The sequence below is a fragment of the Alligator mississippiensis genome, chromosome 1 (genome assembly GCF_030867095.1).
Source record: "Alligator mississippiensis isolate rAllMis1 chromosome 1, rAllMis1, whole genome shotgun sequence".
Classification (NCBI taxonomy): Eukaryota; Metazoa; Chordata; order Crocodylia; family Alligatoridae; genus Alligator; species Alligator mississippiensis.
In genome coordinates, this window is record NC_081824.1 from 74,933,995 (window position 1) to 75,072,320 (window position 138,326).

At 45.8% G+C, this 138,326-nt stretch overlaps 1 protein-coding gene across 1 annotated transcript; it reads left to right on the top strand.

Moving 5' to 3' along the window:
* The first annotated feature begins 26,277 nt into the window (after window positions 1-26,277).
* HTR1E (5-hydroxytryptamine receptor 1E) lies at window positions 26,278-107,962 on the top strand. Its single transcript, XM_014600570.3, has 2 exons — window positions 26,278-26,499; window positions 106,494-107,962. The coding sequence occupies exon 2, from the start codon at window positions 106,662-106,664 to the stop codon at window positions 107,754-107,756; it is 1,095 nt and encodes a 364-aa protein (XP_014456056.1). The 5' UTR covers window positions 26,278-26,499; window positions 106,494-106,661; the 3' UTR covers window positions 107,757-107,962.
* The last annotated feature ends 30,364 nt before the right edge of the window (window positions 107,963-138,326 follow it).

Here is a 138,326-nt window from a genome sequence, read left to right on the forward strand (position 1 = left end):
GCCTCACCAGTGCTGAATAGAGCGAGATAATTACTTCCCTTGATTTGCAAGAGACACTCCTGTTTATGTAGCCTAGGATGCAGATGGCTTTGTACTCAGAGCACACTGTTGGCTCATATATAGCTTAAGGTGAATTGTAACCCCCAGGTCCTTCTCTGCAGTACAGGTACTCCTCACTTAATGTTGTCCCGGTTAACGTTGTTTCGTTATTACTTCGCTGATCTGTTAGAGAATATACTCATTTAAAGTTGTGCAATGTTCGGTTATAACCTTGTTTGGCTGCCACCTGCTAGCAGGTAACTACTGTGACATAACTGTATTCGCTTAACAACATTTCACTTAGTCACTTTTTTCAAGAACATAACTATGATGCTAAGTGAGGAGTAGCTGTACTGCAGCCTAGCCAGTCATTCCCCAGTCTATAAATGTACCTGCAATTGTTCCATCCCAAATGCAGGACTTTGCATTTTTCCTTGATTAATTTAATCTTATTGATTTATGGACCATTTTTCCAGTCTATCCAACCAGTTTTGTATTCACCTCTAACAGAGAGCCAAAGGCTCCTGTTACTTTAAGGGTGAAGAAGCAACAGGGAGAGCCTCAGGTGGGGAAAGCTGCCCATTATGAGCTGCCAGGGAACAGGTACCTGGAAATTTACCTGCTACAAGTACTCACTGCTGAACCAGCTACACTAGTAGTGCACTGTGCTAGAGCCTTGCATGGGACGGACACAAGCTATTGCTACACCTGAGGCCAGCAGCAGTAAGACACCCTGGGAATGAGCTGACAAGCTGAATCAGGAAACATCTGCTCAGGGAGGCACCTGACTATAAGAGGCAGGGCCAGGGAGGTATATAAACACAGGCCCTGAGCTAGGAGGATCAGTCTGGTCCTGGAGCCTGCAGAGGCAAGACCTCCAGAGCAGGGAGAATGTAGGAGAGCTCCTAGCTGGCACCGGGGCTCTCTGGAACAAGGCAAACAGTAATGCTGCCCTGCCGAGGAATATTACCTGGGATAAGGAGAAGTTTGGTTGTGCAAGCAGATGGCCATTCAGACCGAGAGAGTTAAATTTGCATTGCAGTCAGACAGTTTACTCCTTGGTTACAGTTTTAACTGGTAGTTTGGGCATGGCTGAAAGGGGAGTGTGTGGAGGCTACAGTAGGGCACCTGAGGGATGTCCCGGGATTTAACCCACAGCGGGGTGCCAGGGGCATGTCAGTGTTTAGAGACCTGCTAGGGTCTAAACTAAATTAGACTAAACTTAGCTAAACTAAATTCCACTAGAGGGAATGCCACACTGGATCTGGTATTGGCAACAGGGGATGACATGATAGGGGACCTCCAGATCGGTAGTCATTTGGGAGACAGTGATCACCTAATAATAGAATTCAACATAAGACGTCGAGTGGGTAAGGTAACTAGTAGGGTGAAAGTGCTAGACTTTAGGAAAGCTGATCTCAATGCACTCAGGCGATTAGTCAAGGACACACTGCAGAGTAGGAGTTTTGAAGGGATGGGAGCCCAAGAAGGGTGGCTGTGCCTTAAGGAAATGATCCTTCGGGCACAAAGCAAGACGATCCCTGAGCGAGGCAAAAAAGGGAAAGGGGCCAGGAGGCTTCCATGGCTGACCAGAGAAATCCAGGGATGTCTAAGGGCCAAAAGGGGAGCACATAAAAAGTGGAAACAGGGAGAGATCACTAAAGATGAATATACCTCCTCTGCTCATGCTTGTAGGGAGGCAGTTAGACGAGCCAAAGCTACCATGGAGCTGAGGATGGCATCCCAAGTAAAGGACAACAAGAAATTGTTTTTTAGATATATAGGGAGTAAAAGGAAGGCCCAGGGAGGAATAGGACCCCTGCTAAATGGGCAGAAACAATTGGTGACGGACAGGGGGACAAGGCTGAACTCCTCAACGAGTTCTTTGCCTCAGTGTTCCTAAGCGAGGGGCAGGACAAATCTCACACTGGGGTTGTAGAGAGGCAGCAGCAAGGCGCCAGACTTCCATACGTAGATCCTGAGGTGGTGCAGAGTCACTTGGAAGAACTGGATGCCTTTAAGTCGGCAGGCCCGGATGAGCTCCATCCGAGGGTGCTGAAGGCACTGGCCGACATCATTGCAGAGCCACTGGCGGGAATATTCGAACGCTCGTGGCGCACGGGCCAAGTCCCGGAGGACTGGAAAAGGGCTAATGTGGTACCCATTTTCAAAAAGGGGAGGAAGGAGGACCTGGGCAACTATAGGCCAGTCAGTCTCACCTCCATCCTTGGTAAAGTCTTTGAAAAAATTATCAAGGCTCACATTTGTGAGAGCCCGGCAGGGCAAATTATGCTGAGGGGAAACCAGCATGGGTTTGTGGTCAGGCACGATCTGCCCGCCAATCTAGTCTCTTTCTATGACCAGGTTACGAAACGCCTGGACACAGGAGGAGGGGTGGATGTCGTATACTTAGACTTTAGGAAGGCCTTCAATACGGTATCCCACCCCATACTGGTGAACAAGTTAAGAGGCTGTGATGCGGATGACTACACAGTCCGGTGGGTGGCGAATTGGCTAGAGGGTCACACCCAAAGAGTCGTGGTGGATGGGTCGGTCTCAACCTGGAAGGGTGTGGGCAGTGGGGTCCAGCAGGGCTCGGTCCTTGGACCGATACTCTTTAATGTCTTCATCAGTGACTTGGACGAGGGAGTCAAATGTACTCTGTCCAAGTTTGCAGATGACACAAAGCTATGGGGAGAAGTGGACACGCCGGAGGGCAGGGAACAGCTGCAGGCAGACCTGGATAGGTTGGACAAGTGGGCAGAAAACAACAGGATGCAGTTCAACAAGGAGAAATGCAAAGTGCTGCACCTAGGGAGGAAAAATGTCCAGCACACCTACAGCCTAGGAAACGACCTGCTGTGTGGCACAGAGGTGGAAAGGGATCTTGGAGTCCTAGTGGACTCCAAGATGAACATGAGCTGGCAGTGTGACGAAGCCATCAGAAAAGCCAATGGCACTTTATCGTGCATCAGCAGATGCATGACGAATAGGTCCAAGGAGGTGATACTTCCCCTCTATCGGGCGCTGGTCAGACCGCAGGTGGAGTACTGCGTGCAATTCTGGGCGCCACACTTCAAGAAGGATGCGGATAACCTGGAGAGGGTCCAGAGAAGGGCCACTCGTATGGTTAAGGGCGTGCAGACCAAGCCCTACGAGGAGAGACTAGAGAAACTGGATCTTTTCAGCCTCCGCAAGAGAAGGTTGAGAGGCGACCTTGTGGCTGCCTATAAGTTCATCACGGGGGCACAGAAGGGAATTGGTGAGTATTTATTCACCAAGGCGCCCCCGGGGGTTACAAGAAACAATGGCCACAAGCTAACAGAGAGCAGATTTAGATTGGACATTAGGAAGAACTTCTTCACAGTTAGAGTGGCCAAGGTCTGGAATGGGCTCCCAAGGGAGGTGGTGCTCTCCCCTACACTGGGGGTCTTCAAGAGGAGGTTAGATGAGTATCTAGCTGGGGTCATCTAGACCCAGCACTCTTTCCTGCTTATGCAGGGGGTCGGACTCGATGATCTATTGAGTTCCCTTCCGACCCTAACATCTATGAATCTATGAAATTGATTCAGGGTATACCATAGGCCTGGACCCAAGGGGGAGGTTGAAACCTAGAGACAAAGGCTGAAGCCTAGTTTGGACAGGAGCTGAAAGGGGACCAGGGGCCCTAAGTGATGGGCCCACAGGCCTAGACGGAGCTAGAGCAGGCCCATTGCCTGAGGCAGGGTAGAGACTGCCATGGAAGGGTGGGGTCAGGGCCAGTGGCCCAAAGGCCAAGCAGGAGAGAGCAAGACTTGGGCTAGGACTCTGCACAGTGGACCTAGGCTGAGGGGTCCAGCAAGAGGAAAGGGTGGAGGCTGGGAAGGCCAAGACACCAATGAGAGTAAAGGCCTGAGGTGGCCTGATGTCAGACTGGGGCCAAGTGCCCACCCAAACTATTAAGTGGTAATACCTGAGGTATGGCCATGGCTGCAGGGGAGGTTGGAGGAAGTGATTAGCCCTTCAGGTTAATGGGTGCCTTGGGAAAAGGCACTGATGGGCCATCAAGGCTAACCTAGCAAGGGCACAGTGAAGACTGGTGGAAGCCAGAAAGGGATAGCTGGCATCTAGAGGAACTGGGGCTTGCTCTAAGACCCATTAGGCAGTCTCCCTTCCAATCAAACAGTTGCATCAAGGAGTGGCAGGTGAGTAAGAAGGGGAGGGCACCCTAGAGCTTGAGCAGGGCAAACGTTGCATGACTACCAGGACGTGTCACAGCAAACTCTGGAGCATGAACCCACTTACACCACCTTATAGTACTTCAATCTAGTCTATATTTCCTTAGATAAACTCTTTCTTGGTTAATAAAATTGTTGTGGGAGACAGTGTCAAAGTCAAGGTATATTACATCCATTGCTCTCCCCTTATCCACAGAGCCTATCACCTTATCATAGAAGGAAAATGGATTGGTAACACATAATTTGCTGTTGGTGAATCCATGGTAGCTTTTTCTGATCAACTTTTTCTCCCCGAGGTTGTTCACAGTCAATTCCTTGAGTACCTGTTTCATGATCTTCCCAGGTATCAAGGTCAGGCTGACTGGTTTGTAACTTCCCAGATGCTGCTTCTTCCCTTTCTTAAAGATGGGTACTACATGCCCTTTTCCAATTATCCAGGACTTGCCTTCCATTAGTTCTCAAAGAGGATAGCTAATGGCTTTAAAATTACCTCAGCCAATTCCTTCAGTATAGTAGGATGCATTCCATGCAACCCTGCTGATCTGAAAGAGTCTAGCTTCTCTAAATAATTTCTAACCTGTCCCTCTACTACTCTAGGCTGTTTGTCTCCTTTCCTATCTTTGCTGCCAACTATGTTCATCATCTGGTAGCTACCCTTATTTGTGAAGACTGAAGTAAAAGACACGTTAAATAATTCAGCCTTTTCTGCACCATCCATAATTAGACTGCCTTCTGTATTCCATAAGGGGCCTAGTCTTTCTTTGATCTTCATGAGGAATAGTAGCAATTTCAAAAGCTATTTAAGTACTCGTTCCCTTTTGGAACTGACAGAAAGAGTCCAATCCATCTAACTTGGACAACCTCATTTTTTTTAAATCTCAACCTGTTGAATCAATTGTTTTTTTCCAGCAATTTCAATGAACTTTGAATCATACTTTAAAACAGATACTGTATATATCTTAATAGAAATTTAAATATTATATTGTGTACAGTGAACATCACTTATTTTTATACCCATCTTCATTTAATTCATTCTTAAATCTTTACTGGGGTGTCTCTGCAGTAAAGGATCATATATTCCATAACTCCATCCTTGTTTAACATCTGATTCAATAGCTCCTCATAATCACCTGGCATTGAAAATGGAAACATTTCTTATAATTGCTATTGCTAGTCATGAGGCCAAAAATATAATCTGAAAGACACTGGAATTATGCTCAACCTATATTAGCAAGTACATCAAAATTTGCAAGATGGTAGTCAAAAAAATCATAGGAAAATAGGGCTGGAAGTAGGGCCTAAGGCAGGATCATCCCTATCCAAACCATTCTATATTCATAATCTAAACTCTATGAAAGACTGCCATCAACCCTGACACAACACAGACATAACACACTAGCCTGCCACAGGTAAAGCCAGGGCAGGAGAACCATGGCAGCCAACGTTCTACTTCTATAAAAGGTTGTCAATATATGCTCAAGAGATCCTGGGTAGAAGGGCCGTTCCCCGCCCCCCCCGCAACTACAGAGGAAGGCAAAAACCTCCACAGTCCTTATCAGTCTGACCATGGTGTCAAATTCCTTCCTGCCCCTAAATATGCTGATCAGTCTGACCCTGAGCAGAGGGGCAACACCATCTAGCCAGGAATCTTTGGCTTTGGTCCCAGAATGAACACTGACACACTCCAGTCAAAGTCCCAAACCTCCTGTCATTCTGCCATGGATCCATTAACAATTACCCTTTGTTTGTGACTATTGAGCCAGTTATCTATTTACCTTATAGTAATTTTGTCCAACCCACACTTCTCCAATTTATGAGAAGGTCATGCAGGTCCTTGTCAAAATCCTTGCTGAAGAACAGATGCACTATATTTACATCATTCCCTTTTTGAAGAAATCCTCCTCTGTCTTTCCCTGCTTGGATCAGTCCACCTATACCCTTCTCTCTTTCACTTGCTTGCTATTGGTTTTAACGTGGTCACCCAGGTGACCAGACTGGATAAATTCCTGAGGGGAGGGGGAGCTCACACTCTTCCTCCAGCGGCATTTTGGAAACAATCAAGCAATGACTTCAGGATGCTGCCTGAAGATGTTCTGTAAGAAGAGACCTGAAAACTAGCTAGTAGATTATAACTAAGTAATAGAGTCATGTCCTAAAAGGGTCCCTGAAACCACTATTTGTGAAGGCTCAACTTACTGTGGTTTGCTCAAAGTGTTTTTCTAACTCCTTTGTTCTATCCCCTCCCCCATTCTCTCCCCCTGATCAATAAAGGTATCTGGTTATAGCATGACTGGTATTTCACTGTGTAAGGGGCTGAGAAGGGGCCTTTCTGCTCCCCACAGAGCTTGGCCGTTTATTGTTTCCCTCAGTCATACCTTAGGTTACCCTGGGAGGCTTCAAGCTAAAATAAGCACCCAGAAATATTACCAGTGGGCAAAGCACCTCCAAGGATTGCAGGGTCTGTGTACCCCAGGCTGCACAGAGACCAGTGCCCAGGTGGTTGCAACGTTACCCCAGGCTTGCAGGTATTCTCTAGAAAGGAGGACAGGCAGCTGTAGTCTTCCCAGGAAAGACTCCCAAAGCATGGTTTTGGGCCTGGCACAGTGAGGCGGGTGGCTCTGCATAGTAGCACCCCCTGTTGTACCACCACACCCTTCATCCACCCAAGTAGTTACTTTGTCAAAGGAGATCAGGTTTGTTTGACACGATTTTTCAAAACTTGTGCTTGTACTTGTGATCAGAACTTTCCTCCTCCAGATGCTTCTAAATGGCCTTCCTTAGGCTCCAGTAATGTGCCAGGTATTGTGGTAAGACTAATCAGTCTATAGTTCCCCAGGTCCTCCTTCTTGCCTTTTTAAAAGAAGGGCACTAACGTTGGCCCTTTTCCAGTCCACAGGTACCTGGCTAATCTCTCGACTTCATGAAGATTATTGCCAAGGGCTCCTCTGCCAGTTCCTTCAGTACCCTAGGATGAAGTTCTAGGAATGAAGTCGTCCTAGCATGTAGATTGGAAGATAAAGGATTAAAGCACTGAAGAACTGCTGTGGGAAGTAGCCAAAGTGAGTCAAACTTCTGAGGGAGCTATTAAAAAAAAAAAAACACATACAACTTTTTATCCTGGATGATTTTAGAAACCACAGCTTTTGTTCCTGCCAACTTTTTATCACTCCAAAGTACTACTTTACTTTATTTTGTGTTGTCATCCAGTTTCAAATTCTATAGCAAAACTTTGTTTGTTCAGCTTTTCAAACTTTTAAGGTCATACTGATTAAAATTCCAATCTCTAGGTTTTAAACTACTGTTTTGAGACACACCAAGTACCTCTCTTCACTGTTATCTAGCAAAGAAAAGTGACTTTTAGACAAATTTCTCCTACAGTTTTCAAAATATCACTTAAATATTGAAAATGCTTGCAGAAACTTAAGATATCTAGTCAATACATTGCAGTGACAGGCTTGTAATGTAACATATACTTTAATAAAAATCTATTTTCTTCTGAGGAATAGTTTGACTCTACACACCTAAAAAGTTTTGACTGATGTATTTAAATCTGTTCTGAAACGCCACTGGAATGCAATATAAATGTTTAATGGCATTTTTAACAAATCTGTGATTTGACCACTACTCATTTGCATTTTTTAAAGTGAACTTTCCAGCATTGTCATGGGATTCAACTTATTCATTTCAACTTATTTTAATACCATACAAAGATATGTAGTAAATTTTGGTCAAAGATCCATAGAAGCCTGGTGGCCCTAGGTTTATTGGGATTAAGGCACACCAGCCAAAAGCCAAGAATACAACAGAAGGGATCAATTTACCTAGAATCACATCCAACCACCTTCAACTCACCAGCCTGAATGCCCCAATAGCTATTTACCATGGTGTTAACTGGAGATAGCTTTTGGGACAAGTCCCAAGCAAAGCTGCAACTCATACCTCTGGAATAGTAGCAAGATGTCTTGACTATACTGCCACTACCTTCCTTGTGGTCAGTTTAATTCTGCCATAATTCCATGCACTGTTTATTTTTTAGCTTTATCTAAAAATGTAGTTAAGCCTTGATTAACTACTGACACTGCAAACCAGAAGTACTTAGTCCTCTTAAAAACAGTCTATTGTCTCCTTAAGAATGTGTCAGTCAAAGCTTATGACTTTTGCAAAGTTTGACAAAAGGTCTGTGAAGACTTCTACTGAAATTATAAACCTTGCATGCTGGCTACTAAGATTATAAACAGTGCGTGGATTCTTGGGGAGTCTAGAAACTGCCCCAGAATGTCTCTCATAGGTCAGCCATTATCTAGACTCCACTCTAGCAATCTGACTAAAATGAGCCTCTTGGACAGTCGAGAGAGAGAGATATAAAATGTCACAATGAAGAGATCAAGCTGGAGCATGCATGGCTCATGGAGTGGGCTACTGCTTGGCAAGGGGGCAGATCCTGGGTTCTACCTTGTACCCTTGTTCCCAAAGAGATAAAAACGTCTTCACTGCACTGCTCTCCAGCTAATGAATATTAAGAGCCAGAGGGAGTGGCCCAAATTCAAAAGGACTATTGGATTGTAACAGACTGCCAATGTGGGCTCACCAGATTAGCTTGAGATACTTACCATGGGCTAGAAGCAGTGCAGGTGAACTCTGATCAACCCCAAAGGTAGAGCAGGGGAGCCCTACCCTGTGGAAAAGGAGAAGCCAATGAAAAGAAGTGGTTTTCAATCCCCTCATTCGCATGGAAGGGGGATGGCCAGGGTTGTGGGCCAGCCTTTCTGAGCCCTGGTTGATTGGTTTGCAAGCCAGGGAGGGACTACCAGAGGGATAAAAGCACCAGCCGAACTGGTGTGTGGGGACTGCTGACAGTGACTCCGGGGAACGATGCCGGAGGCCTAAGAAGAGCTGGGGTGAGCTGACCCAGCAGAGGGAGCAGAGAGACCCCTCTGAAGAAGGCCCTGGGAGAAGAAAGCAGCAGCAATCGGCCGTGCCTCCAGCCCTGCAGCAGAAAGGGAGCCACAGCCAGGGCTTGGGGCAGAGAGCTGGTGCCCCAAGGCCCCATCACAGTGTGCTGGACATGTCAGGCTCCCCGGAGGCTAGGGGTGGCAGGCAGCTCCCCACTCCACTGCAGAGAAGAAGCAGCGGCCAGGAGCATAGGGCATCCTTATCCGGAGCAGGGAGTTGAGGAAACCCCTTCCCTTGGGAAGCGGGACAGCAGCAGGCAAGGCATTGGGATCCTGAGGAGCGGCAGAGCACCAGGACAAGTTCCTGGGAGCTCGGAGCACAGGCCAGCGCTTGGAGTGGGATTGGTGAGCCGCAAGGCGTGTGGGGTGTCCAGCCAGTCATCTGGAGCAGGGGTTTAGAGCACAGATTCATAGATTCTAGGGCTGGAAGGGACCTCGGAAGATCATCGAGTCCAGCCCCTTGCCCCAGGGTCAGGAAGTCAGCAGGGGTCACAGGATCCCAGCAAGATAAATATCCAAATGTCTCTTGAAGTCATTCAAGGTAGGTGCTTGAACCACCTCGGGCGGCAGTCTATTCCAAACCTTGGGGGCTTGGACAGTAAAGAAGTTCTTCCTTATGTCCAGCCTGAAACAGTCACGGAGGCGTTTGTGACCATTCAACCTTGTCATCCCTTGGGGGGCACTCTGGTGAACAGACATTCCCCCAGATCCTGGTGGTCACCCCTGATAAACTTGTAGGTGGTCAACAGATCACCCCTGAGCCTGCACTTTTCCAGGCTGAAGAGTCCCATGGCTCAGCCTCTTATCATAAGGTCATCCTGACCTCTGACCATGCGTGTGGCTCTCCTCTGCACTCTCTCAAGCTTCTCCACATGCTTTTTGAATTGTGGAGCCCAAAACTGGATGCAGTACTCCAGCTGCGGCCTCACCAAGGCTGAGTACAATGGGAGAATGACATCCTGGGATTTACTTAAGAAGCATCTATGGATGCAGGCCAGCATTTTGCTCGCTTTACTAGCCGCAGCATCACATTGAAGGCTCATGTTCATCTTGCGGTCAATCATGACCTCCAAGTCCCTTTTGTCCGTAGTGCTAACCAGCGTAGCACTGCCAAGCCTATAAGCATGCCGCAGGGTTTTCCTCCTAAGGTGGAGAAGCTTACATTTTTCGATGTTAAACACCATCAGGTTCTCACCCACCCAATTCCTGAGCCTGTCAAGGTCTGCCTGGATCACCCTCCTGTCCTCAGGTGTAGATGCTTTACCCCAGAGTTTGGTGTCATCGGTGAACTTGGCCAGTCCACTTCTGACACCAACGTCTACATCATTAATGAAGACGTTAAATAGTATAGGTCCAAGAACCACGCCTTGGGGGACCCCACTGGCCACAGGGCACCACGACGATTGACTTCTATCAACCACCACCCTCTGGATCCTACCACGGAGCCAATTCCCCAGCCAGAGGAGTGTAGTGAGGCTGAGACCGCAGTTGGCCAGTTTTGCCAAGAGGTGATCATGGGATACCAGATCGAAGGCTTTTTTAAAGTCAAGATATATGACATCAATCTCTTCACCCTTGTCCAGGTGATAGGTCACCTGGTCATAAAAGGAAATAAGATTGGTCAGGCACGATCTACCCGCAACAAACCCGTGCTGGTTACCACTCAGGATGTTGCCTTCAGCCAGTCTGTTAAGGATAGCCTCTTTGATAATTTTTTCCAAGACCTTCCCTTGGTCAGGCTGGCAGGCCTGTAGTTTGCCAGATCCACTTTCCTCCCCTTCTTGAAGATAAGCACCACATTGGCCTTCTTCCCATCTTCGGGAACTTCACCAGAGCACCAGGAGTTCTCGAAGATCTGTGCCATGGGCTGGGCTATGATGCTAGCCATCTCCTTGAGTACCCTGGGGTGTAAACTGTCAGAGCTGGGTGACTTGAAGGTATCCAGCCTCTCGAGGTGTTCCTTCATGAGGTCAGAATTTATGGAGGGTAAGGGATCTCCCTCACCTGGGCCTCGGGGTTCCATGGGACTGGTGAAAAACTGATGCAGAGTACCCATTTAGCATGTTGGCTTTTTCCTGGGCATCAGTTGTCAGTTGTCCTATCTGGTTTACCAGGGGTCCAATGTTGCCTTTGCTTTTCCTCTGGCTCCCCACATATCTAAAAAAGGACTTTTTATTATCCTTATTATTTGTAGCTAGTTGGAGTTCAGTTGCAGCCTTGGCTTTCCTGGTTTGCTCTCTGCAGGTCCAGACCAGTGCAGAGTATTCCTCCTTGGATCCAGTACTCCATCCTTTGTAGGTCTTTCTTTTCAGATGCAGGAGGTCCGCTAGTTCCCTGACAGTCAAGGGGGCTGTTGTGCCCTTTTGCTGCCTTTCCTCTGAGATGGGATTGACTTTGCTTGCGCATCCAGGATTGCTCCCTTGAGGAGCAACCACTCGTCCTGCAGTCTCCTCTCCTTTTAGTTGTGGCCCTTTAGGGCCTCACTGACAAGCCTCCTTAGCTTGTTGAAGTCAGCTATCCTGAAGTCAAGGACTTCTGTATTACTGACTGACTTGCCACCTTTATGGCAGATGGTGAAGGTGATCAGCTCGTGGTCACTGTCACCCAGCTTCCCTCCAATCATTAGGTCGCTGTTTAGGTCATCCCTGGTTGCCAGCACCAGGTCAAGCAGCGCTTTACCTCTGGTCGGCCCATAGACTTCCTGTGTCAGATAGAGCTCATCCACGCACAAGAGAAAGGTTTGTGACCGCTCAGATTTGGCCGAGCGCTCTTCCCATGAGATATCTGGGTAGTTGAAGTCTCCCATGACAACCATGCACCTGGAGCATGCTGCCTCAGCCCTGACAAAATCCTGGTCAAGGTCTTGATCCTGGGTAGGGGGTCTGTAGTAGACTCCCACCATAGCGTCCCCTGTGCCTAGTTCCCCTCGGATTTTCACCCAGAGGATCTCAAGTCATCCACCCTGCGTGCCAATGTTGCCTTGCATGGACATGTAGCTTTCCTTAACATAGAGAGCTACACCCCCACCCCTTTTGCCCACTCTGTCTTTCCTGTACAGGGTATAGCTGTCTATACCCATGGCGCAGTCATGGGTGGAGTCCCATCAGGTCTCCGTTATCCCTATCACATCATAATTATTTGAGTTTTGCAGGAAGACAAGTTTGTCCTGCTTATTCCCCAAGCTCCTGGCATTTGTGTATAGGCACGCAAGTGTCCCTTTGGGGGCCCTTGCCTTGCCTACAGTTTGTTCCAGGGCTGGGGCAGAGGTGGGATCCCTTGAGTGTCTTTGCAACCCCTGGGAGCAGCGACCCCTGGGAGCTGCCTGTGCTGCTGAACTTCTGCCACTGACTGCCCCAGAGGGGACTCAGTCCTGTCCCTTATTCTGCAGCTGATCATCATCAGATGGAGGCCCTGAGCTTTGTGCTTGAATCATGATAATTGCTGCAAGATCCTACTCTGTTGCTTGTTGCTTGCCTTTTTGGTTGCCATGGAGGGTCACCCTTCAGCCACTTTGTGGGGGTGGGGTTTGATACAATTTGATTGCTGCAGACCAGAAGAGCTTACACTGTTTCAGTCTGTCACTTATTGGGAAGCCTGTTGGACCTGCTAGAAATGAGCACCTTGCTTCCTTGCTGTAGCATCTCAGCAGTGGCTGAAAGCTGCCAGTTGTAGTTCTTGAATCAAGGGTTGACTAATGCAATCTGGTTTGTTTTGCCATTTCCGTTCACTTGTAAATAACCTTTCCTATTATTCTTGTTTTGTAAATAAAGTGTAAATAGTTAAATCAGTTAAGTGTTAGATCTTCTTGGGACCACAGGCTGCTCTGTGGGGAGCAGGGGCCAGATGGAAACTAAATTGGTACTGGCCAGAAGTCCTGACCCACTCTCACCACACTATCCCTGATATTTGGGCAGGGGTGGCAACTATTGGGCCGCCACCTGGGTTACAGGATAATGCCTGATCTGTCATGTGGTTGTTAGAGGAGTATGTCAGGAAGTCAGAGAGATGTAGGATCAAACCACTTCTGGGCAAGGATAGGAGCCTAGAATCTAGGTCTCCTGCTTCCTGAGCAAACTCCTAACCCCTCAGCTACTGGGCCTAAAATATAACAGGGCCCTGCTCTACTGTTTAACATCTGTTAGCCATGGGTTTCTGGCTGGATACATTGTCATGACCAGGGATCTGGGTTTTCTATTTGATGTGGTAAAATGTGGATTTTTCTCCTTTAGTGGAGAAAAACATTAGAAAACACAGATTTCTCTTTGCAGCCTGCCCAAGTTCCAAGGGCCTGCTTGGGACTGGGAGGAGCAGGAGAAGAGCAATCAAGGCAGGGGATGCCACGTGCATGTGCGTGCACAGTATGCGCATGGCAGCCAGGCAATGGTGAAGAGCAGCTCCTACAGCTCCCTCCAAGTAAGGCTTTGGAGGTGGAGAGGAGGGGAAGTGCGCACAGGCCATGTGGCAGGAAGAGGAGGGAAGGAGCACAGGCCATGTGGCAGGAAAAGGGCACAGGTCACATGTTGGATGGGGGGAAGTGGCACAGGCCACACATTGGGGAGTGGGGGGCATGTGACCCCTGAGATTTCTGCACCCACAGCACAGAAATTTTTGTTTACATGGGAGCATCTACATGTGTACTTTACTGTGGAGTTTACTAATTAGCTCCACAGTATAGCATCACTGTCTACACATACAGCGCTATAGGCCAGAGTAAACTAATTAACTCCACCATACTATAGTACTGCCTAGGGCAGAGTTATTTACTCTGCTGCAATGCATGTGTAGATGGTGACCAGGGCTGAGTGGGGCATGAGGGTGGTACAGTATGGAAACTGCCTGCCAGCTATCCCCATACTGTAGCACCCTTGTGCCCTTGCCAGCCCCTCTGTAGCATGTTAAGCTGAGGCAGAACGGCTCCAGGCTGGCAGGCTGACCCCTGGGGCTCCCTGTCAGCTGGGGCTGAGCTACCCTAGCAAAATATGCTATGGCCTTGGGCACACACATAAATGCTGCACCCAAGAGCAATAAACTCCAGCTTGAACTGTGCTAACATTTATTCCTCTGTGCCAAGCCCATTGTGTATGTATTGTCTCTACATATTTCCGTCCATATGCATACCTTATTGTAAACTATGAATTTTATTTATATACATAGGTGACTGGTAAGAGGTGCACGGGCCAGTGCCCCCCCGATGGCTGACACTGATGCTGACAGCAGGGCTGGTGCCCACCCCCAATAGGGCCACCGCCGTCAGTGGCTTCTGTGGGTGCCCCCCCAGATTCAGGAGGTACCAGTCACTCACATTTATATATCATTATCTTAAGAAAGTATAAATAAATACCTTGCAGAATTTTGGATTAATTTTCTGACTCAACATTATTATCCCTATTTACTGGAAAATTGGAAAACAATTTTGTTGCTTAGATACAGACTTACTTGATATGCAAAAAAGTTCAGACTCTATAGTCATTTATAATAGCTAAAACTACGGGAATCAGTTACTAGGAGCCTCCTGTAGTTTCATATATGGATGTACGAAGCTCAGTTTATAATTCTTTGAGCATATGTTAAGAAATTAGTAAAGGCAAACAGGACAAGAACAGCAGATTGATCAAAAACTTGGTACTTGAATAAGTCACACAAGAGATTTCCACTTAGTATTATGTTAAAATTATTCTTTGTTTTCTGCTACTGCCCATAGTGTTCCAGATATTAAATTAAGTTGTTTGACAGAAATTACCTATTGTCTCAGGGCAGTTTTAAGTATATCATGTTGTTTATTGTTATTGATGTTCATGGACTCAGCAAAATCAAAGGACTGGGTTTGTTTGGACTGTACACAAATCTCTCACCCCTGGAATTGGTCCCTACTAGTCCAGATTTAGACACAGTTACTTTCTGTTCTAGAAATGGAAGAGGAAGTAATCAGATGAGACAGGGACAATTTCAAAGCAGCTGGGGGAAGAGGGTGCACAAGAGCCAATGTCTCCCTGCTAGTTTTTGCCAGTCAAAAATGACACAGCTTTCAATCACAGCTTGCAGCCTGGAACTCCGAGGATTGAGTGAGCAAGACTAGCATAACAACACGTAAATATGACATCACAGTTCTCATCCCTCTCACATCTGACATGCCTCAGCCATGACTGAGGCCTCTAAGCAATGTATGAATGAACGCATGCTTGAATCCAAATAATCCGATCTGACAAGCAGATTTCTCTTCACAGTGGAAGATACTTGACTGCACGTAAAGGAAGGCAACTCAGTTTCATGAGGCTGCTCACTATCTACCGCAAAGGAGTGAGTGTCCCAGAAACTAAGTTATTGAAGGTCCATTGCTAGAGGTGGTATAGGAAAGCTCATACTGCTATTACCTGTACATGCATGTAAGAAGGGCATTATGCCACATGCTAAAGAACAAGGAAGCAAGGATTAGGGGATGGGGGAGAGGGACACAGAGTCTTAGAGGCTCACTGCACTCTGGCTTCTTCTGTTGCAGCTGTGGGGTGGGCTCCCTGCACAGTGGCTACAGGAGCTCCCATAGCACAAGGGGCCAGTGCCAAACTTGCTCAACTCTAATTACACTACTGACTTCACATCAGAATGACCTTGTGAATCTAGTACCTGTGGCTATCGTTACAGTACTTGGCAGGAACATGGCATTCATTTAGTTTTTTAAACAGCAACAAATAAAGAATCTTAAGACTTAATTTATTTAATATTCTATTTTGGGGACTGTCATACCACCAAGCTTCAAGAAACCTTCTGCCTAAACAACTCTGAGTGATGATGTTTATCCCTTTCAATGGGATTGCATTGTTTCTATTTAAATCCTTCCTTTCACATGTTATTCGTTATAACTGCTATTTTTTACAATCCATTATATTTTTATTGTCAAGCATTTTAAGAAGTTTGAATTGAAGACTCTGTATAAGTAAATAATTGATGTATTCCCATAACATTCTTGAACGTACCTAGGTTGAATTTACTCTATTTGTTCTTGCCATAGGAGTCGGCAAGATGTAGTGATCATTAGGTGGGAGAGATGGCACGATAGAGTGAGTAACATAATTCATTCAATCTTATGCATATCTGAAAAGATATTACCTTACAAAAATAGTTCATATTGAAATAGTGACAAAAGGCCCAAACCAAGATCATGGCCTCATAGCATGTGTAAAAATAGAAACACTTGTAATCTCACAATTTTTGCAATCTAAATAGAGAAGACAAAACGTACACCAGAAAATCTTGACTATTAATATCACAGGCCATGTTGTTCAGTATTACTCATGGTCTAAAAGTTTCCCCAAAATATTTCCTGGTTATTATTTCAAAGGTCTTGTATGATAATAAAAACCTGAATTAATGAGATCTTAGGGGCCTTTGTACACAACACGTTTTTTACCCTTTCTTGCATTACAACGGCATCTTTGTACACAACACGTTTTTTACCCTTTCTTGCATTACAACGGCATGACTGTTTGCATAAGTGGGTTTTTCAGATGCTTTTAAAGTCTTTCTGGTGCATTAAAGTCAAACTCCTTGGATGTAATTTAGTTTAGCTTGCAGCAAATTAAAGTGTTGTGTCCATGGATTCATTGCATTCCCACACAAAGGCACTCAAAGATGTATAATGAGCCTCTTTGTCCACCAGATGGTGCTGTGACTTTTTTGTAGTTCACCCCTTCGAATTGCTTCCTCTTTCAAATTTCTTACACTTTTTTTTTCTTGCTCCATTTGCCGGCTCCATGCTCCCACAGCTGCATAGCAGGGCATGGGATAGAGGGCCTTGGGCCTGGGGGAGGGAGGGGATGGGACAATGCTGAACTGTCCCACTCTCCTGCAGTGCTGGCCGGGGACTGGGTTTAATTCATTCAGAAACCAAGTATGTGCAAACACTGATGCAACACTCCAAAGCTTAATTTGTTCAAAAACCTACTGCATGCAAACACTGATGTGACACTCCAAAATAAACAGGTTTAAATTTTATAAACCTATTTAATTTAATGAGGATTAAAGCCCATGGTATGTACAGGCGCCCTTAGAGATTTCACTCAATTTTAAAGCAAATGCCTGCCTATTTAAATCATATGCCCAATAAATGGAAGTCTCAAAAGGGATGGCCACAGAATTCTAATGATGGTGACAGATCACATTTTGCTTCACTTCATGGCATGGAAGCTGGTATAATGGATTGGCAAGCTGGACCCAAAGGAAAGGTTCAAAAACAAAACAGGCAGAAAACTACAGAAACACTGGCGCCTGTAAGAGACTTCTTTGTTGAGCTGATCAACCAAAGTACCCTATAGGCCAGATGGAAGGCAGGAGGTAAATCCATGTGTTTCCTGGCTCATCTTTTCTCCTGCCTTTCTCCATCTCCACCCCCAACTTGTTTTCACTGATTTCCTTATTTTTCCCTCTTTTTTAAGATTTCTTTTGTTTTGATATGCAACATAAAAATGTGAGACTGAAAATACTGTGGCTCATAGGTGCAAATCCAGGCACAGTGTAAAATATGGACTTGTTTTCTTAATGTACAACAGTTTTCTAGTTGTTTTATATGTTGGCAACTAAACTTTGTTTGGCTTGTTTCAAGAAAAATATTTAATAAATAGACTGTTTTTCATCTTAATAAAACAGGTTGCACAATAGGATTTGCTTTGTTGGTTTGGCACAGGAATGGCAGGCTCCCAGTCTGACAGTTAAATGGGGGTTGGGGGGTTTTTGTTTTAAAGAGATGCTTATGGGAGAATGAATCATAGAATCATAGCAAATTAGGGTTGTAAAGCACCCCAGGAGGTCATCAAATCCAAACCCCTTTTCAAAGCAGAACCATCCTCAACTACAACATGTCTAACCAGGTCTTAAAAACCTCCAAGGATGAAGTTTCCACCACCTCTCTGGGTAACCTGTTCCAGGGTTATACCACCCTCCAAGTGAGAAAATTATTTCTAATATCTAACTTAAGCTTCCCTTGCTGCAACTTGAGACTGCTGCTCCTTATTCTGTCATCTGCCACCACTGAGAACAGTCTAGCTCCATCATCTTTTGAACACCCCTTCAGGTACTTGAAGGCTGCTATTAAATCCCCTCTCAGTCTCCTCTTCTCTAGAATAAATAAGCCCAGTTCCCTCAGTCTTTCCTCATAAGTCATGTGCCCCAGCCCCCTCACCAGTTTTGTTGCCCTCTGCTGGACTCTCTCCAATTTGTCCACATCCTTTCTGTACTGGGGGGCCCAAACTTGAACACTGCAACCCAGATGTGGCCTCAGCAGTGCTGAATAGAGGGGAATAATCACTTCCCTTGACCTACTGGCAACACACCTACCCAATATATTCAGCTCGTTGTCCACTGTAACCCCCAGGTCCTTTTCTGCAGAGCTGCTGCCCAGTCAATCAGCCCCCAGCCTGTACTACTTCATGGGATTGTTCTATTTTAAGTGCAGGACTTTGCACTTGTCCTTGTTGAACCTCATGAGGTTCCTTTTGGCCCAGTCCTCCAATAGAATCAGCTCTCACACAGGATTAGAACCACTGTTCCTGGTCCAACTACACCCCCGCATCTCAGGGCTCACAGAATCCCACAATTTTAGCACTCCTAACGCAGGTGCCAGCCTGCAGTACCCTGGGTATCAGCAGACCCTGCAGATCTGGCTAAGTTTGCTTCCTGTGTTCTGCCCTACAAAAAGGGGCCTGAGGACATCAAGAAGTTCCCAGGACTCCTCCTTCTCAGGGGAGTGCCATATTCATATGGCTACAAAAACAGGGTTGTAGATATGGCTGTGTGTATGGTTCCTTCTTAACTTTCTTCCAGGTCTGTTTATGTATTTTACATTGGACAGGAATTGGCTAAGAGAAATAAGCCTGGCAGTAGGCAGGAGAGCCTAGGACTTCTCCCTCCCATAACCACCAGGCTATACAGTCAGGTTTGCTGTGTAGCCTGCTGCTTGCTTGCGGTCTTTGTGGCTCCATGACTTACACTCTTGGCTGCCCCATTTCAAGAGAAGGGGTATGGAGTCCTTTCACCCACTAACCTCTTCTCTAGTCTGATGGTTATGGAACTCGCCTGGGGTCTGGGAGATGTAGGTGTAATTCCCGTCAAGGAAGGTGAACCTAGAATCTCTCTCTCCCATTTCCTGAGTGAATTTGCTAACCATGAAGCTATTGGACAAAACATAAGCACTATTACAGCTATTCTGAGCTGAATTCAATGCAGTTGGTGTAAGACACCTCTGAAGGGGCGAAGGCACAGGAAAGACAGCTTTCCTTTTTTCAGTGGAGCAACTTAGGCAGAGGTTCAGTACCTCCCAGCACCACCTGGAAGCAAAACAGAGCGTAGGCAAAAATTAGGTGCAGGATGCGTTTAAGTGCTTCCCCTGAATCACTTCTGATCAGGAGTGGAAACCTTAGCATCAATAGCTAGGGACCTCAGCAGTCCAAAACGGAGGCATTAAATGAGTTTGGGCACTTACTGAGCTTTGTGGCTGCTTAGGAGGGGCCAGTTTAAATTTCTGTTTGAAATGGAGGCGTCTAGACCCTGTGTAAATCCTAATTTGGTGCCAAAAGAGTTCCTTTAAATTCTGCTCCAGAACTCCAGCTCCACAAGATCCAGTTCACACCAATGTCTGTGCTCTGTTTCAGCAAGTCACTTAGCTGCAAGTGCCATCCTCCACCAGCAGCTCCTCTCTCTCAGGCTGCACCTTTTCTCACTCTAGCTGCAACTTTTTACTTTCCTGATACTGTAACTTTGGGAACATCTTCTGAGTGGAGTCTGGTCACTCACCTAGTCACCCATAAACTCCTGACTACCTCTTCTGAGGCCTTTTCATTTTTACAACCTCTGTTCTACTGGTCCCTCCTGGCCAGCAAGAAAACTGAGACCTTCCTCCAAGTCCTGATTTCAATCTGGTCCTCTAGGTCTCTTCTCACCAATTTCTCTCTCTTTTCACAATAAGAAGTTAGCTAGCTTCCCTGATCACAAACCCACAAGTTCACCTTTCTGTGTAACAAATGCTTGGCACCTGTCTTTCCTGATCACTCTTGACTTTCCAATTAAGGGGAGAAAACAGAGATGGGTGGTACTTACAGATTAACTGGTTCAAAGACATATAAGCTCTCATAGGCGATACCTTTGAAAGCTTATGCCTCTGTGACAGGCTCAGGTATTCACCTTCCCTGAAGTCTTGGTGCTCCAAGTGGCCAAACTGGCCTTTCTGTGTTCCCAACCTCCTCTGCCTCCTGTCTCTCACCTGCCACAACTTGTTAAATATATAAAAGGGCAGCTGCCTATAAAAACCAGGGTAGCCTACTCCTTGATTCTTTTTACCTCTCTGTTTCTCACCCCATAGGTATGCACCCTCTTTAGCAGGGCCTAAGTTGCCTTAGAGGCTAGAAACTTGACTTCCAGCCACCCCCACAGTCACGCCTATGCCTTGCAGATGACTCTCAGTGGTCCTTTCATAGCAGACCTCTATGTCCAAATCAACACTGAGCCCTCAGGCCCCAAAACCCTTGTCCAGGTTTCTGCCAGCCTGGCTTTGGCCATTTTTGTCTGGCTGAGACTCTTCAGCCCAGGTCCACCACCTTAGACTTCCTGGGTTTCAGCCCCATTAGCAGAGAGTGCCTCTCCTCCACCCCTGCAGCACAACCAGTGTCCCTCCAGTTTTAAACACTGTCAAAACAAACACAAGCAAACTGCATTCCAACTAAAAATCACACCACTTTGGCTCCTTGCTGCATCACATAGCCAAGGGGAACTTAGGGTTTCACCTTGCAACTCTAGGGGACTGCTTAGGCATCAGCCAGTCTGCCATCTGAAGTTCTCTCCTTCAAAAAATCCTCTCCCTGTTGCCTTCAGGGAGCTCTCAGGCCCCAGTTATATGTGCCCCAGAGCTCAACCCCTTCCTGCAAACTGGCTCCCCAGGCACACACAGGGGTTTCTGCTTTGCTTGAAAATCAGCCTGCCTGCTGCCCAACCCCCTCCACCCCCCAGCCGCAGGATAGCTCAGCTAACCCTTTCATTGGCAAGCTAGCAAGGAACACAAGTTAGCAGAAGAATTTCTTAACCACCACTGACTGGCTTTCCTGCATACTTACTGGCCTCTGGCTGATTTACTATTCCATCCAGGAACAGCACAGACTAATTGCAGACTCTTTCTCAGCCTAACGAAGGGTATCAGTACCCAAAAGTTTGCAAAGAATTTTTCCAACTATTTGATTTGGTCTAATAATAGATATATGATTTACCCAAAGAAACTTGTCTTAACCACCAACATTTTAGTATCCTCAGCATCTCCAGGCAAGGAAGAATTTCTCTGCCTACATTCTTCCTCCCCAGTTTTGCTTGCATGGGATCAAGGAAAAGCCCCACGCATAGCCACCTAAAATTATCACCTTTTGAAACCCTCTGTCCCATTGTCAGCCAAGTTGTCTAGATGGGAAATTAAAATGTAGAGAGTCAAAGTTAATAGCCAAGATCCACCTAAGTCCTGTGGCCCAGAAGGATATTATGGTTAGGGTACACCAGTTTCTGTAGTCAGCAGCTATCAGGCACCAAGACACAGGCAGCCAGGCTTGGGGCTAATTGCGTTTACAGGTTTGAGCATAAGGATAAAAACAGCAAAATTTGGCTGACACCAGCCCACATGACAAAGGTGCAACTGACACCAACATCAATGGTTGGTGTCAGACCTCGGGACCCTCAGCATATGTGGCTCATTAACCAACTGCCCCTAATCAGCTGAGCCAGCCTGCGTAAGATTTGCAAAATATGTTGAGCAAACATGAGTCAGCACCTCCAGAGATGGTGAAGAAGAGCCTAGGGCTGAGACAACCATTTGACATTTGAATAAGAATTAAAATAAAAGTTTCTGACATCTGATTGGTTGAGGCTGGGGCACAGCTAAAGCATGTTGAGGGAACACGATCAAGGCATTTGTATATGAATTAAGATAACAGTTTCTGACATCTGATTGGTTGAGGCTGAGGCACAACTGAAGCGTATGAACATGTGCATGCACCAATGCAAATTGGGGGAAAACTGGTTAGGCTGGACAAGTAGTAACAGTCTTAAATTGCAAAAATGGATATTAGAATGAACTTTCTGATTTATGAGGGTAGTTATGCACTAGAACAGATTACCTAGATAAACTGAATCTCCACCATTGGAAGCTTTCAAAAGCAAGTTAAACAAACCTGGAATGGCTTAGACAAAGACAATCATACCTGCAGGGAGCTGGACTAGACCTCCTGTGGTTCCTTCCATCCCTATTTTTCCTATGATCCTATGTGGCTAGCACCACATCCCAGCCCAATACCCATTCAGAGATAGGTGCATGAGCTTAAGCAAGGCTCAAACTCAAAATGCTTTAGCTGCTCTACCAACATATCCCAAAGTGAATACGCCTTTCTGGTAGAAATCACATTGTTCAAGAAAGGAGGAGTCAATCAACATCAGTAGCCCTTGGTGGCTCTCATTGTTAGCCCACTGCAAAGGGTTTGCTACCTCACATGGGCACACTTTACAAAACAGACTAACATTGTCAAGATTAGAGACTTTCACCCCCAGGTGGATATCAAACACATATAGATGTTACAATACAAAGAGAAGGTTGCAGTGAAAGCCAGGATCCCAAGATGATTTTCTCAGAAAAAAATGGAGTTCATAATTTGTCCCAAACATACCTGTAATGTGTTACAAGTATCTCTGAGTTTCTGCTTTTCCCACCCACTCCAGGTTTACTGGATATATTTGGTTACTATTTGAGCTTTGCTTCTCAGTAGACAGAATGATATAATGCCATATCTTCTGTTTGAAATAGGGCTAAAATTTCCAAATATTTTTAAGAAGATAGAAGGCAGAACTTGTCTAACACTGCTCCAGTTTTCCATCCTTCACTTTCACAGACTTCACTTGGCAGTATACAACAGGGATTTGTTTAGGGATTTCAGGCAACGTGGTCCTGAACAGGGGCAATGTGTAGGGGGTGCACGTGCACCCCCTGAGCATAGCGGTGCAGCCCCTGCAAAAAGGCACCACTGACACTGTCAGTGGTCCCTCCAGGCGGTCACCACTCACCATCCTGCTGCCAGCACTGCCAGCGGTGTCTGTGGGTGGTCCACAATCACCCCTGGCCACTGCCAATGCTGCTGGCAGCACCTGCAGGTGGTTGCCAACCCCTGGTCAGTGCTTCCCACCCCTCCCACCCCACTCCACTGCTGACAGTGCCAGCGGCATCTGTGGGAGCTCCCCTGCTTACTGCCACTGGACTCCCACTGCCGCCGCTGTACTCCCTCCACTGCCAGTGCAGCTGTTCCCCCCCAGCCGCCGGGGGCACACGCTGCTCATGGTCCTGAAGTAGAACAACTTTTTACTGTTTAGCAACAGAACAAATTCTGTCTTGAGTTACATGAGGGCAGCACACACTGACTCCAACAGGATTTGGACATGTCTATCCATGAGCTGACTATGGCCCTAACCATTATCAAAAATTTTCAGTCTTTTAATCCTTTATATCATCAAAATATGATGACTTACATCACAAATCCAGACACATCTGATTGAAAGAGATCCTAGAGGGGGACAGTAGAAAACGCACTGGCTAAATGGGGTTAAACTGAAATGACATGGAAAAAATTGAGCAAACAACAGAAGAAGGAAAATAAGTTAAAAGAGCTCCAAACAACAACAAAACACATCGTTTTTGCAGGAAATAAATGTGAACAAGCATTATATCATGCTAAGTAAAACAAAGAAATGTCACAAATTAGCTGTTAGAAAGCAAGCCTACGTTGTTTTTTTATTCTTATAAGGCATTATTTTGTTTGCTGTCGTATGTCACAGCTATGTTACCCAACATCACTCTTTTTCTATCATTGTCAGGTACCTCGGATTTCTAAGGTGCCAGGTCATCATTGAAGGAGTTGTGAGGATCATGTTTAGCCTACGTTTGGTGAATATAGGTTTTAAAATGTTGGACCAGGTTCTCAAACACAGGCTCAGCCTCGACTGACTCTGTGTCAGGGGAATGTATCAGCCTCTGCCCTGTTCTCTTGGTTCTTATTTGCTTTCTCTTAGTACCACTCTCTTTGTGCCCAGCCCCCAGACATCCTTTTTGGTGCCACAACACAATCTGAATTAATCCGATGGAGCAGGAGAAAAGTGCAGAGATGTACATAAAACCACCAGAATATAAGAACTGCCATTTACTATGTCAGACCACACACCCATCTTGACTCAGTCTCCTGTATCATGGTGGCAGACAGTGGATGCTGAAAGGGAGAGTGAACGGGGTATGACCAAGGTTTTTGTCCACTGTTCCATTCCCACTTGCAGCTACCAGCATTTAGGCTGCTTGCAGACATAATGGCACTTTACTTTAAATTTGGCATGCCACCTGCTGAGTGCAGCACATGCCCAGAAGAGGCAGTGCATTAATTGGACCTGGCTTGTCCATTATCTGCATAGATCAGGTGGTTTAGTGGGGATTTTTTGGCACTTGTATCTAATAGCTGATTGAATCAGCTGTATATAAAAGCACCAAAAAGCCCTGCTGAAGCGCCCAAGATGTGGAGCTGGGTTGAAGTAATGCAGTGCTTCTTCAAGTAAAGTGTGTTTTGGGGAGGGTTTACCATCTGGAAGCAGCCTTAGGCTCTAAGAAGGTCTGAGTCAGAGGCTGTACCCCTCACTCCCATGCACTGATGTGTAAGTGTTGACAGTGGGGGAGGCACAACTCCGAACTGCCAACCTTGTTCCTGCCCTGCTGCTGCCAGGCTCTGGCTCCAGCCAGGCTGCAGCCCTGTGCCCTGATGTCAGTGCAGAAACTTTGGGGGCCATGTGCCTCTCATACTCCACCCCCCACCCGGCCAATGTCGCCTATGCTCCCATGCTCAATAGCTACTGATGCCCTTTCTTCCAAGACTTTATCCAATCCCTTTTTGAATCTGGCTAAACTGTCAGCTTCCACATCTGGTGACAATGAGTCCCACACTTTCACGGCACGCTACAGGAAAAAGAATTTCCCTTTCTTTGCTTTACACTTACAACCTACTAGTTTCATTTTTGACCCCTCGTTCTTGTTTGGTGAGAGAGTAAATAGTAAGTTCCCATTTACTTTCTTTTCAACATTTAGTATTTTATCAACCCTGATCACACCCCCGCTGAAGTGTCTCTTTGCTAAGCTGGCCAGGCCCAGCCTCCTCAGTCTCTCCTCCACACCACTCCTCATCCTCATTGCCCTTCTCTGGATCCTCTTTTTGAGGTGTGGGGACCAAACTGGGCACAGCAGTGAAATGCAGACACCCTATGGATTTACAAAGGGGCAGGATGACACTTGTGGTTCCCTTCTGAATAAGCCCTAACATTCAGTTTGCCTTTGGACAGCTGCTGAGCGCCCAGCATCGACGGCAAAGGTCCGTGGGGCAAAAAGCAGAACGCTGCAAGAGGCAGAGCTGGGCGGGGGGTGTCCCCAGGCTCCTGCAGTGGAGTGAACAGTGCAGAGCTTCTTATGCTGGCAGTCAAAGCTCTGGGCTCCTGACAGGGATGCTGGTGAGGACCTGCCTGACGGGGGCTGTCTGTGGGGGACCCTCAAGGGGAGCTACAGGAGAGGAGAAACCAAGGGCTGATCTGGGAGTGCAGGTGAGGCCAGGGGAAGATCTGAGCGTGCAGGAGACCCCAGTGGGGCAGGTGCGGGAACCTAGGAGAGACCCGGGGCAGGTGTGGGAGCACAGGAGAAGCCAGGGGGGCAGGTGCAGAGTACAGGAGAGGCCAAGCAGGCAGCTGTGGTAACACAGGAGAGACCCAGGGCAGGTGCAGAGTGCAGGAGAGGCCAGGAGGGCAGGTTTGGGAGCGCAGGAGAGGCCGGAGGCTGGTGCGGAGCGCAGGAGAGGCCAGGGGGGCAGGGCAGAACCCCCCGCCCAGCCGGCAGCAGGGGCCGCAAGGCATGCGGGAGCCGCGGGGCGCCCCATCGGGCGGGACAGGCCGCCCCCTAGCGCCCGGCAGCCGCCAGCACAAGCCCCGGCCGGCGGAGCTGCCAGTGCAGCCCGAGCCGGCGGGGAAGGCGCCGGAGGAGCCGCGCTCCTAGACCTGCTCCGCGCCTCCCCCCACTCCCCTCCCGAGCGGACAGGGGGCTCCGTCGGGCCGGGCAGCGCCCAGTCTCGGGTTTCACCTGCGCCTCCTGCTCCCTCCCCAGTGGATTTAAAAGGCTTCCCGGCCGGCAGGAGGCGGGACCGGCGGCAGCGGGGCTCTGGTGGCGCTGGAGGAGCGCGCAGCGCGGGGCGGATGGAGGTGCCCAGGTGAGCCTCGGGGCGGGAGTTCCTCGGGCCGCTCCCTGCCCGCGCGGTGGTGGTGGGGCACGGGCACGGGCGCTCAGCCCCGGGCACCCACGTGCCCCCGGGTCGCACAAGCCTCGGGCGGGGGTGGCCCCAGAAGCCGCCTGGGGGGCTCTCCCAGCCCCGCTCCTCTCCGACTGCGTGACCTAGAGACAGATCACCCGCAACCTGACGAGGTGACCCGCTCTTCCGTCCCTGAGAGATGGGAGCGGTTCAACCAGGTTGCGGCCGAGACAGGTGCCCTCTCCACTGAGCTGCAGCCCCCCCGGCCACGAGGCGATGGCCCTCCAAAGGTGAGCTGCTTGCGCCTGGCAAGAAGGCAGAGGGACCCGACAGGAAAGGTGGCCGTCATCCTCCAGTAACTAGCATGGAGCCGTGCTGCTGTCCCACAGCTTGGGTGCCAGAGCATTTTTCCAGGACTTTTGAACCCAAGGATTATGTTAAAAGTTGCAGGGGGGGATTGTGTGCTGGACCTGTATTTATTTGGTGGTATATACAGTATTGAAGTTATTTCCTCGGAGCCTATTTTTCTCTCGGTAGTTTGCGTCTAGTGTTTCAGAGAAACACTGAGCATTTCTGCATTTGGAAGGGGCATAACAGTGGACTGCAGCTCAGATCTGTGCTAGCAAAAAGGGTGGTGGGGTGGGGAACAGAAAGACACACAAAAATGCTGTGGGATGAGTTTTTCTTCAGAAGATGGGCACATCACTGCCTGTTCATTTGTCGCTGCCACTACGGGGTTAGTGAGGAGAGACACAGAGGTTACCTGGGACTTAATACACCTGTCATCCCGCTGAAACCACCAGGAAATTCGCAGCCTCTCAATCCATTCAGGTCCTGCAAAATCTCTCTCTAGTTCGGTAAATAAGGGACAGACTCTAGGTCTTGACAACAGGCAGACTGTGTGCAGGTCTCCTTTTAGCAGTTTTTAGTCCATTTTTCAGTGGTCCTAAGGAGGCAGGTTGTCCTTCCTAATACTTGGATGTAGTGATTGGCAGTTTTCCTTAACTTTCACTTCCCTCTTGGCTTGGGTAGATGAATGATGCCTACAAAGTGAAGCAGTCCTGCTATTCTCCATGCTTTAAGAGGCATATTAATGACATGTTAGGCATGAAAGGTCGAACAATGAAGAAAGATCTGCTGACCGGCTCCAATACCTACAAGTTTTCATGGCCCAAAATGCACATCTTTTTCTCAGATGTCTTGGGAACACTTCTGTGGTAGACCAGCATTTGGGAAAGGGTTGTGTGTTCAGTGGAAGCATGAATGAATTAGAGAATAAGACACGTTTATTTTACATTCAGTGCTGTAACCCTCAAGTTCAAAAATCACAAGTCGGGCCCCAGGGGAGTTTTAAAAGTAATACATTTCGGCTTCATTTTGTGGGGGTTTATTTTACCTTTTTACGGTTCAGAATTTTTTCGGAACAGACATTTATAGCTTTCATTAAAAAATCAGATAGTATATACTGAGTTTCTCATGTAACCATGTGACTCTAGAAGATGGAGTGTGATGCACACATGTGCTGCAAGTCAGTGATGTTTTCAACATCAGAAGAACGCTGTGCTTCTCATCATGCTGTAACAAATCCATAGGGAGATAATAGATAAATTCTGCAAAGCACTTAAGTATGCACCTAAAGGTGGAACTGTACTCATGTCTCTTTTGACTTGGATGGAACTGCTTACATGCCTGAAGTTAAGTGTGTGCTTAATACTTTGCTGAACCAGAGCCTAAATCCTGATCCTACAAGCCAGGGATGTCAAACTAGCCTTGTGCCCCTGGCTGGATCCAGACCACAGGGTTCCTGGGATCCAGCCCAGGGGGTGTGACAGCAGTGGCTGCAGCAGCTCCAGCACAGAGAACAGGGCACGCAGGGGGGGTAGTGGCTCCAGTTCTCACGGCATGCCTTGTGCCCCATACCAGACCTGCTGTTGCTGCTGTGCCAGAGCAGCAACTCCAGCTCCACACAGGGCTCCAGCTTTGAATTGGGACACGCTGCAGTGCCTCCCCTAGCATGATGCAGTGGTGGAGGCAGCAGAGGAGGTAGGGCTGTGGCCATGCAGATGGGCAAAGTAGCCAGAGAGTGACCCGGGCTTTACCAGCTTTCATTCACCCTCCTCCCGATGTTCACTGGGCACCAGATTTTGCCCCCAGCCATGGCCCCAATTTCTGGTGGCTTGCCAGTAGCCTGGCAAGCTGGATAGAGCAGCTCCACAAGCTAGATCCAGCCTGCAGGCCTCTAGGTTTGATATCCCTGCTAAAAGCATTAATTCACGTTAGGTTTTACTCCAGATATTCGAAATACATTAGCAGGCAAAGAGGCTTGCATTCATAGAGCAGCACTACCTCTGGCATTTGCTGACACAGGAGCTAGGAACATAACACCCACAGGGAGAGCATGGATTTTCCCTGAAGACGTTGGAGCACATGTGTGTATGGAGGTCCATGTTCCTGACCACTCGCTCTGTGGAAAGAAAAACCCCAACTCCACCCCCTGCACTGTGTGATTATTTTTTTTTTTTCTGCCAGCATGCAGGAGTTCTCCAATTAAATGGTCTCCTGCAGATTTCTCTCCCCTGTCTTATTTGTCTCAACAAAAGAAAATCTTTTTCCTGGTAAAAATGAATCTCCACGGTAGATTGACAAACACCATAAATAAATGAATGTCAACAGTCTAGGTACTCGGGAGCTAGTTTTAAAAAAAGGACATTTGCAAAATTAATAGATCCAATGTTCAACCTTTATCTGTAGGTCTCCAGATTCTGAAAAGAAAGCTTTGAGCCTCGTTCAAATTAGAGCTGCAATGCAAATAAGCTCTCTTCCATTCTTTATCCACCAACCACACACCCTGCATGCATTTTTGATTCCCAGGTGCCTTCCCTTTCTGCTTCAGACTAACAGGGTACTTCTCACTGCTCAATTTTTGGGAGCAGACAAGTGCACCTGTGTGTGTGCCTGCACCTGTGAACCACATGAAAAGTTAAATGTGGCACCTTCCCTTCTGCTGAAACTTAAAAGACTTTAGAGGAGTTATGACAGAATCAAATTTGGCATAGTAGGCTTAGCTTTAAGCTCATTGCTCTTGACAGTATGCCTTGAAATAAACAGCAGCTTTTTAGTTTTTGCTCGGTAATAAGTACAAGCTTCCCCGTGCAGTCACTTCTAGATAATGAATGTGCACTTGAATCTCTGTATTCTTTCAATCCTTGGTCTTTCCTCCTGAACTTGTCAGTATGGATGCTGGTTAGTGCCAACAGTGGGGTGGGGACAGGAAGAAGGAAGTGATTGTTATAAATATGTATTTCTTCAAATCTGTCCTTTGTGGAATTTGTACTTTGTGAGAGTGATACATTTATGTCACCATGGTACCCTCAAAAGATATAAGAAAAGGCATTTTTACACAATAAAAAGGGAAAATAAGATTTGATGGCAAACAGTGAGAAATCCCTAAATCAGTTCAAAGATATTTAAAGAGTCAGACATCAAATGCTGTGAAGACACTATACTAGAGAGAAAAAGGTGGTGGGTCAAATTTATCCCCCATGTAAATCATAAGGACTGTTGTGTTCTATAAGAGATTAGCTCACCTAAAATATCATTCTTCTTGCACTTAATAATATGACTGGTATATTACAATGGTAAGCTCCTATCCTCTGAACATTTAAGTATGCTGATAACTTTACATTTAAATAGCCCCAACAAATTCAAAGAGTTCCATCTGTGTAAAGTTAATGACTTGCTGGAGTGGATTAGCCAGTGTGACGATTTTTTTAAACAGGTAATTTTGCACTCCTAATGATCATGGTGCAAACAGGCCTAAAGTCTGTAATTGTTCACAGCCTAAGTGGTCTGCTGCCCCATTAACATTGCTGGCAAGACTCCCATTTGCTTTAATGTGGGCAGTCTAGCCAAAGAACATCGCACACATTGGCACTGCACGCTTTCATATATTGCCTTGCCAAAATGCCTCATTCTGAACCTGGAGGACATGCCTGCTGCTACTTGTGAAGAGTCATTAGGGCAGATTTTTTTCGAAGAAGGAAAACAACTGCAATGTGGTTATTCACTTGAAAGACTCGCACTATGTTAACAGAAATTATGTTCTTATATAGACTCTCCTGCAGTAGATTTGTACAAACATAGGTGTCATGAAGGAGCAAAAGAAGGGCCTATATTTTATCTATTTTGGAGACATCCGAGTCATACCTTACAGAGCTTTCATGGGCTGTAAAACATTCTATAAGTCTGGATGCATATGGTTAAACCTAAGACCAAGTGCATCTCAATGCAAGGGATTCCTTCTTAGTGTGCAGAGTTCTTTGACATCCAGGATGTGAACACAGACCAGATACCCAAAAATAACACCCTCCCTTCAAAAACTCAGCTCATTTATATTAGCATCAGCAAAGAGCAGTGATTACACCTACTTCCATACCTGTGACACTGACCCATCACCTTCTTTGGTAGTAAGCAAGTGCAGAGTACCTGTGGCTCCTACTAAGATTACCTAGTCAACATTTTTCAAGACGAAATCCTAACTCAGTCCTCAGGACATGTAGTAGACCAGTGGTATTCAACCTTTTTTCATTTGTGGACCCCTTTGAAAATTTTGAAGTAGGTGCAGACCCCTTTGAATTGTAAGTGTGGGTATTCACACACTTTTGATTGGTCATAGTCATCTGTTGCAGACCCCTTAGACATTAGTCTGCAGACCCCCAGGGGTCCATGAGCCACAGGGTGAAAACCACTGCAGAGCTAGGGACCGTCACTCCACGTAAACTGGTTTAAGTGATCAGAAACTGGTTTAAATCTGTAACAGAATAGATATTCAGTACACATAAACCAATTTCAAATTGGCCAAAACTGGTTTGAGATAAACCTAGTTGAATGTAGTATCAGACTTAAGTGACTGAGCTCAAACCGGTTTATGCAGTGTCTGTCCCAGACTCCTTCCTGGTTTAAGTTAAACCAGACTCCCCCAGCATGCTCTCTGGGCTGGGCTCTCTGTTCCAGCGGAGCGGGGCTGGCCCTGCCCCTCTGCTCCCTAGCCCAATCAGGGATAGGCAGGGGTGGGGGTCTGGCCAGATGCTGGCCCAAAGAGAACAGAGAAGAAGTTTATTTCCCCCGCACCCCCGTCCCACCAACATGGACCTGCACTTCTCTGTGCTGGCTGCTCCAGCAGTGGGGGCATAGCCAGCCCTGGCAGTAGCTTTGGCTGAACTGGCCAGAGAGGGGTTTAATTCCCCCCACTCCCTGTCCCACTGGTGGGGCCCTGAGCTAGGTCTGCCAGGTGTTCCCCCATTGCTGCTGCAGCAGTAGGCATGGCATGGCCAGACACTGGCCAGCATGGCCCCTGAGGCAGAGGAGGCAGGGAGGGGAGTTATTCCCCCCTCTACCTGCACTGCCCCCAGGGAAGGACAGGCAGGTCTGCCCTCCCAACTCCTGCTGCTTGCTCCCTGCTTGGGGCAAGCAGCAGAATAAGCCCCCTGTTGCCACCTCCATTGGACGCTGCCCTCCCTGCCCCCTGCTGGCTGGCATCTGGCCACGCCCCTGCACACACGAGCACCAGGGCTCAGAGGGGGCCAGAGCCCCGCTTCCCCAGCACCGCTGCAGTCCACAGCAGCTTTCCCCAGCCCACAACATGGTCCTCCCACCAGGAAGGGGCTCACATGCCCCGACACCATGCCAGGGGCTGCTGCCCCTGTCACAGTTGCTCCCTCCTTGCCATTCCAGCGACCGGGCGGGGGCAGAGCCAGATGCCTGCCAGCTGGGCTCCTTAGGTGGAAGGCAGGGAGTGGGGTTATTCGCGTTCTGCCCCATGGGGCCACAGCAGGGTCTGCCTGCCCTGACCACCACCATTGCTTGCTGTGTGCCCTGGGGCAAGTGGTGGAATAAGCCCCCTCTGCCAGACACAGGAGGGAGGGGACACCAGATGGAGTTTATTTTGCAGCTTGTCCTGAGCACAGAGTGAGGAGCAGCGTCAGGGTGGGCAGACCTCACTGCAGTCCCCTGGAGGCAGAGGATAGAATAATCCCACTCCCTGCCCCTTCTACCCCAGGGGCCATGCCAGCTGGCATCTGGCTGCACCCAGCCCTGCTGCTGCAGCAGCAAGGCGGGTGTGCCCGGCAGACCCAGCTCAGGTCCCTGCCAGTGGGACAGGGAGGAGGAAATTAAACCTCTCTCTGCCCAGTTCAGTTAGGGCTACTTTCCAGGCTGGCCACCCCGACCCCTCAGCACAGCCTCCCTGCAGCCAAGGGCACACTCGAGCACCCCTCGGCTCCTGGCCTGAGGAACTGCAGGCATGTGTCGATGTTTCCTCAGTCTAGAGGGAATGTCTATGCAGTTGCAAATCAGTTCAATCTTGGCAGGTTGGACTAACCTGCCAAGACTGAATTAATTCAGGCTCCGGCTTTTTGAATGTCTGTCCCTAGCCCAATAGACCAACCAGTACTTACAAAATTACTGTGTAATATAAGTGACTCACCAGGTACTTCTGAAAAACCAAAAAAGAAAAATAAATCACTAGTTTCTAACTATGAACTTCCAGTTGCCAAGATGCTGAATTCTTCTCGTTGAGAGCTCAGAACAGAGCATGACACAGCTATCAGTGTTGATGGTGGGTCACTACTATCATTGTTTAGAAATGGCACAGTCCTCATCTTATTGAGGCTCTCTGCAATATTAAATAATTTCCAAATGCTCCTCTCTCACCTCTATGAGGGTGCAGGAATGAATGGAAGATATCCAGAAGTGGCTGGAAGCCTTCCCTTGCAGACTAAATGAAGAGGAGCAAGTGCCCATTATAACCTTCAATCACAAAATCCTCCCCTGCAGAGCCTCGTTCTCATCCTCCGTCTCATTCATTAAACTCCGTTTAGGTTTGTGGAAACCAGTTAGACATGATGGGCAGAAATGGCAGCAGTTAACAGACGCCTCCCTGTGCTACCTCTTGACGCGTGTGTCTTAAGGGAAAAGTATGACCTGAAGTCAGGTCAAAACATTTGGTCATCACGTAGCAGATTTGTCTTTGCTGACATGCTCACCTCCTGTTTAGGGCAATAAGTTCATTGATGTGTGAATCAGAATGAATTCTGGTCTGATTTGGGGGGATTCCACTTCCTACCCCACCTTTCAAATCAGCTGGCCGCTCTTTTGCCAAGTCTTTTCTAGGAACAAAATAAAATTAATGTCATTGTACTGCATACAAAATACTTGCCAGTTGCCATCACAGTTTTAAAGCTTGCTGCATCTCCTTCCTTTTCCTGGCCTCCCTGGATTTATGTCTTTTAGGGATCTATTGCCCTTGCCCATCTTGGAGTGAAATCCCACCATTTCTTCCTGCGTGTAGAACACAGTCCAAGCCCACTGCACTGTATATTATCAAGAGGTTATGATCCCATGTCTCCAGGTTGGTTTCATGCACCCCTTTCATTCTCACTTTGGGATCCCATGACCACTGATTTTTGTTTTGCAGTTGAAACAGGATATATCTATTTAGCCTCAGCTAATCTGACACGTCACTACAAGTTACTTTAGCCTTTCTTAAGTACTAGAGTAGATTCAATTCACATTCTTCTAGCAGATTCTTCTGTAATAGATTCTACTATTCTACACGGTTACTATTCCACCGTGTCTTGATGTTTCTTGTCTCCCCTGGCTTTAAGAGTACTGTATATATAAACTATGCCCCCTTCCCCTGCAATCCCACTTCCAAACTCTTATCAGGAGAATCCATCTGAGCAAAACTAGCAGAATGTGCCCATAATGCCTGTGCCACTGTTTGAACAGATCAATCCATTCAGTCTCCATATGCATGTATGTGATGCAAGGCAGCTCTGTGCTGAGACACCTCACACTAGGGCTGTGCGAAGCTTCTCTGGCTGTTTTGTTTCGACGCTGTTTTGACTTGTTTTGAGCTCGAAACAGCGAATTTGAAATGAAACAAAGGGCTTCAAAACAACCTCAAAACAAAGTAAGGCCAGTCAAAATGTTTTGAATTTTGAAGCAGGCAGGTGGTGGGAGGCAGGAGAGAGCCAGGGCTGTGCTCCGAGCGACTCCATAGCCCCATGTGGCTCAGCCCGGCAGGGAGCGCAGTGCCAGCTCTGCCCATCTCCTGCCACTGGGCTCCGCCAGCCCCATGGAGCCCAACCCAGTGGTGGGAGGTGGGGAGAACCAGCGCAGCACTCCACCTCCCGCCACCAGGCTGAGTTCCACGGGGCTGGGAGCTGAGCCTGGTGGAGGGAGATGGGGTGCTGGGAGCTGAGCCCAGTGGAGAGGCAGAGCACAGCCCTGGTGCTGCTCCCCGATACCTCCCCCACCAGGCTCAGTTCCATGGGGCTGCGAGCCTCTGGGAGCTAACCCTGGTAGAGGGAGGCAGAGCAGGGTGCTGGGAGCTGAGCCCAGTGGAGGGTGGTGGACCGCAGCCCTCAAGCTGCTCTCTGATTCCCTCTCCCCCCCACCCCCCCACCGGACTCAGTTCCAAGGGGTTGTGAGCCACTGGGAACTGATTTTCCCTGGGCCCCACACCAGAGCCGACCCAAGGGTCCCGGGTCCCCACACGAACTGATTTGCCCCGGGCCCGCCTGCCACTGCCCCACAGCTGGCAGCACCAGCCTCCTCTGATCTGGGCATCAAATTGGAGCCCGCACCCCCAGGAGCAGTCTGACACAACCCCCACAGCCCTCTTGGGGGTGCAGGCAAGGCCCTGATCTGCTTCCTGGATCACAGTGTCATAACCCAATGATTTTTAGTGCCTCGGCACATTGGAATTTGCCCGCCACATGGAGCTTTCTTTGCACGGTGGATTTCTCAGCTGCAGAGAGAAAACCCCAGTGCAAAAGAGTTCCCGCCACACACATGCAAATTAGTGTCCCACTATTGGTCAATTCTAAATTATTCCTACGTGGCGGCTAGCAATTGGCTCGCTGGCCGTATAAAAGGTTAGAGCAGTTTCCACCCAAGTTGGAGGACTCCACAACCATCTCGTGGGGAACTCTAAGCGCGCTGTGGAGCCTAGCAAGCTCCGCGTGTGTCTTGGAGGAGGACATAGGGGCCTGATCAGCTTCTAACCACTCCCCGTCATAGTGGAAAGATTGACGTACCCCCGTGTTGAGCATGCGGAGTCGTACATCGATGACTCATCTCGGTTCGGTTCGACAAGAGATCTCACTTCTGTTTGTTTGTGTGCAACTGTAACTTAAGCAAGTTTCCTTCCTGCACTGTGACCATCGGCAGTGTAAGTAAAGCTTTCTTTATACAACTAATACGCTTCCATGCCTAACTCTACTCCGTCGTGGAAAAACCCCACCTGACAGTCGGAGCTACTGGCCATAGCCTTAGACCGCCCTCGGTCCTGACATGGCGTCATGAACAGGATGCGGGGAAGACACGATGGAGTTAGAGTTAGTGAGAAACTGCCCTTGGCGCAGTGGAAAACGGCACGTAACAGACGCCGAAGAACTAGAGGCGCATATTGCTTATCATCAGGCGGGCGGAACGGGTGAAAGGCCCATCACCGGCTACTTTTCGCTGAAGGGAGAAGAGAAGGAAGCACATCTTGACCCCGGAGCTTTCGGGTGTGTGATGGGTGGAGAGTGGGTCCTATTTAGATCCCAAGAGGAAGGTGGCACCGTATCCTCAGTCCGAGTGAAACCGGTGGGCGCAGTAGACCCGACCCTCGACCCAAAGTATACCCGCTGCCTGCAATATGTGCAGGAGACGAAGGACCAATTCAGTTCCTGAGCGGTGTTGTCTAGATTGAGGAGCCGCAAGCTCCCGTCCTATCTCTGTGAGAGTTTGGAGACAGAGGGATGCGCCACAGCTGAAGGGGCAACCCCGAGGTGCGACAGGGGGAAAATGTTAAGTGTAATGTTCCATACTATGACAACTCTAATGCGGGAAAATGCAAGTTTAAAAGCCCAGCTGCTCGCAGCCGTTCAGGGGGCTAAAGATGCGGCTGTGAGAGAGGATCCTGAGACGCCATTTCAAGGTGGCGCCGAGCAAGAAGGGAGCCACGCGGAGGAGCCGGAAAAGATGGGCGGAGCTTCAAAAGAACAAGCGAGAATCCGTCCAGCGGTCCTGCCCACTGAAGTGACGTCACCTCTGGCGGCCCCGCCTTCTTGCCACAGGGAGGGAGCATCGAGCAGAGGAGAGCATCCGCCCCTCCTACCAGAATCAGTAATGGCTCTAGCAGCAGTTCGCCCTGTGACAACGACCTGCCAGGCAACTGATCCACCGAGTGCAGCTTGTACCACCACCTATCGTGCTCGTACTCGAACTGAGTTGCAGGAACTATACGAGGAGTCAAAGATCAAGCCTGAAGAGACCCTAGCCATGTGGTTGGGGCGCCTGGTTGTGGAATTTGGGTCCGACTTGCTGGACTTGGAAGAGGCAAGTTTCCTGATCCAGCGGGCCTCGTGGAGCGGAGGGCATGCCATCGACATCAACACAGTGACTTTCAACGTTCATTAGCCCATTCTGCTTCTGGCGCTTGCCGCAGGACAAGTCGGTCAGGAATCTCTCGCATGGCATGACGGACGGACGGAAAAAGCCAGCGCGGAGCAACTTTTGCTGGCCATCATGGGGATCTCATACTGCTCCTGGAACCCCAGAGCATGTGTACTGGGACTGACATCATCCCAGCAGAGAGGGCCATGGCCTCACCGCTATCTGCGAAATCCTGGAACTGTTCCCATAAATCTGAACAGCGTAAAAGCCTGTATTGAAGTCTATGGAGGAAAGAACATCGTCGACCTCCGGATTTTCCTCAACCCAATGGTTGGTTAACCTGTAAGCAACCTTTTGCATCAGCTTTCGTGATTGCGCATCCTTATGAAGTCGAAAACACCCAGCGACTGGGAGCATCGATCTACTGTATACCTGATCGAAGCTCAGGGCGCAAGCCATAGCGAATCTGATCATCAAGCGTTGCCGCAGAGAACGCCCGAAGAGCGAATCATGTTTGGATTCTTCCTAAACCATTCTGGGCTCGCTAAACAACAACTCCAAATCCTGGGAGACGCAGGCCAATGGCAACTGGACTATGAACTAGGTTTTCAGTATCCAGACAAGCTAGACGATGACTCCTCGACATTGTCATCGATGTTTTCATCTTGCTGAATGTGGATAAAACCCCGCGGTGTTTGCCATCTACTTCCGCGTTGGTTGTATCCACGAGCGTGCGAGAAAAAAAAATCGTCCAAAGTGGAGCCGTGCCCGAGCACCTGTATTGTGTGCTGTGAAAAAGCGGGAAGTGATGACAAATCTAACTGACTGCCCTATCACGCGTGGTTCCATGTAAATATTGTAATATAGGTTAATTTATCGTTTTGAGGATTTTTCTTTTTACAGGTCCAGGACTCAAAGTGCATGGTGGAGGGAAGTCCTGAGAGAGAGAAAGAGAACATCATTGAAGAAGCGAGGGCTTGACTTGTGACTTCGCCATGACACCTACTGAAGTCCTGATAGTTGAATTTCTTGTTATGAATATAATTATGTGTCTGTGTGTTAGTGCCAGCTATTATTTGATTCGATCCTTAGAGGACGAACTTATTTTGTTGTCTGAATTTGTGTTTAACCATTTAACTTATGAACCAGCTGAGAGAGCTTGTAACGACTCAAACAACGCGCACGTGGTTTAGAATTCCAGCTGCGCCATCGGCAAGGGGGCATGTCATAACCCAATGATTTTTAGTGCCTCGGCACATTGGAATTTTCCCGCCACATGGAGCTTTCTTTGCACGGTGGATTTCTCAGCTGCAGAGAGAAAACCCCAGTGCAAAAGAGTTCCCGCCACACATATGCAAATTAGTGTCCCGCTATTGGTCAATTCTAAATTATTCCTACGTGGTGGCTAGCAACTGGCTCGCTGGCCGTATAAAAGGTTAGAGCAGTTTCCGCCCAAATTGGAGGACTCCACAACCATCTCGTGGGGAACTCTAAGCTGTGGAGCCTAGCAAACTCCGCGTGTGTCTTGAAGGAGGACATAGGGGCCTGATCAGCTTCTAACCACTCCCCGTCATAGTGGAAAGATTGACGTACACCCGTGTTGAGCGTGCGGAGTCGTACATCGACGACTCATCTCGGTTCGGTTCGACAAGAGATCTCACTTCTGTTTGTTTGTGTGCAACTGTAACTTAAGCAAGTTTCCTTCCTGCACTGTGACCATCGGCAGTGTAAGTAAAGCTTTCTTTATACAACCAATACGCTTCCGTGCCTAACTGTACTCCGTCGTGGAAAAGCCCACCTGACGGTCCGGGCTACTGGCTATAGCCTTAGACCGCCCTCGGTCCCGACACACAGGAGGCTGGTGGTGCTGTCTGGGGCCAGTGGCAGTACTGATCTTCCTGGCGCTGGCTGCGGAGCAGCGCTAGCTGCAGACGAAACGTCAAAACAGTGAAAGAGTTTCGACAAAATGAAATGGAACAGTGCTTTCAAAACAAAACAAAGCTTGAAATGAAACACTGCTCAATCGAAGCAGAACGATGCTGTTTCACACAGCCCTACCTCACACTAGCTCTGGGCACGCTCGCTCCAGAACCAGAAGTAATATAGGTGCCTTGGTGTAAGGGCTCACAGGCCCTGTGAAGTAGTCGTTAACGACAGGAGTACTTCTAATTCCAGAGATGAATAGTATAGTATTCCTCAGCCCAGCACTGGATAAACATAGCCTATGAAATGCAATCACGCACCTAATAACGGGGCCATCCCTGTGGGAGAAGATTTTAAAGTTGAACACAAAATCACATTTGAGGATACAGCTCCAATATACAATAAACAGATATTTTGGTCTTATTTCACTGTGGATACAGTTATGGAATGATTGTCATTCTGAAAGCAATGGATTAAACATCTTTTTGTGAATCACCAGAATAACTGTCACCCTCTGTTTCTGAAGAAGTTAATTGTTGTGCCTTGCTTGGAATATTTTACTCCTAAAGATCTTTCAAACTTCATTTTAAGAGAGTTTCTTCAGACAGATAACATACACCCTACTGAAATTGTAGCTGCATTTTGTCATGCAAATTAAGGCTCTATAAAACTGCTCTTGAAATTGGTCCAATGACTATCAGTCAAGTACATTAGTATCACCCATTTAAAAAATCAGACTGCTGAGCATGTAGCCCTCTCTGTTATTGATTTATGTTTGGAATATTGCTAAAATACATCTTTGGCATCTCGTAACTTCAAATCCTTAACTTCAACTTCAAATTCTTTGTCTTTTGTCACTAAAATAAAGTGGACTGCCTGGATTCCAGTTTCTTATGCAGCAAAAAAAGAATTAGAAATTAGAAAAGAAAACGTTATTCTACTATTATATAAACCCATGGTTTGTATGATACAGTCCTCTTAAGGACTGAGAAGTTCTGGTCATGCCATCTCAAGGAGAATATAACAGAGCTCTACACAAGACGCTGACTGCGCAGTAGCTCATTACTACTTTACTACTCCGCAGTAGCATCGCATGGCACAAAGTGTGACATGTTGCTATTGCACAGTAGTAACAAGCTACTAAGCAGTCAAGATTACCTAAAAGCCATTTGGTGGCGCTACTGCTCAGTATCTCGGGTTACTGCTCAGTGATTTAGTACTTGTTTATACAAGTACTACTGTATAAACAAGTACTAAATAACTGCAGTAACGACTGTGCAATCAGTGCCTTGTGTAGACATGGCCAAGAAGTACAAAAAAGGGCAGCAGAGACATTCAGGGATATGAAACTGCTCCTATTCCAAGAGGGACTGAATAAAAGTTAGATTGTTTCAGCTTTAGAGAGGGATGACTCAGAGAGGGGAGGATATGACATGTCCATAAAATCATATGGTGTGGAAAAAGTGAATAGGTAATTTTTTTATTGTGCTTCATAAAAAAGAGCTAATGAGCATCCAATGAAAATATGCAATAGGTTTAAAATGAAGGGAAGGTTTTAAGGGTTTTTGTTTGTTTGTTCAATGCATAATTAACCTGTTAAACTCATTGGGCATTTTTACATGTGCTGTAGGAGGCATGGATGTGGGAGGGGCACTTTAATTAGCAAGCCATGCTAATTAAAAGTACTTGAGCGTCCCCTGTGCTGAAAAATGGTGGCAGGGTGCTTTGAACTAAAACTTGTTCGATGAGCTTTAGTTCAAAGCACCCCGCCACCATTTTTCGATAGAGGGACACTGATATACGTGACACCAGAGAGAGTGATCGCTAGAGACGATTAATTGAGTCTGCTCCATCGTACTGGATTTCCAGTGCATTGGAACCAGCTCCCTGCATGTCTATAGGAGGCCATTGACACAGGATGATTGGGAGACCAAGAGTAAATTAGGTTCAAAAAAGAATTGGACAAATGTAAGGAGGATAGGTTCATTGGCAGCTATTAAACAGCAACAGTTAGGGATGTAACCTACTCCCGGGGAATGGGTGGGTATGACAGCAGATGGATCGCTATCTTGTTTCTTAAATCTTCCACTAGATCATCTGCTACTTGCCATTGTCAGAGACAAGTTACTGGGCTAGATGGGCCTGTGTCCTGCCTCTGTATGACACTTTTTATATATTTTCCTGTGTGGGTGATGCTATATCACCTGAGTGGGTGATGCTAATACTTAATAGGCTAGATTCAGATCCAGCTATACAGCTAGTAACTTAATTCTGGTGCCATTCTGCAGACTTTCCTTCCAGTACAAGATAGCCCTGGCATAACAATTTAACAATACTTCTCAAATTACAGAAAAAGGTTGGGTTCCTGCAGAAGGTTGAATAAGGATAGATAGACAGACAAATTAAAAGGAGTCATTCAACAGTTTTGGCTCCGGGGTCGGACCCAAAGGGTAGTAATTGATGGAAGTCACTCATCATGGTGTCCGGTGACCAGTGGGGTCCCCCAAGGCTCTGTCCTTGGACCCATACTGTTCAACATCTTCATTAACAATGTGGACACTGGAATCAGAAGTGGACTGGCCAAGTTCGCCGATGACACCAAACTTTGGGGCAAAGCATCCACACCAGAAGACAGGCAGGTGATCCAGGCTGACCTGGACAGGCTCAGCAAGTGGGCGGACGAGAATCTGATGGTGTTCAACACCGATAAATGCAAGGTTCTCCACCTTGGGAAGAAAAACCCGCAGCATCCTTATAGGCTCGGCAGTGCTATGTTGGCTAGCACTATGGAAGAAAGAGACTTGGGGGTCATCATTGACCACAAGATGAACATGAGCCTGCAGTGCGATGCTGCGGCTAGTAAAGCAACCAAAACGCTGGCTTGCATCCGTAGATGCTTCTCAAGCAAATCCCAGGACGTCATTCTCCCCTTGTACTCAGCCTTAGTGAGGCCGCAGCTGGAGTACTGCGTCCAGTTTTGGGCTCCACAGTTCAAAAAGGATGTGGAGAAGCTTGAGAGAGTCCAGAGAAGAGCCACGTGCATGATCAGAGGTCAGGGAAGCAGAGCCTACAATGACAGGCTGAGAGCCCTGGGGCTCTTTAGCCTGGAAAAGTGCAGGCTCAGGGGTGATCTGATGGCCACCTATAAATTTATCAGGGGTGACCACCAGTATCTGGGGGAACGTTTGTTCACCACAGCGCCCCAAGGGATGACGACTAGGTCGAATGGTCATAAACTACTACAAGGCCGTTTCAAGCTGGACATAAGGAAGAATTTCTTTACTGTCCGAGCCCCCAAGATCTGGAACAGCCTGCCACCGGAGGTGGTTCAAGCGCCTACATTGAACACCTTCAAGAGCAAACTGGATGCTTATCTTGCTGGGATCCTATGACCCCAGCTGACTTCCTGCCCTTGGGGCAGGGGGCTGGACTCGATGATCTTCCGAGGTCCCTTCCAGCCCTAATGTCTATGAAATCTATGAACAGAAACTTACTTATTTGAAGACAAGAATAAGATCTGATCACGTATTATGCAAGTACAGTTACATAGACATTGTCTTTACTAGATATTTTAGAATTGCTTCAAACATCAGAGACCCATGCATACATGCAAAAGCCACACCAGCAGTTACCACAATTAGGTGTTCAAATTGAATGTTTTCATGTGCTCACTCCTATAAGTCAAATGCCTTCTTTGTCACGTTACACAAAGTAATGGCTTCAGTGATCATTATACTATATTCAGATAGAATTCTAAGACACCACCATTTAATTAAAGACTTGGTGGAGATAATTAATGTGTTTTTATGCAGGGTGGTTGTATATGTGTATGAATTTCATTCTGAAGGAAGCAGATACCAAGAATGCAGAACGCTTCCAGGGCATTATCAGACTGGCCAGAAAGACTTAGTTCAATCATGATGTTTCCTAGAGTGAAAAATAATCATCTCAACATCCCAAAAAGTTTGAAATATTTTACATTTCTATTTTTATACATGTTATAGCTTCCCTGAGAGCTTCTCTTGAGCATCATTTCACACAAAAAAGCCAGACTCAGAAAAGCATTTAAGGCTCAATTTTGTTTCATCCACTAAAAATCTAACTTGCAGTTTCTGGAGTCAGAGAGGCAGAATCAGAGAGGCATTTTATTTTGCCTGTGTAGACTCATACGTCTCCTATACTGCAAGCAAGTAGTTTATGTACCCTCAGAAGCAAATTATATTTCACCTTGCAGAACCACACTGCACTTCCATTCATTTCAATGTGCAGGACATAGGCGCTTCCAGGCACAGATTAGCATTTACACAGGAGACACGTAGCTCTCCATTCATTCCAATGGGGAATTTTAACCTATGCTAAAATGACACCCATCTGCCCAGCATTCTATTTTCCTGAATGAATAAAGCATATGTATCTTAGCAGGACTGCCGGCATGAGAAGATGGCCCCCATGTGAACAGCAGCACAAGGGTTCCTCGCTCATCCCCCCTAATTAGCCTAATGATTAATGCATTTACCCAGCCTATTTTCAACCTGGGTTCTAAGGCTACCTGAGTCTCAGGGACTTTGACCCCATATCTGTGTCCCAGCAGTGCCCTCACCCACAGTCTATGGAGCAAATCTGACTGCCTGCACATTACAGACCATTCTCCTGAAGTAGGCCCAGTAAGTTAGCAATAGACAAAGTCATGGGGCCAAGAACAGAAAAACCAAGGTAGAGCCCAACGCTGCAACTCAGAGAGGAGAGCCCTGCCCTGCAAAGATAGGAAACTTCCTCCCAAGGCCAGCCATGCACTTTATACAAGGACTCTTTAATGTCAAATGTGTTGTAGACATTCATACATAGCTGAGTCATGCCCTTATAAGTTAAGGCACTATTCAGGACCTGTCCTGAATTATACCAATGCAAGAGGGATGGGGTCTGGTCAGCAGTGCAGGGGTTATCTGAAAAGAAATAAATTGCCAGTCATTAATATGCCAACTCAACATTTCTGCATAATACAGATGTGGTGAGAGGTGGCACAGAAATATGACCTCAGGGGAGATTTGACTGAAGAAAGTCCCTTGGTGTCCCACAAGGCACTGTGGGCTAGTGACAGGGTTGGAGAATGTTAAGTATTACATATGTTTGGGCTTCTTTATTTTCTGAAAGGAAAATCAGAAACAAGGAAATGAATTGCCCCCAGGTACTGGTTTCCTTTCTCCAGATGCAGATACACCCTTCTTCCTGTTCAGGATTCTGGTCGTGTCTTCTAAGAGGTCTCTCCTGCATGAGAAAGTGCCATAACGTGGTTGACAAGGTTCTTTGGGTAAATGTGATAAATTGTATTAGACCAACTAAATAATTTATGAGGTTGGCCACTCACAGCCTTTCCAGTTTGGGCATCTATACCAGCCCCATGGGAAGGGAGTTCCAGACAGGTGGGGTCATGAGCAGATCTAGAATTTTGAAAAGAGGGGCATTGTGTTGAGATGCATCATCACATAAGAAACACATTTTTCTCCAGTTAAAAACAAACCAGACACTTTACTTGTAAGCTGGTGGCTTAGGCCTATGCTATTAAGTTTATGATTGAAGTAAAAAACCAAATATAACTTCATTGGAATAAGTTAAAAAAAAATCTGCAGGGCTGTGAAATAGGAATGTCATTACCAGGAACAGTTAACAGATAGCAAAACTGCAGCTTGGTTGGTGGAACATCAAGACCATTAAAAAGCAGAGAGGGTTGTTAACACCCGTGGAATGAAGAGTTTAGAAGGGATCAGGTAGATTATAACAAGCCATGAAGTCAACTGACTCCCTCAGCACTGCCTGACTAGGAATACTGCTGCCACTGCCAAGCACTTGATTTTAAACTTAGGGTGGTGCAGGAAGCAAAGAGTGCACCTCCCCTGAGCCCACCCACCATGTGAAGAAACCTGCTTTCTGTTCCTGCTGCTGCTTATGCAGATGCCGTCTATCTGAAATGCTCCTTCCCCCAAGAGTTACTACCTTGCCCAGTCTAGGAGTGAGGGGTATGTGCCTCAGCTATGGTACTGCCTGAGTAATCTTAACTCTTCAGGTCCTGAATTTCCTGTCAGCATTTTAGATGGTTCAACTTTTTAAAATCCCAAGCTACTTGGTCCTGCTGTTAAGCAGGGGTGATGCATAGGGAGTGCACACGGGTGCACATGCAGTCCCTGAGCATGGTGGTGCATCCCTTGCAAAAAGGCACCACTAACAGCGGGTGGTCACCACTCACCACCCCACTGCCGCTGCTGGAGTCTGCAGGCAGTCCGCGATCCCCACTGACTGCTGCCGATGCTGCCAGTGGCATCTGCAGGTGGTTGCCGACCCTTGGTCGGTGCTCGCCACCCCCGCTGCCAACAGCACCGGTGGCGTCTGCAGGAGCTCCCCCACTTCCCGCTGCTATGCTCCCGCTGCCACTATGCCCCACCCAGCCGCTGGGGGCACACGTCATTCATGCTAATGAGACAGCTTTATCTGTATTTTGGTAGAGAGGGTTTTACCAGCCTCAGTAAGAATGCCCTCAAGGTGGGGGCTTCAGTCTAGAATCTTACTTACTTGCTCACTCTCCCCCTTTCTTCTTGAAGAGAAAAATAGAGGACATAAAGGCATCGGGTTTTGTATCAATAGAGGGCAGAGTAGCAGAAAACCTCAGTGTCCTCTATGATGACCACCCTACCCTGGGCAAATACAAAACTGGAGACCTCCTGCAGCGGGGGAAAGGCCCCTTCCCCTCCTGGTGCTGGTGGGGAAGGCTGGGCTGGGAATGGGGGGGCACATGCCTGTCTCTTCTGCGTGCAACCTGCCCCCCCTGCTATGGCCAAACATACACAAGCAGACAGGCACACACTACACATGGACATGCAGACACAAACACACTCTCCCTGCCATGAACAGATGCACACATGCATAGAGGCACATGCACAGAAGCAGATATGTACAGATGCATAGATGTGCACACACAAATGTGTACATATGCACACAGATGAGCACGCACACACAGAGATGAACACATACGTACTCACGTGCACACACACAGAGATGCATGCACACAGAGACACATGCGCACATGCATGCGCACACACACACACCCAGCCCCAGTTGCACAGACCAGTAGGGAGCTGCTGCCTGGCTGTGTCCCTACAACCTCCATGTGCACAAGCCCGGGCCAGCTCAGGTTGGGAACCCCTCACTGTGCCTCTGTGTATGGGTGGCAGCGCTGCGAGGGGTGGCTATGGAGGGCTAAGGTGATATTAGCCCCGGGGGGGGGGTACACCCCCCCCCGCCCCCTCCTCCAGGTGCAGCACTCCTGGCTGCAGGGAAGAAAATGCAAAAGCCGGGGTTTTAAACTTGGCATCGTTTTTGTCTCCCTGCTGGGCTCATGCCCAGTTGGCCCATGCATTAATCCACCTATGCTGGGAGAGGGGCAGGGTGGGGCTAGGGGAGAGTTGCTGCAGACTTGCACCTGCTCCAAAGTGCTGAATTTCCCCAACCTCCAGACCCAACAGTGAATGTCTGTTAGCTCCAGGGGGTTGCTGTATTTCATAGCACTTTCTGCAAAGCACTAGGAGTTACAGTGGGGAGCTGCATTTCTGTCTGTGCCTTGTGATTTTATTTCATATTCTCTTAAATAGATAAAATAACAGATTGTTTGCCATTAATATCATTAGAAAATAATTTGTTCCTAGCATATTTTCCTAAAAATCAAGAGAGAGAAATATCATATAAAGCTTTCCACATTGAGTTTTGATTTCTAACTTGGATTTGTTAAAAAAAACACACCACCAGCTCATCCATAGACATCTATAAAAATGCTATTCTTGAGGAAAGAAGGTGGTATTTAAATGGTCAGGGAAGAGACACGTGTTGGGACAAATTCACAATAACCAGTAGCACATACAAATTTAGATTTGCCAGACAGGGACCTTGTTTCTTGGTGTCTGTGAAGTGCCCTATAATAGTCTGGTTTACTGTTGATTCACCCTGTTAGTAAATGCCAGATGGGTCCTGCATAAAGCCACAGAAGTTCAAATTAATAAATCATGGAGGGAAGTGAAGCTCCACTGGGAATATATAGAAGAGGTGACAGCATCCTTCAGAGGGAAAAGAGAAGTAGGATAGCCAAGCTCAGGGAGGATGAGCTTTGTGTTCCATTTTTGTTTCTGAAGTACTAACAAAGTCAAACTCTGGGAGTGGGATGAATTAGGACACCAAGGGCAAAATCCAAAAAACATTTAAGCACCAAACTCCTATTTACTCCATCAGAATTAGAATAAATTCAAGTTAGACACCTGATTTTTTTTTCTTGGATCTTGCCCTATGTCAGGGGAAAGAGTAGAAACTTGGGCCAGTCACAGTGCCAGATTAGTCAATATGCAAAGTTCAAATCCACTACAGCCAACAAGGATTTTGAAAACACTTGAACTATTATTGTGTTTACCATTGTTGGAGAGGGAAAGATATAGCTAGTTAAAATTATAACTTTACTAATTGTTTGCTCTTTGTTCTCCTTAGGTTTGCTTTTAACAATAGATCTATTGGAGAGATCATTAATATGGGGGGCGGGGGTGTGTGGAAAGAGATCTATATCTCTCTCTATATAGAGATATATCTCTATCATATATACACACACTCACACACACCATATTAATGATCTCCGATAGATCTACTGTTAAAAGCAAACCTAAGAAGAGCAAAGAGCAAACAATAAAGTTATTGGTCTGTATATAGATATATATCTATATATAGATCTCTCTCTCTGTGTATGTATATGTATATATATGTATATGTATATATAGAGAGATATATAGATATCTTGAGGAATTAAATGTAGCTGGGTCCAAACTCCTCCTAGTTTCTTCAGCTTTGAATTTCTTGTTGTACACTCCCACAGAGAAGATCATATCCTCTTGATTTGCAAAAAAAGGATCTGATAAAATTTTCATGTTGTGGAAACAAATACAAGAAGCCAACCACCAGAAACCACCATTAAAATGGAATATTTGAGACCAGATAAAGTTGGTTGCATATTCCCCTCTGCCATCTGGTAACCAGAAATGGATCATGACCACCTCTTGTTCTTGTAAGCAGCATCATTTTGGGATCCAATCTAGCAGGTTCATAGGCTCTAAACTATGCTCCATATGTCTAAAGTGGTAATAGGCAGTCATCAATCCTTCTATATGCATGAGAGGTCATCTGGCCCACATGGCTAGGCAGGAGCATGGAGGAGAGAAAGCTTCCCAGACCTTTCACATCTCTCCTTTAGACCACTGAGAGAGAATCCAAAGGTCTGGCCAAGTCCAGAGCTTCAATGGCTGTGGCTGTAGTAATATGTACATCCAGGAACTGAACCTGAATCTCCCATGTGGCAGACAAGGATTCTACCACTGAACCAAAACAGCGGGTGCCTAAGGTAATAATGAAAAAGGACAGTGGAGAAATAAGAAACAAGCCAGCAGATCTGTAACGATGAGTCACAGCCTTTGGAGTTAATACTCCAAACTTTTCTTACATATATAAATACAACTGAGTCTGATAATAAATTTGTTATATATTTGTTTAACTCTGCATTTTTAATATGTAGTGCAGCTTTGTTTTACTCTTTTTTTAGCCTTCTTTGATTAATAGTGAACTGCATATTCTAATAAATTATTTTATTGGAGGTTTGTGTAAGGTTAGGAGCCATAACGAAACAGTCCTACATCTAAGAGCCTGGCAGCATAGGGAGAGATAATGATTTTAATACAAGGGTGATATTTACAATGATACAATTTCCATAATGTCATCTGAACCTTTGTTTTGCAGCCAGATACATAATGGACATTATGCTGGGGAGGAGAAGGGGGATATTATAGTTCTTTTAAAAAATGACATATTGTGTGTATTCAATACATGTGCCATTAAAGAAGGGATGTGTATATTTAACCCCAAGCTGCTATTGCTGCCAAAACCTGCTTACAGACTATTATGTGTCCTTCTGGAAACTAAATTTTAAAATGTTCAATCCAGAAGCACTACCTGCAATAGGCAATCATGCAAGTAATTCTTATTTTGCTCATTTTAAGCAGATTGTATATAAACTCTCAGCATATCAACAAATATCGTAATGGATTTTTTTTTAATGAACTGACCTTTAAAGAACCTTGCTACAAAGTATGGTTATAGCAACATTCCTTTCATTCTGATCTGTTCTATACACCAGCTTAATCCATTCCATGAGATAAGAAATCTTACATTAACCATATGATTGGATATATGTCCCATGACAAATGACTACAGCCTGAGTTTGAAAGTGTGGCTGAAAATTTATAGGCCAAATTTTCACCTACTTTAGAATGGTTATAGTCTGATAGGGGGGGTCCACCAGATTTCAGGGCTCAGTTGAATTCAGAGGTACTTTGGGATGCATGAGGAATGTAGTACTGGGTCCTCCGTAGCAAACAGAGACTTCTCCATGATCTTTGGGAGGCTAAATTATTAGCATGGAGTCCTTGTATCCTGGCAGCCTCCTGTTGCCACAGCTCCAGTGAACTGCTAGGCACTCTTTCTGTCTTGCTATGGTGGTTGAGGGAACCCAGGAGAAATCTTCAGAGTAGTTAATACACCTGACAACCTGGCAAAAGAATTACTTCCACAGGGTTGGGTGGTGGTTGGGTTGCAAACAGATTTGCAGCTCCCCAGTGTAACTCATGGTGCTTCACAGAAAGCGCCATGAGTTACAGCAACCCCCCAACCCAAATGACGTTCGCTGTTGGGTCAAAGGAGTGGGGGATCAAGCTCCACTTTGGGGCTGATCCAGGAGGACCTCTCTCCCTTAGCCCTGCTCTCTGCAGCCTCTCCCCCTTAGCCCTGCTCTCCTCCCCTCCCCGCCCTCTCCCCAGCTCCGATGCTATCTGAAGGATGGGAAGTGGAGGAGGGAACTCTGGTCTGGTGTTTGCCCAGCCTGCTTCAGAACAAGGGGGTCTAGGGGATAGTGATGTTGGGGTCACTTTTCCACACAGGGCCTGAATTCTGTCTGTCTAGTTTTTTTTAATATGAACCTCTGCACACAGAACTACTACACTGAACTGGTTTATACTAGAGACTTCAGAAGGAACAATTTTCCACAGAAGCAATGCCTACATGCAGATAGGAGCAGGCATAATTTAGCTTCTGAATTTTAAAGCCACTCTTTAAATTGAATTTCCATACCATTTCTGAAAAGCTGCCAGAGAAGCCACAAGAACACCTTGTTTCATGCCATCCTTTGGGCTCCTCTGTAGGCAAAGGCTGCTTACTTTGTAGAATTCAAAACAAGCATTTTCATTAAGCTCCCTGAAGTGCATGGTGTCCCCTGAAAATTGTTTTCCTGGCTTTTTACCTTGCCATCTGTAGTATGATCAAGGAAGGCTTGTTTCCCTGCAAAGAAATGCTCAAGAGCATAGATTACTTGTGAAGCATACCATGGCTGAGATAGAGCAGCTCTCAGGGCTTCGTGCCTTTGAAAGACAGGCTATCTCAGCTGTAGTGTTCAGAACCTCTGCAGCCCCTGTGTTGACTTCACTGGGGACTCGGATGCGAACAGGATCATCTGTCCTAAGAACGGTGGTTAGCTGCTCTCAACTTAGTGATGTCTGAAGGAGTCAGTGTCCAAGAAAGCAAAAGTAGTGCAAGAACAGAAGCCATCTACCAATGACTCCCTTATTCATTTCCTCCCAGTATAGCCCTGCAGTTACTTACCATGAGCCTTTCCTTTCCTGTGTCCTTGTGATCAGGTATTTAGCAGAATTTGCAGTCACAGGGCACAACATGAGTGTTTCTGCTATGGCCTTGAACTTGCAACCTCAGCGCTGTTAACTGTGTGCATTTAGTGTCTGCACCCCCCACAACCCTCTTACCACAGGTGAATGGGGTAAAGAGAGAGAGACACCCCCCCAACCATTTTTTTAGGCTATTGAGCAGTGTGAAAAGCCCTTTCCACAATCTCAGGTTGTTCATGCTGAGTGCTCCTTTCGCAAGAGAGGTAAGGACAGGAGTTCCCTGTCTGCTCCCCCAGTACCACAGTCATGTTAATGTTAGCCATAAGACACTTAATAGTTCAAGCCTGTGCTTCTCAACTTTTTTAGACTCAAAGCATCTCTGAATAGACTTGAGGTACCCATCAGAAAATGCCAGATCTTAATTTTCACTCTTTTTTCTTTTTTCTTTTTTTTTTCTTTTTTGAAAGCAGAAAAATAATAGAGCAGTTTTTTTCTGTTGTGAAGAACTCAGAAATCCATGTTCTGATCATGTTGAACTCAGAAATCCATGTTCTAATCACCAAGTTATGGTGTTTCTATTTGGGCTTAATCTTGTGATTCGTGTTTGTAAATCTAATAGTATTAACACTGGATGCATCCAGAGGCGTGTGCACATGTAGGGCCATGCATTTACTGTGGCACAAACAGCTTTGGCACATATTTGTGCTGCTGCTTTGTGCTGCAGAGCATGTCCCCACACACGCACTCTGGTGCATACCACATTGTCCTGGGTGGAGTAGGGGAGGCTGCTGCCAGCACCTGTGCTGGCCCCAGCAGCCTTACCTTCCCAGGGCAGCAGTGGTGCCTATCCAGCTGCACAGAGCCTGACCAGCAGCCAGAGCATGTTTCTGGATGGCCAGGCTCCATTTCTGGCAGTGCACACTGCTGCCACATGAGCCATGCTGTATTTTTTGCAGCTCTTTTTTTTACACTGGGATCTCCCGGTGTCAAATTTTGGCACTGTGCTGCAAATTAACAGCACGGTGAATGGGTGCATGCAGTTGGTGGTGCCTCAAACAGCTTTAAGGCACCGCAAACTGCATGTGTGTGCTCATTTGGATGCACCCATTGTGTGGCACCCTTGAAAGGATCTCAAGACATCTGAGGGTGCCGTAGCACTGTGGTTGAGAGTCACTGCTTTAAGCAGCAGAAGGCATGCTCCATTCATTACTGTCAACAGCTGGCTTCTGGATGTAACAGTGGAATCTGTATTTGGGAGGTGGGTGTATCAGTCAGAGAAATAGTAGGACCTATTTCTCCATACGAAAGTACTCAAAGAATGAGTTCACTGTCATGGAGCTACCCTTTCTCTTTAAGGACCAACACTACAGATTATCCAGCACATGTCAGCATGTTCTTCTGACCTGAGGACTTTAATTTCAATTGTGATGATACTTTTAGCTTTAAAGATGTTCCCCTGACTCCCATCTCAAAAGCTGACACACAGACACTTGAAGTTAATAGAATTGCTCAGGTACTGAAGTGGTGACAAAGTGAAGACTTGTTTCTAATGGAGGGGTGTGGATAACCATTTTCAGATGCTCAGTTTGACACCACCTGTTCTATCAATTATCTTCCTTTCAAAATATTACACCTTTTAATAAGGCCTACATAATGTCATCATTTCTTAATGCTAATCAGAGGAGCAGAGGCTTCTTCAAAATCATTGTTTTGCTACCTTGAGATTTCTAACTTTTCAAGGTCCCAATCACTGGTTAGGATTAGTATCAATAAAAGACTTTGGCACTTTGAAAATCTGTTAATCTCAAAAAAATCCATTGATCTGTATATCAGGTCCCCTCCCAAATGCACACTACACCCCTCCCATCCCACCTATCCACCCTTTTTGAGGAGAGTATGGAGAAAGAAAAGCAACATCATACCCAGTTTAGCAGGTTACAGTGTAACATTGCACATGATAAAAATGAAACAAATTGCAAGTATAACAGTTAACTTTGGGTAAATCTATATGTTACTATTTAGCACTGCCTAAAGATACCAGAGCTAATCCAGGTAGTAGAAGCAAGATAGATAAGCTAACCCAATGGTCTGCCTAAAATAAATTTACCAGCATACCACCAAAGGCATACAGAGTCAGTCAATCAGGAATAGGGGGTTGATAAAATGTAAGATGTCCAGCTTGGCAAATATCCTGCCTCTGGAGTATAAAACACATTTTTAAATGTTATATGATCATGAATTTCAGTTGGAAAGTGTTGCCTGTTGACTTCTGTAGGCTGAGGTATAATTCTGAAGGTGATTTGTGGTGTAATTTCACCAGTAGAGTGCATGCTGAGGAGTCGTTAGGAGTAGGCTTGTCAATGGGATTTCATCAAGAACTGTTAAAGGTACTTTTTCTAACAGTTATGCTGAATTCCTCTTTTAGCCTAATGATTGGGAGCATTTACAATGTAACTCTAGTCATGGTAGATTTGTTGTTTGTTTTATTTTATTTTAACACTTACAAATCACCTTTAAAACTGAAGTAGCCTGCAATTTACTCCAGAAAGCTTTTAAAGTAATTTGTGACTTATTTACTCTGTCACCCAGATGCTTTGGGGTGATAAGAAATGAGAAATGTCAAACACCAATGCCACCACAGCAGTTTTCATGCTACTCATTTTATGACCACAATTACAATTCAGATACTATCCAGTGAAATATAGGTGAGGGGTGTGATCATCTAGGATCTACACTGAATTATCTTTTGCTCTTGTGAAGGAAATTCAGCCAAGATTGTAAGGCAGGGGTGGGCAAAATATGGCCCATTCTATCCAGCCCACGGTGCCCAGCAATGTTTTTAGAAAATTAATATTCATCTGCCCCTGGCTGCCTGCCTACCTGCTCCCCTTTCTCCCCCCCCCCCCCCCAACGCCTCTGGCTAGCAGAACCTTCTGGCCTGGGACCCTGGGGCTGTTTCTGCTTCCCTGCACTGGAGGCAAATTCAAGTAAGAGTGGGGGTGGGGGAGGCAGGGGAGGGCTGCAGGGATCGCCCGAGTCCTTGGGGCTGGGCGAGGCCAGGACAGCTTCTGCTGAGTCCCATGGTCTGGCCATGCAGCTGGGAACCACATGGTGTAGGAGCAGCCGGCAGACAGGCAGGGAAGTGGTGAAAGCAGTGACGGGCACATGGAGTACAGCAACAGCTGGGTGGGAGCGTGGAGCCAACACCAGTGTCCCAGGGCCAGCACCAGTGGGGCCCAAAGCAGGACAGCATGAGTGCAGGGCCCAAGCCAGCAGGTTCTCTGGAGCTGGGCTGGCTCCCTTCTCTCCCTGCTGGCGCAGCCCGGCCCGGCTCCGTACCCTGCACTCCTGCTGCCCCGCTCTGGGCCCTGCTGGTGCTGGTCCCAGGACACCAGCTTGGTCCCCACACTCTTGCCCAGCTGTCACTGCACTTTGCACACCCACTCACTGCCACTTCCCCTCCTCTCCCCCCCACATGCCACCACCTCTTTCACTGCTATCTTGGCTGCTGGCCGGATGTTTCTATACCATGTGGCTCCCAACTGCATGGCCGGACCATGGGAGCACAGGGCCTGTGCTGGTACCCTGGGGCCAGGAACAGGGTGTGGGGGACGGGGGGGCATGTGTTGATGCAATGAAGGAGGGACATAGTGTGTATGTGTCTTCATAGGGCGAGTCCCATACGCACACCCCACCATACACATGTACCCACACCCCCATCACACTGTCATACTCACAGACACCCACACCCCCTCACACACCCCAGCCACCCTCCCACCCCATACCCACCCACACCCCACATATCCACACACACATGCTCCCTCACCCCACACTCACACCCCCATACCTATCCATCCCCCACAAAACCCCCATGCACACACCCACACATACCCCCAGTCCCCCACAAACCTATGCCCCCACAATATACAAGAGTAAGACTTCATTTTAAGCTACTGTGCAATCACCTCTATGTACACTACACAAACACATGTAAATCAAGACAAAAATGTTTCTTGAAATCAAATTAATGAATGTTGTAGGTGTTTGATTTTTAGAATATAATTTGGTATTTTTCTGGTTCCGGGACAGCAAAACCCCTTGCTGAAAGGAGTACTTCCAGGGGCAAAGGGAGGGACTTCTGGCAAAGGTTAGGGGTTAGAGGGTGGGACTTCCAGTCACAAGATGGTGACCAGGGGGCAGGGCACCTGTCAAGAGGTGAGGCCAACCATGCACCCCTCGACAGCTTGCCAAAACTTGGTAAAGGACCCTCCACTCAAAATAATTGCCCTCCCCTGTTGTAAGGTCTTTAGTGAAAGAATTGTTTCCTTTAGGCATGGACAGCACCAGCTACAGCTGAGCACCCATTCTATTACCTGCAAGTCTTCTCCCGATCTGTACTCAGCAGAACCAGAGCTGCAGGATCTGATTCATCATGGCATGTAAACACATAGCTTTGCAAAGATAAGAATAGTACAATTGATATAAATTGGTGCTTAAGCATGTACAGGGCCAAGTACTGCTGAACTGCAATGCTGTGGTATGGCAATACAGGTATGATCCAAAAGCCACTTAAGTTGGAGACATTTTTTCCATCAATTGCAGCAGGTTTTGAATCGGGCCCAAAGAGTGCAACATAATGAGATTACTAAAAGCACAGATGTATCAATGCTTAGATGCCCTGGAGGAAGGTCTCTTGGAAATAGCTAAGATACCCAGACAATACTAGAATAAAGTAATTTTTGTCCAAAGAAAAGCAATTTGCAAAACTATCTGGCAAGATGCTAGATGCTACTACGTTACTTTGAACTGGTGTTGTACTGTTTGCATCCATAGATTTTTGGGGGAGTGAAACACCTTCTGCAGAGGGTGTAACCATCACAGACATAATGCTGTTACTTGGCAAAAGGAGTTCCACTGAAGCACTTTTACTTCTTCAGAGCTGTCCAACTACTGAGTGGTCGAGGGCCCCATGGGCCACGTTGCCCTACCCCAACCAATCCCAGGGCAGGAGCAAGCAGCAGAAGCAGGAGGAGGGAAAGGGAAGCCCAGAGGTTCCACAAGCACCACCAGGAGAGCAACAGAAGGAGCAGTGTCCACCCAGGGACCCTGGGGGCTGCAGACTAACTCCTCAGGGCCAGTTGGACAGCCCTGGTTTACATCATCTACATTTTGTCCTTCAGTTACATATAAAGTAGTGTAGGCCTAGCACTGTGGTTGTTGGGCACCTCTGAAACTCAACCCTCTCTTATTTATGGGTCAGATGAAAATCAACCTTGTAGGTCTCTCCATTTAAGCATCACAATGCCTAAAATTTAGGTACTAAGGAGGTTGCTCTAAAAACAGACAGAATTAAACACCTAGGATCCCTATAGAGCAGGGATGGGCAAAATACAGCCCGCGGGCCGGATCCGGCCCACAAGGCCATTCTATCTAGCCCATGGGACCCCTAAAAAATGCAGAAAATTAATATTTCTCCACCCTTGGTTCCTGTCAAAAATGACAGGTATGATACGACCCCACCCCACCCCCCCAGCTGGAAGCCCCAGCCTGGGCTTCTGGCCTGGGAGCACATGGCTGCCCGATGCTGGAACCGCAGGTAAGTGGGGGCAGGGAGAGCGTGGGGGACCTCAGGCAGGGAAGGAGCGCAGGTGAGGGAAGCGGCCCCTTCCCCACCCCATGGCTGGCGCCTCATTCTGCAGCTGCTCGCAGCCTGCATGGGGCTGCCTGTGCCTGCTCTGGACAACCCTGTGTGGGCTGCGAGTGGCTGCAGGAGGGAGCACCGGCCATGGGGCAGGGGAGGGGCCGCTTTCCCCCCACACACAGCTTTTCCCTGGGCTTCTTCCCTGTGCAGAGAAAAGCAACTCCTCACCCGCCCCATGGCTGGCGCTCCCTACTGCGGGCACTCGCAGTCCACATGGGGCTATCCGGAGCAGGCACAGGTAGCCCCAGGTGGGCTGAGAGTGGCTGGAGCATGGGGCATGGGGTGTGGGAAGGGCTGTTTTTCCCCTCCCACCTGCCCCTGCGCTCAGCACTACCTTGTAACCTGGCCCCAATGCCAGGCTGGCAGCAGAGCCAGGTTACAAGTTGGTGCTGAGCGCAGGGAAGAGCGGCCCCTTGCTTGCCGTGTGGCCAGCGCCCTGTACTGCAGCCACTCGCAGCCCGCGTGGGGCTGCCTGTGCCTGCTCTGGACAGCCCCGCGTGGGCTGTGAGCGCCTGCAGCAAGGAGCACCGGCCATGGGATGGGTGAGGGGCCGCTTTTCCCCGCGCTTAGCACCAGCTTCTTCCCTGCTGGCAAGCAGGTGGTCGGGGCTGTGCGCTGCCCCCTGCCTGTACCGCGGGACTGGGGGGCACTGGGAGTGAGTGGGCAGGGAGCCAGCAAGAGCACAGGGCTCACACCGGTGCCCCAGGGTCAGTGCCGGCAGGGCCCAGAGCAGGGTGGCAGGAGCACGGGGTCCCAGCTGGCAGAGGCTCTATGGAGCTGGGCCAGCTCCCCACACTCCCTGCTGGTGCAGCCCAGCCCAGCTCCACAGACCCTTGCCAGCCTGTGCCCCGTTTTGGGCCCCACTGATGCTGGCCCTGGGACATTGGTCACAAGACACTGGGACATTGGTCCCAAGATGGTGACCAGGGGGTGGGGTACTTGTCAAGGGGCGGGGCTACCCATGCGGCCCTCCGCAGCCTACCAAAACTGGGTAAGCAGCCCTCCACCCAAAATAATTGCCCACCCCTGCTATAGTGTAAATGGGAAGACTTCAATGACTCCCAAGAATAATCTAGACCAGAGCAGCTAAATGCTGATTGGGAAGGTTCCTGCAGCCAGCCAATAGGAAGTGCTAGGTATAGGAATGTGCCTGAACTCCCACCCCTCCTCAAAGTTTGGGCATCTGATTCAGGCCATTGTATTTCTGCATCTGTACAGCGGATTGAACTAGGTTATCCTTGAGGTCCCTTCCAACACAGTGATTCAACACTTTCCTTATCTAAAGATCTAGAGCAGGGATCAACAACCTCTGGCCCACAAAGGTACTGTGTCTGGCCTGTGGAGCCAGGGTGGAAGCAACATTTGGCAAGAGAGTACATAACGTGATGCTATCCGGCAGCAAAGGGAAACAGTAGCAGCATGAATTTGTGGTGCTTGGGATGCAGGCAAAGGTTTGCCTTAGACTTAGCTACATTTATTCAGCCCACCACTACTCAAAGGTTGCCAACCCCTGATCCAAAGGAGATATGACTACCTGACTGCCAGAAGCACTGAAAACATTATACAGTAGCTTCCCTCACTCCTGAGCATGGCTTGTGGTGGTGGTATCACCAGCTCTTTGACCTGGTATTCTAGTGGTTGAAGCACTTGCCCAGGAAGCTGGAGAACTGGATTCTAGGCCTTACTCACCAAAAAGGATTTTCCCACTTCACAGGAAATTCCCCTAGGCACCATTTTATAAGCTGGACTCAATGGAGTCTCCTTCTACTCCTTCTGTTAAAGCTAGTCCACTGGACAGCAAGAATTGTGGGGTCAGAAGGCAAGCAAGGAGGTACATGGTTCTGGGAAAAGGGAGTCCCAGGTCCCAATCCCCACTAGCAGACTATTCCAGTTATATAACCAGTAATCCTCTAATGTGAAGTTCAGAGCCCATCTTCTAGTATCAGCTGCTTATTGTAATAAGCTGCACATATGCAGTCAGCATGGAACATGGTGGTTGATCTGTGTCCCCAAGACACGTATGGACTTTTTTCAGACCAAAATGGAGGTGCCGAATCAATCTAAGCATCCAAGCAGGTTTGCAGAATCAATCTGGATCCCTTTTTGTAATTTAGACACTTAAATTCCAGCTAAGTCCTGCATGGGTATCTTTAAGGCTGATTCAGAGCTGGTCCTAGGTACCTCAGCTTAGGTTCCCATGTTGGAAGGTGCCTTAAAAGACATCACAGTATACATCAGTGGTGGCAGGGAACAAAACTCAAGGCTGCTTTATCCAGCTGCCTCCAATAAAAATTACCTTATGTGGGAACAAATCAAAGTTCTGTATTGTCCCGTTTTCTTATTCCCTGATTCCCATAAATGTAAGTGTGTGGAAGATGATGGGGAGGGTAGATGTCCAAAGAATCAGTTTTCTACTCATCATTGACACAAAAAAATGGAAGCAGACTTGGCAACAACTAACATTTAGAAGTAGCTAGTGAGTCACAGTAGACCCTGGGGTGAAAAGGGTTAGAGAAAAAAACATTGCTTTTGTATTGGCTATCTATGCCTGAAAAACAAGAAGCCTCTGAGATAGGATCTGTGCTATCACCAGCGATCCTGGTTTTCCCTGATAAATTGCAAATTCTCTGATTAAAAAACCCCCAAAATCCAGGATTAAAATGAAAGACACCTGACTCCCTCCCACAGCCCAGCTGGTGCCCGTCACTCCCTGCCCTCACCCCCGCCCCCTGGCTCAGACAGGCACTCTAATTAAAACTCCCCAGCATCACATGTATTCAGCGTCCCATGTTTTAGTTAAAGCACCCTCACTGCCATTTTGAAACATGGGATGCTGAATGCATGTGACCTGGTAGCACGCTGGAACATTGTAATTACAGCGCTCCAGCAGACTTGATGGGAACTGTCCAGGGCGCCCAAACTGGGGGACTCTGTGTATGCATTTGTGGTTGGGTGCTGAGGTTGTGGCAGGGCAGGGAGGTTGAGGGGGAAGGCGCCTGCCTCTACAATGGGGAGAGGGGGCGGGGGGATGCTTCGGGAGCGGCAGAGAGCTGTGCGGCCATGGTGGCTGGGAGACACTGCCCAGGGTGGCAGCTGTGGCCAGGCCTCCTGGCACAGTGTGGGAGCCCCAGCCCAGGGCAGAGGGTGCCAGAAGCCTCCCCTCCTCCTCATTCCAGCCCAAGCTGGGGTTGGACTCACTCTGCCACCACTCACACGAACCAGAGCTGCTGCAACCACCATGCTTTGGCTCAAGTGGGACAGGGGCAGCTGGGGGCCCCCTCCAGCAGGACTGGAGGGAGCAGGGGGCTGCTGGTGGGGAGTGAGGGGTAGTGGCAGGGCCCAGAGGGATGCAGGTCAGGAATGAGGGGCACCAGTAGGGATGGCGGAGCTGAGGCTTGGGAGTGAGGGACACCGGGTGCATGGCCTGGGGGGGCAGGGAACTATGAGTCAGGAGTGAGAGGCACTGGCAGAGCCAGGGGTCTTCAGGTCGGGAGTGAAGGTCAGCAGAAGGGACAGGGGGCTGCGGGTTGGGAGTAAGAGGCACCAGCATAGCCCATGGGGGTGGCAAGAGACTGTGGGTTGGGAGTGAGGGGCACTGGCAGGGCCAGAGGGCTGTGGGTCAAGAGTGAGGACAGCAGCGGGGATGGAGGGGCTGCAGGTTGGGAGTGAGGGGTACTGACAGGGCCAGGGGGCTGTGGGTTGGGAGTGAGGTGTCCCCCCAACAGGTGTCATCTTTTTTGGAACTGGAAATATGGTAACCCTAGTCTGTGTGGCATAAGAGGGGGTGGGCAAGGCATGCTTCTCAGGGGTGAACTCAAGAACAACACAGCAACAGTACAGAGACCCAGAGAGCAGAACACCTCACCATGTGTCCTCTGGCTTTTAACAATAGAAGAAGTACACATATTTGCTCGCTTACCATTATTCATAGCTTATGATTAGGCAGTACAGAATTGCTGTGAAGAAGATTTAACTTGCTAAACAGCTGCCATGTGAAAAGATGTAAAATGCCCTGCGTTATGGAAGATGACCGTGCACCCTGTACCTTCTTGCCCAACGGGTCCTTGTGTACATCAGTTTTTGGCTGGTGATCAAGCAAGACCATAATTCTATATAAGAAAAATGAAACCACCCTTTGCTTTCCAGTTTAGTGGGCACCAAGGCAGCTCCAGCACTGAGATAGAGGAGGTAGAATTGGAGCCTTCTGGTCAGGAAGCTTTAAGTGAAAATATACCGAGGATGCCTACAGAAAGTTGGGAGGAACAGAAGCAGAACAAGCAGTTCCTGTACCGGTGTGGCAACAGAGGCCAGGGCAGCAGCCATTCTTGAGCCTCCTCAAAATGAGCACTGCCCTAATCACCCACCCCTAGTTATTTTACTAAGAGGAAAAGTCACAATCCTGAACTGCCTAGGAATAATTAAGCCCCTGGAAAGCTGTAGCTTACGAAAGCGCTGTCTTAGTAAAAGGCCAGTGTCTCTCTTGTGAAAACAAAATGTTCCTGTGACATTTCACAGTTCAGAAGGGGTATGATTCACTAGCCCCCACAAGCCCACTGTGCTGCATGTGTCCCCATAATGCGAGTGCACGTCTCATGAGAACAGTGATTCACTGGCCCTCCCCCAGCCCACTGCTCCATACATGTCCCAAGGATAACAAGAGAGTTCCCTTTTCAAATGGGGCCTGGATCCACTGAGCTCCTGTCTTCTGTTCTTTGATGAGATGAGTTCCTCAACACGTAGGAGGTACTGTGATAAAACAGCGAGTCTTGGATGAGTTGAGTAGAGTTCAAAGTGACTTGCAGTCGGATTATTCAGTTGAACGAGTTGTCTACAAGGAGAACATTACACAGTATTACAACTCCCTCCTCTACACAGTGACGCTGGTATGAAAAGTAGCTATTTCCGCTTTGCTTAAACCTCTTCCCAAGTGACTTAAGCCAAACTGAAAAATCAACTCTTACACCAGAAGAAATGTTCATAATGAGATATCCTGGCATAAGCATAGATTCATAAATTCATAGATTCATAGATGTTAGGGGCTGGAAGGGACCTTACAAGATCATCATGTCCAGCTCCCCTGCACTTGGGCAGGAAAGACTGCTGCAGTCAGACGACCCCAGCAAGGTGGGCTTCAAGATGCTTTTTGAAGATCACCAGGGTGAGTGATTATGCCACCTCTGGGGGGAGCCTGTTCCAAACCCTTGGCACTCAACTTGTAAAGAAGTTTTTCCTTATTTCCAGTCTGAAGCGACCTTCAATCAGATCAGTTTAAAGACACACCTTACCTCTTTCCTGTTTAGACAAAGCCACTGACTTTGTTTCAATCTAGGAGGAGGCAGTTGGTCCAAAATAATGGGATGTTGACGAAAGGGTAGGTAAAATATTCAGTTCAGTCACTGAGCTTGTATCAAGAGAAAGAGCTAGAAGGAACAGGCAGGGAACAGATGGCTTATGGTTAATTTACAAAAAATGGTTATGACCTGTGAACTTTCTGGATTTGAACAGGATTAGAGCAGCAATGCCAAAATACCCAGGAGGTGCTGGTCTCATAGTATTTTGCTTTGACTGGAAACAAGCAATACAAATGACTTCATAAAAGAAATTTACTGACGTTATCTTGGCTTTCAGAAGATTATCTGAATCATATCTAACCTTGAACCCTTTAAAAGCTTGGCTATCATCCAACTTCAGTTGAGACATTCAAAGATGGTTGTCATATTTTTTTCCTTTCTTCCTTTTTCATCCAACCCTATTAATGGTCCTTGTGTAGATGTACAATATAGGAGGACAGTGCAGAGCTTCTCATATCTATTTTCTCAAACAAGTTACTGAATCATCGTAGGTAACTAAGAAATATTTTTAAAATCTCCAGGCTGCAGGCAGCAGTTGGGCCCCAAGGGTACCCCCATGTGCCCTGCCTTGATCATACTGCCTCTCCCTGTGTTCTCAGAGCTGCTGCCTGGCCTGGTCCTTGTGTGCTCAGGGCAGGGGTGCCCCAGGGGCCCAGCCACTGCCCCTGTGCTGCCTTCAGGGGTGGGAGGCCAAGACTGTCAAGGGGCTGGGCCACCCCTTTGCTGACATTCCCTAGGTGGGACTCGCACCCTAAGGGGCTGCAGGGGGCGGGGAGAAGCTGCTTTCTGACCTGGCCTGGGTGGCTGCTTCCTCTTCCCATGTTCCCAGAGCTCCAGAGTGCACTGCCCTCCTCTTCAGGCCCTTGGCTGCCCAGCTTTTTCCTGATGAACCGACAGAATGATTTAAAGCATGTATGCTTTACTGATGTATGGATATTTACTTTTATATATTTTAACATGTGATTTTTATAATGCTTTTAACAGTATACTGCCATTACTAAATTGTCTCCCCCCACACCCTTAATTCTGTGCAATCCTGCAAATTTAAATGGATAAAAATTGGAACAAATGCTTTAAAATAAACATAAATTTTAGCCATTAAGATTATAAAAAAATAAAAATCGAATTATGCCAAGCCTACTTATCTTGAAAATTACTACTATGGAAGATGAGTCTGTTTAGACAGTAACTAAGTGCTCTAGAACGAGGTGCTGCATTACAATGAGTAGCATTCAGCAAAAATATATCATAACAAACACATTTGCTTGTTTACCAATACACTTACTGTTTTACCACAAAACAGCTTAGTATGACTCACAATTTATGCATTACTATGGTTAAAAGTTGTTGAAGCAGAGGTTTCAGTCATGTTCTTTAAAACTGAAATGAGGCTCTGCTGTGAAAAGAAGGTAAAAATTGTTCTTACTCCAACAGGTCTGCTTGCAGGGCGCATTCCAAGGAACATACATAAGTTTTAGGAAAGAAAGAAAAAAAAGTCTGTATCTCCTTACTCCTCTAACATTGTAATGTCAGCATAGCCAAGAAAAACTAGCTGTATTCTAATTGTTTCCCAGGCTCCAATCAGTTATATCTATGCAAATCCACTGAGGGAAATAGAGCCAATCAAGAGTCACTAAAGGTACACACACTCTCACTCTCACTCTGTCCACTGTGACTGGGGAAACCTTAGAATAGACCTGCATTCTCCCCCTCCTATCCTGAAACAGAATGGCAGCTGGGGGAGAGGGGGAGAAGGGCGGGGCTCTCTCCCTGGATCAGCTTCAAATTTGAGCTTGATCACCCACCTGGCCCAGCAGCTAATGTCTGTTGGGTCAGAAGGATTGGTCTAACTCATAGCACTTTCTGTGAAGCACCATGAGTTAGACCCAGAAGCTACATTTCTGTCTATGGCTTAGGGGCATAAATTCCGTTTGGAGGGCAGGGGATAAAAGACAAGCATGGAGCTTGAGAGCTCCCCATTCCAAGACTTGATCAAATAATAGAAAAATTGAGTAACAAATAATTATGCAGAGGAAAAAAAGCTAATATTTGCAACAAATTCCTCAGATGGCTATTATTTTTATAGTCACTTCCCAAGTGGGCCCCCTCTCCCAGTGTTTTCAAGAAAACTAATAAAAGTAATAATTAATTTGTTTCTTTTAAGTTCTAAATCTAAATGAATAATCACCCATTTCACACTTGCAATTCACAACCTACCCAAAATATAACAGTAATATATGAATGGCTAAAATACACTATTCCATGAAAATTCAAGAAATATAACCTCCTCAATCTTTTAATGGCAGCATCTTCAGTATTTTTGTTTATTTTGCAATATTAAATGTACTTTTAAATCATAGTCAACATTACCTGTTGTTAGCTTACTTCAGTAATAGCCCAATTGCTGTGTAAGTCTTGGATTCACAGAAAATCCTTTTTTCTTCTCTCTCTGGTATTATTTTATATATGTATATACACATATAGCAAGCCACTTCGTGCTATGCCTTTAAGAAGCTGAGCCCAGAACAGGTACCCTTCAGGGGGATAGAAAACTACAGAAGCTTTAAGATACCTTTACTGTTTCCTGATTTTGGGATTCCTCTGTGGGACTTGAGAGGCTGCTGGTAAAACTTACATGGCCGTGGAGTCTTTGTATGATCTAAAACAGTCCAGTTGGCCCCTGTGGGTTTCCTGCGGGTCAAAGTACTATCTTAGGATTCAAAGCACTGGCCAAAATCTCCGCAGTGCAGAGTACTATGGTTCTGTCCCCAATATGACATATGTAGCAGGAGTTGGAAGTGAATCTCAAAATAAAACTTTGCAGCTCTCGTCTACAGGTTATCCACTAGGGGAATTTTACTCAGATTGGAGAACTAGGAGCCCTTTATAGACTGCTTCAGCTCATAGAGGGTTTGCAGGAACAGTAAGCATCTTGCCATACACATGACAAATGGTCTTGCAGACACTTATATGCATGTTCATAATTGAGTATGCACACATGTATTTTCAGCACTGGAGCCTATATAAATCAATGATAAATTGAAATTATTCCGAATGTCCGCTGTCCCAGGGGAGCGGGGGCACCGGGAGACCCCCGCGGTGGCCAAGGGATCTGCTTACCTCCTGCAGGGCCGGAAGACCCGGAGAGACTCCACGCGCCGGCGCTGCCGGCGCGGGCCATCAGCCGGGCGTTTATCCGGCTGCGGCTGAGCGGCGGGGGTGGGGCACGCCGGCCGGGAGGAACAAAAGGCAGCCCCGCTGATGCAGCGGGGTGGCTGGAGGGAGAGAGCAGGAGCGCGGAGCTCCAACGTGCAGGGGATCAGCCGCCACCCGCGGAGTGCGGGACGCCGCCGGATAGAGGCGGAGCAGGCTGTGAGCAGTGCAGCGGAGATCCCAGAGGGGCAGAGACAGGGGGAGAAGTCAGCCCCAGAGGCGGGGCAGCAGCTGGCGGGGAACTCGCCACCCGAGGCAGCGAGAGGCGTAGCAGCTACCCCGGGAGCGGGGCCAGCTGTAGCCGGTGTTGCGGAGCAGGCTGCGAGCAGCGCAGCGGAGAGCCCAGAGGGGCAGAGACAGAGGGAGAAGTCACCCCCAGAGGCAGGGCAGCAGCCAGCGGGGAACCCAACACCCGAGGCAGCGTGAGGCGTAGCAGCTACCCTGAGAGCAGGGCCAGCTGTAGCCGGTATTGCGGAGCCGCCGGAGTGGGTAACGGCGGCCGAGACTATTGGGGGAGGCAGAGAGGACGGCTGCCTCCCAAGGAAGGAGGGATCAGGGCAGCACTCTCCAGCTGGGTGAGGCATACCTGGCCCGAAGACAGCCTGTAGGGGCTAGGGTGCCCGAGCCGAAAGAGAGGACGAGACGAGGACAGGGGAAGAGGCCAGGACAGGAAGACCTGAGGTGGCGTATGGCCGGGGTGTAGGGGAGGACGGAGCCCCGAGAGTACCTGCGAAGAGGCGTGCCGGCACCCGGGGATACCCCGAGAGAAGACCCCCCCACTGAGAGAGTCATCAAAGTCGTGGCAGGCGAGTTCTGGGGTCCCCCTTAATACCAGCCGGGGTAAACCCTGGGGCGTACCAACGAAGCTCAGGGGCACACGATCCTGAGCCCGGGCTAAGGCGGCGCTTGAGCTCCTAATCAACTGGAGGCGGGTACATCAGCCAATTTAAACTGCATCATTATCTGGCCTAAAGGGTCTGTCAGTAACCTTGGGCAGAGAGCTTTCACAAGGCCTTCTGTGGTATATGAGACCCACTTAAGACCCCTTTGGTGTATGTGACTCTTTGGGTGTAGACAGAAGTGCAGCTCCCTACTGTAACTTGGAACACTTTGCAGGAAGTGTTCTGAGTTACGAGCATCCTACAGACCAAACAGAAGTTCACTGTTGGTTCAAGGGGGGAGGTGAATATAGCTATTGACTGGCAACCTGCAGCTGTTTTCCATTAGCAGTGGCCTTTCCTCCCTGCCAGCCTGTTGCTGTTCCCAGAATGGGAGGAGGGAAAGGTGTCGCTGCTGTGCACTGCAGCAAGGAGTCGGGACCTTAGAAGCCGTCAGGCGGGTACTTGTGACGCTTGGAGTGGAATTAATTAGGCGCACGCTTATCGGTTGTAAAGCAAGATTATTTACTCACGCCGTCAAGGTGGTGAAAGACGGAGGTCAAAGATACTTGGTTAGTTACAGCTTAGAGTTCATGAGGTCGGTCTGCAAAGTAGGTCAGTTCGCAAAAGTGGTCAGGCAGAAGGTCGGGCCGGCGGTCATCGATTACGTCTGAGATAAGGTCGAAGACGGGGGGGGGGGGGGCAAACTGGCAACTGATCAAATTGCCAGTTTACTCTGACCCATATGTCAGAGGTCTCCAGGTGTATACAGAGTCGCTCTCTCCCCACTTCATGGAAGTGAAAATGGGTTTTATTTGTGTAATAGCCAATTGCTTTTCGCCACGTCATAAATTTAATTAGAATCACCAATTATATAGCGGTCTTCGCTAGGGTGTTATTTTAGGGCTACTCCCTGTATTACTCTGACCAGTTATAATGATTTATGTAAAGCAAAGAAGGCTAAGTTTTATCTCTGTTAGTGGTGCAGCAATAAATTTCTTTTTGACATGCGCAGCAAAAAGCGGTTACTGGCAAAAACTTTTGTTAACCCTTAGTTAACTTAGTGAAAAATAAAACTGCTTTAAATAGTATGTCTTGCTTGTGACATGGGCACTTACTTAATTGGGTTGTGACAAAAGGAAGCAGACGGAGCTTGTTCTAGGGGTTCCCCAGTCAGTGCTGGAGGGTGGGGTGGGTGTTTTGGAGCCTGCCCCTCGGGGGGGAGGGGGGTCCAATTCACCCACCTTATCCTCCAGTAGGGGCTGAAAAACCCCTAAACTAAACTTCCTCTGCTCCTTTCCCCCTCTCATTCTGAAAACAGCTCAAGGCTGAGAGGCAGCACAGATGCAAGTTACAGACCATACTGTGTTTTGAACTTCTGTTCTGTTCTTTGTCTGAACCCTCATACAATGGTTTTTGTGGGATCAGGCCTTTTAAAGTGCTTTGCAGCTGTGAAGTTCTGTTTGTTCATGGCTGTAGTGTGCTTTCAGGGGCCACATCAGGTGAAAATTGTCACTTCTGTCTGTGCCCTGTGACTGCAGAGAAAACCTTAAAAGCATGAACCACATGTACTCTACAGGCTGAGAAACTAGCAGACCAGTACAAGAAAGCCAATATTTACTAATTCTTTTCAAATGGTAATTTTTCATGATTTTGGGGGAGATCCAACTCACAGTTTTTGATTGTGTGGTGTTGACAATACTGGATTCATAAATAATTTAAGGATTTTTTTTGTTTGTTTTATATATTCATAGTGTAGACTAGTAATCTCCTGACGCATAAGGACTGGCCTTGCTTGGGGTTTCTGAGCTAATCACTAATTGCCAGGAAAGGCAATTGTCTCAGCTTTTATTGATGAATTCTTGTTTTAATTTCATTTTATGTCTATCTGTTAGTGTTACAGCTGTTTTGTTAGGTGATGAGTACCACAAAGCTAAGCAGTTCTGGGCCTGTCTGGAAAGACAGGACATGATTAGCAGAATGCAGGTGTGTGGGCATTGAACATGTAGACTGTAGAACATGCATGGATAAACTGAGTAGTTTGCATGCACATGAGTGGTATATGCTGCTCTCCAGTCATCTGTGTTCATAGACCCAAGAGTCAACATTCTGTAAGGTAGAAGCAAAGTGAAAGCTTTTGGAATAAAAAAAAGCATGTAATTGTGCCCCTGGTTATTTCAGAAGCACATTAGGATCCAGGTCCTGACTGGGACAGCGAGGTACCACTATAATAAATAATGGTAATAATAACTGTGTAGTCTGAGAATATTATATTTTAGTGTCTATGTCAGATTTTTTTTTAACTATACTCATGGAACTCTTGCAAATCAGAGAGAGTTCAGGATATTTCACGTGCATTCCAGAGGTTCATTTTAGGTCAGCCCAGCACTGTATTAGTAATTTTAACACAGTTTCATGCTGGTGGGTGTCATGATGCCACAGGAGCCTGAAAATGTGATTGTATTGCAAGTTGACTCACGATGGCAGTAATGTTCAGGATAATGCAGTCCAGAACAGCATCTTGTGAGAAACTAGATAAGATCTGGCAACAGGCACACAGTGTGCATGAAACCAAGGTAGTTGTGGACAATATTAATTTACTTGAAACATGGGTGACTGGTGCTTCCTGAGACTGAGGGGGCACAGTTTGTGGGCGGCAGCAGTAGAGCGTGCCCCGCTCCCTACCAGTCGCCTATGACTTGAAATCACTATTGTGAAATGATATAGGACAAGGTGTCTTATATTCTGTAATGCAGCTATGTGGCAGATTTAAATGCAACTGTTTGTGCTGCTAATCTTCAGTGTGAAAAGTGATAGAACTATAGTTTGAATATAACGTTAAGGGGCTTTTTTAAGCAAAAACTATATGAAGCTCTTTCTTATAACATTGTATGATAAAATGTACCAACAGTATTTTAAAGCTGTATTTCATAAATGCTACCTATATCTACATAGAGTAAGGAAACATACCTCCTTTATGTCTCTGGTCAGGAAAAAACCATAGAAATCCAAGTAAGTGGTTTCTCTTTAGGTTCTTCCTATAAATATATGATGTACAATGTAATAGGGGAAGGTTTTTGTTTGTTTGTTTTTACAGGTGTCAACCTAATGATACCAAACAGGTTAGCACTAAGGAAAATATTATTTTGTTTGTAATTTTTTTAAACACAGTGAGCAACTTCCTATTTCAGTACCAGTGTGCTTCAAAATAGCAGCAGTACCCCAGTGGGACAAGAGTCTGACATTTGATTAGAAAGGTTGACGTTATGGTTGAGATGTGATTTTTCCAGCCTATCTTCTTCCTTCTCACTCTTCATTTTCTTGTAACTTTCTCAAAACACACTCTGCTGGGGCTGAAAGATCCCTTGATGCAATCCAAAAAATATTTTTTAATTTAAGTTTCAACAAAAAATTCAGCCCCTTGAACTTTGCAATTATGAAAAGTGCATTTTTCTCATACGTTACAAGTTAAAATGTTGTGCTTGCATAACTCAAAAGTTACCGAAACTAGAAACTTCAAACTGATTTATGTTATACTCTCTTCTGAGGAAAGAGAAACAAGCCAAATTGAAAGAGCAGCAGTTCACTCAGTTCGGTGTTTTGTAGTATGATTATTATGTGTACTTAACATTTGCATGCTCCTGTTATAATTTTCTGTGCCTTTTTCTGATACCCTTGCTTTAGAAGAGTTTTGAATGCTAGGTAGATGCAGACATGGACACCCCATTTAAGGCTACCTCAGTAAGTGTCAGATAGGATTGGTATTTTTAATAAACTTCCTTATGTCCCCATTAAACAGAATTAGATTCCAGGGGGAGAGGATCAAATCCTGAGAGGAAATGGGCATCTGCAGCTCCCACTGAGGATAAGTCTTAGCAGCTAGGGACAGAGTTATACATAAACTGGTTTAAGTGATCTGATCAGAAACTGGTTTAAACTTTTAACAGAACAGATGTTCAGTGCACATAAACCAGTTTCAAAATGGCTAAAACTGGTTTAAGATGAACCTGGTTGAATGTAGTATCAGCTTTAACTAATTTAGGTCAAATCAGTTTATGAAACTTCTGTCCCAGACCATTTCCTGGTTCAAGTTGAATCAGTGTGCCCCAGCATCCTAGGATGATTTGCAGCCCTGAGCTGGGCTATGCTGTCTGCTCCAGAGATCAGGGCTGGCCTCGCCCCTCAGCTCCTTAGCTGGAGCAGTGAGGGCTGGCTGACAAGGGGGTTGGGGTGGGGGTGGGAAACCTGGCTAAGGACCACAGCTGGGTCTGCTCCGGGGTGGGGGGCAGTGACCCTGACAGACTTTTCCCCTCTGGAACAGAGGGGACAAGGGCAAGGGCGAGCGGCGGGGTGTGGGAGAGAGCAACAGCCTAAGAGGGACTGCCCCACCCTCAGGCAAACCCCAGCTGGGGTCTGGGGGGTCTCGGAGGGGCTTTAATCCCCCCTTCCCCAGGTCAGTGTGCTGGCCACGTGCCCTTCTTTCTCCTCAAGCAGGGCGCAGGTGGGCAAGAGCCTGAGAGGGACTGCTCCCCCAGGCAAACCCCGGATGACATCTGGGGGGCCTGGAGGGACTGGTCCCCTGCCACCTGTGAGCATGGAGCCCTGCAAGACGAGACTGAGAGGTGGGAGGTGTTGGCAAAGACCTGACACAATTATCACATTATCACATATATGTACTGGAGATGGAGCTAAGGGAACAAGAAAGGGACTGCTTGGGCTGATATGACCAAATGAAGCAGAGAACTACATTTACATTATAAAGCAGAACCTGTAAAAGATGGGAGGGAGACTGGAATACCTACCTAAGAAGAGATAAAAGACACTGAATGCATGAGAGTCCAGCCAAAGGTTCTATAGGTGACAAGCACACTAATGTCAAGGTACCCAAAGGGGACAAGGCAGTGCAAGTGTGCCTGTAAAAACCCAAGTAGAGATGAGGTGTGTGGCATCTCCACTCTAGCGCCTAAGACCACCTGCTGATTCCCTAAGAAGGACCTTCTGAATACCTGGCTGTAAGGAGACACTCTGCCCTCAGGATTACATAAGTTTTATGCAAGGATTTCTCTAGTCTTCAAGGTTTACATTTTAAGTTAGACTAAATTGTCTGTGATCTCACTGTGTTTTACTGGGCTGTATCTTAGCTTAAGTGAAGATATTTGTTTGTTCTTTGCTGTGTGCTTGAGGTTGCAAATTGCTTTGTTCAATACATGCTCACTTCAGATAAAGGACTATTCTTGTTCAGGCTTTTATGAATTCAGTGCCACTACCTTTTTCCCCACCAACCTCCTCCTCAGCCTGGCAGCCTCAAGCAGGGTGCTGTGGGGAGGAGGCAGAGGCCTGGCAAGCACTGCCCTCCCACCCAGGGAGACCTGGGCTGGGGTCCCCTCTGGGCCAGGGAGGGGATTTAAACTTCCACCCTACAGTGTACTAGCCCAAGGTTGACCCCGGCCATGCCCCCTACATGGGAGCAGGAAGGGGGGGAAAGCCTTGGAGCTTCAGTCCCTTCCTTTTGGCAGTGGCTGAGAGGCATGCCCTAGTGCCCTCCAGCTTCTGGCCTGAGCCGCTGCAGGCATGTGGCTGCAATACCTGAATCAAAAGTGAATGTCTGTTCGCTTGCTTCTCAGTTTAATTTCTGCAACTTAGACTGACCTGAAAAGACTGAATCGATTCAGCCTCAGGCTTTTTGACTGTCTGTACTTAGCCAGCATGTTTGCAGTTATGTTTGAATGAACAGGAACAGCCAATCTTTCTGCACATATGAGTTTTCTGACAATTTATTCAAAGCCTACAGGTCAAACAGTTTCCACAGGTTAGAGTAACACAGTAGATGGGGATTATACTGCATACCAGTCAGTAGGGCTTGCTGTATCTTGAACCAATACCTTTTACCTGCAAAAAGGAAGATGGAGCATTGCAGGAGGAGAGATGCACTTACCAAAGACCACACTTTCATTATATGGATGGTTATAAACAGCATTTAGAGCACTAGACTAGGGCATAGAAAACTCAGGCTGTATTTCTAGCTCTGTCACTGGCCACCGGGTGGCCTTAGGTAAGATCTCCCTTCACCTTCTCATGCCTCAAGTTTCCCCATCTGTGAAATGGGGATAATACAAATTTACATCCTTTGTAAGGTCTTTTAAGATCTACTAATGAAAATTGTTCTATAGGAGCTTGGTATTATTAAAAGCACATGAGTAACCATTTGGCTACCCCTGTGGTAAACTGGTCATTGCTCAGTAATGGGGGAAAAGGATTAGATTTTTTTTTTAATGTAGTGTGTGAGCTGTTGCTCCAGTGCCATAAAGAGATTAGTTAGCTTTTGTTGTATTAACTTGTTCAGTATTAACACATTAGCTTTGACATTATCACTGATGACATAGAAGGATATGTATTGCTTACCTTCTTCTTTATTACACTGGTATATCTTGAGTAACTCCATTTAAGTCAACTGAAATACTCCAAACCTCCAGAAGCGTAACGCAAAGCAGACTTTGTCCCATTAGGTAGGTCTACAATACCGCCTTTTAAAAATGACTCAGGGAGTTCAATGCATTGTAAAGTGATCTTTGTGGGTATAGCATCTGAATCTGCACACTTTAGGAAAAGACACTTTTTACACTTTCAAGATGGCAACATCTAAGAACTTGGTATGGCAACCAGTTTAAAACAAATGATTAAGAAGGAAAGATATTTAAATGTAAAGTTTCTGTCCCAGTTCATGTATTTAATGAGCAACACAACAATTTTGCAGACAAAAATCCTAATAGAACAAGATGTGCGTTAAACCTTTTGCAAGTTTATTATTCCAGGTGTGTACTATTTGTTAGAATGGACAGAGCAGATGGCAATGGTTTTATTTTTTTTTCAGACTGAGTAGTTAGGTTTCAAGAGAAAGTTGTACTGTTTATTGTTTGCTAGTGGCTGCATCTACATGAGACACTGACTGCACAGTAGCCCGTGACAACTGCGCAGTAGCTTCATGTGTCAGGAAGCATGACATGACGCTGCTGTGCAGTAGTCACGAGCTACTGTGCACTCAGCATCACAGAAAAGCCATTCGTTAACGCTACCGTGCAGTTACGACTACACAGTCAGCGCCTTGTGTAGACGTAGCCTGTTTCTTTATAATATGCCTCCATTCTGATGTGAGCAGTTTGTGGGGGAAAAGAATTGTGGGTGGAATTAATGTCAGCTGGATGCATAAGCATTTAATTTTTACTTGCATATATAGTAGATGAAGGCGGAAAAAAAGAGGTTGCATCCATCCAGCACTGGATGGAGTGGCACCTTGTGACTGAAGTCCATACGTCACAGTGTAGTGTAGATGTTGGGCATTGCAAACCAACTACAAAAAAGATCAAGACCACTGTCTGGAGGTAATACATCATAGGGTACAATAGCAATGAGCTATTTCTCTCTGAAAGACTGATATACTTGGAAAGGGAGCTAACAAACTTATCATTGGACAGAGAGGGGGTCACATTTAAATTTCAAAGTTGGTGAGTTCAGCTCTTGGTGAGAGTTACATAGAATGTTTCTTTTTGGTCTAAAGATGTCTTCAAAGTTTCTATCATGTCAGAGTCAGATAGCTCAGTACAACTGTAGCATTTATCTTTGTCTGCCAAAATATATTTAAAGAACAAGTTGTTCAAGAAAAACCATACTAATCACAATTAAGAATAATTTTCATGCTCTCTTGGGTGATATCCTAGTAGAGTTTCATGTAAACCAGTGAATATATAGGTACTCTGAACTCTATATAGATGCTATGGAACTTTACACACTTATTTTTTAATTTAATTTAATTTTAAAAATATCATTCAGTGGAATTATTCTGCATTCATGAAACGTCATGACTCAGTTAACTCTAGCCTTGGCCCTGCTATGAGTTTTGTGTAGGTGACCTGCTATACCTACACAAAATGCATTGTAAAACTGGGGCCTTTTAGCAGATCAACAAAGGAGAGGAGGCCTGCTCCATTCCCTCCCTGTATCCTTCATGGTCCTCATTATTGACTTTCTGAGGCATAGCAAATGAAAGCTTTATTTGCACAGGTGATTAAAAATACAATTTTACTTGTTCCCAAAACTTATAAGAACCTTTATAAGAACAATAAATACTATATGCACAGTATATAGATTTAAAATGTACTGTGCTCTCAAAATTAATGTTCTGCCACAGAGACTAGGCTTGGTTTTAATTCTTTATTTGTTAAGACAACACAGATCTAACTCAGAATTTGCAGTAAAACACCACCAGAGAGAAGGAGAGGAGCTGTTCCAGGTCTCATGTTCATAGGAGCACCTCTCAATTTTGAACTGCAGTAACTATCATCTCAAGGTGCAGCCACCAGTAGGATGCCATTTGTTCAACATCCAACCTTCTTTGTTCAGCACAAATAATATATTTTAAACAAGTAACAATCTACATTATTTTGTCCCCTCTCTACGGAATCATAGATCCATAGATATTACAGCCGAATAATATATGTTGAACTGGAAAAACATTTGCCTTGAGTGTCAATTAGTCAAGGTGTTTATTTTTCCAGCACATTGGAGAACAATATTCTGTATCTACCTAAAATAATTCACGTTTGGACCAAGTACTGTCCTCTGATGCACACACACATGCTACTTTCTCTAACATAATATGTATGCCAAGGGACAGAATTAGGTTCACTGTGTTTTATTATATTCTTTAAAATACCATTTAACCTTTAAAATACAGTGACTGTGCTTCTGTAATTACATTATATTTGCACTACATTTATGGTGTAATTATATTGTGGTTATGCTTTTTGATATTGATAACTGATTACCACTAATTCATATAACAATATGCCTGAATTACTTATTATTGATTTGCTTTCATAATCTATTTTCAGAAGGTTTTAGATTAACTACCTTGGATTTGCACTGTATTTATTCCTGTCATGTAGTTGCCCCATAAGTTATGTGAGTTTATTAGCAAGTAAAAGTATCAAAAAGTTTAAATAGAGCTTGATTGTCCTGGATAATGGCCATAATTAAGCTTTTTATTGTGGTTTTAGAGAGATTAAAGGTCTCTGAAATATTCCTTATATTTACACAAAAGAAATCACTAGGACTAGACATCTACAGAACCCAAATTAATTTGAAAAGAGCCCACTGAAGTTGCAGTGTTATTACAGTTACTGTATTATACATGCATCCTCTTTAGTAATATATCTGTCCTTGTCCTTTTTTTAGAATATTTTCTGCTCGCTTTACTGCATTTGTAGTAAGTCATTTCAACCACCTTGTGGTACTCATATCACAATGCATATCACCTTACTCCATAAGTAGCCTCACTGGTTTCAGTGATACAAAATAATATTAAATATGTGTAAGGGTATTACAATGCGACCCTCTACCTTTTCAATGTGGAGAGCATGGCTCAGTGAGATAAGCACTGTCCTGAAAGGGAGATGGCTCTGGCCACTACCTCCTCAGGGACAGAAGCTTTCCCACTGCTGTCTCTGTTTTATCCAATGACCATTACATGCAAAATATGAAAATACTATTGGGAGCAAGACCCAGAACACACAGCCCTTTGCATTCTTAGGCAGCACCCATCTATCTCACTACACCATACTCTGGCTAGCTGGCCACACTTCTAGCCCCACATATCTTTCTCCCTTGGTTGTCCAGGGGCTCACTTCAGCGGAAGGGATATCAGTTACTCTTGGTCCTGCCTAGCCCATGGTCTAGTGGGTGGCCAACCTGTGGCATGAATGCCACAAGTGGTATGGGCGTCCTCTGTGTGGCACACATAAAATTAGAGAGCATACAGACAGTAAAGTGAGAGGGCAGGGAGCAGAAAGCAGAGCAGCGGGTCAGGCACAAAGTATAGGACAGAGAGCAGAAAATAGAGTAGCACATGGGTAGGGGAAGGAGTTCCAAGTAGCACTCAAGGAGGGTGCAGGGTAATTTGCAGCATGCTTGCCAAAAGAGGTTAGCCCCCACTCACCTAGTGGAAAGGGCCCTTTTCTCGCTGAGTGGGGCCTAGCTCTTCTGATCCCTGGGGAAGTTTCTTAACCACCCAGCAATCAGGCTGACAGCTAAGACTCTTGTCATCCTCATCTAGTGAATGGTCACTCGTTGAAGTTTTCCTGTTACTAACATTTCAGGTAATTTGTGCAACTAACTAAATGAAATAGGACTTTAATACAAAGTAAGCAGCCAGAGTTGGGGAGTGGGATATAAAATATACTATGTAGCTATGTGAAATATACTATGTAGCTAAAGTTACCTGGGTAAATGCTACTTTTTGCCTGAAAGGAAGTTGGGATTTGGGCCATGGTTGCCAAGGCTTAAGTAAAAGCAACTGCAGTTAATGGGAGTCTTTCTGTTCATTTCAGTGCATTTTAGGATGAGCCCCATAACTGATAGACTGCTATGATTTATCCTATCAGACTTACAGAGTTGAGCCTTTATGAATTACAGAACAGTTGTGTAGAGAATAAAACCACATGTAGATCAAATAAACCTCATCAACATCAATTTTGTGACATGAAATAGAAATGATAACATAAAAGAAATTCTGACTTAAAAAAGCAATGCCTACAAAGTCACATTTAGCTTGTACAAAATGATAGTCACTATGTAAATCCATGTAGCATCATTTCCCCAAAACTGAATAAGTGGTATTCACTGGTTCTGAGGTAAATGTTTGTGCATTTTTCTATGTCTAAGCAGCAAGACATTCACAATAGTAGGGTGGAAGTGCTAGACTTCAGGAAGGCTGACTTCAGGCGTTTAGTCAATGACACACTACAGAGTAAGATTTGGCGAGATGGGAGCCCAGGAAGGGTGGCTGTGCCTTAAGGAAACGATCCTTCGGGCACAGAGGGAGATGATCCTGATAAGGGGGAAAGGGGCCAAGAGGCTTCCTTGCCTGACCAGAGAAATCCAGAGCAGCCTAAGGGCAAAAAGCGGGGCATATAAGCAGTGGAAACAGGGAGAGATTACTAAAGAGGAGTGTACCTCCTCAGCTCACAGTTGTAGGGAGGCAGTTAAAAAGGCCAAAGCTACCATGGAGCTGAGGATGGCATCCCAAGTTAAGGATGACAAAAAAATTGTTTTTCAGATATATAGGTAGTAAACAGAAGGCCCAGGGCAGTATAGGACCACTACTGAATGGGCAAAAGCAATTGGTGGCAGACAGGGAGGACAAGGCTGAACTCCTCAATGAGTTCTTTGCCTCAGTGTTCCTAAACGAGGGGCAAGACAAGTCTCACAATGGGATTGTAGAGAGGCAACAGCAGGGCGCCAGACTACCAAGCGTTGACCCTGAGATGTTGCAGAGTCACTTAGAAGGACTGGATGCGTTTAAGTCAGCAGGCCCGGATGAACTCCATTCGAGGGTACTGAAGCCACTGGCTGATGTCATTGCACAGCAAGAGTATTTGAGCACTCGTGGTGCACGGGCCAGGTCCCAGAGGACTGGAAAAGGGCCAATGTGATCCCTATTTTCAAAAAGGGGAGGAAGGAGGACCCGGGCAACTATAGGTCAGTCAGTCTCACCTCCATCCTTGGCAAAGTCTTTGAAAAGATTATTAAGGCTCATATATGTGAGAGCCCAGGAGGAAAAATTATGCTGAGGGGAAACCAGCACAGGTTCATAACGGGTAGATCATCCCTGACTAATCTAGTCTCTTTTTATGACCAGGTTACAAAACACCTGGATGCAGGAGTAGGGGTAGACATTGTTTACTTTGACTTCAGGAAGGCCTCCAACACAGTATCCCACCCCATACTGGTGAACAAATTAAGAGGCTGTGACTTGGATGATTACACAGTCCGGTGGGTGGCGAATTGGCTAGAAGGTCATACCCAGAGAGTGGTGGTGGATGGGTCAGTATCGACCTGGAAGGGCGTGGGCAGTGGGGTCCCACAGGGCTCGGTCCTTGGACCAGTATTCTTCAATGTCTTCATCAGTGACTTGGACGAGGGAGTGAAGCGTACTCTGTCCAAGTTTGCAGATGACACAAAACTGTGGGGAAAGTGGACACGCTGGAGGGCAGGGAACAACTTCAGGCAGACCTGGACAGGTTGGACAAATGGGCAGAAAACAACAGAATGCAGTTCAACAAGGAGAAATGCAAAGTGCTACACCTAGGGAGAAAAAATGTCCAGCACACCTACAGCCTAGGGAATTACCTGCTCAGCAGCACAGAAGTGGAAAGGGATCTCAGAGTCCTAGTGTCAGCAGATGCATGACAAACCGAGCCAAGGAGGTAATACTTCCCCTCTATCGGGCGCTGGTCAGACCACAGTTGGAATACTGTGTGCAGTTTTGGGTGCCGCACTTCAAGAGCAATGTGGATAACCTGGAGAGGGTCCAGAGAAGGGTCACTCGTATGGTTAAGGGCTTGCAGGCCAAGCCCTATGAGGAGAGACTAGGGCACCTGGACCTCTTCAGCCTCTGCAAGAGAAGGTTGAGAGGTGAGCTTGTGGCTGCCTATAAATCCATCATGGGGGTGCAGAAGGGAATTGGTGAGGCTCTACTCACCAAGGCGCCCCTGGGGGTCGCAAGAAATAATGTCCATAAGCTAGCAGAGAGCAGATTTAGACTGGACATTAGGAAGAACTTTTTCACAGTTCGAGTGGCCAAAATCTGGAACGGGCTCCCAAGGGAGGTGGTGCTCTCCCCTACCCTGGGGGTCTTCAAGAGGAGGTTGTATATGCATCTAGCTGGGGTCATCTAGACCCAGCACTCTTTCCTGCCTATGCAGGGGGTCAGACTCGATGATCTATTGAAGTCCTTTCCGGCCCTAACATCTATGAATCTATGAATAGATGGTTCCCACATTAAAAATATGTATTTCATTATACTATTGCCTGCAAAAACTAGAAGCAGCTAGGAGGTCTGGAATAGCAAACTAGACTACTTTTTTTTGTGTGGGTTAAATTGAAGTAGCAAAAATCATGGCAAGACTATGACTCTGTCACTAGTGTCAGTAACCTTGGCACATGTAGGTACCGCTTCACAGTGCAAAGCAGCACCACACAGAGATTCCCCAGCTGATTTGTTTGCACTAGCATCTGAACTAGAAGCAATATGGCCACCTTCATGCAGTACAGCACCTGGATGCATTAGCACTGTTTCCTGCTAGATGAGGTCTGACAAGTCACTCAGTCTTCCTTTACCTCAGTTTGCCCATCTACTCCTCAGCAGAAGTAATGACTCTGGGCCCAGTGCGACATGAACACAGCAGCACTGGTCCTGGTTTGAGGACCAGCTCTGCACAGGGCCGCTTCACATGTAGCTATGTCCATGGTGTGTTATACTGCAAGTGTCCATTTCTCAAAATACTTTCCATTTGTGCCTGAGTGACTTAGAGGCTAATTCCTATTTTATTTTCCAAAGTGACTTAGACACTTGGGAGCCTAAGTTCTGTTGTCTTGGATGCTAAGAGCTAGATTTCATATTAATGGGAGTTAAGCACCTAGACACTTTTAACAATCAAGATGTAAGTGCTGATGTCACTTTGCCAGTTCCTAAAAAAGGCATGCTTTGAATGCTCTTGAAATCAGTGGGAGTTCAGTGCTTAAATACCTCTGAAGATTGGAGCTGTAGGCACATTTTAAGATTGACCTTTAGTACTTGAAATGATGTTTACTAATGGGAGTCATCAGTCAACCACAATAGCATGTAGTATATCTCATAGTCATCTTCTCCTTCAGCAATCCCTTGCAGTTGAGGATGATTGTCTTCCATGATTCTCTTATCTGTGGGTCCAAAGATGGTTGATGAGGCCAAACCAGGTTCGACAGACTCTGCTGCAAACTGAGCATGTGTTCCTGTGTGGGGTGAGTGGCTGTGGATTCTTGATTTGGTCTGCAGCACGCTGTTTCTGCCAATCCCACTTTTCCATCTCCTGTTGTCATAAGGTTTCAAAGTACTGAGATCCTTGCAGCAGACTTCCTCCATTTGGTGTGGTCCTGGGTGATAGTCTCCCATGAGTTGATGTAGATATTGCATTTTTTCAGGTTGGCCTTATGGACATCCTTGAAGCAATTTCTCTGCCTTCCTCTTGAGCGTATGCCATGACTGAGGTTGGAAAACAAAACTTGCTTCTGTAATCTGGAATCAGACATCTGGATGACATGGCTGGCCCAGCAAAGTTGATGTAGGATGATCATCGATGCTCACAGTGTTGACTTGTTAGAGTGCTAATGTTGGTGTGTCTATCAGATAGTAAGTGTCTGATAGAGTGGGTGTTCAGCTGGTTACACATCACAACCTTATGCTAGCACCTATCCTTACCCTCACAGTCCTTGGGAGTGCCAAGTGTCAAGCAACAAGGTATGTATATCATCAGATTAGAAGGACAGAGGACAGTTTCTCAAGTGCAGTTTTACAATTGATTACGCTGGAATTTTCAAATAAATCTAAAGGAATTAGAACCCCAACTCACATTACATTTCAAGAGAAATTGGGCACTAAACTCTTCCAGATTCCTTTGAAAATCCCAACCCAAATGGTCTCTTTAATCTCATGGCTGCTGCTGCTACATAATAACAGGTCCTAGTTTAAAGAAGGTTAAGATTGAATAGGAACTAGTTAGAGTGGCTTAGAGGTTGTTTGAGTCCCCCTGTGCACAAGGCACATTGTTGTGAGCATCAAGGGGGAAGGCAATAGAATAAAAGAAGATAAATGGGATGCAGGATGAGTCAACTGAGTTCTATTGCTAAATCTCCTCTTGTTCATTAGGTGATATAGGATAAATAGCTCAACCTCTCTGCACCTCAGTGCGTAATGTCTACCTCCAAAATGTTTATTAGTATTCATTTACATAGCATCACAACTATGTGGGACTTAGGTGTAAAGTGTCAAGTGTGTAAAGTATGATACTCACTGACCACTGTTAGTGAGAGAAATCTATCCCTGTTAGTAACTCTTGTAGATATGATTTGGCTTCTGATGACTTCAACTTCACACCTACCACTCCTTCATCAAAGAATCATAAGGAACTGGGTTTTTAAACTGCGTCATTGGTAAGGCTTAATGATCAGCTGATGAACCAGGATTTTCATTAAGAGAAAAATAATCTTTTTACTCATTTCATCCAGAAGAACTTCCTTTAAAAAAAAAAAAAAGAGTTTTAATTTCAGTCATTTGCTTGGTTACTTCAGCACTGCCAGTCAGGAAAGATTGTGGCACTATTGCACACGAGCAGGCCATTTCACCTCCAGTTACAAAAGACGAATGCATTATTTCGGTACTGTTTTGAAAATACTGACCTTCAAGCCAGTTTGTATCACTGAATGAAGTGACTTTAATGAAAACCATACATCAAGATCTGTGGATAATTCATCTTTTCTCCACATAATCAAAACCTCCAAAGAAATCAAGATTAAAAAAAAAATCATCATCATCCAGTACAGATTGTGTGACAAATATAAATGAGCATCTTAAATAACTGATTTCTCTTTCATAAAACCCTTTTGAAGGGAAAACCAGACACTTTAAGTTACCAAAGTCATTTTTTGTTTTGACCAAACAAAGAAAGGGATACTAGGAAATTTTGCCCTGTCTCTTTTGTATAAAGAAATAATCCAGTTACTAAGTCAGTATGGGCAAGATCAAATAAAGGATGTCATGCATCTAAAAGTTAGGTCTTGTGGCCCCAAGATCAGAATCTAGAATCCTGTGTAAAGTGCCTACGCTCCATATACATTACATGGGGAGCAATGGACACCTCAGAAGAGTGATCCAAAAGAGCCAAGAGGGGGAGCTGCCTAAAATGAAACATTAGGGAGCAAGCTACAAGGTGCTGCCTCCATCCACTTGGGATCCAACCATAGAATCCCACTCTGACTACATCTGTTTTTTGAAAAAACTAAGCAGAGTTCAGTGTTTAAGACTGGTGACAATGCTTTTTTTTAATGGAATAGCCCCATGCTGACCAGCAGTTGCTTCAGAAGGTTGAAAAAAATGTTCTTCTCAGCCTAAGGGGTTTCAACCCACCTCTCCCATGCCCCAGACATCTGCACTATTTGGCAGGTGATAAGCTAGCCTGGGATAGCAGGACACTCCGCCACTCCTGTTAGAGCTGTTCCATTATGCGTGAAGGAGTGGGAAATGGATGGAGCCAATGGGAGGGATCAAACACAAAGGGGCATGATTGTGTAGTCTAGTGGTTAGGAGTGGCAAATCCTAGATTCTGGCACCTGCTCCCAAAACTATTTTCACATTTTAAATGCTCTTTTGATTTAAAAGAAAAAAAAACAGAAAGAGCCCAGGAGGACAGACTCAGAACGCAGAACTCCAACAGCCTAGAGGAGGGCCTGTAACAGGACTCAAATGAAGGGCTCCTGCATCTCAATACAGCCGGTCCTGTTGTCCCCCAGTGTACTTAGAAATCTTCCCTATCCTGACTTTCCTGCCATGTCTTGCTGGAAAAAAAAGGGATCTAGGAGGTGTTCTGGCTCTGTCCACAGCAGAGAGGGGATTAACCTGATGATAAGGTCTCACTACACAAGCAGGACTCCATGGTTGCCTTATCTTGAATAAAGCTTCACTGGCTCAACACTTGAGTCAGTTTGCTCTAGATCCAGGGTCCCAGGGCCTCCAAATTCTCTCTCTGGGTGCATCCAAATGTGTGTGGATGTTTGGCTCCCCAGCTAATGCCCGTGCCATGCATGCTTTGGCAGGTGGCAAGTTATCCCGGGGTTGGGGCCAGCACTGGGCTGGCCCCAACAGCCTTACATGGGGACCTCCCAGGACTGCAGCCATGGTGATCCTACCAGGCAGAGCCTGGCCAGCAGCTGCAACATGGCTCTGGGCAGCCTGGCTCTACTTTTCAGCAGCACATGCTGCACAAGCGTGTGCTGCTGCAGTTTTTTTCCGGGGTGGGTTTGAACCCTGGATATCCAGAGTAGTGCACCCTTGCAGCGCAAAGAATTGCTGACTGTGCGGTATGTGGAGCTGCAGATGTGTTTGCGGTGCCACATACCACATGATCACAATTATCTGGACAGGCCTTCTCCATCCCAAAACCACATCTGGGTTTCTGCCACTCTAGGGTCTAGAGTCCATAACCCTGGGCTCATCCAGTACACCACCTAACCCTTTAGGCCACAGCAGCATGTCCTTAAATGCAGATACCCAGCTCCTCTCACACCTCCAACCTCTTCCACCAAAGGGAGGATATCATACAAGATGTTGGGTCACCCTGTTATTCAACCTTTTCATTTCCTCTTAGCTGCTCCTGGTTCACCAGGTAGCTGTTGAACAGAAATTTCGATGTAAAGTTCCTCTCCACCCCTGGGTAAATGGACACCGTCCACAACTCAGAGTTCACACCCCCAGCCAGTTACATGAATACACAAGAAAAAAAAACTCCCAACTGAAACGTGTTCCCCCTCCAGGGCTACTTACACTATCCATCACAACCTTTCCTCCTTCTGGTAAAAGCAATCCAGCCTTTTCTGTGATCAGGGCTTGACTGCTCCTCTCTCCTCTGGAGTGAGATTTTATACTCCCTGGCCACATCAACATGAGATGCTGACTATGCAGTAGCTCATTACTACGGCACAGTAGCACTGCATGGCACGAAGCGTAATGTGATGCTACTGCATAGTAGTAATGAGCTACTGCACAGTCAGCATCACCAAAAAGCTGTTCAGGGACACTACTGCACAGTAACGCTGGTTACTGGACAGTCATTTAGTACTTGTGTATGCAAGTATTAAACGACTGTGCAGTAACAACTGCGCAGTCAGCATCTCATGGAGATGAGGCCCCTACCCCCTCTCCTTTTCCTATCATCTGACCTATTCTGCTTCACCTGGCAGGAGTCTCTTACTGTCCGTCTCTGCTGTGTTCCTGCTAGGGGGGAGCTTCCCACTTTTCTTTCCCTGTCTCCCTCTAGACTCCTATTCCAGCCTCTGGCTCCCATTAGCCCAAATTTTCAAGCCTTAAAGGGGCCCTGCCAGCTTTCTGAGCTTCTCCATCCCTTCTCCATAACAGGGATATGACTCCCTGTTATGGGATCCTAACTACTAATCTACAGATTCAGGTTCCTTCTTCTGATGCTGCTCATCTGGCCTCATTAATTTTGGGTTCCTGTCTTCACAGTGGTCCAACTTCAACAGGTGGCCCAATCCAATCTAACCTAGAGCCTGATAGATAGAGCATTTCCCTGGGAAGTGGGAGATAAGGGCTGGAAAATAGACAGGTTGAGAGAATTCTGGGACCCAGGTTTCCAATCTATTGGGCCAGTGCTCTGACTGTTAGACTGTCATACAAAAGCAGGAAAGCACCACTACCCAGAGGCATTTTGCCCAAAGTTGCCTACCAAATAGGCCCTCTCAAAGGACAGAGGCAGAGCTTCATCTTCTTTCCGAATCCCAGTGGGACTTAGACAAGAGTTAAGCATCAAAGTTGCCTTTATTGAATCAGCTCTGGACATAGGATCATAGGAAAGTAAGGCTGAAAGAAACTTCACACTGTCATCTAGTTCAGCCCCCTGCTCAAGGCAGGATCATCCTTGACTAAACCATCCCAGCCAAGTGCCTGTCCACCCTGCTCTTGGAAACTTCCAACAATGGAGATTCCACATTTTTTCTACATAGGCTGTTCCAATGTTTGGCCACCCTCATAGTCAGAAAGTTCCTCCTAATTTCCAACTTAAATTTCCTTTGCTGCAGCTTGAAGCTATTGTTCCAAATTCTGTCCCATATAGCCGTAGAGAAAAGTCCATCTCCGTCCTCTCCATAATTACCCTTAGGTTATCAAATCCTGCTTCAGTCTTCTCTTATCCAGACTAAATAACCCTAGTTCTTTCAGCCTTTCCACATAAGTCTTGTCTCCCATGCTCCTAATCATTTTTGTCATTCTGCACTGGGCTCTTTCCAAACTGTCCACATCCTTCTTGAGCAGAAGATTCACTTCCCTTGATTTGCAAGAGGCACTCCTTTTAATACAACCCAATATGATATTGGCTTTTTTTTTTCAACAAGAGCACACAGTTAATTCATATTTAGCGTCAGGTCTATTGTAATCCCCAGGTCCTTCTCTGCAATACTACATCTTAGGCAGCCATTTCCCAGTCTTTGTTTGTACATGCAATTATTCTGTCCCAAGTGCAGGACTTTGCACTTGTCCTTTTTGAGTCTCATCTAACTGATTGCAGATCATTTCTTCAGTTTGTCCAGGTCATGGCCCAAAGGCACAAGCCTTGGGGCCTAAGAATCTCTGAAGTCAAACCAGGAGGCCCTCCAAGGGTTAGACAACCACTGAATAGGAGTTTTTGGATTGCAATTTTGGATTTAGATGCCTAAAGTCTCCATAAAATAACATTTTAGAGGCATCTAAGTCCTTCTTTGGATCTGGCCCTAAGAGTTTATTTCCACAAAGGAAGTGAATCACTTTCCATCTTATTCTGCTTTCTTTGTTGTTTTGTTCATTTTATTAAAATAGCAAAACTGTATATGTGTTATGCCAAGATTAGACCTAGAATATCAGTGTAAAAGTGTTTGCCAACTGATTGTGTGAATTTTAAAAATAGCTGCACCAGTTGTGTGCTTTGGGCAAGTATTTGAGTAATTGAGTTATTGGCAGGAACATCTGCCACAACTGGCAGTTTTAAGAGACTTTTGCAAAATTTTTAAAGAAAGGAATTCTGAATCATAATGAGCATTCTCACCAGAAGCCCCCATTCTCCAAGCTATTGCTCATTCAGCTAAGGAACAGAGCTGTACCATGTGATCATTTTATATAGGCAAACTAGCTACAACACTGAGTCTTTTCAATAAGTCACTCAAAGGCAGTCTGTATATTGCCCATTCTTTACAACAATTATTTGAGGAATAATTGCAGTTAAGAAAAAAGAGTGTAATTTGCTTCCAGATAATTCAGAAACATTAGAGAAGTTAAATGGTTTGTTATTAATTATTCATCTCCAACTGCCATATACTGTGTTAACATAGGTCATGCGAAGTGTAAGTAACCAGGCTGGTCTACTCCTGAGTCTAGTCTGCCCCCATTCTCTTCCATTCTCCTGAGTTTAGTCTGCCTCCATTCTCTTCTACTCATGACTTCCCAGCACATCTGCTCAGGCTTAAGCAGGTGTGTCCAAATCTCTCAGAGCTATCAGAAAGACACCCAAAAGTATGAAAAATAAAATTTTAAACTGCACTATTAATTCTATATAAGCTCTTATACAGTGCTTAACACCATAGCATCTTAGCAACTTTCAGTAGTACATTAATCAACCCTATAAACCCAGCACATGTGCTTTGATTATAGTAAAACTGTAAGATAGATATGATCTCTCTCTTAAATCTTCCTCTCCAAATGAAGGAGAGCTACCTGACTCAGTCAGAAAAGCAGAAGCAGGGTGTCAGGAGTGAATGCATCTTCTAGACTACTTGTATTCCTGTCTGTACAAAAATAGCAGATATCTGCATTTTCCCCAAATCTTCAGGAAACAGCAGGTTTTACATAGAACCCACACACTGATGTACCTTTTGAAGTTTCAGTCCAAAAGTATTAATCTCTCCCATCCACATCTGAATTAACTTGTGGCAAAGCAAAGTGTGCAACACACTGATAGTAGGTGGCCAAACAGTTCCTTGTGTGTATTCCTTATCACTGAACAACTTAAGGTCAGTTCCTTTTCTTTAGGAATTAGTAGCTAGTCAGAGCATCTACACATGCAATTAGCACATAGCAATAAATTCCGGTTCAGTTTATGCTGGAGTTTATCACTCCCAGGAGCAGCATTTACATGCGTGGTACCCGGGACTGCAGCACATTGAGCTGAGTCAGAGCAGCCCCAGCTGGCAGGTGGCCTGGGGGATCAGTAGCCAACATGCAACTCCTATGCTGTAGCACCCTCATGCCCCAGCCAGCCCCAGTCACCATCTACACATGTTTTGGCACACATAACTATTCTGCTGTAAGTTAGTACTGTCTGGGACAAATACTATCGTACAGCTGAGTTAATTAATTTACTGTACCCTAATACAGATGCACATGTAGATAGTGATGATTTACTGTGGAGCTAATTAGTCAACTCCACAGTAAAGCGTGCATGTAGATGCACCCGCTGATACTGATACATAAGAATCTCTTACTATTTGTTTCCTATGTCCTTAGACTTGGAAAAATATAGCTAATGAGTACCTTCTCACACACTGCTTCTTATTGACCTGCAGACTTAGGTGCCTTCAGACACTGCAGTGAAGGGACTGAACTCACCCACTGAGAATGATACATTAAATTCTGAGAAAAGTGGCAGTTCTGAGAAAATGTGTCTCTCCCCTTTTGACACATGTATGTGCATGCACTGACATTGATAAGAGATATATGTGCAGATTGAAGAGAGAATAAATCCTTCAATCACTGCCTTCTCACTTTGTGATTTCAACTTATTAGCAGACTTCACAGATATCTGCCCCTTGACCAGTGAACTCCATACTCGTCAGTCAAATGGAGTCCACAACCTTCTCCTCTGATCAGCTCTATCACTCTGAAGATGGCCCTCATTTCCTCCTCCCCTCACCCATATGAATTACACTAAGGAAGTTCAGAACTTAGCTGTCAGTCTCTGATATCGTGTCTTATTATCTGAGCTGTCCTCCCACCAGTATTTCATCTGCTTTCACATCTTTGTCACATAGTCAATAACTAGTTTGAATGGAATTTTGAACACTAGGAGGAAAGATTTGAAGCCCTGCCTCTCCTCAACATAGGAAATGAAGTCTCAATTTATTTACTCTTAGAGGGGGGAAGAATTTTTCTTTACCCTTTCTTTTTCATTTGGGGCTGGCAGGAGTGTGATGCAAGGGGCACCACGTGCATGTGTGCATTCTTCTACTCCTGGCCTGCTCAGTCACATAAAAGTGAAAAATACAACATCAGGACAGTGCCAAACAAAATCACAAATAACCGCAGGTTTTGTGTGTATTGAAATATACTGGCTTACCACGTGTCTTTACTTTGAGCTACTCCATCGCCTACAGCAGACAGTTGGTTCCCCGTGATCATTTTTTACATTCACAAATTTTCCTGAAGAAAACTATTTCTACTTTGTTAGGAATCCCATGCCAGGCAGCAGTGCTGCAAACAGCCTGAAAAAATCAGTGTAAATTCCAGGAAGATTTAAAAAAAGTTAAACCACAGTTAAGGCTGTAGGGACTTAAAAGCTCTAGAAACATTTAGTTTGTGATCTAAGCTTTAGAAGGCATTTATATTGTGATATAGTTTTAAAGAAAAACAAAAATGTCGGAAAAGCAAGAAATTCAAAAGACAGGTCCTGCTTTAATCATTAAGAATACTGACATGGAAATACAAAGAAAGGTAATGCAACAACCTTCACAGCAAGTTTTGTTAAAAAAGGTATTAATGGCATACAGCTCTCTGGCCATGTCTACACGAGACACTTTACTGCGCAGTAGACTTATCTACTGCGCAGTAAAGCATCACTGTCTACAGGCGCAGGTGCTTACTGCACAGTAAAGCCAAATAGCATTAATTGCACATGTAAATATGCCCCCTGGGGTATATCTAGACTGCAGACCCCCAAGTTAGTTTCAGTTGAGTGAGCCTGGGGATTAAAGGGAAGTCTAGCAACAAAAGCGGCACCATATAGGTAGTTTACCCTGGCCCTTGGTCATGTAAATTAGCCCAGACAGAGTGCTGTGCTGCTACAGCTAGACTCTTTTTATTACCTGTTTACCTAGGTTCTTACATCCTCATTGTACTACTCCTGCTGATTATTCTAAGGTGTGTTTCTAAGCAGTCAGAACCATCATTGCAGGTACCTAAGACCTGAAGGACTACCACAACCATATAAAATAACCGGTTAGGTCTTCATGGAAGAAGCAGAGATAAAAACAAGATCTTGCTTCAGAAAAACAAGTGGTAGGCCAGATCCGAAAAGCAGCACTCTTCAGTTTTGGCAACACAGCACTTATCACACCATAGATAAGTGTTATTTTTATCTAGTAGAAACTGTGAGATACAACTCCTCGTTACCATAAAAAAATCCACATGAAACCAACCTCCTCATCAGTGTTTTCAGCCCAAAAACTGCAGCCTTATGTTGGAGAATGATAGCCAAATGGTGAAACTAACTAAATTAAACGTGAAAAGTATATGAGCATATTGTGCTGAAAAATAAATTAGATATTTAAACAAGAATGACATTATCAGATCGTTATTAGAGATAAGGCACCCCCTGTACTTCCCAACTAGCAACAGCATTGATATTTTACAATCTTAGAGGATTGTATCCCAGATTAACTGCATACAGCTCAAAATCTGCAATGCATACTACTTTATGTCAGATTGCAGCTCATCATCATCTGATAGATGTGAACTGCCTCAGATTCAATAATGTTCTTCATTAAAAGTGGGTAAAAATGAGTAATTATCTGTGGATGATAATTATGCTGCTGCCTGTGGGTGTAAATGAGGTTTGAAGAAACACATTATTGTTTCTTGTTTGTATATGCCAGGACCTACCCTGGATAAGTTTACATTTGAAGAGCAGTTCTGAACGTGATTTTCTAAAATGGCACTGTGAAGGTCTTTATATAATGTGTTTCAGTGACTTTAAATCAGAATTTGTTCAGGCCTGGTTTTTGCATAGGGTTTTGGCAATTTAAACATACAGTGTGTTTTAAATGGATTTAGTTAAATTAGTGCAGAGCTCTGCATGGAGATCATCCAGTTATTTTAAACCTGGCTTTTATCAATTTACTTTAAGTCGATTTCCTTCCAAATGTTTTACATCGGTTTACATAATAACATGCATCTTTTATATAGACCAGCCCTTCAATTTAAAATTAAAAAGATGGTTCCCTACTTCCCTACTTTCAGAGTGACCTAGACAGTTTGGAGAATTGTGCCAAAAGAAATCTCATGATATTCAACAAGGACAAGTGCAAAGTCCCCATGCACCAAATACCATGTACTACTACAGGTTTGGGACCAACTGGTTAAATAGCAGCTCTACAGAAAAGGACCTGGGAGTTACAGTGGACAATAAGCTGGATATGAGTCAACAGTGTGCCCTTGTTACCAAGAAGGCTATCTGCATACTGGGCTGCATTAATAGGAGCATTGCCAGCAGATTGGAGAAAGTGATTATTCCCCTCCATTTGGCACTGGTGAGGCCACATCTGGAGTGCTGTGTTCAGTTTTGTGTGTCCCCACACTGCCCTCCCCACACACTAGAAAGGATGTGGACAAGTTGGAGAGAGTCCAGTGGAGGATAATGAAAATGGTTAAGGGGTTGGGGCACATGACTTATGAGCAGGCATCTGGGTTTTCTGTTTGCTATGGGAAAACACAGATTTTCTCCTTTAAAGGAGAAAATCGTGGGAAACCACGGGTTTCTCCTTGCAGTCTGGTAGAGTTCTAGCCTGCAAGGGGCTGCTTGGGGCTACAGGGAGCTGCCTGACTCTGCACATGCACATGGCAGTCAAGCAGCAGTGGAGAGCAGCTCCTGCAGCTCCCTCCAGGTAAGTCTGTGGGGGCAGAGGGTGTGGGGAGGAACATAGGCCATGCGTTGGATGGTGGTGTTGCACAAATTGCTAGTTTCGTGCCCCTGGAGGCTTAATCCAAATACCTCAAGGAGGGAGTCACACACTCAGGCTAGGTCCATTATAAGTTTATTGATTGCGCAATTGATCGACAAAGGGGTTAAGTAACCCAAAGCAGAGTCGACCCCAGGGTACTGTCCAGGGGTCTTTTTATAGCTTATCTAGACAAAGAACCTTGCAACTATTGGTTGTCTTACGATTTCTACAAGCTTCTATTCAAGACGTCATAGTTTCCAAAGGTCATATCTAAGCTTCCACAGGATGTCGAAGTTCAAAGGTTGCTATGCTCAACTTATTATGGGATATGTCACACCTGCGTGTTTTGCACAGGGGTACTGCGGTAAACTTGGTGCCCTCTAGTAACCCGCTTGTTTTCGTGTAACTCTAGGTCACTGTGCTAGTTCTAAGTGTTAAGCAGGCCTTAACCTATATGCAGAAGCTACTTGCAAGCCGTACTGGATACAGAAGCATATTGCAAAAGTAAAGCATTGTGTCTAAATCTAGGCTTTGTGTCTAAAATCTAGCGTATTTGTACTACAGTGGGGAAGGAACAGGCACAGGCCACAGGTGGAGAGAGCACAGGCCATGGGTTGGATGGGGGGGAAGGGGCCCATGCCACGTGGGGGGGACGGGGCACAGGCCATGTATTGGGGGGTGGGGGAAGCACATGCCTCCTAAGATTTCTGCACCCACAGCGGGGCATGGGGCTACAGCCAGGCTGGACCAGCTCCAGAAGAGCTGCCTTCACACCCCAGTGGACACGACCCGGCACAGAAGGGAGCGCCGCACTGCCTTGACTACCAAGCTGAGGCACCCTCTCCCTGCTCAGCAGCAGCAAGGGCACAACTCCATGCCGCTGTCACGGCCACTGCCACTGCTGTGCCTCACCAAAACAGCACAGCACTCCCTCCAGCACCAGGTTCTGCCCGCTGGGCTGCAGAGGAGAGGATACCTCCTGCCTAGAGCTGGTCCGGCCCAGCTGCGGCCCTGTGTCCTGCTGTGGGTGCAGAAATCATAGGGGGGGGCACATGCCCCCTTATTGCATCACCTATGTGTGTCCCCCCCACCCCACCTTCCTAACACACCTAGTCCCTCACACATGGAGGGGGGGGAGGAGTGGGGGGCAGCATGTCAGGAGCAAGAGGCACCAGCAGGGCTGGGGAGGGGTGGGGGCTGTTGGTTGTGAATAAGGGGTACTGGCAGGTCTGGAGGACTGTGAATTTGGAATAAGGGGCAGCAGCAGAGCCAGGGAGCTGTTGGTTTGGAGTGAGGGGCACTGGCAGGCCTGGGGAGGCTGTGACTTGGGAGTGAGAGGCAACAGCATAATTCTCCATGATAAAAAACCCAAAATAAAATACCAAAATGTACTGGTATTTAGATTTTATTTTACTATAATGATTGAGGCACTGGTAGGCTTCCAAATTGCTTTAAAATTGTAAATATATCAATAAAACATTGTGTTCAGCTGATACATATATATATATATATATATATATATATAATGGTGTTTCATTTTAATAGGGGAAAAACATGGATTTGGGGGTTTTAATAAGAGAATTTGGGATTTTTAAATCAGAGAATTTTCAGTTTTTAAACAGAGAAAACCAGGATCCCTGCTTATGAGAAGCTGAGGGAACTGAGCTTATTTAGTCTGCAGAAGACAAGACTGCCTTTAACTACCTGAAGGGTGATTCCAAAGAGGATGGAGATGGACTGTTCTCAGTGGTGGCAGATGACAAAACAAGGAGTAATGGTCCCAAGTTTCAGCAAGGGAGATTTAGGTTGGATATTAGGAAAAACTTTCTCACAAGAAGGGTGGTAAAGTGCTGGAAAAGGTTAACTAGAGAAGTGGTAGAATCTCCATCCTTGAAGATTTTTAAGGCCCAGCTCAACAAAGCCCTGGGTAGAATGATCTAGTTGGGGGATGGTCCTACTTTGAGCAGGGGGTTAGACTAAATGACCTCCTGAGGTCCCTTCCAACCCTAATTTTCTATGATTCCTAATGCTGCAGATGTGCTGGCTTCTGATCTTTTTGCATTTTGTGTACCATCCCCAGCAATTTGGGGCCAGATGCAAATTGCTCACCTGGACATCTCCACTTAGGCACTGAAACATCTTTAAATTAGATTGCTCTGCAGGGCAATCCAAATAGCCTTAGACACATAGGCCAGCTATAGACATTACATATACACCAGTATAAGTGACCAAAAACTGGTCTAAACCTGTAACAGAATAGAAATTCAGCACAGACTGGTTTTAAAATGACAGAACACAGTCTAAGATCAACCTGGGTTGATGTGGAATCAGACTTAAGCGATTTAGGTGAGACCAGTTTACTGAACTTCTGTAGCAGATCCCTCCCGACTCAAATCAGGTCACTGTCTACTGGCATTCCAGGCTGCTCTGTCGGTCCCCTCTAACCTCCCCTTGCAGGGCAGCCCGCTAGAATTTGGCCTACTCCGCCCCCAGCCCCATCTCCTGCCAGAAGCAGCAGAGGGGAGGGAGGAATCGTAGCATCCGTCTCCCCGCATAATGGATCAGTGAGGGGAGAGGAGACTGCTCCCCCCATGCCAGGACCAGGGGAAGAGCAGTCCCCCCCTCCCCTCACTGCTCTGTCATACAGAACAACAAACCCAAGGACACAAATGCAGCCACAGCCAGGCATAGGGGAGGGGGTAACCCTGGCGTCTGTCTTGGGGGGCTGGATCCATATAGCAGGGGTCTCCGTCTCCCCCCACCACCACTTCAGCTGCTACTGACAGCCAGCATGGCCTGAGCCAGCATAGCTAAGAGGGGCCCACTCTGCTCCCCCCACCACTGTCCTCCCACTGGGGCTAATAGCTGTAGACTGCCAGGAGGCAGGGCTAGGGTGAAGTGCTGCTCTGGCCAATCAGGGGTTGCTGGCTGCAGGCTGCACTCAGTATTCTCCAGCAGCCTGCTGGGAGGCATGTGGGAGTGCCCCTAACCTGCTGGCCAGCCAGTGTAGGCAGCCTGTATGCCTCCCCGCCCTGCAACTGAGAGGTGAACTTGTTCTGTTTGCTCCCAAACTAACCTAGTCTGCCTAGAGAAACTCCTATAAATTAGCTCAAACCTGCCTCAGGCTTATTGAATTTCTGTACCTAGCCATATACGCCCTTTGAAGGCATTGGAGAAAAGTAGGGTAATCCAGACTCCAGTGTTGCCTAAAGCTATCAAACAGGAAACAGTAAACACTGGATTATATTTCCTTTCTCTTAAGAGTGCTTCATGAGTGCCCTAAGCACTAGGTTATAGTGGGCACGTGAAGTTAATTCAATGCAATAAACTCCAGCACAGTTTTCATCATTTACAGATGTGCCTGGGACTGCAACACATTGAGCCATGATGCCGTAGCCCCAGCTGGCAGAGGGCACAGCGGGTCAGCCTGCCAGCCTGGGGCTGCTCTTACCCAGTGTGCTGTGGAGGGGCTGGCTGGGGCATGAGGGTGCTACAGTTTGAGGCTAGCTGACAGGCAGTCCCACAGTGTAGCAGCCTCATGCCCCAGCCAGCCCTGGTCACCATCTACACGTATTGCAGCCGAGTAAAAAACTCCACCATAGAATAGTACTTATATGGCAGCACTATCCTATGGTGAATTTAATTAGTTTACTCCAACCTAATAGCACCCTGCTAATTAGGCAGCTGTAGGAAGCATCTCATGTAGATGTATCCAATGTCATGTTACCTCTTTGCTTTTGATCTGGCCCCATGACTCTTGTATTCCTCTGTCCAGTAGTCCATTATCATCAGTAGGGGTAAAGGATGTCACCCTCCCTGGCCCATACTTCTATAGCTTGGTGATTGAGGCACTCTCCTAAGCAAGTGGCAGTAGTAGATCTGAATATCCTGGGGCTGAAGAGGGCCTAGGGCCCTGGTCTCTCAATGCCTTAGCAAGAGCTATCTCCACCAGGCTATTATGCAGAAGATAGACCTGCTCCTGTGGCTCTGATTTTAGTGAACTGGCTGTGGCTTCTGAGCCTTGAAATGAACTCCTTGTCAGTGAGTCAGGCATCACCTAACAGACTGGGTCTTTCTGGGCACTTAAGTACAGACTAGGCACCACCCTACTACTTTCGTTCTGGATAACTGAGGAGCTGATGAGTACTCAAATTGGATCACTCTGGGGCAGAAAAGTACATGTCTATACACCTAGGAACTTTGTGACCCAAATGAAGACTGAATTTAGGCTTCTGATAAGTTCTGTGACCTCTGGAACAGGCCAGTCTAAATTGATCTTTAGGACTTAGGCCCCTAAGTCCCACCTATGTCCCATTTAGGGGTATATAACAGTAATACAGATTTTGTCCTTTGTAGCTATGATGTAGTTACTAAAATGTTGAGGTTCAAACTAAAGAAAAAAATCCATCCCATCTTCCAATAGCTGTGTCAGTCCTGGAAAGCTAATGGGAGAATTGTGTGTTAAAAATTGTTTTTGTCATAAGGGAAGCAAATATGAGCCTATAAAATACATACCCTGGAATACAGGAGTACCATTTATTTTCTGACTTTTTGATTTAAAATATGTTTCCAAATAAAATTATACTGAGTTTAATTACATGCATATGAATGAATACAAAGCAGATGGGTATTGCTTTTAAATGTTTGCACACATGCAACAGACTGTGGCTGTGTACATATAGCCATCTTTGTCAGCAGGTATTGAAGCCAGAAACTGCAGCACTGAAACCATGGACATCTGCCACTTTAGCTAAGGGAAAACTCTTTTGACCAAATAGTAACTGGGATCAGAGACTGGAGAGAGACGTGTTTACAAGCACCAAGCCAGCATGATAAAAACTTTGCCAGACAAGGAGCCAAAACACTGGATGTTGCTCCAAAACATTTTCTTAATGCTGTGCCCTATGGCCGCATCCAGACAAGCGCAGCCATGTAGTATGTGACACTGCAGACACATCTGCAGCACCACATCCTGCACATTCAGGTGTTCTGTGTGCTGCAAGGTGGTGGGGCATGGCCCTGGATATCCAGGGGTCAAAAAACCCATGAAAAAAAACAGCAACATATGCAGAGGCAGCATGCACTGCTCAAAGCCAGAGCTGGGCCATCTGGAGCCATGCTGTGGCTGCTGGCCAGGCTCTGAGCAGCAGGATCGCCACTGCTGCAGCCTTGGGAGGCCCCCAAGACCTTAAGTATGGCTGCTGGGGCCAGCCCAGTGCTGACCCCAGCCTCTCCTACCACTCCCAGGGTAACTTGCTGCGCACCAAAGGGCTCATGGCACAGGTGTTCCCTGGGGCAACTAGCAGCAGCACAAGGTACGCTGCTGTTAGTTGTCCCTGGGGAACCAAACGTCCATGCTCATGTGGATGCAGCCTACTAGTTCATATTTTCATGGTTTCAGTTCAGTTCATTAGGCTGTGCCCTAATGCTACAAGGCCAGAACAGAGACATAACAACATGGCCAAGCACCCAAAGCAGTGATGATTTCCTGTTGCAGCTGCCGTCAGCACAATCATGCCAAACACTCGACAACAGATGATTTCTTCTGCCTGTTCCCCAGCAAATCAGCACCTAGGGCAGCTACCCCAGTCATCTCACCCTAGTTACACAACTGGGCTAGACCCAAATGTTCACCATGTTTTACGCAAGCTTCTGTGTGTTTTGACAGTGACTCAATAATAGCAGTAAAAGACATGGATTCAGTCTCCCTCAGATGGTGGGAATTAAACCTAAGTCTCTCAGACCCTGAGGGATTGCACCAACCACTGGAACATAGTTAACTAAAAACTATTAAACATTGAATCTGCTGAATACTTTTAGGATTACCAAAATGATATATTTCCAGCAAATGGTTTCCCCCCACCGCCCAAAAAAACCCCCAAAGCTGGCTAGCCTTATTTAGGGCAGATATTTGCCATAACCACCACATACCTCAAAGGGCATGTGTTACTGTCACCAAGAAGAATTAATATGATATGCAGCTGACTCATAGTTTGAGGATCTTCATAACTAGAGTGCTTTACAAAGCTTTGCTTCACAAAGCTTTCCCTATAGAGGTAATGAAATAAATATTGGCTTGAAGTGGTTTACAGCCCAAAGGGATATTGGTATTAATTCAGTGTTATTTTTGGTACTAACACTTGAAATAAGACACCTGTGTTATTAACTTCACTTCTGATAACTAGCTTGGATAAAATCACATGGGAATTAGTTACTAGAGAGATGGGAGCTAGGTAAGTGCTTAACTAGGCAAGTTAGGCAAGTTCTTTGTATGAAAAGGCTTGCAGTTTTTCTGCTAAGTTCCCTTAATTTTACCTAATCTTTGTAGCCTCCTGCACCATGCCTGTTTATTGACCAGTTGCATAGTGTCTGACTCCCAGCAAATTGTAAACTGTCTGTGGGCAAGATTTTCTTTGTCATCTTTTAAAGCCCCGCCCAAAGGTAGGGGTCTACTTAACTCACAACAAGACAAAAGAGATTTTGTGGCTTGATTGCAGCACAAAGGCTAAGTACGGACCATCAAAAAGCCCAAGGCTGAATCAAATCAGTCTTTGCAGGTTAGTCTAACCTGCGTAGATTGAACCAAGAAGCAATGAACACATTCACTTTTGGTTCGAGAAATGCAGCCATATGCCTGTGGTGGCTCAGGCTGGAAGCTTGGGGGGTGCTAGAGTACGCCTTCCCTTCTGCAATGCCCAGAAGGCTGGAGGGAAGCTGGGAGAGAAGCCCTTTGAGGCTTTTCCCCCATCCCTGCTCCAGCTAGGGGGGCATGGCCAGGGACCCCAGCTGGGGTGTGCTGGGGGTGGGAAGCAAGGGAAAGCAGTCCCTGCCAGGCTTTTCCACTACTCCCCACTGAAATAGAGGGGGGTAGAGTATAGCCAGACCCCGGCCCAGGCTGGCATGCTGAGGTGGAGGGGAGGGTTGTTTAAACCCCCACCCCTACCCCCACAAGACCCCAGCTGGGTCTGCCTGGCAGGGGTGGAGTAGCCCCTAACAGGCTTTTACCTTGCTCCCTGCTTGAGCAGAGGGGGCATGACCAGATGCTGGTATGGGCCGGCATGCTGAGGTGGAGGAAAGGGAGGGGTCATTAAACCCTGTCCCCTGCCCACAAGGGACCCCAGCCAGGGTCTCCTTGGCAGTGGTGGAACAGCCCCTGCCTGGCTTTGCCCTGCTCACTGCTCTGGCTGGGGTTCCATGTGGGCAGGGGAGGATGTTTAAACCCCACTCCCTCCCCTCTGCCTCAGCCTGCCAGTCCAAAATTGCAAATTAAGTAGACCCCTAACTATAGGGCCTTAATCCTCAGCTATGTACTGCTAACACATAAACAATAGGTAATTAGCCAAAATTAAAAGTTCATGTAATATATAGCATGAGTGGTATTTGGATTAGTGTTAATTATAGCTTATTTACGGCAGAGGTGAATCCTAATCAGTATGTACCTTGTAAATGTATATACATTTTTATTTCACCCAAAATGGTTCAGCCTTTTTTGGAGAATAAGGTATCCAGGGAAAAACATGTTGCTTACCTGTATTAAAATATTCCAAAAACCTTTAATATGAGTAGCTCAAGCATTTCCTTCAGACCAGAAACTAAGCATTTGGTGGTACAGCAGCCTTCGTTAGGGTACAGCAGCAGTTGCCAGTCCTTTGAAAAGCTGTCTGGCCTTGGTCAAATTGAAAAGTTATGATTTCCACAAGATCAGTAGCAACTTTTCCAAATTTATCAGGTAAAATATCAGAAAATTCCACCCTCATTGAGTATGTCCAAGTCTTTTGTAGCCTGAAGTGCAGACCAGACTAAGTGTACCATCTCCACAGAGCAACTGAGCATACTCTAGCCTAGGGCTCCAGGGGTTCAGGAAAATTCTCCTGTAATTGCTGCTCTAAGCCAAAGAATCATTAGGCACAAAAACTGAAAGCAGGGATCCTATTGCCTGTGCTTTTGATGGTCCACTTACTGATATCCAGGTTGTAAGAAAGAGGAGGAGGATGCTGTCTGATCTGAATGGAGAGGGAACAAAATGAATGAATGAATGAATGAATGAATGAATGAAAGCAAAAGTCAGACCAAGAAAGGAAAGAAGCAGGTTGGAATATGCAGTTTATGACAGGTGTGGGGGAGGGAAAGTGGCTGGACATGGAGATTGAGACTGGGAGCAACAGAAAAGGGCAGGCTGGAACTGGAAGTTGTGAGGCAGCTGGACTAGCTGAGGTTGGAGGTTAAGGTTGAGATCTGGGGACAAGAGTGGGTATTCTGGCATTCTGAAATGAAATGACTTCAGCCACACGTGTGGGAAAGACTGCTATCAGGTTGGCAAGCACAGAATAAATATATTGTAAACATATAGTAAAGCTGTGCATGCATTATCATTAACAGATTCAACAAAAAGTAAATTTAGATTCTCATGTTCATATTCAGCACATTAACATAGCTCACAGTGGGGAGACTACTGTTGAATTTCATGCAATCAATGAAATTCAAACAAGACAAATGCAAGGTCTGCACTTAAGACAGAACAACTGCATGCACAAATACAGGTTGAGAAATGATTGGCTACACTGTAGTACTGTACTGCAGGTTGCAGTGGATGATGAGCTGAATATGAGCCAACAGTGTTCTCTCGGTATAGAACAAACCAATAGCACATTGGGTTGTATTAAAAGGAGTGTCACCTGCAGATCAAAGAAAGTGATCCTTCTGCTCCAGATAAGGCCTCACCTAGAATACCGTATACAATTTTGGGCCCCAACCATAAGAAAAATATGAGCAGATTCAAAAGAATCCAACAGAGAGCAACAAAAATTATTAGATCCCTGGGAAACATGGCTTAAAAGGGAAGACTGAAAGAACTAGGATTATTTAGTGTGAAGGAGAAGACTGAGGGGGAGGATTTGATGGCTCCAAATACCTGAAGGCCGGTTATAAAGAGGACAGAGATGAATTATTCACTGTGGCTGCAGTGGGCAGGACTAGGAAAAATGGCCTCAAATTGCATCAGGGTAAATTTTGGTTGGAGATTAGGGAAATCATTCTCACCATGAGGCTGGTTAGCTCTGGAACAGGCTACCAGGTTCAGGGGTGGGCAAAATGCTGCCCATGGGCTACATGCAGACCACCAGGCCATTCTATCTGGCCTGCGAGGCCCCTAAAAAATTTAGAAAATTAATAGTTATCTGCCCCTGGCTGCCTGTCATGCGGCCCTCAATGGCTTGCCAAAACTCAGTAAGTGGCCTTCCGCCTGAAATAATTGCCTGCCCCTGGGCTACCTAATGAAGCAGTGGAATCTCCATCCCTGGACATTTTTAAGAGCAGGTTAGACAACAATTGTCAAAGATAATTTAAAGGCACAGTAAATATGCACCTTTGCAGACTAAATAAGATATATAGAGAACAGCACAAGCTTTCATGAACTGAAGTTCACTTCATCGGAAGCTATGAAAGGACATGCAGAAAGCAAAGTAAAATGACAGAGAAATTAGTATACAGAATACAGAAGTCAAGTGAGGGGAGAAAGAGAGAAAGAGACAGAGAGACAGGTAGCAGGGAGAGGGTAGAGTGGGGTGGTGTTAGGGAAAAAGCAAACGAGCAGTAAACCTATAGGAACAAAGGGGGTCACAAAAGGGTAGTTTAAACCAGGGGTGGGCAAAATACGGCCCACAAGCCAGATTCAGCCCATGGAGGGGCTTTGTACGGGCCGTGGTGGGTCCCTTGGTCCTGCCTGGCCCAGGCAATGTCCAGCTGTGGTGTGTTCTGCTGCCCCTAAGCACACAGCATGGTCGGGGCAGCTCAGCAGCGGGACTGCGAGCCCACGCATGCAGCCCCAACCTGGCATGCCCCGCACCTGCTCTAGACTTGCCCACCCAGGCTGAGCAGTGGCAACAGTGGCTGGGCAGAAACTGTTGCTCAGCATGGGGGAAAAGTGGCCCCTCTCCCTCATTACTGCCTGCACTTCTTGGTACAGCCGACGGAGCCCATGCCGTGCCAGGCTGCCCTGTGTCCCTGGCAGTGTCACTGCCACCTCTAGGTTGCCCAGCAGCTGCTCCTCACTGTCACCGCTGCCCCACTGGGCAGCCCAGAGGCAGTGGTGACAGTGCTGGAGACACAGAGCAGTCCAACCTGGCTAGGGCTCTACTGGCTGCACTAGGAAGCACTGGCAGGAGCAAGTAGGAGGGGCCTCTTTTTCCCCCATGCCGAGCAACAGTTTCTGCCCAGCAACCACCACTGATCAGCCTGGGCAGGCAAGTCTAGAGCAGCCATGAGACATGCTAGGTCAGGGCTACATGTATGGGTTCCCGCAGGGCTGGACCCAGTAGCAGCAACAGCCAGAAGGATTTGCCACCACCTGAGCTGCCTAGAAAAGCAGTCCCATCGTGGAGCTGCCCCAGCCCCACCACGTGCCCAGGGGGCAGCAGGACATGCCACAGTTGGGCAATGTGAAGTGGGTGCAGGGCACGCTGGGGCTCCACGCTGTTGGTAGGGAGGTGCCACAGGGCATGCAGGCTCTGGGCTCTTGTGGGGTGGGGACAGTTACTGACCGGTTCAGGGGGCTGTACACAGGGGGCTCCCATGCACACCCCACCACACCCTCAAACCTTCCCCCACAAACCCCACAACCACGCCCCCCCCACACACAATCACACTCCTCACAAATGCTGCACCCACCCACACCCTTCCCCACACGCACACCCTCATGCATCTTTTGGAGGAACGCCGCTCACTGCTACATGCACATACCCCACCACACACACGCACCCACACAAATATCCCCAGCCACCCTCTCCCTCCACATACCCCACAGACCCCCACAAACCCCATACCCCCCACACACACACATCCCCACAAACCCCCATACCAACCCATATTCACACATACCCCCACAGCCTCCCCCACACCCCACATATACACACATCCACACACACATATCCATCCCCCCACAACCCCCATAGCCACCCACCCAAACTCCCCCATACCCACTCACCCATACTTCCCTCCACACACCCCCAATATACAGGGGTAAGACTTCATTTTGAGCTATTATGCACTATATACACAATGCAAACACACACAAATCAGGACAAAATACTTTCTTAATAAAATGAAAATATGTTACTGTGTATGCTTGATTTTTAGTATATAATTTGTTTTTTGTTTCCAGTTCCAAAATGGCAAACCCCCTTCCCAAAAGGAATACTTCTGGGGGGCAAGGGGAAGGACTTCTGGTTGCAAAGGTCAGGGCTTAGGGGAAGGGACTTCCGATCCCAAAATGGCGACCAGAGGGCAGGACACCTGTCAAAGGGTGGGACTACCCTTGCAACCCTCAACAGCTCACCAAAACTTGCTAAGCAGCCCTCCAGCCAAAATAATTTCCTGCCCCTGGTTTAGACAGAGATGGTCCCACCTTGCTTTGGACTAGAGGAACTCAGCCTTGCCTTCCTCTGATTCTATTAATCTACAACTGATTGATTGGGAGACCAGGACTGGGACCAAAGAAACATGAGGGGAATTAGGAGCCATTTAACTAGTGGGGGGGAATACTGAGATTAGATTTTGATGGGAGAAGATTGTTAGGACAAGGAGAGGGACTAAGCCTCAGTGTAGGAGGAATGGGAGGAGGAGAAATACATCTGAAAAAATGTCAGTCCTGATAGGGGGAACTGAGATCTGTGTGGGCAAAGAGAATGAGACCAGGATCAAAGAAAGGTATAGGAACAAGTCAAATGGAGACATAAACTGGACAAGGCACCCAAAGAGGCGGGGACTGGATGTGGTAGTAAGTGTGGGGGGGGGGGGAGGGATGGAAGAGAAGAAGGACAGATTGGACAAGAAGGCAGTTGGGGAAAAAGTGATTGGCTAGGAAAGGAAAATGGAGAGAAGGTGAGGCAGAATGAGTGATCTCTGACTGACTGAGAATAACAAAACAATAGTATGAAGACTGAGACTGGGCCACCAGGGGTGCAGGATGGAGAAGAGACAGGAATGGGACAGACACAAATTGGAGAGGATGGGGCAGAAGATACTCAAGCTCAGTGAAAACAAGCAGAAAAAAGTCTGTCCCCACTAAAGAGCACTACACTCTAGAGCCTGAGATGGAACCCAAGAATCCTAAGGTTCACCATTACTCCACTGTTGGCAAATATCTGAGAAAACCACTCATAGGGCGCATCTACACATGCAATTAATGCACATGAATATACTCTAGAGCTTATTGTTCCACAGTTTTTTGCTCCCAGGCACGTCATTTAAACATGCACAGGGAGTAATTAACTCAAGAGCAATCAGCTCCACATTTTATTCATGCACAGCACATGGAGTCAGGTTGGAGCAGCCCCTGCTAGCAGGAGGCCCCAGGGGTCAGCCTGCCAGCCCAGGGCTGCTCCCGCTGACTCCGTCTGCTGTGAAGGGGCTGGCTAGGGCATGAGGGAACTTTAGTGCAGGGCTAGCCAGAGGTTTTTACTCCACACTAGGATAGTACTGGTATTTACAAGTACTATCCTGCTGTGGAGTAAATTAGTTTACTCCAGGTGCATCCGCTGGTGCGGAGCTGATGCCGGAGCCCGGCACAGCTGTTTGGAGCCTGCCAGCTCTGGGGAGCTGCTGCAAGCCCTGCTGGGACACTGCAAGCCCTGCTGGGAACAGCCCGGGCTCCAGCAGCTACCCAGAGCCGGGGTAGCTGCTGACAGCCACAGAGCCCAGGCTGTGGGGGCAGGGGCTTTGGGTGGGGGGCAAGGGGCAGTAGGGCTGGGGGACAGGGACTTTGGTTGGGGGGCAAGGGGCAGTAGGGCTGGGGGGCAGGGGTTTTGGGTGGGGGCAAGGGGCAGTAGGGCTGGGGGGCAGGGGCTTTGGATGGGGGGCACAGGGTGGCAGGGCTGGGGGGCAGGGGCTTTGGGTGGGAAGCACAGGGTGGCAGGGGTGGGGGGCAAGGGGCACAAGCAGGACATCCTGACATGTACCCCTTGACCTCATTTTGTTTTTCTGCCATGCTGGCACTCCGGCACCTTCCGAGGTAGGCATTGTGGTGTTTTTCGGCATTCCGGCCAAAAAACGTTGCCTACCCCTGCCCTAGCATCTGATTTGCTGAGTATTCACAGCTACATCTAAAGTCAGTGGGAAGTGGTTTCTCAATATATATTAAGGGCTTTAGAATGGTTAGTGTGCTGAAAAAGATCACATTTCTCTGCCTCTCATATTGGGCATGCAAAATGAGCGGAAACTTTTTACCTTAATCTGTCTGTGCCCCTAAATCCCTTGTCAGTAATATGGGGATATTTACTTCACTGGGGTGTTGTGAACATAAATTCAGCAGTTTGTGAAGCACTCGGATACTGTAGTGATGAGAACCTTAGAAAAGGCTAATTCTGTCTTCAAATCAGGGTTTGATTAGCCTGCTGTAAATAAGGAATGGAGCCATACCTTGAATAATGAAAACAAATATTGAATAGCTGCTCTTTAAGTTAGCACTGCCCTTTCTGTTCACTGAATGAGGCAGAAGTCCTGTGGAAAAAATGTCATCATATAATTAAAGACCAGAGCATACTGCCTGCCCACCAGGGGACAAATTAGGGTTGCTTGGACAACCTTCTGACTACACCATTAAATATTACAACCTTAATAATGTTCCTTTAAAGTTGTTTGTATGTAATGTCATTATCTGTGCTGAATGCTTACTTCAAATACTGAGTGTAGGTTTGAGAAACAACTATCTCTGCAGCTTGGATTTTGACATTAAGTGATGATCAAATATGTGCTGGCCTGATCTGTCCCCTCTCAGCCTGCTTGTTCTGGAGTACCTGCAGACTCCTGATCTGCAAAGAGAGTTTCAGGTGTTGGGCTTGTTGGGTTTTTTTAATTTTTCTTGTCCTCTCTCTCTCAGCATTTTAAATAACTGAAGGAGGTTTCCAGAAGTAAAAAATCCAATCTTGTTGAGCAGCAACAGGACACAACCAGCCTCATGGCTGATGTGCACTTGACATTATTTTTGTTCTAATGGAAACATTTGCATTGGCGCCTATTAAAGTGTGATGGTTTTATTTAAAGATATTTTACTACAGAATAATTTACTTTTAAAGACATCCACTGAGCACAAAGACGGAATTTAAAAGCTTCTGAAGAACTTGTTAAAAAGAAATCAAAGTGAAAAGCCACTTGAAAAGAACCACAATAATCTAATTCATCTTTCTGCTAACCCTCTTCATGAAACCAGTATTAGGCAGAGATTATGCCAGGGTCCAGTTGAACTCCATTGCCCCAGGAGCCATTGTGCTTCAGGGTACTGCAATGCCTCCTGGAGCTGTAAAGGAACTAAGAATAATGTGAGAGAAATGCATCCAAGGTACTCTGTATTCTCTTCTGCAGTTGGCCAGATCCAACAGATGTGGAGGGCATATGGAGCCACTTGCTCCATCTGCTCCCTACTGAAAGGTTGCTTGTGTACCAGAAAGCAGCTGAGAGGTGCTAGTAAAAGGGACTTCAGAGGTATTGCAGGCATGGCTGGTGTCTCTACTGGGGATACAGTGGGATGGAAGACATCTCTTTGCATTATCCCTTTCCTGTACATAGAGACCAACCAGAGTTGGGTAGCAAACTAGCCCAGGCCCTTATCTCCAGAGACTTGTCCTTTGACTCCTACCAGCAGACAGACTATTTAATCCTGGCACAAACCCCAAGTGTGAAGCTTCAGCTTTCATCATAGCTGCCGCACATCTTGTTAATTAACAACCCTGAATTTTAGTTAAAGTTTTTAATATTTTTAAGCATTAAATGAGAGGAGAGATTTTAGCTGTGAGGAGGTCCCTTTTGTTTTTATTTAGACGAAAATGTCCACCTCTGAAACTATGAAGATATTTTTGGTAACATACAACCCTTTACAGTCCATAGTTAGGTTTGGTCTGCACACGCAGTTACTCTGGAATAGCTGCCCTTGATTATTCCTTTGGAAGTGGTTTAAACTAATTGAGATTAAGACACTCTTATTCTGGATTAAGAGCATGCACACCTGAAGACAAGCAGATACAATTGATCCTTTTAAAATTCACACCCTACTTCTTTCCTGCCTGTTCACATCTACACAAGCCCTAAGGGCCTTCCTTATCCAGGCCCCACCAAGGTCAGTAAGAGTTTTCTACTGACTCTAACGAAAACTGAATCAGGCCTTAAATTTGTGAAACCAGCTCCCTTCTAGAAACCACGGTGGGTATCCAGAGCTGACTATTGCAGACATCAATATCACTAGGTTCAATCCTGCATATCATTACTACTCCCCAACTTCTTGCTGAAGTCAGTGGATGAGTTATAAGAAATACAAAATCTGTCCCATACTTTCTTATGCTCATAGGGACTTTTTCAAACTAAACGACTAAAAATGTTGTTTCAAAATAGAATCCTTTCTTCTCTAGATTTGTTTGTGCTTGACACCAGAGTGGACTGTCTGACAGTGAGTACAGTTTGATGTAAATCACAAAGCAAAAGCATATGCTTTTTGTCTCTCTCCTCCAAAGCCATGCACAGTAGGATATGGGAAATGTCAACAATAATTAGATAAAACTGTATAACCTCCTAGCAACACTAATGTACCATGTAAAACTTAATATTTGTTATGAAGCTTTAAACATTTGTTTGACGGCTGCTTATTAGAGATAATCTAGGCCTTTTTAAAATGTTTCGTTTCTGGGACATTAAGAATGAAAGAACTGTGAATATAAACGTGTACACAGCAAGCTATGAAAAATTGTACAGATTAGCTACAACTAGAGGGGGGGGGTTTCAAATGATAGAGACATGCCTTCTCCATATAAGACAGGAATTAAAAATAAGATAGCCTTCTTCTGCTGATAATGTTTTGGAATTTGATTTGCAGAGAAGGGAAAAAAAACCATTTCTGCAGCTGATGAAAACTGGCATAAATCTACTAAAGTCAATGGAGCCATCCTATTTTATATCTGTTGTTTATCTGGACCAATGTATTCTTTAGGGCCTAAGAAACAGCAGGAAGAATGAGGAAGGGGAAAGCAAAAGCAAAGGCAGAAATGTCCAAGGTTCTTGTCTGAGGCAATAATATTAAAAGACTAGTAGTTTTTAAAAACACAAAAAGGTAGAATTTTCTAGGTTTGTTAACTAATATCATTTTATCTTCTAGGAAAATGATGAAGAGAAGATGTTTTGAGTTGATCTGATGAAAATGGAACAGAAACAATTTCTCAAGAATTCTACATAACTTTATTAAATGTAGGAATTTTAAACCCCAAACAGTTACCATCTAAAAGCACCAGTCCCTTTCCCTCACTGTCTATTCTGGAGGAAAAAAATGAATTTTACAAACTGTACAACAGAAGCCAATGTGGCTATCCAGCCAAAAACAGTAACTGAAAAGATGCTTATTACCTTGACCTTGGGCACAATCACAGTCTTGACCATGCTGCTGAATTCTGCTGTAATTGCAGCAATCTGCACAACCAAGAAATTACACCAGCCAGCAAATTATTTAATATGCTCGCTAGCTGTGACAGATTTGCTTGTTGCTATTCTAGTCATGCCTTTGAGTATTATATACATAATGATGGATAAATGGACTCTGGGATACTTCATCTGTGAGATATGGCTCAGCGTTGACATGACTTGTTGCACATGTTCAATTCTTCATCTTTGTGTCATTGCTCTGGATAGATATTGGGCAATCACAGATGCCATTGAATATGCCAGGAAAAGAACTGCAAAAAGGGCTGGGCTTATGATAGGCACTGTATGGACTATATCTATTTTCATTTCAATGCCACCATTGTTTTGGAGGAATCATCGCAGCATCAGTATTCCAAGTGAGTGTCGTATTCAACACGATCATGTTATCTATACAATTTACTCCACTTTTGGAGCATTTTATATCCCCTTGACTTTAATACTGATCCTCTACTACAGAATTTATCATGCCGCAAAGAGCCTTTACCAAAAACGCGGTTCAAGCAGACACCTAAGCAACAGAAGCACCGACAGCCAAAACTCTTTTGCCAGCTGTAAGCTCACACAAACCTTCTGTGTGTCAGACTTCTCTACATCTGACCCCACCATGGAATTTGATAAAATAAATGCTTCAGTGAGAATCCCTCCCTTTGATAATGACCTAGACCTGGCTGGGGACCGTCAGCAGATTTCAAGTACACGGGAACGAAAGGCTGCTCGCATTCTGGGACTGATTTTAGGGGCTTTCATGTTGTCTTGGCTGCCATTTTTCATTAAGGAGCTTATCGTGGGCCTTAACATTTGCACTGTGTCTGAAAAAGTAGCTGACTTTTTGACCTGGCTTGGTTATGTCAATTCCCTTATCAACCCTCTGTTGTACACTAGTTTTAATGAAGATTTTAAGCTGGCCTTTAAAAAGCTCATTAGATGTTGGGAACATTCTTAGAAGTATCTAAAAATGTTGATGACATGACTCCTTGGCCTTAAGAATGAGTAAAATAACCAGAATTTAGCAGCCTTTTTGCTTGGAAAAGAGAATTTTTGTGTTTGTCTATATGCTCAACTTCTCTTTAGCCTGTAAGTTGTTCTGCAGTTTTTTTAACTCTGTTGTTATTTATGGTCCATAGTTTCAAATAAATTTTATTATACTGAGGCACAAATGCTTTCAGCAAGTGAACACAAAAAATAACTTATCCGTTAATTTTTAGGATATTTTGCTTATGAATAATCTATCATTCAAAAAATCATATTTCTTTTGCATTTTTCTTTGATAAATGTCTAAATAAACTTGCACTAAAGTTACATGAAGGTTGATAATCTAAATCCACATAAGTATATATTTGGTAAAAAATAAATTCAGCTCATGGTCGCGTCACTTAATGACTACCAACTGAACTGTAAACCTTTGATACTGTCTCCTGAGGAAAAATTACCATTCATTGAGAAGGAAAATAATTCTAATTTTCAGTGTAGCTCATGGTAGAATAAACCTGCTGAGTCAAATTCTGCCATTCTATACATTATTCTTAGTCTGATGTAAATCCAGTGATATATCTGGAGTCAGATTTTGGCTCATTCCTTTTAAAAGAGTAGCTTGGCATATACTCCAAGAGATCTATATAAGCGACTTTGGCATTAGAGAAATAAGTTAACATATTATCCAGTTAACAGCTATAATCAGATGGCTATTGGCAAGAGCATAGAACGGCTATTGATTTGATCTGTGTGCTAATTGAGAACAAACTTAGCAGTGTCGTGCTTATAGAGCCAGCTGCACCTCTGTCACTTTTCAAGTTTAATTATATCCCTTCAGGGCTTGGGCCTTGTGCCACATCTTGATGTGGAAGTACCACAAGTCTTCCATACATCAACTGGGCATGGGGCTAAAGAACACTGTATCACTCATTCTTACCTACAGAACCAACTGAGTTCACTGGGTTGCAATTCTTCCCTCAGGCATGCATGGCCAATGCTAAATCATAGCAAAACATCCTGCTAAAAACCAAAGTATTGTTTATTTTTAACTGTAGGAACAAAGGAGTTACAGGAAACAATCTACTACGCACGTCTTTCTTACCTAAAGACTTACCATCTCTGGTGATAACCTTGGCAAGACTGATTTCTTCTGATGCCTCCAGGGTGTCCTATGTCTCTGTCTAGTTCTCCCAAAAAGCTAATTCCTCTCTCTTAAAAGAGGTTGCCCTTTTTATCCTTCCTCTATGTTTAGAGATGTTTGCCTGTTCCACTCTAAACCAGCTTTGTAAATAGGCTGGAAAGGAGACAAAATTAAAGCATTAGTCCTGATACTGACCTTTATACAACTCTCTGTGTTTTTTTCTGAAAGACAGTTCTCCGTCATTCCTTTTCTCCTTGCTTCTTTTTTCAAAGTTCTGTGGAGTGAAATTAATATATTAATATACAAAGCAGCTCAGTAATGCAGCAAACATTCAGTGTTCATGTATTATAACATGGCAGCTCCAAATCCACCATAGCAACTAGTCACTATAGTGAAAATGTTGTGATAGAAAAAGCCTTGGCAATCTGCAGTGCACAGTGTTTTGAAACTTTGCTGTATGATGTTCATCTCTTCATCTTGAGTTTAAGAAACTGTAAGTAACACAAGACTTTCTTCCAGTTGAGAGATATCATCCTTAGTTCTGGGAAAGAGCATTTGTCTGGAAAGAAAGTGTTGTTCTCCCTTGGTAGCTGACTACAAACTGAATGTGAATGTGAAAAAGTGTGACCCAGAGCGTACCCCATCTGTAGTGGCATTCTGCATTTAAAGATTATAAAAGAATTATTTGCCTGAGCTCAAATATGTTCATCACTAGAAGCTTTTCTGAAGCTATGACTGTAGCTACTGCTACAAACTGCCTAGAGGCCCGGTCCTGTTAATATTGAGCAGCTAAAATGGGGGGGGGAAATATCTTATTCAACTGAAAAGTTCTGGTGGGAAAGTCCATGATTCCATTACAATTTCTCCTCTTTGCACTTTGTCCAATAACCCAGAGCACTGCTGTTAGGATGATTTCTGGCTCCCAACCAATGACTGTCTAATGCAATGATTCTCAATGAGAGTGCCATACTGCCCTGGGGTGCCTAGAGATCATTTCCAGGGTACCATGGGGTGCCACACAATGTTAATACTGTTAGGTTTACAAACATGATTCAAAAGATAAACCCAGGGATTTCAAATAGAAATCCATAGTTGTGGTGTTTCTGAGTTCTTTGCAACAAAAAAATGCTCCCTTATTTTTCTGTACAGTATTAAAAAAAAAAAAGAATAAAATTTAAGAACTGGCATTTTCCAAGAGGTGTCTCAAGTCTATTGTGGGCTACCTCAAGTCTAAAAAGGTTAAGAACCACTGGTCTATAGTAAAAATGCATAAACAATTCTGAAAGCAGGGTCCAGACCCCATGTTCCCTCCCCCACATCCCAACAGAGGCAGATTTCCTTTTGTTTTTTTCTCCCCCCTGGACTCTATTAAATTTTATATGAAATGTCCATTGGTTAAAATGCAATTAAATCCAGTAGAAGAGAATCCCAGACCCCGTCCTTCTAACAGAGTGCCTACCTCATTGGACAATAGGAGGTATGATCTCTCTTGCTTACTTTCCTTCGGGCTCCCTGAATATTGCTCCTTGGACGCGCAGTTTACCAGCTTCAACAGGAGAGGTGGAGCGATAACTCACATGGACAAGACCATGGGCTAGTGTTTGTGGCAATTCTGCTGGAGGTTGGAGATGTGCCTATGAATTCCTTCAGGCTGAGGAAGGCCAAGAATACTGGCTTTCTACTTCCTGGACAAGGGTGTTAGCCACTCCCTAAGTGTCTCCTGCACATGGCCGAGTGACTGGGATTGGGCTGTGGGCAGGTGGGAAGCAGCATCTGGAAGCAGAACAGGTGGGTGGGCCAGGGCTGGAAACGCAGGGCAGTGACAGCACAGAGCCGGGGCCCATGGCAGAGCTGCAATCTGCTCCCCACACGTCGCTGTCCGCAGAACTGGTGCCTGGCACAGGGCCATGTGGGGAGTGGACCATGGCTCTGCCCAGGGCCTAAACCCCACGCTGTCACCACCCCATGATCCCAACCCAGCCGCACCCCGCCAAGGCCCTATCCCACCTGCCCAGCTGCACGCTGTGCCTGCACGGGTCCCATGAAGCCCATTGTTTTCAATTCTACACAAATACACTTATCTTTGCATGAGAAAGGACAGGTAATGGAGTGGCTGTGCTGAGAAAAGAAGTTCAGAAAGAGAACCCCAAACATCACATAGGCTAGAAGCTAAACTACCAGCAGAAATATTCTAATATCATCACCTTTACCACTGAAATGTCAAGAGTCATATTTCTTATGCAGCAGTAATTTCTTGATTTGGAATGGGAAATGCCATAACTGCTCTTCACGATAGCTGTTGTAGATATGCAAAAAGCTTTGAAAACTAACATGAAAATCATAATATTCACAAGCTGCCCAATCTTAATTTCTGTGCACTGCACAGTTCTCCTTCTAGTAACTTGTTTCTGCTACTCAAACTACCACTTAGTGTCAGGTTTAAGATTTTATTTAATTTTAATATTCAAAGGTAATTAACAGTAAAAACAAATGGAAACTTAATGTTCATGTTTCTCTGTTAACTAAATACTTCACATTCGTTGCAAACTGACAAAACATTTTATAATTCAGTCTTTAGCTGAACAGAGCTATGTTTTGTAACAAACATTGCCACATAGATGAAGATACATGGTATATGTCCTAGCACTCAAACCAAAGCTGAAAACAGCTCACAGGGTTGTATATTTACAACAATTAAACAAAGCATTTAAAAAAACTTGATTAGAATTTCCCTGTTACTTGGTGAATGTAAAGCCATATACTAGTATATCAGTATATAGTACTTGTTGCTTGTTGGCAACTTCATTTTTATGAGATTTTTCAAATATGATGAAAAATGTTTTGATAAAATGGTTACAGATATAATTTTTATTTCATATCTTCTACAACCTCAGCTGCCTTCTTCCAACTCTGTCCTGGATCTGTTCCAGTCAGACCGCCACACTCCACCCCACTAACTACCCTTAACATGGTCTCTATTAACAGCTTTATGGCCAGATTCCTCTTACTTTCTTTGACCTTCTGATGCTGTTGGTCATATCCATCTTCCTCAAAATCTTGTCTTCCTTCACTTATACTGTCATCAACTGGTTTTATTTCTGACTCTGTTTTCATTTTTCTGCATTGCTTTCAGAGATTCTCTTTTCTTTGTTTTTCCTATTCACTACAGGGGATCACAGCTTTGTCCTTGGCCCCTTCCTCTTCACTGCCTACACCATTTCTTTGAAGCATCTCGTCTCTATGCTACCAGCTCACAAATCTAGCTTTCCAATCCCGATCCTCTTCCTTCTGAGTCCCTTCTCTCAGCCTGCCACTCTGACATCTCTTTTTGGCCACCTCTCTGGCAAATTAAATTTAACTGGTCCAAACAGAATGAACATCATATTTTCCTCCAAAACCTTCCCATTGCCCTCACTGGTTCCTCTTTCACCACCACTTGAATTTCAATCTGCTGATCCTCATTTTTAAGGTCCTTTGCTCCTGCCAATGTATTTGCTTTGTATCTTACCCGATTCCATTTATTCTGCTTGTGTTGCCCATCTTAACTCCCTGTTTCTCCAAATAAAGCCTCCAAGATTTTTTCAATACCAATTTTTCATCATTTAATACCCTCCCTTATGGCCACTCTCCTCTCCCCTCCTCAAGATCCCCTTTCACCATGACACCTTCAATAAAAATCTGATTGCTGAAGGCCATGTTGAGGAGAAATGGAGGGATGTCACTATGTAATGAAAAATTAAGGTTGTATCCTTCCCTAGCCTTCATGTGGTGCTTGTCCCATTAGACTATCCACTCTTCAGGGCAGGGAACATGTCATCATCTGTATATGTAAAGACTGTATAGCACGCAACGATAAATAACATTTACTAAGGGAGGAAGATAACCTGCTTTATCCATGTCATCCCTTTCAGGCACTGGTATTCTCAGTTGCAGAAATAGGTTACAATACATGAGGTTTATCACATTGACCATCAAAGGAACTGAGAGAGGATCTCAGGTTTGCTGATGAGGTGCTTAGACCTTTAAGTGAAAATTAAGAATCCCTGTCCCACAAATTTTGCAATATAAAGGAATAGTTGTTAATTGCCAAACCCCCATCTATAGCCGCTATTTTTCCTAATGATAGATTTTCTCCATCAGATACAACAACAAATGCAGGAAAGTTCTACCAAAAAGAAGACTCACAAGGTTTATTTTAAGAGAACGATAAAGGTTATTCTATTTACTTAAATGTTGTTTGGTATTTGTCTTCATTATGAAGAAGCAAACAGCATGGCAATGTTCAAGGTAATGCAATCTTCCAGTGTGAGGGGACAAATCACTTAATATGGTTTGTCTATTTTGTTTAATCACTTCAACATCACTGTCAGTTATATAGTTTTAAGTATCTTAAATTGCTCCACTGTTTTAGTGGACATGGTAGATCTTTCATTGACTGCCTCAAACATGACAAGTTTATATTATATAAGATTCCAATTTAAAACAATGCTCCCTTTGCAATTACAATACACTCAACATGTGAGGTCCACTCATTTAAAAAAATAATTCTTGTAAGTAAACTCAACTGACTCCACTTACCAGCTATAAACTCATTCTCTCAACATCCTCTAAAGATGAACGTCATTGGCACCTACTTGTTTTTCTCACAAGAGTTTTTTGCTTTATAAGTTACATGCAAGCAGATGATTTCTTATCAGTTGATTCTCATAAATATATAATCCGTGATTATCCTTACCCCCAAGCTAATACAGTATTTGATAAACTCCACATTAAAGTGAACTGAAAATGAAGTATCCAGTCATATCAACAAACTCTTGGGAATGAGTTAATAGAATTTTACCTAATTTATCATGGGACCAATTATAAAATCCCAAATTCTACTTAGTTATCACAATGTAAATCTTATACAGGGCTCCCCGAAGCCAGTTGACATAATCTACTGACCTTAGTGGGCACTGGAGCAGGCCTTGGATGCATAATTTTTTCCCGGTTATGTCATCTCACATCCTCTCCTTGTGATAGGTTAGATCTTAAGTGAAGGATCTCTTCAGCCTTCACAAGAGATGTCTGAGGGGAGATCTTGTAGCTGCCTATAAGTTTATCAAGGGAGGGCAACAGGGACTTGGAATTCGCTATATACCAGGGCACCCCTAGGAGTAACTAGGAATAATGGGTGCAGACTAGTGGAGAGTAGATTTAGGTTAGACATTAGGAAGAAATTTTTTACAGTAAGAGTGGCCAGAATCTGGAACGGGCTTCCAAGAGAGGTGGTGCTATTAGAGGTGGGCTTCCAAGAGAGGTGGAAGTCTTCAAGAGAAGACTTGATAGTCACCTGGCTGGGGTCATCTGACCTCGGTCCTCTTTCCTGCCAGGGGCAGGGGGTTGGACACGATGAGCCTTTGTGGTCCCTTCTGACTCTACAATCTATGAATCTATGAATCGTCAGCTAAATTGAACAGCTCAATTTACATCAATGAAGTGTTTTTATCTGCTCCTCATTGTATGAGTTCACCCACTCAGATATTTCTGTAATGGTTACTAAGTAAACATATAACTAGCAGATCATTGAAAAGCATGTTCTGGGGAAGGATACAAACCCTTCTATTTATGATCAAAAGATTTCAGTTTCCTTTCTGGGGCATGGACATTTAAACAAGTTACTATGAAGTAAACAAGAACATGGTTTTACAACATATCAGCTACTCTGTGGCAACTGCCCCTGGACACACACTAAATGAAACCCCTCTTTCACTGAAGGGTAAATTACTGCTGCTTAGCTTTCATTTCCTATAGAGTTAGAACATGCCCATCGACAGTTACTGTGGAGAAGCTGACTGTAATGTCCTTCCCCCATTTACCTTGCAGGAATTTGTTCATATGTCCCTGACCTTAGTCCACAGCTTCTCTTGCCATTTCTCTTCATCCCTGCCAGGTCCCTGGATCCTCTTCACTATTCCTGAAGTATTCTTCATAACTTTTTCCATATCTTCTTCCTCTCAAGTTCCTGTACACTGATTCCTTCCAGGAATAATAAATCATTAGAAATTATCTTTATTACAGTAGTGTGTAGGAACCCCACTCAAGAATCAAGGCAATGTTCTCCTGGACTCACCTCTGCTAGCTAAACTCTTTCTTCATAGTGTAGATGTAGAATAGTTTGATCTTTTAGGAAACCAGATTACAGCCCTGGCTTCTGTAATACTACTGTACATGATCCAGACTATGATGTGTCATGCTGAAAATTGCCACTACTTTGAATAGAGGGTATAGTGATGCTCGTATACTGTATCCAACATATTAAATTCTTTGAGATGTATAAAGTTGAAAGTTGCTATATACAAAATCATTAACACTGGATTGCCATGCTCTGGTGACTTCAGTTTCATTATTTTAGAATGAATCTCCCCCAACTGTAGTACTTCCGGAGATATAAACTGCAACATTTTTTGTGCTCCCCAAATGGCCCAGGGTAGGCCCTGACCAGTTAACCCCTTGTCTCTTCTTTTTTTCCCCAAGACAAGGTGTTTTACATACAGCACAAATGAGATATTCTTGAACTGAAACCTAGTTCTGAATCTTGTTTGTTTAACGAACTGATTTTTCCCCATGAGCATGTTGGTTTCGCTCTACCATCATGGAAAAAAAGAAAAACCTGTGATGTTGTTTTGACCATATTATACAACAGGATTATACATTTACCAGTACTGAGCTGACTTTAAAAAAATGTTACTAGCATGCAGAACAGCTATCTCAAATTGTGGTGGATAATTCGTCATGGAGGAATTTATTCAGTTTAACTTCAGGTAGGCATAAGCTCCCATGTTCTTGGGATGCTCAGATCTTTTTAAGCACTGTATCTACAACATCTGTATGCATTTTTCAGTGCACCTACACTGACTATAAATGAATATATTATATAAGATAAGCTAGAAAAAATGATGATAGATAGTTGTTTTAAACTTAAGATGCTCATTTAAATTGGAATGGCACTCAGCCATCGTTCTTAAGAAGAGCCTGGAGAAATTCATCCACCAGATCATAGTGTACAGGCCTTAATTACCTGGAGCAAACAGAGGTGACCTTTGTAATAGATTTAAGAAGACATCATCTCCTTCAAAAACTGTACACAACAATTTGTTCAGAGAAATAAAAAGTTCCACGCATCTGGCTTTCCCTTTACTGATGTAAACAGAAATAAAATCTCACTCATTCATAATGGACACAGTCTGACAAGCTGCTGGCATACTCAGATAAGCCTAGACAGGTTTCTTTTACTGCCATGTAATAAAACACCTAACACACTCACTCAGTCTGAGAGCTCTTGAACTGGAAAATTTGCCTATTACTCTACCAAACTCTATTATGGTTGTCCTTTTTCCTTTTACATGCATCTTAATACAGTCCATCATTTTATTATTACTGAATCTGTATTTGAGAAAGAAATAAAAAAGCATCAGCTATTTTATTTAGAACAGGAAGTGAATTGTATTTTCCTTTTCATTTCAACTCTTATTTTGCTTTTTTTTCTGATTAGTCAGTAGATTTAAAGCCACCAGGAAGGGAAAAATTCCTTTTAATATGGATTCAGTTGCAGAAGTTTATCTAGGATTACAGATGAGGTCCCAGACCTGGCTGACTTTGTCTGGTACTTGTATATATAAGTCGCAGGTTGTAATCCTTTAATCTTGCCATTGCAGTGTCCTTACCTTCTATTAAAGAATGTTGCATCTGTACCTCTTGAATTTCCAATAAAGATCAAAACAGAGATTGTGCTCTCTCCTGCTATTTAGAAAACAGCACATCACCCCGTTTCCTCCTCTGCAAAAGAGCTGGTAAACAGGTAGCCAAGTGCATTTGAGCACTGTGGTTTGCAACCAAAGCTGTCTCTTCATAGCTAAGGTCATAGCAAGTTTTCAATTATTTTGTTATTAAAAAGAAACAAATTTAAGTGTTACTCATTTTTTTTTTAAATCCCTGACCCCTCACTCCCCTCATCCTCCCTGCCTCCCCTAAGTATCAGAATTCTTCCACAGCAGTATTTCCTCAGCAATTCCCCAGCTCCTTGCCTCCCCCCACCTCCCCATGGGGTTTTCTTCACTCTCAGACTTTTCTCGCTGCCAAAAAAGTTTCTCCCTCTTCATCCAACATGCTTATCTGTCTCATCACCACGGATTCTGAGCACCCTTGCAAAGCAAGGAAGTGCTTCCATTTGTATTTTACAAACGGGGACCTGAGACAGGAGTGCATCTACAAGTTAATTAATGTGCTTTTGGTAATGCACATTAAATTCAGTACCTCCATTGTGAGATACTAGAAAAAGGCACATTAGCCTATTTTAATGCCCATAAGCAAAAGCATGCTTGTTGCGATGCTTTAATGCACATTAAAATAGGCTAATGTGCATTAAAGCACATATGCAGACTCACCCAGGGTGGGTAGGTCTATCCTGCAGACCAGTAAAGCTTAGGTACCAGACGCAGTTTAGCCAAATTAGCATAGCATTCTTCCCAGGCTAATTTGCCCCCAAGAAGCAGGGTATTCCATACAGAGAGCCATGCTACCACAGCAAAACTGTTTCTGGTACCCAAGCTAGCTGATTTAAAGCTAGCCAAGGTAACTCTGCTCTCCTAGGTATCTGTATCCTGAATTCTTCCTTTCAGTAAGACATGGGCAGACAATACAATTATACTATTTTAAAGGGAGTTGCTATGCAGGAGCCCATATCAGCTGATCCAGTACAATGATTCCTAACCTGTCTATTCCTTACCTGCAATAAACAAAGCAAAACCACAGTAATTTACTCCTGAATGAAACAGCTTTCCTTATGGTGAGTTAGAAGAAGACAGGCAAAACAGTTACTCCTGATTTGGCTGACATGATAAATCCCCTACCCTCCAATACATACTGTTGGCTACAAATGTCCAACTCAGGATCCTTAAAATTCTGGTTTATTAGGCGGATTGCAGCACTGTAATGAAGTTAAATCATAAACCTTGGGGCTGGTCCCCACACACACACGCACACACATGCACACACACATGCACACACACAGTAGCAAGCTACAAGAGTCAGGTATACCTATCCCACAGGCACTGGAGTCTGCCATCGAGGCTTCTTTCAGCGTGGTGTTATCTTCCAGAAGGGCAGGGACAGGTCGGGTGCTGGTCAAGTTGGAGATCAAGAAGGCGCCACTGAGGGTCACTTTTCACTGCTTTTTATCTGTCCTTGTCAGACTTTGGTGACTCCCCAGTTTTCAGGTTTGCCCAATCCAGGGGTTGTTGACCCTCGTGGGACTTCCCCCTCGGTGGCTACTTGATGGCATCTGTCAGCCCCAGGGGTTGTACGCATGTACATGCTGGTTTGAGAGTCTGTTGATGAATTTTGAATAGGGCTCTGGGAGTGGTCGATCTGAAGATATTCAGCCCAAAAGTTGGTCCCCGGCGTTGATTAACTCAGGCCAGGGCTTCTAGCCCTTGATCAGTGACGTTTAGAGATTTCCCGGTTGTTACATTGTCTTCTATTGAGTTATTCCGTTGGTTGATCTGCAGTTTCCTTAGGTGTTTCCTTAGGTAGCTACCTGCTACCGTGTTACACATTCAATCACTGATTCACTAGCTCTTTCAGGGGCCAGCCTGATACAGGGAAGGGCAGTTTGATTCCTGCCCTTGTTAACATTGTTACAATGTATAACTTACTTATGAAACTAAACACATTTAGTTGAAAGTTGAAAGGTGAGGAGTATAAAATATAAGCTACAAAAGTAATGCCATGGCACACAAATAGATTAAAATACCAAAATACAAGGGGAGATACAAAATGCGCACACACAAATGTCAAAACAATTCCTTATCTTAAAGTGAAAGAAAGAGGAAGGAAGAAAAGGTAGAAGAGGAAAAACATATCCAAAGAGGGGAGAGCAACTGCAGGCAAGAAGAAAAGAGGCTTTCTGCTACAATACTCAGGATGCCAGCACGTTGTAATGACCATGTGCCACCACAACTTTACTGCTTTGACTGCCTGTCCCAGGAGCACCTTAGCACATGTTACAACCTCACCTTCACTTTGCTGTGCAGATATACCCTTAATCACATGACCCCTATTAACACTAATGAGAGCTAAGCATGTAACCTGCCAAATATAAATGGAACAATAACAGACTGCCCCACTCCCTTGGTAAAATGTCTCCCCTTTGTAGTACTGTTTCCATGAGGTTACTTCTCAGGTCCCACTATTTCTTAAAACAGAATAATAAATCTGGACTTTCTTCTGAGAAAAACATAGATGGAGAGAGGCTTTAGACTCATTTTAAAATGAAAGTATGTGGAATTTGCTGTTCCCATTGATTCTGTCTGGAAACAAGCTGTTATCCTAATACAAACACCATTGCCAATTTGTTCAGACTAATGGGTTTATTGACATGTTAAAACTACTGAGAATAAACACAGGCATACAGGATAAATCAAAGCAAACAATGGCACTGGCAGTTAATATTCAGCGTTCTGTCAATTAAAAGGTTGTGTTGACAACAATTTAAAAAGAATCAATAACACCTATGATAAATTATAACCATTAATCCCAGAGTGCAACAGCTGGGGCTCCTTGGTGTGACTTGACAATTGGCTCCATGTCAGTGACCAAGTGCGCCAATCCTACAGGCCCAAAAACAGGCACAAGAAGCAAGGCAGAGTTCCCACTTTTATATAGAAATCCACAGGGGCTAGGGGGTCACAAGCCAACGCACCAAAGGAAGGTTAAGCAACATCAACACTGTGGTAATATACACGCAGCAGTTTAATTTCCCCCTACACCTCTGAAGGTGTCCTCAAACTAGCCTTTAGTCCTTAGAGCACTCAAAACAGCAGCCTGCAGCTGCCCCCAAGTCTGAGTCCAGCTCCTTCAGTCCACAGTCCTGGCTGACTGAGCCAATTAAATCTCCAGCTCCACTGTGCACTTCTCAGTGTGCAGGAAGACATAGGAAAAAGCCAAACCAATTCCAACAAAGAAAGGTATTACAATGCAAACACTATCATGAACCAAACTAATACCTTCAGCTCCAAAATCAGAGGGTCCTATTGCAGTGATTCTCAACCAGGGTGCAATGGCAGGTGTCTTGAGATCTTTTCAAGGGTTCCATGGGGTACCATGTAATATTAGCCCTGTTAGGTGTGCAAGCACAATTCATAAAGTAAACCCAGAGATTTCAAATAGGCCATGTGTAGACGAAATGAGAGGCATGTGTGCATGACAATTCAAAGCAGGCTAAATGCTTTTGCACCACTTTAATGGTGTCGGTGTTTGCACACCTTAGCAATGTATTGTGCATTAATTCCAGCCACTGTAGGAAATTTGGCAGCATGAATGACGCATGCCCCCGGCGGCTGGGAGGACACAGCGGCAGCACGAGCACAGTAGCGGCAACAGGAGCATGGTGGCGGTAAGCAGAAGCTCCTGCAGACACTGCCAGCACTGTTGGTGGTGGGGAGGGGCAGGTTGGGTGGCAAGCGCCAGTCAGGAGTAGGTGACCACCTGCAGACACCACCAGCAGTGGCAGCCAGTGGAGATCAATGACTGCCTGCAGATGCTGCCAGTGGTGTGAGCGGTGGGAGGGGAGGTGGCGAGCAGCGATCACCCACAGGCACCACCAACAGTGTCAGTGGTGCCTTTTTGTAGGGAGTGCACCACCACACTTAGGGGATGCATGTGCACCCATGTGCACCCTCTACACATAGCCTCTGTTCAGTGGCATAATGTGCCTTAAATGACTTGGGGCATAGCAAACTAAAACTCCTTCGAGGAGTTTTAGTTTGCTACCCCTACAGCTGTGGAGCTAAGCACTGGACTCTGTGCAGCTTCACGGTTCTGCAGGAAGCCCTGCAGGCAGCCTGGCAGCAGCCCAGGAAAGCAGCTCCACCCAAAAAAAGCGATGAGCGTGATCTTTTTTTTCCCTCTCCTGGAGCCGGCCTGAGCTGCACAGGGGCCAGTGCTTCCCTCCGTGGCTGCGGTGCCGCCTGGGACCGCCTGAATCAGGTGCCTGTGGGCGGGTGCTGCCTGTGGGGGGGTGGCCACTACCACAGAGGGAAGCACTACCCCTCCACCCCCACAGCCCAGGGACTGCTCTGCCCTCCGGCAGCTTGCCCTCCCCTCCCCGCCAGTGTGTGCACAACACAGGGGTTTAATCAGCCCTAAATTGAAGTGGTGCTTTTTAAAACCCACCACTTCAATTTAGGGCCCCCATTTTGTCTACACACTCCCCACCGTATTAAAAGTGTTCTGCCTTGCTGTGGGCTTTCTAAGTTCTTTGCAACAGAAGAAATGTTCTACTTTTTCTGTAGTAAAAAAAAATAGTGAAAATTAAAGAGCTAGCCTTGAGTTTGTAAAGGGGTGCCGTATGTCCAAAAAGGTTGCAGAGTATTATAATATTGTATAAGCTAATGGTAAATCTCCCTAAGCTGTTATAACAATAAGATCTGTTATCTACTTTGGGTCAGCATAGAGACTTGTTCTCATGCAACTAAGTCTGTCATTACATAAAACAGCAGAGACAGGTAAACCTACACATATGGGGCAAGAATAGTAGAGGTACCCATGGCAGACTGGAGGTTAAAAGGGTTCAGAAAAAGCAGTTCAAACTAGTTCAGCCTATCTCAAGCAATAGCACAACTAAAAAACTCCCTTCTCACAGCTGAAGCTACATGCAGTTTGTACCAGCCTTTGTTGGAAAGTCTTTGTTGGAAAGGGCAGCATATAAATCTCATAAATAAATAAATAAACCCTGGAGACAAGTCAGTATCACAGGCTTCCCAGGATCTGAGTTAATACAGACAATGAGGATAGTCTTGCTGTACCCAGGCTCTTGCTTTCGTCTTTTTGGGAACATCAATGGAAGATGCACCAAGAAGATGCACTGAGACATAATCTTTAGCTTATTTCAAGGTTGCTGATACTTTGAAGACAAGGTTCTTTGGGTAAATCCTATATCTTTTATTAGACCAACTCAAATAGTTGGAAAAAATCTTCTTTGCAAGCTTTCAGGTACAATTACCCTTCGTCAGGCAGAGGAACCATCTGCAGATGGTCTGTGGTCTTCCTGGCTGGAGTAGGAAAGCAGTCAGAAGCCAGTACTATGCAAGAAAATCAGTCAGTTAAAATGTAAATTGGGTTGATCAACAGGTGAGACTCAGGTGTATGTTGGGGGGGGAGGTGAAAATGAATGTAGCTACACCTCTGCTACTTTGAAAGCTTTTTTTAATAAGCCAGAAATCCTATTCCACCTGTAAGGCATCTACATGGATTTAGGCCTCTAAATGCAGTCCTATTCCATCCTCCTCAAGTCACTGAAAAACTGTTAACCCAAAAGGTGGATGGGTCCTCTTCCTCCTCGCTGCTTTTTTTGTGACTCACTCTTAACACTAAAATGAGTGCTTGGTACAAAAGTACACGCATTAATGGATTTCAGGAATTCAGATACAGTGGATTAGGATGGCATTTAGGCATCTAATAGGATCTGGCCCTAACTGTGCTGAGAGGGAACTTGGACTGAGGAACAAAAGCTGCCTGACAAGTTATTTGTGATTAATGTGGTACATATTTCATACATTAATTATTATTTTTCAGCAAATATTATGCTTCCATAACTGGAAATTAGTATACCAAAATGTATAGAACAAGCAAATTAGAATATTCATTAAAGCCAACTGCAAAATGTGACTTTCCAAACGTATTATTCTATGATTCTCAGATATATTCAAGGCACCATGGCAATCTCAAAACTTAACTATATATTTGAAAAAAGGGTAGATGGGCAAATTTTCTTAAGTACAGTAGCTACACTTAAAAAGTAAAGCCCAAATGCTTACATTCAGCATGGAGATGACTGAAATTTCATACTGTTGACATATTATTGATTTCTTTGCATGAGAAGAATATGATTATTTTGAGTCTACAATCAGTTTCCCTTCCATTTTGTTTGGTTATCATAAAATTACTTATTGGAAGTGAGGGGTAAGCAATATGTGAGGCAGCTCAAATAAAATATTTATATGCAAGAATACTGGATGTATCTTAGTTCATCTTACCTTACCAGGTCTATAATCAAGCTAATAAGAGAACCCTCTGTTCTGAAAAAACTAATGTTTCCAAGCACCTTGGAAATTATCAACAGTATGTAGTATTAGCAGCAATGCGTACGGGATGCACGTGGGTGCACATGCCCCCCCTGAGTGTGGCGGTGCGCCCCCTACAAAAAGGTGCCACCGACGCTTACCACCACCACGCTCCCGCTGCCACCAGTGCAACTGTGCCCCCCCCCCCCCGACACCAGGAGCATGAGTCATTCATGTGTAGTACTCAAATAGTGATTTAGAGAAATTAATTTTTGTATTGCCATTGTGATGGATATGGGTGGATCAGTGACTTGCCCAAGATTACACATGGGGGTGACAGAGTCTGAATTAAGATACAGACATTCTATGTTGAGTCCAATCAATTACACTCCCTCTTAAACACAGCTATACCAGAACTATGAGGCAACTCAGAAAAAAAAACCTAAATAGCCTAGATAGGCAAGTCACAGATACTTTAAGTGATTTGTTCACACACAGAGTTACAAATCAAACCCAGATTTCTTGGCATCCAATCTTGAATCACCTGGAAGTTGGCAGACATGGGCAAAGATGTTCCCAAGTCACTTCCTAAACTATACTCCTGAAAAATCACTGAAACCACTGAAGCTAGTGGAACCTGTATGCAAATAATGCCTCAGGCTTACAATTTCCCCAGCAGAATCAACCCTGTAGAGAATAATGGCAAAAAACTATACAAAATACATAAAAATACAGGAGGTACAGAAAAGAAGAAAATGGTGGGGGGGGTGGAAATCACATAGTGTATCATTCAATGTTCATTACTGTGTATTTTACAGTAATAATAATAGAAGACAATTACCCTGAAAGAGAAGATTGAAGCTGTCAAGTGAACACCTTTCCAAATAACTATATTCATGGAAACATTTTTAAAGAGACAAATACTACTTAAAATCTGACCTTCGAAAATACTACTCAAAATCTGACAAATTACAATTCAAAAGCCAGTTTTCTAGCTAGATATTTTAAAGCAGAGTGGGTGTGTCTACATGTGCATTTATATGCACCTAAACTTAATGCACCTTTGCTTAAGGCACATTAAGGTGATTTAGGCATGCATCTTCACATGGACACGCTAATGCACATAAAGGCGCATTAAATTTAGGCATGTATAGCTAAGTCATATTAGTGCATGTGCAGACATGCTAATGTGCATTAATGCGGTGTTTATCCAATGACACACACTGCATTAATGCACATTAGCATGCCTACACATGTATTAATGCAACTTAGCTATTCACGCCTAAATTTGATACCTGCTTTATGCAGGTATCAAATTTAGGCTCACATAGCCTTAAAGTGCCATTTTTAAGGCATATTTAGGGTGCGCATGTGTAGCCACATGTCCTTAATACACCTTTAAAATGGTGATTTTAAGCTAAGTCCACTCAAGAGAGGCATGTGTAGACATGCCCAGTATGAGATAACTATTCCCACATTGAACAGCACCTATATTATGGAGTGCGAGGGAAGAAAAGCATATGGAGTAGAAACTAATCTCTTGACATTAAGCAGCTTACCATGATTCTTTCCTTACTCATGCAAAAATATTTCCTGACTGAATTCTTCAAAATGCTAATATGCAGAGCAGGAAGTTGAAGGATATAGAATGGCTCCCCCTAAGAGAATGAAGTGAGCATTTAATACAAAGAAAATGAGCCACCAATTATGGAATGAATGTACCATATCGTGTAAAGGAAAATGATAGTAAAGCATTAAGATTATGGGGCTCCCCAATACTGTATGACAGTTTTAATAATCTTAAGGGAAGAATGTACCTATTACACAAAAAATAAATAAATGCCTCATTATTGCAGTAGTTGCAACACAGACTCTTCTGACAACCTGTTCTTAGACCCACATATGGACAACATGCACAAGCATTTTCCCTAAGTAATTGTTTCACTACTGACAACTATGTCTTTTAAAAGTGGGAGCATTATAATAGTCAATGTAACACACCAAAGAAATCACGTCTTCCCCAGTCAGAAAGGATGCATTTACACATGAGCTTTAATGCACATCAAAGCATCACAAACTGTGTTCTTTTGCTATTGCACGTTAAAATAGGCTAATGCGCATTTTTCTAGTACCTCACAACAGAGGTACTAGATTTAATGTGCATTTGTACAAAGGCATGTGCCGCAGTACTGGATGCTTTTAAAAGCGCGCAGTGCTGCAGCACGTGCATTTGTATAAATGGCAAAATGCACATCAGCACTGAGAAAATGGTGGCAGCGCACTTTTGAACTAAAACACAGAGCAGACAAACATGTATAAATGCCCAATGTTCATTTACTAAAGTGTATGAATGAATGTCCACAGGCTTTGCAAACATATTTAACTAAATTTTGCAATACCTATGCAAGACCTTGTACCTACAGCCAGCTGCTGTCCAAAAAGTTTTACAAACAATTGGCCAAATTATAGTCTGGCTTGTGCAGGTGTGCATGGGAGAAAGATATAAGTCATGCATGGGAATTAACCTGTGATGCAGATATCAGCATGAAAAGGAGATCAGACTATATGGGAGTGTTACATCCTTCATGCAAGTAGGTGGGTTATGGCAGTCTGCGGTAGAGGATGAGAACAGCCTTGGCTATACCCACAATGTACTGTTTCTCTGGCAAACTGGGAGAAATACGCTGCACTAAATGTGGGCTTGACACAAGATACTTTCCCCAGAGAATACCAGGAGGTACAATATGACTCTCGGAGCTAAATTTGCCTTCTGATCTTCTCAAGAATAACCCCAGTCTGCCCCTTCAGCACTGGCATCTTTGCAAGCCTGGCATAAGGGGGTGTCATAGTGGGGGATAGAGGTGGAAAGGGCATGTTGCGGAGGAATGACAATACAATTATCTGTAGGACAGTGAAGGGACACCACTATAAAATTTAGGCAAAAACTCAGGTCGTCATTACACCACGCCAGCTCCAGGGCAGCCCTGGATCAAGGGCAGCTTAGTAGAACAGAATCTCAGCCAAATTCTTACATACAGGTTCAGAAAAACATGAGCTAGTCTATAGCACTGTCTTCTCATTGTGGAGGGAGAGCCACCAGTGTTGAAACTTCATTGGTTAATCTACTGTTAAATTGCATCATTTCATATTTAGATTCATAGATTCATAGATGTTAGGGGCTGGAAGGGACCTCTTGAGATCATCAGGTCCAGCTCCCCCTGCACTTGAGCAGGAAAGACTGCTGAAGTCAGATGACCCCAGCAAGGTGAACGTCCAGACATTTTTCAATTATCCCAACACCCCTCCATCAGGCCACAGTGCTGGGCCTAGTATTCTTCAGGACAGTAGAATGTATCATTCAGATCCTAGCTATAAAACCTGCCAATTGTGTACACTGAATGTACCATGCGTGTGTGTCCAAACAGTCTGACAAACATGTTACTACCATGCTGGTGCCAAAGCTGAGAGTCTAATGTAGTGAATAATTAATTTGCCAAATATTGCTTCTGTCTATGTTTACACAATGCTGACAAAGATGTTACAACTGTCTTGAATTTGACAACAAAAATGATGAGAGGTTTAGCAAACATTGCATACAAGGACAGGCTGGAAGAACTGGGGCTATTTAGTCTGCAGAAGAGCCAACTAAGAGGATTTGATAATAGTCTTCAAAAACAAAAGGTTTGTTATAAAGCAGATGGTGATATACTTCTCCCTGGCCACGGGAGACAGGGCAAGAGAAGTCTTAAATTGGAACGAGGGAAATTTAGTTTAGATATTAAGAAAAACATTCTTACTGGGTACATTTACACAAGATGCTTCACTGAGGTGCTGGCTAATTAACACTGCAGGAAAGCATCACTGTCTATTTGTGCAATGCTATTAGCCACAGGAAATGAATTAACTTCACCATAGGATAGTACTGCCCAACATAAGTACTATCGTACTGGTGGAGTTATTTAGCATGCCACAAAGCACATGTAGATGATGACTGGGGCTGGCTGGGGCATAAGGGTGCTACAGCACTGGAGCATCCTCGTGCCCGGGCCAGCCCCTCCGCAACACACTGAGCCAGGTTGGAGCAATCCCGCAGCCCCCGGACCCCCGGGGCCCCCTGCCAGCCTGGGCTGCTGCACCCTTGCTCAATGTGTTGTGGTCCCAGGAACACATGCAAACATTGTGCCTAGGAGCAATAAACTCTGGCCCAAACTGCACTGGAATTTATTGCTTTTCATTAATAGCAGGTGTAGATGCTCACACTATGAGCATGATTTGGCATTGGAATAGGTTGCTTGGAGAGGTTGTGGAGCTTCTACCACTGTTAAGTTTTAAGTTCAGGTTAGACAGATGGTTTGACAAAGATGATCCTGCCTTGAGCAGGGGGTTGGACTAGATAGCCTCCTGAGGTCTCTTCCAATCTCTTCTTTGCTATAACTTGGAACAATTTTTTCTCAAATTTTGCTTACAGCAGTATAAGTACTCTGTCAGGCCCTGTCCAGCAGTAAAAGCAATTCAGTTCAGTTACTGAATAAAGCTACTGAAACTCCCAAAATAAAATTTAAACATCATCAGCTTGAGTCCTCATCCAGAAACCTGTAAAACTATATTACACTGTCAGGGTGTTCAGGCTGAGTAGTATTTCCATGCTCACAAGCAAAACATCCAAGGGTTTAAAACTAATAAAACGTAATGGAGTGGGGAAAAAAGAATTACAGCATGAACTTGGCAAAGCAATACTATAAAAACTGTAGGCAAGACTCCTACCCCCAAGAGGTCTGACAACAGTCATGAACTCAGTCCTCCTGTCATGGCTGCGAGCAGCTGAGAGGTACTTACTAGCCACTAACCTACCCTCCACTTTGTTCATCAGCCAGGCTTGGAGAAGTTCAAATTCTGGACAGGTCAATTCTTCTCCAGAGACCTATGCAGTTCCAAGGTCTTTATCACCTAACTTGACTGAAGTGATCACAACTCACACTGGGCAAGAAGGCACTCACCAGAGCCCCACAGCAAGCCTGCTGCTCCTGGTGACTTCAGCCACCACATCATCTCATCTCCACTCAGCAATTCTGCAGTATCCTAGCTCTGCTTGCTGCCCTAAAACAGCCTCTGTAGCATCTGAGCTCTCCAGAAAGGAATCAACACCACAAAAGAGCCTTACCACAGAAGGAAGTGTCTTGAATGGAGTCCCCTTCCCCCAGCCCATCTCTCTCTCTCTCACACTCTTTCCATCTCTCTCTCTGCCCAATCCCTTCAGACCATAGTTGTCCATAGGAGTAACCTCTCACTCCAGGCATATTCAAGGCAGGTCTTTTGCCCATTCGTAACCCAACAAGAATAATATCATTTCACTCACCCTACTTCAGAAAACATAACAGTGTTTTACACAATTGCTCCAAACTGTCATATACATGAAATGTAAATGAAGCCTGGCCTATTCATTTCTTCTTGTTCACCCATTGATTCCAGCCCACTCCCATGAGGCGTCTGTCCATCAGTAGAGCTTGCGATCAATCTGGGCAATTCTTCTCTTTTCACCAACAGGGGGTAACAACGAGCTGTGTAACTCTTCTTTTTATGTAACTCTTCTGTGTAACGCTGCTTTTTGTGTTGCTTCGCTGTGACTAGTGAGGAAGAAATCAAACTTCACATTGTGGTTGTATCAGACTTGACAGAGCCATCTTGGTTTATTTAGAGCTATACAAGTGATCACAAGGAGGGTTCTCAAAGGAACTCTGAACTCTATAAGTTTACAAGCGTATTTATACTTTAGACAGCGAGAAAAGATGCATGGCTCAGACAGAGCAACCTTGAAGAAACAGGAAGAAGTTGATCATTCGTTTGTCACACATAGGCAGTTTGCTTATTCAGCAAACACATTGTGTTTTGGGAACAGCTATCAGTTTCTGGTTCCTGGAAAGGAGGAGGTTAACATCTGCAGGCAGAGATTAATATATCAATACAAAACAAGGCATGAAGGTTTTTCCTTATCTTAGAACATTTTAAAACACATAACATCAGCATCTTTTCCTCTTCTCTTTCTCTCTCTTTGTCTCTCCTCTTAGTCAAATAAGAGACCTAGTTAAACTTATTTCCACATTCCCACTTTTTGGGCCTTTTTTTTTTTTGGCCCAACATTTAGAAACATTTAAATCTTTTGCATATTTATAAGACAGTTGAAGAAAAGCATTTTGGTGAGCATGCCAGTGTGGGAGTGATCTTTTTGATCTGTTTTGAAGTCTAGTCTGATTTACAATGTTTCTTTTAGCTTGTGAGTCTTTAAGTTCATATAAGACAATCCAAAAGGAAAGAATGAGAAGTACCCAAGTCATGACTAACCAACCCCACCTCGGGAACCAGGAACTAGGTAGAGGCCTTTTTCCTTTCCCGAAGGGCGCAGTGGTGTCACTGGGGTACATTTTCTTCACTCGGTAGTGGCAAATCCTCTTCGCCAGTAGGCGCTTGGCTTACTACTGGTCTTGAGCTCTCCTGTTGGCAGGCGCTAGGCTCACTACCAGTCTGTGGAGGCTGATTACAAGGTTGATATGGAAAAGACTCTGGATCTAACGGAGCTGATGTTTTCTTACTGTGTGAAGCATGGATCCACGTTTGGAGTCCTTTACACTTTATTGCAGTGTTGGTTGTTAGGAGTACCTGGAATGGGCCTTTCCAGCAGGGTTCCAGTGATGACTTCCGTTGATGGACTTTTACATGGACCCAGTCACCAGGCAGGATGGAATGGCATGGCTCATCTGGTTCCTTGGGGAGAGCTGCTTGTACCTGTGAATAAAAAGCCTTAACACACTTCATTAGTGCTGTACAGTAGTCTAAAATAGTATCATCAAGTAAATGTATATTGCAAAAGTGGGAGGCAACAGGTGGTGAGGCGGGGATCCTCATGGGTCTTCCCATCAGGATTTCATGTGGGCTAAGTCCAGTCTTTTGGTTGACAGTAGATCTCATACTCATAAGGGCTATAGGAAGTACAGCTGGCCATTTCAGGTGAGTCTCAGCACAAATTTTGGCCAGTTTATTTTTTTAAATGCCATTTTGGCGTGCCACTTGGCCTGAGGCCTGTGGATGGTACAGGCAATGAAAGTTCTGCTGGATTTGCAGGACTTTGCAGACTTCTTTCATTATCTGCCCAGTAAAATAAGTTCCTCTATTGGAGTTTATGGATAAAGGAATACCAAACTTTGAAATAAAGTCTCTGAGCAACTTTTTGCTCACAGTGATGGTATCAGCTTTTGCACATGGGTAGGCTTCTACCCATCCAGAGAACATACATACAATAACAAGAATATATTCATAAGAACAACATTTCTGCATTTGAATAAAAAGCATTTTAAAACACATAGCATCAGCATCTTTTTCTCTTCTCTTTCTCTCTCTTTGTCTCTCCTCTTAGTCAATTAAGAGACCTGGTTAAATTTATTTCCACACTAGTCACAAGTTCTCTGGTGTTATTTCTTGTCAGTGATGGGAAGAAGATACTCTCTCTTCTCTTCCAGTTTCAAAAAGAAATGATTTCAGAAAGTCCTTTCAAATGTGCATTTCCTCAGCATGAACATTTGTTGAGTAACTCTGATTGAAAAAAATTGTGGGAAGCAAACAAAAAAGGGTGACCAGAATGAAATGGTTCAGAGTAAGGTTCAAGAAACTACGTTGCATAACAGACAATAAGAGAATAAAAAGAAATCCATTATCTTCAACTAACTACATCATTTCCTTTGGCTTCCAGCAAAACCCTAACAATGGGCAAGGTTTGCTCAAAATACAATTGAACATCTTGAACCTGTTGGTGAAAACAGGCTCTAGGGTCAGCACTAAAACCCACATAACATTTACTTTTCTAAAGACACGTAGGGTACTTCAGGTCTGAATTCAATATGGGGCTAATTCTATTGCTCTGAATACCCCTGAAGAGAAGCTGAACCGTCAGCTCTCGCTGAAGGCAGTGGCAATTGAAGGCAAACCCCAGTTTTCAAGAGGCAGGCAAGAAGGCTCAGGCCCAATGTGCAACTCCAAACGAACTCCTTTCACTCTGTTCCTGTTCAGTTAAATACCTATGATGAGAAATGCTTACAAGTATGAAATGCTTCATACAGTACATTCCTGAAAGCAAAATATGCTTCAGCAGCTCTCATCTCAGGAGAGAGTATTCCAGGAACCAGACTGTTTAAACAAGTGTGTGCTTACCAAGAGAAGAAATTACCTTCAGCAGCTAGAGAAATGTCTTCTGCATATCTCTGTGCTGCTGGCTTTACTCATGATTGTTTTTTACATGCATTGGAGAAGTGTGTGAAAGGGGACAGGCTACAACCTAAACCCCTGAAAGGGGACAGGTTTTTCAATTACATTCTTAAACTTGTCATTTTAGTCATTATTCTCCTATGGCTGAACACCACCTGGCCCTATGCAGGGTAGGGGGAGAGGAGAGCATAAGCAGCCTTTCCTCTTTCATTTCCCTGAACAAGTTCCCAAATGTTACTGCAATCCTTGGGGTCTAAGAAGTGAAAGATTAAAATTCCACAGTACCACTAACCTTTTTACACAGGGCAGGACCAGCTCCCAGACCCACCCATGCTGGTTAGAAAAATTGGCTGGGTGAAAGAGGTAGACTATGTGGCAACAGAGGATTGGAAGGGACCTTTGGGGTCATGGAATCGAGTCCCTGCTATGATGGAAAACCATGCTATATAATGACTTTCATAAACTGATCAAGCTTCATCTTAGGAGCAGTTAGTTTTTTATCTCATTATTATTTGAAAACCCCACTGCTCTGATTCATTAAAAATATTCTTCAAATTTCCACTCTAAATTTATTCATGGCCAGTTTATACCTATTGGCTCCGGTGCCAACCTTCTTCAGTTTCAGTTCTTCTCCCTCCCTAGCAGCAATATTCTCTCTAGGTGCTGCATAAATGTGTTAAGACAGAACAGAAAAAGACATGTGTGTGATTCCCCTTAGCCCGGAACCACGGTAGCCATTTACACATGGTTGACCTGGATACAGAGCACTCCCTCCAAGCTTATGAGGAAGTGGAAAATTCTGATTTGGTCACATTTCATGGCCAGTTTGCCAAGGTATAAATGACAGGAAACTGTGTAAAACAGCAGGAACTAGACTCTTCAGATTTTTTCCTCCTGGTACAGCACCAATTTACCCTTATGTATGAATCACACCACTTTTACCTTGTGAAATTATGCAGAAGTGATCAACACTCCAACTGCAGCCAGGAGGAGTAATTCAGATCTACTGGGCTCCTGTGTTTAGCTCCTGTTCTTTTTGGTGGGGAGATTGACAACCAGGAGATAGAAAACCTAGATGGTTTTCTATATAAGACTCTGCCTTGCTGCTTACAGAACACTGCCATTGACAGTCGGTGCATCTACACATGCAAATCATCCAGGAACAGTTTACTCTTGACTAAACTAATCAAGTGGAAGCAGATTTGCTGCTCTTAGCAGCAAACTGCCCCCACTTCCTGCAACCCTGCAACAGGCCCCTGCAACCACCAGGGGGAGCTTGCAGCTTCAGCCACAGCTGTCTGCAGCCATCTTTAAAAGGCAGATCCACTCCCTGCTCCTTGGCCAGCTGCTTTTCTGGCTGGCAGCAGTGTGTAGAGCATGGGGGCAGCATGTGGTAACTCACTCACTAAAGTCTCTGCCTCCCCACACCATGGCTGCTCCAGCCCCAGCCCCTGGCAGCAACATCCAGCACCCTGGGCTCCTGCTGGCCATGATGTTGGCCCTGCTGACCTGCTGCAGTTACCACCATCTGCTCCAGGGCAGTCTGGGTCCTGCTGGCTCCCCTAAGTGTAGCAGCCACCTGGCTGACCTGGCCGCGCTTCCTCAGACTCCCCACTGCCATACAGATGCTGCCCAGACCCTGTCCTGCTGGCTGGACCCTAGCAGGGATGGCAACAATATGTTCATGACACCACCGCTGGGGCTGTTAATGCCCTCCTGAGCTTGCAGCCCCTCTGCCTCTGGGCCCAACCAGCCTGCTGGGACTGGACACTGTACATCATCCAGACTGCCTGGGATGATAAGCAGTGGCTAGAGATGTTCCAGATGACCCAGGCCATCTTCCAGGACCTCCTGGAGCAGCTCCACCTGCACCTGGAAGAGCAGGAAACCACAATGAGGCTGCCCCTCCCCACGGACACTTAGCTAGCCATCACCCTGCTCTAGCTGGATGCACCCATGAGCCTCCACTACATTGGCCACCTCTTCAGCATGGACAAGGCCACTACCAGAGAAGCCATCCAGGATGTGCTGGGGCACACGGTAGTCAGTGTGCATGACCCCCTGGTGCTGGTGGTGGGGTAACATGCCCTGGGCTTCCCCCAGTGCCCTGGATGGGACCCACATCCCAATCACCTGCCTACCCCACAGTGACCACCCCTACTACTGCCAGCAAGACTTCCATTCCATCAGGACAGTGTCCAGAACCCAGCAATCCTCCCCTGTGGCCTCCACAGTCCTGGCCATCAGCACAGCCTGCCACTCCATAGCCTTAATATGGTGCTCCTTCACAGCCAGGAGCCTTGCCCTGAATTCCTAGTCCTCTCAGTCCTGCACCTCTTTGTGGGCCACATTTTCCATCTACCAAGTGTCCTTGCAGATGACATCCTCCACTTGCCATGCCTCCAATGAAAAAAGCCACTCCTCAGACACCATGACCACCCAGTGCAGCAGGAAGATCTGGTCCTGGGTCCTCCTCTGTTGGAACCTGCACATCTGCAGGACCCCAGCCAAGGCTAGCGGTGACCCTGAGCTGCCATCCCACCTGCCAACTGGAGCCTCTCCCCTGCATGCAGCTGCAGGACCCGCAAAGCCATGAGAAAAAAGTTGTTTGTTTGAGAGTTTGCAACATTTCTGAGATAAGATGCTCTGTATCAGGGGGCTGTGTGCTGCCTGGCCTCAGATTGGGGGTTGTATATGTGTGGGTGCCCACAGACCATGGTAAGTTGGCCAGGCAGGCCTGGGCCCAGGAGGCTGCCAGCCAAGTCCCCTGTCCCTGCTCATTCCCATGGGGATGGTGGGCTGCTGGGTGCTGCCCACAGGCAGCCTGCCTCCTCTGCCCCATTCCCAGGGCAGGAGAGAACAGGCTTCTGGTAGCACCTGGTACTGCAGTTCCAGAGCCACTCCCCACCCTTGCAGGCCAGCCTGTCTCCTGTGCTGCCACCAAGCCCACAGCACCTACGCTTGGGGGGGCATGGGGCTCCCAGATGACTGAGATACTGAGCTATCAGCACCCCGCTCTCCCTGCAGGGGGCCTCTCCTGGGAGGTGCCCTGGGGCCAGTCCTCCCCTGCAGTGGCACTGGGCCCTGAATGTGCTCCTGCTGCGAGTGTCCCAAGCACAACATGAGGAGTTGTTTGTGCAGACTGAGGGATTCCTGACCCACTATACCCTGCTGCTACTGATGGTTATGGTGCCCCAGGTGTACCTGCACACCTGGCACAGGACCTTGAGCTTCAACAGTGCAGCAGGCAAACCCACCCTGCCCCTCAACCTCCACCATCTCCTGTGGCTGTGCTACATGTCCATGCCCCCCAGAGCCAAGAAGGACACTGCTGCCAGCATCAATATGTTCTTCAGCTTGTGAGAGGCTTGTGCTCCCCTAGCTGTGGGGGCACAGGATGCTCAATAACCTTCTGCATGGTTTCCCATCTCCCTGCATGCGGTGGGGGGAATCCATGGACCAGAGGAGCATGGGTGAGTCAGGCAGGGCCAGGGAACCAGGGCTGGGGCTGGGGCAGGGGCTGGGGCAGGGAGGGCCCTCTAGCCAGTGCAGGGCTTACCAGGTGGGCAAGGCTGGCATGCCTGGCAGCTCAGGTTGGTCCCCACTGACAGTGAGGGCGTGCAGCTCCCTTGAAAGTCCTGGGTCACAAGGGGCATGGTGCATGGTGCCCAGGGGCAGGTGCCCCTCCAGGGAGGAGCTGGAGCTGCTGGAAAGTGACAGTACCATAGCTGGCCTGGCCTTGTGGGTGGGGATGAGACCACAGACCTAGTGGGGCAGACATTGGCCTGGGCTCCCAGAAATGCTGGATGTTGCTGGGGGTGGGGAGTCAGTGGGATGGGCTGGTGGTGGCCTGAGGGGCCCTTCCTCAGTGACACATCACCATGAGTGTCAGGGTATACCAGAGGCTCGGGCAGAATGACCATGCTCAAGTACAGGGCATGGCTGCGGCCAGGGTCCCAGGGTGTGAGAATGTCATCCACGTGCCACATAAAGGGCATGAACTTGCAGGCAGTCCCCAACCAGCAATTGTGGTTAGTGATGGTAACCCACTGTGCCCGCAAGGCCTTGACCTTTGTGCGGCACTGCCACACCAACCAGTTATGCCTGTGCTTCCACAAAGGTCCTGATAACCCCTTGTAAATGTAGGCATTGGAATGCCCACCCCACGTGAACTGGCTGAGGACCTCAGCCTCACCCTACAGCATGGTCAGGTCCGCAGTCTCCTCCTGAGACCAACTGGGGCCCTGGGAGATGGTGTGTGGTGTTGGGGAGGACGCCAGTTGGCTCCCTTCATGGCTCACTGAGCCTCCGCACGGCATTCTTGGTGCTGCCAGGCCTGAGCTGCTGCCTGCACCACCCAGCGCAAAGTCATGGCACAGGACTGACAGACACAGGGCAAGGCACCAGCTGCAGGGTCAGAGAAGACTGCTATGGATTTCCTGTGCCTGCTGGAGCTGGCCCCTGTGGCCAGAAGCTGGCTGCAACTGGGCTTGGGTGCTGCCAGGTCTGGCAGGTACCTGCAGCACTCTGCAGAACTGGATGACACAGCCCAGGCAGCCGCCCAGCACTGCAGTGTGAGGGAAGGGCACCAGGGTGCAGGCAGGCTGCTGCAGCTTCACTGTGGCCCATCCTGGAAGATGCAGTGGCCAGCTGCGGCCGCAGGCAGCCATTACATGCCCCTAGGCCCCAGCGTCCCTGCAAGCTTTTAAGGGCCTGGAGCTGAGGCTGGGGAAGACATAAAGCCAACCCAGCCCTGGGGCAGGAGAGGCTCCCAGCCCTGTGGTCCTGGGGCTTAGCTCAGGCTGGCCCCGTAGTGGCAAGGCGGACTGAGAGCAAATTTGCTCCCAGTCAGTGTCTACACGTGCGATACTGCGCAGTAACTACTCACGAGTAAATTTTTCTACTTGCATTTGCAGTCAGGAAATGTATTCATGATTAGAGCAGTTTGCTGCACAACAAAAGTCTGCATGCATAGATGCAGGGGCTTTCTGTGCAGTAAACTGTTCTACTGCACAGAAAAGCATCTTCTGTAAACGCACGCAGTGATAATAGCAGGTCTGGTGGTGTGCTAAACTGGACATATATAGGCTATACAAAAAATATGCTTTTATAAGTGACATTATTCTTTCTCCAATACACCTCTGCCATGTATTTCACTCCCCTCATGTCTCCTTTTGCAAGTCTATAAACTTTTTTGGGCAGGAAATGTTTTTTACTGCTGATCTATATAACACTTAGCATTCAGGCCCCAAGCCCAGGAAAGGATCTCTTGAGTCTCCTATAATGATACCAGTCATATAGAATTAGTGAAACTTGATGAGATTTCCTGTATTTTCTTCATTTTTCTGTTAATTATAAATTTCTGAGTAGGTTTTATCTACGCTCTAAAACAATTACAGTACTTCTGCTTGAAAAAATGCTAATAGAGAGACACTTTTACCCCATGACACTTTGAATTTCTTACTATTATTAGATGAAATGACATTACAAATATCAAAAACTCAATGTATAACAGCCACACCCACCATTCTTCTGAGTCTCTTAGCAAAGAACAGCTCATAGATGAATGCTTTATCTGCCCATCTTGGGTGCACATTGAAAGCTGCAGTCACCTTAGGTTTTTTTTCCTATGCTTTTATTTGTCAGTCATATGCAAAACAGATCATGTCAACACAAGATGCATTACTGCGTATTAGCCTAGTTTACTGCACAATATGGGCATGCGTCTACAAGTGCACACCCTTAATGCACTGAGAAAATGGCTAATCATGACTAAATCTGATACCTGCAAACGTAAGCATCAAATTTAGTTATGATTAGTTAATGTGCAGTAATGCACATGCAGACATGACCTAATATTAAGTTGCCCTGAGTCTGCCCTGCCTTTAAGGGGCTGGCCTGAGCCCATCCCCAAGGCTCCTGTGAGAGTTTGCCTCTGTGGTAGCCCCTAGCTGCAGGCTATAAAAGTCTGCAGCCATTCTGTGCCCTGGGGAACACAGCAGCCTCAAAGAGCCTGTACGTTTTCCAAAGGCACTGCAGGCCCCATGTACCCCCCTGAACAGGACACGGGCTGCCTCTGCCTGCCTTGTCTTGAAGCCAGAGATGCTGTTTGGCCACTGCAGGGCCACACAGCTGCCAGGGCACCTCTGTCAAGCCAGGTGGGTACTGCAGCCTGCTGAACCCCCAGGCTGCTTGCTGACTGTGTCTGCCGGCAGGTCCAGCACCAGCTCCCTGCTTCTCACACCCAGCAGCCTGCCCTGCACCTCCAGGTGCTATGGGACATAGCCTCTGTTGCTTGGCTCCCAATCCCTTGCTGTAGTCCTGCACTGGGCTGTGCTGGTAGCTGCCCAGGGCCAGCAACAGAGGAACAGCCACATGGAGGCCCAGAGAGCCAGCACAAGACACACCATGTCATCTGCCTCCCCCACCTCAAGGCCTGGCCCTGCCTGTGTGTGCATGCCCGTGCCATACACCCAGGGCCTCAACTGGAGCCTGAAAGAGATCAGGAACTTCTTGGCACTCTGGGGTAATGCAGAGATCCAGAGGCAGTTTGAGTAGGGCAGGTGCTCGAACACCCATATTCATGAGGCTCTGCCAGGTGGGATGAGGGAGTGTGGGCACTCCTGGTCAGTGCAACAGTACCTCATAAAGGTCAAGGCCTTGCAGGCACAGTGGGTGGCCATAACCAACCACAATCATCTGTCTGGTCATGTCAAAAAGACTGTGACCTTTATGCAGCAGCTGACCCAGATTTTAGTACCCCTGGACCCAGGCTGCAACCCTGTAGTTTTCACCAGCAGGAGCAGCATTCCCAAGCCCCAAACCCACACACATGCAGCTGCAGGACCTGGGCCTGGTAACATGTCACTGGGCCTGGTAACATGTCACTGGAGGAGGGGCTCTCAGGCACTTAGTGCCCCGGCCCACCCAGCTCCCCAGCTGCTATATCCACTAGCAGCTCTGGGAACCCTGGGCAGCATCTGCCTCAGCCACTGCACAGTCCCAGACCTTGCCACAAGGAGCAGCTGGCTATGTCACCACCAGC

What these genes read in the sequence shown, in the direction of transcription:
- HTR1E (XM_014600570.3), top strand. Translation starts at nt 106,662, where the DNA reads ATGAATTTTACAAACTGTACAACAGAAGCCAATGTGGCTATCCAGCCA.